Genomic DNA, 133,549 nt, shown 5'->3' with positions numbered 1-133,549 from the left:
TTCCACATTTTGTCACATTACTGCCACAAACATGCATCAATTTTATTGGAATTCCACGTGAAAGACCAACACAAAGTGGTGTACACACGAGAAGTGTAACGAAGATCATACATGATTCCAAATATTTTTTTAAAATCAATAACTGCAAAGTGGGGTGTGCGTAATTATTCGTCCCCCTGAGTCAATACTTTGTAGAACCACCTTTTGCTGCAATTACAGCTGCCAGTCTTTTAGGGTATGTCTCTACCAGCTTTGCACATCTAGAGACTGAAATCCTTGCCCATTCTTCTTTGCAAAACAGCTCCAGCTCAGTCAGATTAGATGGACAGCGTTTGTGAACAGCAGTTTTCAGATCTTGCCACAGATTCTCCATTGGATTTAGATCTGGACTTTGACTGGGCCATTCTAATACAGATATGTTTTGTTTTAAACCATTTCATTGTTGTCCTGGCTTTATGTTTAGGGTCATTGTCCTGCTGGAAGGTGAACCTCCGCCCCAGTCTCAAGTCTTTTGCAGTCTCCAAGAGGTTTTCTTCCAAGTTTGCCCTGTATTTGGCTCCATCTATCTTCCCATCAACTCTGACCAGCTTCCCTGTCCCTGCTGAAGAGAAGCACCCCCAGAGCATGATGCTGCCACTACCATATTTGACAGTGGGGATGGTGTGTTCAGAGTGATGTGCAGCGTTAGTTTTCCGCCACACATAGCGTTTTGCATTTTGGCCAAAAAGTTCCATTTTGGTCTCATCTGACCAGAGCACCTTCTTCCACATGGTTGCTGTGTCCCCCACATGGCTTGTGGCAAACTGCAAACGGGACTTCTTATGCTTTCTGTTAACAATGGCTTTCTTCTTGCCACTCTTCCATAAAGGCCAACTTTGTACAGTGCGTGACTAATAGTTGTCCTATGGACAGAGACTCCCACCTGAGCTGTAGATCTCTGCAGCTCGTCCAGAGTCACCATGGGCCTCTTGACTGCATTTCTGATCAGCGCTCTCCTTGTTCGGCCTGTAAGTTTAGGTTGATTGCCTTGTCTTGGTAGGTTTACAGTTGTGCCATACTCCTTCCATTTCTGAATGATTGCTTGAACAGTGCTCATTGGGATGTTCAAGGCTTTGGAAATCTTTTTGTAGCCTAAGCCTGCTTTAAATTTCTCAATAACTTGATCCCTGACCTGTCTTGGACCTGTCTTGTGTGTTCTTTGGACTTCACGGTGTTGTTGCTCCCAATATTCTCTTAGACAACCTCTGAGGCCCTCACAGAGCAGCTGTATTTGTACTGACATTAGATTACACACAGGTGCACTCTATTTAGTCATTAGCACTCATCAGGCAATGTCTATAGGCAACTGACTGCACTCAGATCAAAGGGGGCCGAATAATTATGCACACACCACTTTGCAGTTATTTATTTGTAAAAAAATGTTAGGAATCATGTATGATTTTCGTTCCACTTCTCATGTGTACACCACTTTGTGTTGGTCTTTCATGTGGAATTCCAATAAAATTGATTCATGTTTGTGGCAGTAATATGACAAAATGTGGGAAACTTCAATGGGGCCGAATACTTTTGCAATCCACTGTATGTCTCAGATCAAGACAAGGTTGCAGGCTGCACTGTGTTACAGAGTAAATAGTCATAAATGTCAGACTAAACAGGTGGCTTTTCAGTTTGGACTTAAATGCTTCCAAGGATGGAGCAGTCCTGATTGGGTGTGGCAGGGAGTTCCAAAGTGTAGGGGCTGCATGACAGAAGGCTCTGTCTCCAAAGGTTTTGAGGTGGACTCCGGGGTGACCAAGTTATAAGAGCCTTTTGATATAAGATTGTGAGGGGTGTGATGCAGTGGCAACAAGTCCTTCAGGTATCTAGGGCCCAGATTGTGCAAGGATTTGAATGTCAATAAGCCAATCTGAAACAGAATTCTCCATTGCGCGCTGCGTTTCTGGTAAAATCACTTTTCTAAGCGCTTTTCCAGAGCTGTTTTGTAATTCACTCCCTGACACAAGTCAGGAAGTGAACTCTTTGACCCGGAAAATAATACATTGGGCTTGATTCACAAAGCCGTGCTAACTGTTTAGCACGGGTGTACTAAACAGTTAGCACATGAAGTGCCGTTCGCGGACTTTTGCGTGCGCAAAGTGCCGCGATTTGCTCGACCGCGGGCTCCTGCGCGCGCAAATTGCCGCAATTTGTGCACGCAAAAGTCTGCGATCGTGCGAATCGCAGCACTTTGCGCGCGCAAAAGTCCACGAACGGCACTTCACGTGCTAACTGTTTAGTACACCCGTGCTAAACAGTTACCATGGCTTTGTGAATCAAGCCCAATGTATTTATTCTTAAAAACGCTCATGCAATCGCTGCACAAAGCGATTTTGTGAGTGTTTGCGTTTCTCCTATACCTTCCATTGAGGAAAAATCGCCTTAAAAATGGTCCAGGCACCGCTTTGCTGCACGCACAGCGCACGAACCGCGCTGATATGAACCTTCTCATAGAGATTCATTGCACAAGCGTTTTGTGGGCAATTTTAAAAATCGCCTGTGCTTGAAAAAAGGCCAAATATGCCCCTAGTGTGAACGAGCCCTAAGAGCTAAGGGCTGAAACCCACTAGGAATTGGTGCAGCTCTTTTAAATAGCACAATCGATTGCCATCGCATTTCGCTCTGATTTGAAGCGCTGTGCAGTAAACTGTACAGCGCTTCTAATTAGCATTTTCTTTTTAAAATAAACTTTATTATGCTTACCAGGTGTCCCGATGTCGGTCTTCTGTCCATAGCCCCGCCCCCTTATGGAAGAGGTCATAGGTGCTCCTCTAGGACCAGTCAGAAGGGTGCCTGTGAGCTCTTCTGCTAGGGGGCGGGGCTACTGGCGGAAGCCCGACATCGGGACACTTGGTAAGTATAATTAACTTTATTTAAAATTTGAAATGCTGGGCCCCCAAATCACTGCAAAATCTCTATTCAAACGATTTTGCAATGCATCTATGCATAGCATTGTGCGCAAACACACTCAAAATTCTGCATGCCCTGCGATTGCGATTAACCCTAATCACAATTGCACTAGTACATTCCGCACCATTTAAATATATTGGCAAAGCAGTTTTTGGAATCGGCTGCGATTATCGGTGATCCTAAACCGCTGCCAAAATTACCCTAGTAGGTCCCAGCCTTAAACGAGGCCACTAACGATACAATTTGCCAAATGATCCTTTATGAATGAGTCTTTGTATGAACAATCGGAAATGATCATTTGGGACCACTAACGGACAAAAAGTGTTAGTGGGCATCTTAAAGTGTACCTGACATGGGGGGCTCTTAAAAAATGTATAGATACCTGGGGCTTCCTCCAGCCCGATCGCTCCCTCATCGTCCTCAGTCACATTCTCCTTCGCCCACAACTGGCCCCAAAAATCCTCCATTCGGGCCAGTCGGCGCACGCTCAGTCCAGGCAGGCGCTCTCCTCTGTCTCCTTCTGTCGCCAGGAGCGTTTTGTGCCTGCGCAGTACTATTGCGCAGGTGCAGAACACTCCAAGCAACGTAAACATGGCGGGAGCGTGTGCACGGCCAGGCAGTCCATGCGCAGTTAGCCATGGACTGGAAGACTTTCTGGGGCCAATTGTAGGCTAACAGGAAGACAGAAGAGGACGGCATGGAATCGATAAGGCTGGAGGAAGCCCCTGCTTTGTATATCTTACTGCTGTGGCCCCATCTCAGGTTCCCTTTAAGAGTTGAAAATTATTAGCTGGATGCAAAATAAAATATTTTTTTTCATAACACTAGATTGCAATAGAGAACCCTGCAGCATGGATGTATGCTTACAGCATTGGGTTTATAAGTTAAGTGGAATTTCCCCACAAGCTGATGGCCGCCCGCTCCGGCAGGAAGTCTGAGGCTGAGCAGACAGGAAGGTTCATGTGAGGAGAACAGCTGTTCAGTAATCTTTTATTCACAGGTTCATTTAACACCACACAGTCAAATCATGCTAAACTTTAGAATCTGACCTTTTTGGGCAGAAAATAGAAGCCGTGTTAATATTCAGCATCTAAGCAGCATCATTGTCAGCAAAAATCCTGCACTACTTCTGGGCCTGTGAAATGAGGCAGAAGATGGAGCCATGAGGAGATGTAAAGCGATGCAGTCTGTACATGCGCTAGACTGTTCTTGGCCTAGGTGACCGGGCTGGGCTTTTTTCTTTGCTTTACAAGTGTTTTATTGTGTTACCTTTAGGGTAGGGGTGTAAGGGGTTAAAATGTAATTATAAAATATGTATTTCTCTATATAAAATGTATGTGTGTATTTTTGGGTGCGTTTTATTTTTTTTATTTTCTGGCAACAACATGGCACTACACTTAACTACCGAGTTCCGTAAACAGTACTCAGAAGTGGAAACAGTAAAAAAGGGCGCAGGAGGCTAGTGTACAAATCGGGCGCCGCCATTCACTCCCATAATAAATATTGTTTACTGGGCGCCGAACAGGAAAAAAGGGCGCCCGAGAATAATAACGTTTTCCAACGGCGCCCGAAGATTTTTAATGTTTTATAACTGCTTGTGATGATTTACGTTTCCTATTTCAATAAAACATTATTTTAAATGTTATCCCTTACTGTTTGTAAAACATTATTATTCACAAAATAAAGCGATCATTACGTAACGTAAATTATAATATATTTTATCCCTTACTGTTTCTAAAACATTATTCTACACACACAGAGCCGGGACAAGGTCCTACAGCACCCAAGGCTGAGACACCAAAGTGCGCCCCTCCATCCCTCCACCCCAGCCGTCACACACACTGATTGCTATTAGACTAAGGGGTGCTCCAGGGCCCCCAACTCCCCAACACCTTAATCTCTAGTTATCTGGCCTGTAGTCACTTCCATGTATCTCCTTTTCTTATTTCTTTCTGCTTCAAACACAATTAGGAATGACAGCTGAATGAATTGTGCGCCCTCTCCTACACTGCGCCCTGAGGCAGGAGCCTCTCCAGCCTATGCCTCGGCCCGGCCCTGTACACACAATACAGTGATCACTAAGGAGGGTCTTAGGTTTAGGCACCACCAGGGGGGTCTTAGGTTTAGGCACCATCAGGGGAGTCTTAGGTTCAGGCACCACCAGGGGGGTCTTAGGTTTAGGCACCACCAGGGGGGTCTTAGGTTTAGGCACCACCAGGGGGGTCTTAGGTTTAGGCACCAATACGGGGGTCTAGGGGTCAGGGCCGGGCCGAGGCAGAGGCTGAAAGAGGCTCCAGCCTCAGGGCGCAGTGTAGGAGGGGGCGCACAATTCATTCAGCTGTCATTCCCAATTGTGTTTGAAACACAAAGAAATAAGAAAAGGACATACATAGCAGTGACTGCAAGCCAGATAACTGGAGATTAAGGTGTTGGGGAGGCTGTGGGCCCTGTGGCGCCTCTTAGTCTAATAGCAATTAGTGTGTGACGGCTGGGGTGGGAGGGATGGAGGGGCGCACTTTGCAGTCTCAGCCTTGGGTGCTGAAGGACCTTGTCCCTGCTCTGCTAGGGGTTAGGGGTAGGTACAGGGAGGGTTACTTTTTTTTTTTAAACGTTATGATACATTTCACTTTTTAAACGGAACATTAACGTTTTCACAATTGCCGATTTCATGCACATTATTTAATGATTTATAACTTTATAAAACATTATTTTTAAACGAAATATAGTACATTATATTTTTAAACGTTATCCATGTTTATAGTTTAAAACCCCGCGCCCTTTTTTCCCAGCACCCCTTTTTAACGTACGCCTCAGAAGTAGTTAAAGTATATGTTTACATTTGTTAAAGAGACTCTGAAGTTTTTTTAAATTTAGTCCTGTTCAGCACAGCACGGTGGCATAGTGGTTAGCGCTCCTGCCTTGCAGCGCTGGGTCCCCGGTTCAAATCCCAGCCAGGTCAACATCTGCAAGGAGTTTGTATGTTCTCCCTGTGTCTGCGTGGTTTTCCTCCGAGCACTATGGCTACCTCCCACACCCCAAAAACATACAGATAAGTTAATTGGCTTCCCCCTAAAATTGGCCCTAGACTATAATACATATACTACACAATATAGGCATATGATTATGGTAGGGACTAAATTGTGAGCTCCTTCGAAGGGACAGTTAGTGAAAAGACTATATATACTCTGTACAGCGCTGCGGAAGATGTTGGCGCTATATAAATAGTAATAATTATTATATTCTAAGTGGATTTGCCGCATTCCCGCAGCAAAACAAGTGTTTTATCCCAGAGAAATAGACCTGCAAAGTTCCTGGGCTCTGCAGATCCTACTTCCGGGTAGAGGCAGAGTTATACTCAGTAGCTCTGCCTCTACTCCAGTCAATCTCCGCTGATCTCTGCCTCTCCACGCCCCCTCAGCCTTCTTTCACTGAGAGGGGTGGGTAGAGGCGGAGATTGACTGCACTGGAGGCAGAGCTACAGCGGACAGCTCTGCCTCCCCCAGGCAGCAGAATCTGCGACCTGCAAAGTCGTGGAACTGTGCAGGTCTATTTCTCTGGGATAAAACACTCATTCTGCCGCAGGAATGCGGCAAATCTACTTAGAAATTAATGCTGCAAAAGGAATAAATAAAAAAAATGTAAAAAAAGAGACTTCAGAGTCTCTTTAAATGAATGAAATGCATTGATGACGGCTTTCGCCGAAACCTGGTAGGGAGTAGAGACGTGGGCAAATACTCTCTGAGGACGATTGCACTTAGCACTGTATGCACACACTATTTGAAGGTGTATATATGCATCTGGGTCCTGTGTGCAAGGACCCAGGATGTGAGTATCTGTTACCTATTGTTTAAATGTAGATGTTTATTGGATTAAAATTGGAGTATATGTGATCTGACTGACCCATTGTGCTGGTTTATTTGGTGGTGGTCACCTGTCAAGCTGTTTGTGCTGTGGGTGGCTACAGCTCATTTCTGACAACAGCTCTGAGGAAGATTGCATTTTACCAAGTTCCTTGTGCACTAAAGGATACCCGAGGTGACATGTGACATGATGAGATAGACATGTGTATGTACAGTGCCTAGCACCCAAATAACTAGGCTGTGTTCCTTTTCTTCTTTCTCTGCCTGAAAGAGTTAAATATCAGGTATGTAAGTGGCAGTTCCTGTCTGCGTCAGGACTGGGTCAGACTACAGTGTGACCCTCACTGATAATAAATTACAACTATAAAACACTTTCCTAGCAGAAAATGACTTCTGAGAGCAGAAAAGGGTAATTAGTTCATAGATTTTAGCTCTAGCATACTTTAATGGATGTGTCATTGAGCAAAAACAATAAAACAGTAAGAACGTAAAAAGTTGATTTAAAAATAAAACATGGAATATCTTAAAAAGTCATTTTTAGGACAAGGAGGAAATATACATTTGTTTATTTCATTAGTTTATTTTCACCTCGGGTGTCCTTTAAGGATCCTCTGGCAGCTACTACAGTCTTTGTGTGGAGCAATTGCATTGTTTAATCTTATAAAAATCAGGTATGCAAGTGACAGTTTCTGTCCTGGTCAGAACTGGGACGGACTATAGCGTTACCCTCACTGATAAAGTATTGCAGACAGAAAATGGCTTCTGAGAGCAGGAAGGAGATAAAAAGGGTCAATAGTTCATAGATTTTAGCTCTGGCATATTTCAAATGCCTGTGTCATTGAATAGAGAGAATGAAACAGTAAAAATTTAAAAAGTGGATTTATATATAAAATAAAATGGTGGGATATCTAAAAAACGTCATTTTAGGAGAAGGAGAATAGATTCAATCTTTTATCTAATCAGTTTATTTTCACCTTGTGTTTCCTTTAAATTATCCTTCCTTTTTAAATCCATTTTAAATTCATGTGTGTTTTTAAACTGTTTATGTCACTAATGACACCTTATTAATAAGATGCACATACATTTACTGCTGCAGTGACGCCGGGCGTGGCATGAATGAGAGAGATGGCCTACATTGATAGGATTATTATATCCCTGATGGTGTTTAGCTAAATGGAGGGTTTATTTTTTTCCTCCTCCATAATTACCCCAGATTTGTATTAATACATGTAGGGTTCTACTATGCCTGCGTAATTGCGAGCGACATGCAGGTTAAATGCTGACAAGCAAGGGAAGTAAGCGCGTACTGTACAGTAGTGCCATGGTTACCATCTCTCTCCTCCCCAACAACCATGACGTCCCCACATTCTGCTCCAATCACGAGAGGCGCGGCACCCAGGAGGGGTGGGGCTTGACTCCATCATATGCTGGATGCTGCTCATATTCAGTGGAAGGCAGCGTGATTAAGCATCCGTAGAGACGCAAAATGGCAGTCACTTGCCCACCCTCCATTCCCAAGGCTTTACCAGATGCCATTATATTTGGCTGTTTGAAGTTGGCGATTTTACACATGTAATGTATGTTGAACTTTGATGAATAAATCATGATTCATTATTGGGCGATTCCTCTGTTCCTTGACAAGTTGCATTCTCTCTTTCTTCCCACTACATGACGGAGCACACGTCCAGGTTGCAGCAGATTAATGATGCCAGTAGCAGTGGTGAGAGTCCCTATTATGCTTTTTCGCTATACTATATTGGCTAATTAAATCACTTGATCACTACAGGTGGAGTCCCCTTATGGACCAGAGCAATTTTCACATGTCAGCGCTCCTCCCATTTATTTGCTAATAACTTTATAATTACTTATAAGGCAAAAGTGGTCTTGGCGCTCCTCCAAAAATAGATCAATATAAAACAATCCAAGGACGTCCTCACCGCTGATACTCTAGCGTCTGAATGTCTGCCGCTTGAGGCCTCAAGCGGCAGACATTCAGACGCTAGAGTATCAGCGGTGAGGACGTCCTTGGATTGTTTTATATGCGCATACTGATTTTACTAAATGTGAGTGGAAATTTTAAACTTTTTATGGAAAATAAAAGACAGAGTTACGCTATGCAAGGTTGTGTCAGTTTGTAGGTTGAAGCAAGCTTTTTAAAGGGACCAACCTTTCGATAACCATAAGCGGTCAGCGGTTGGACCGGGCATAATCAACAGGTCTATCTGGTGAGCGAGCTGGCCTTTCTTTTTAAGTGGTGGAGGTTGGAACACGAGCACAGAGTGTAGTGTGCGTTCACTGTGAGAGGGTGAACACATTTCCTTGAAATGCCATATTGTGATACGCTATGAGGTTTGCACCTTCTCTATTTGAGGAAACAAGTGAGGATTACCCACTGCGGAGCAAGAACAAGGTTCGAGGAGATATATAAGCGAAAATTGCTGGTCCTAAATAGATCAGCGCTTAGATCTGGTGAGCGTGCATTTTGTCTATTGTGCATGGTGAAGTTTGGAACACAAGGTGGGGTGCACTTATTGTGGCAGGTGCACTCACTTTTGCACAAATTATAGTTCATAGTAGCCTCAGTGGGTGACAGTATTACGCTATGCAATATTGTTTCTTTTGAGGAACAAGCACAAGTGTGGTCGAAGTTCTGCATAGGAGCCATAGGAGTGAAATTCACCCATGATGCCATTATAGCTGATCTGTGACAAGTCAGCCTTTGAACGCTGGTGAGAGTACCCATCTGAATGTAAATTTAAAGACTGTATATCCAGTGGAGCCCTATATAATGTATGCAGTGGAACTGTATATGGAAAGAGACTGTTAGACTGTGTGAGTGCTGCACGGACTTTTCCTTCAATGTTTATAATTACTTATCACACCAAAATGATCTATATCTTATTTTGTTCGCCACCAATTCGGCTTTCTTTTGGTGTTAGTTTTTGTTAAGAATTATTTTATTCTACATGCATTGTAATGAGAACAATAATAAAAACATTGAAAAAATTGGTTATTTCTCAGGTTGCGACCATTGTAGTTTAACCCTATGGGCGATACAATTATATCGCCCAGGAGGTGGCGCAGCACTATTTTTTTTAAATTTTTTATTTTTTAAATCATGTAGCGAGCCCAGGGCTCGCTACATGATAGCCGCAGCGCAGCGGCATCCCCCCACCCACTCCGATCGCCTTCGGCGATCAGAGTAAGCAGGAAATCCCGTTCAGAACGGGATTTCCTGCTGGGCTTCCCCGGTCGCCATGGCGATGGGGCGGGATGACAACACCGACGTCATGACGTCAGATGGAGTTCCGATCCACCCCTCAGCGCTGCCTGGCACTGATTGGCCAGACTGCGCAAGGGGTCGGGGAGGGGGGGGGCTGCGCGGCACAGCGGGTAGTGGCGGATCGGCGGCGAGCGGCGGCGATCGGAAGTTAAACGCAGCTAGCAAAGTGCTAGCTGCGTGTAACAGAAAAAAAAATTATGCAAATCGGCCCACCAGGGCCTGAGAACTCCTCCTGCGCGACATACCCCGAGCTCAGCTCGGGATTATCACTCAGGAGGTTAAAAATAAAACATGCTACTGTGGATAAAACCCACACCTTTTATTTGCCCATTTGTCCAAGCTATTACGACATTTAAATGATATCCCTAATACAATGTATCGCAACAATATTTTATTAGGAAATAAAGTTGTATTTTTTCAGTTTCTTTGTTTACACTATAACACTAATAACAAGCCCTTATTTGCAAAAATAACAGTAATATACCCTCATGACATACATGTAAAAAAAGTTTAAGGTAACTATTCATGTATTTATTTTCAAATGTCACTTTTTGTTTTATTAACGTGTTTTGGTAATTAGGGGGGGTAATTGATCCTGGTGACCAATGATCACAGGCACTTTAATCAGTGAATGGGAACATGCGTTCCAGTTCACGGATCAGCGCGGAGGTACGTATATCTACACTTCTGGAGCTAAGATGAAGTCTCTGGGAGTGTAGGTGCCACACCACTCATCTTTTTTCACTGATTGTAAGTAAGGTGAACACGTGTTTTGTCCATACAAAGATTAATGTTCGTATTCTCCTCATTAGTCTTCAACCCATTTAGCATGGACTTTCCATATGAAAATCTGATAATGTTTTCCAATGCAGGGGCTCAAGGAGATGCTAATCATGTTAAGTTGATGCTAACTTTATGTTAATTACATGCAAATGTATGTAGCTTGGAATGGAACCAATCAAAATCTGATCTGGAGACGATTAGTAAGAGTGGCATTAGGGGGAGGTGGCAGTGCTCCCAAGACTGGCTCCATCTGATTGACCAGCAGCATGGATGTGCTAATTATAGGCAGGTTACACAACCTGCATTCAAAAGAGATGCAACAAAATGGAGGATGTTGGCTTCCAAAACAGTTTCTACACAGAGTGTTCCATACTAGACTCTTCCACCGCATTGAGTTATCCTCACGGAAGAGACCCTAACCTCTAATTAACAAAAAAACATAGTGTGAACCTGGGGGCAGCTGGCCATACAATGGTTTACATGTGTTAGAGGACAGGGAAAAAAATTGGCAGCGCTCCTGATCAGGCCAGATCTGAAATGACTACCAACAGAAGCATGCAGAGCCCCCTAGAGGCAAAAACACACCTTGTATTCAAAACAGATGCAAACTATTCACTAAAACCTAAACTCAGATTAAAATGAAATGTGAACTTGAAATAACAAATGGGTGCAGTTAGCCATAAGTAAACTTACATTTCTATACAGCAGGAGGAGGTGGCAGCACTCCCAAGACAGGCTGCATATGATTGACCAGCAACATAGATGTGCAGATCCTAAATATAGGCAGGTTACACAACCTGCATCCAAAAGAGATGCCACACAATGGAGGATGTTAGCTTCCAAAACAGCTTGCGTGCCGAGTGTTCTGTACTAGACTCTCTTAACGTGTTGTGGTATCCTAACCTCTAATTAACAAACAAACAAACATAGTGTGAACCTGGGGGCAGCTGGGCATAAATCTTAGTGCATAATTTGCATCTGTTTTGAATATTAGGGGCTTGATTCACTAAGACAAATAGCGTGCCTTATCAGAGTTAACATGTCTTATCAGAGTGAACACACCTTATCAGAGTAGCATATGGGGCGCTACAAACTCGTCCTGCCCTAAGCCCCTGCGGGTCCGGCAATCACTTTAACCACTTGAGGACCACAGTCTTTTCGCCATTCAGACCACTGCAGCTTTCACGGTTTATGGCTCGGTCATGCAATCTACCACCTAAATGAATTTTACCTTTTCTTGTCACTAATACAACTTTCTTTTGGTGCTATTTGATTGCTGCTGCGAGTTTTAGTTTTTATTATATTCATCAAAAAAGACATGAATTTTGTAAAAAAAAATGATTTTTTTTACTTTCTGTGTTGACATTTTTCAATCACTGTATACATTTCTGTCCAAATGTATTGTGCTACATGTCTTTGATTAAAAAAAAAAACAATCAGTGTATATTTATTGGTTTGGGTAAAAGTTATAGCGTTTACAAACTATGGTGCCAAAAGTGAATTTTCCCATTTTGAAGCATCTCTGACTTTTCTGAGCACCTGTCATGTTTCATGAGGTACTAAAATTCCAGGATAGTATAAATACCCCCCAAATTACGCCATTTTGGAAAGAAGACATCCCAAAGTATTCACTGAGAGACATGGTGATTTCATAGAAGATTTTATTTTTTGTCACGTTAGCGGAAAATGACACTTTGTGACAAAAAAAGTTTCCATTTCTTTTCTTGCGACAAAAGAAAATGAAATCTGCCACGGACTCACTATGCTCCTCTCTGAATACCTTGAAGTGTCTACTTTCCAAAATGGGGTCATTTGTGGGTTGTGTTTACTGTCCCATTTTGGGGGTGCCTAATTGTAAGCACCCCTGTAAAGCCTAAAGGTGCTCATTGGACTTTGGGCCCCTTAGCGCAGTTAGGCTGCAAAAAAGTGCCACACATGTGGTATTGCCGTATTCAGGAGAAGTAGTATAATGTGTTTTGGGGTGTATTTTTACACATACCCATGCTGGGTGGGAGAAATATCTCTGTAAATGACCATTTTTAGATTTTTTTTACACACAATTGTCCATTTACAGAGATATTTCTCCCACTCAGCATGGGTATGTGTAAAAATACACTGCAAAACACATTATACTACTTCTCCTGAGTACGGCGATACCACATGTGTGGCACTTTTTTGCACCCTAACTGCACTAAGGGGCCCAAAGTCCAATGAGCACCTTTAGGATTTCACAGGTCATTTTGCGACATTTGGTTTCAAGACTACTCCTCATGGTTTAGGGCCCCTAAAATGCCAGGGCAGTATAGGAACCACAAAAATGACCCCATTTTAGAAAGAAGACACCCCAAGGTATCCCGTTGGGAGTATGGTGAGTTCATAGAAGATTTTAATTTTTGTCACAAGTTAGCGGAAATTGATTTTTATTGTTTTTTTTTCACAAAGTGTCATTTTCCGCTAACTTGTGACAAAATGACCTGTGAAATCCTAAAGGTGCTCATAAATGACAATTTTTTTTTTTATTTTTTTTTACACACAATTGCCCATTTACAGAGAGATTTCTCCCACCCAGCATGGGTATGTGTAAAAATACACCCCAAAACACATTATACTACTTCTGCTGAGTACGGCGATACCACATGTGTGACACTTTTTTGCAGCCTGGGTGCGCTAAGGGGCCTAACGTCCTATTCACAGGTCATTTTGAGGCATTTGGTTTCTAGACTACTCCTCACGGTTTAGGGCCCCTAAAATGCCAGGGCAGTATAGGAACCCCACAAGTGACCCCATTTTAGAAAGAAGACACCCCAAGGTATTCTGTTAGGAGTATGGTGAGTTCATAGAAGATTTTTTTTTTGTCACAAATTAGCAGAAATTGACACTTTGTGAAAAAAAAAAACAATAAAAATCAATTTCCGCTAACTTGTGGCAAAAAAAAAAAATCTTCTATGAACTTGTCATACACCTAACGGAATACCTTGGGGTGTCTTCTTTCTAAAATGGGGTTACTTGTAGGGTTCCTATACTGCCCTGGCATTTTAGGGGCCCGAAACCGTGAGGAGTAGTCTTGAACCCAAATGTCGCAAAATGACCTGTGAAATCCTAAAGGTACTCATTGGACTTTGGGCCCCTTAGCGCAGTTAGGCTGCAAAAAAGTGCCACACATGTGGTACTGCTGTGCTCAGAAGACGTAGTATGTGTTTTGTGGTGTATTTTTACATATACCCATGCTGGGTGGGAGAAATATCTCTGTAAATTTTTTTTACACACAATTGTCCATTTACAGAGAGATTTCTCCCACCCAGCATGGGTATGTGTAAAAATACACCCCAAAACACATTATACTATTTCTCCTGAGTACGGCGATACTACATGTGTGACACTGTTTTGCAGCCTAGGTGCGCTAAGGGGCCCAACGTCCTATTCACAGGTCATTTTGAGGCATTTGTGTAATAGATAGCGCAGATACCGCCGCAGAGACAAGCGGCATGGCGGCTATCTCCGCGTATCAGCCAGCGGCCTCTGCCACGCAGTTACATGCTGCTGCTCTGCCTGGTCCTTCTATTGCACATAGATTGAGGGCTACGCGCGCGCCAGACGACAGGACCTTTATGCGAATAGAAGGGGAGTCAGCTGATCTGCCAAGTCAGCTGACTCCAACGGTACCTTGGATTGGCTGAGTGATGGGGGCGGCGCTGTGGGGCATCTCTGTATATATAGTACTAGTCTGTCACTTGCCCCGTGTCTGCTGTTGCGAATGCTAATGCGCTCAGACCCTAGTCAGACCCCAAAGTGTGCTAGAACCAGCTGGAGCTGGGGATCCACACTTAGCCAGATTCTGTTGATAGCTTAAAGTACTAAATGCATTGTATTATCTGTTATGACCTTCTGCTTCCTTTGACTACTCTCCTGCTTGCTGATTCTGTACCTCTGCCCATCTGATTCCTGTTGCCGACTCTGCCTGAACTTAACACTGAACCAGCCTTCTGTCTTTGTACTTTATCTGTCCGTACGTTGCCTACTCTGCTTGTCTGACCGTCCTGTCCTCACCAGTGGGCCTAGCCACTGGTGTGGGATCTGTAGTAGCCTTCACCTACTCCTCAGGTGAAGCTCAGCTGCAGCACTGTCTGTAACACCTGCTCCTCAGGTGTCCACTAGCTGCAGTATAGTCTTAATCGCCTGCTCCTCAGGTGATCATCCTTTGCAGCACAGTCAGTGGTCCCTGCTCCTCAGGTGTCCACTGGCTGCAGTATAGTCTTAACCGCCTGCTCCTCAGGTTATCATCCTTTGCAGCACAGTCAGTGGTCCCTGCTCCTCAGGTGTCCACTGGCTGCAGTATAGTCTTAATCGGCTGCTCCTCAGGTGATCATCCTTTGCAGCACAGTCAGTGGTCCCTGCTCTTCAGGTGTCCACTGGCTGCAGTATAGTCTTAATCGCCTGCTCCTCAGGTGATCATCCTTGCAGCACAGTCAGTGGTCCCTGCTCCTCAGGTGTCCACTGGTTGCAGTACAGTCTGAATCACCTGCTCCTCAGGTGATCATTGGCTCGGGAGATCTCCTCTTCCTCATTACTGTTGCACCAAACACTATCTCACATTGGTTGTCCTGTGTCTGGCTATTCTAGCATTATTGGTGATTCTGCAGATCACCACATAATCAGGTATAGCATCTGCATTATTGGTGATACTGCAGATCACCAATAATCAGAAAATCTGTTTTGCCGACACCAATCGTTACAATTTGTTTTCTAGACTACTCCTCACGGTTTAGGGCCCCTAAAATGCCAGGGCAGTATAGGAACCCCACAAGTGTCCCCATTTTAGAAAGAAGACAGCCCAAGGTATTCCGTTAGGTGTATGGTGAGTTCATAGAGGATTTTATTTTTTGTCACAAGTTAGTGGAAAATGACACTTTGTGAAAGAAACAATAAAAATCAATTTCCGCTAACTTTTAACAAAAAATAAAATCTTCTATGAACTCGTCATACACCTAACAGAATACCTTGGGGTGTCTTTTTTTCAAAAATGGGGTCATTTGTGGGGTTCCTATACTGCCCTGGCATTTTAGGGGCCCAAAACAGTGAGTAGTCTGGAAACCAAATGTCTCAAAATGACTGTTCAGGGGTATAAGCGTCTGCAAATTTTGATGACAGGTGGTCTACGAATTTTGTGGAACCGGTCATAAGCAGGGTGGCCTCTTATATGACAGGTTGTATTGGGCCTGATCTGATGGATAGGAGTACTGGGGGGGGTGACAGGAGGTGACTGGAAGTGGATAGAGGGGAAAATAGATGCAATCAATGCACTGGGGAGGTGATGGGAAGGGGGTCTGAGGGGGATCTGAGGATTTGGCCGAGTGATCAGGAGCCCACACGGGGCAAATTAGGGCCTGATCTGATGGGTGGGTGTGCTGGGGGGTGACAGGTGGTGACAGGAGGTGATTGATGGGTGTCTCAAGGTGTGATTAGAGGGGGGAATAGATGCAAGCAATGCACTGGCGAGGTGATCAGGGCTGGGGTCTAAGGTCGTTCTGAGGGTGTGGGCGGGTGATTGGGTGCCCTAGGGGCAGATAGGGGTCTGATCTGATTGGTAGCAGTGACAGGTGGTGACAGGGGGTGATTGATGGGTGATAAGTGGGTGATTAGATGGCAGAACAGATGTAAACAATGCATTTTGGAGGTGGTCTGAGGGTAGGTCTGCAGGCGATCTGATGGTGTGGGTGGGTGATCAGATGCCCGTAAGAGGCAGGTTAGGTTCTGATCTGATGGAAGGCAGTGACAGGTAGTGATGGGGTGATTGACGGGTGATTGACAGGTGATTGACAGGTGATTACAGGGGAGGATAGATGTATACAGTACACAGGGGGGGGGGGGTCTGGGGAGGATCTGAGAGTGTGTGTGTGTGGGGAGGAGTGATCAGGAGCCCGCAGGGTGCAGTTTAGGGACTATTTAAAAATATAGTGTTGACAGATAGTGACAGGGAGTGATTGATGGGTGATTAGGGGGGTGATTCGGTGCAAACAGGGGTCTGAGGGGTGGGCAGGGGGGATCTGAGGGGTGCTGTGGGCGATCAGAGGGAAGGGGGGAGGGAGAACAGTGTGCCTGGGTGCTTACCTGCATGGCTGAAGCCTGCCCTGGTGGTCCCTCGATCACTGGGACCACCAGGGCAGGAGGCAGCCTGTATAATGCGCTTTGTATACATTACAAAGCGTATTATACACTTTGTATGCGGCGATCCATTCGCTAGTAACCCGCCAGCGCTTCCGAACAGAAACACGAATGACGCGATCGCCGCACAGCCACGCCTGCTGCCGCCGATGGACGTATTGCGGTCGTTTGGGCCCAGCCTTGCCGCCGCCCATCGGCTTAAGGCGGTCGGCAAGTGGTTAAAGGACATTGCCAATTAGCAGGCATAAGTTCTTAGCGCTCGCTGTGTGTGTTAACTCTCGTAAGGCTTATTAACGCTGGTAATTCGTGTTAACTCTAATAAGGCATGCTATTTGTCTTAGTGAATCAAGCTCAAGGTGTGTATTTACCAGCACACTCTGCGTGCAAACTGTTTTGGAAGCTGACATCCTGCATTGTTTTGCATCTGTTTTTAATCTGTCTTGGGAGCGCTGCCACCTCCCCCTGCTGTATAGAAATGTAAGTTTACTTATGGCTAGCTGCATGCATTTGTTATTTCAAGTTTGTCTTCTGTTCTAATCTGAGTTTAGGGTTTAGTGCATAGTTGCATCAGTTTTGAATACAAAATTTGTATTTTGCCTTTAGGGGGCTCTGCACGCCTCTGTTAGCAGGGCCGCTTCTAATAACAATGGGGCCCCTGGGCAAAATTAACCCCGGGGACCCCCAAAAGACACCTCCCAATAAAAAATCGGCAGTAGGGACCCTTTATTGCAGCCAAATTTCCACCGAAGAACCCTGAGAAAGGGGCTGACACCACCTGGCTCACCTGAAAACTTTGCAGGGGCATCAGGGAACAACAGTTAAGTTGGGAGGAGACACATTGGGGGCCCCTACAGGTTCTGGGGCCCTAGGGCAATTGCCCCCTTTGCCTCTATTGTAGCGCCGGCCTTGTCTGTTGGTAGTCATTTCAGGAGCGTTGCCATTTTTTTCCCAGTAGGAGTGACTTGTCCTTGGGAAGTGGTACCACTGTGCTATAGTTCTTTGGTGTCACTGAGTTTGCCACTTAAATGTCTTTTCGAGGAACACTTGGTTTTTCAGAGCCATTAATAATCAGCGTCATTACCTCGAGGTCAGGAACAAAATCCATATATTTTAGGTGCGGGACGTTTGCATAATGAAAAGCACATGGAGTAACTAGATATGAACTCACAGAGCACTAGAACAGATGCAACAAGCTAATTATTCACCTGTTCCAGTCAGTAGAGATAGCTGTGCATATAATGCATCTTTCAATTAGATTCCCTTTTTATCTTTATTGTGTCCTGGAGCTCGGTTACCACCATAGCTTCCACATGGTCAGTTATTTTCCATAGTTTGGCTTGACCTTTTTAGTATATTGCAGTTTGGTGAAGAAATGATTTAGTGCTTAAAGCGGGATTGTCACCATAAAAATCAAATTTGAACAGCAAGCTGGTCTGAGTGTATATTAAGTGATAAAGATGCTGATCTTCAAAATCTGCATTCAAAACTTTTTCTGCTGTTATGGTTTAGAGTTATCACATACCTTAGGAGCACAGGCCCTCTACTTGCCATTGCCAAACAGTTGCATGCTGGGGGTATTTTTATCTGTAATATAATTCTCCTCTTCCCTTTACTTACCCCTCCTTCTAATAACATAAGACCGTGCACTTCCTAGTATAGACTTCAGTGGGAGTGTCTGAAGACTCTGGGAGGAGGGCGGGTAACAAATAGACAATTAGCAAGAGGAAAAAAAGAGTTAGGGAGGAAATTATGTCAGGATTAGCTTCATTCAAAGGTAACCAAGATGGAAACTGTCTAGAATAGGATTCTTTGCTTTTCCTTTATAAAATTCACAGGAATCATAACGTGGACAGTGTCAGGAACCGGCCCGCGGCACGCCTGCGTATACGGTTTCCGACTGCGGGTTTGACCAGATCAAGCGGGGAGCAGCCTTATTCAAGCTACAAACAAGGCTGGGACCCCTTAAACACTACTCACTGCCACCACAAGCTGTTGCTAGAAACGTCAACTATGCTGTCGAGTGCTCACGCAATCCGTGTTTTCGTATTCGGGTCAGCTTTGCGCTTTAGGCCGAATACGGGAACGCCACGCACACACACACAGTACGGTTGTACAGTAACACAGCCCAATCAGTCTTGACTTGTAATTCAAGTTACACTGTAGTGCAGCAAAACCACTAACAGTCGTTCCGAACGATACTGTTAGCCACTCCGCTGTCGAGCGCAACAGTGCCCATACACACAATGCAATTACAATCTCATACGGTAGGGTTGCCCAAACTTACAATCAGGCACGGACTTATACACAGTTACACTTCAGTCTCTTCTAGGCTATGAGTGTTATTTTAGTACAGCAGAAGTCAAACTTATTGAATAACGATTTAATATTCCAGGAAAAAAAGTGGAACAATGCAGAAAATAATATATACAAAAGATTTACAAAATGTAAGAAAACACGGAAAAGCTGCCGCGTGTGCTGATAGCAAAGCGGCTGATTCCGCGTCCAATGCGGCGGTTTGCACGCGGAAGTGTGTGTCTGGTAACATGGCAGAACGCGGAAAAGCCGCCGCATGTATTGACAGCAAGGCGGCTGGTTCCGCGTCTAGCGCGGCGGTTTGCACGCAGCAGCGTGTGTCTGGTGTGGCTGAGTCTGTTAGTTCACACAGGCTTAGGAATACGAGAGGCAGAACTTTTATGATGGGCAAGGGGGGATCAGCTTACCGAGCCGATCAGCTGACCCCAGAGCTGGTAACTATTGGTTGATCACTTAAGGGTGGCGCCAGAGAGCACTACTCCATATATAGTTACTGCTGCCCAGTCACAAATTGTCTGCCGTTGCGAACACTACGTGGAAGCACTCAGACCTTAGTCAGATCCAACAGTGTGTTTGAACCAGGAGGACCTGGGAATTCACACTGAGCCAGTTAACTTGTATTATTGCTCTGTTATATGTTAGACTAGTTCCAGGGTGTAGAGACCACGGACCTCACACCCAGACTAGGGAACTTGTGTTATCATTCTGTTATACATCAGACTAGTTCCAAGGTGTAGAGACCACGGACCTCACACCCAGATTAGGGAACTTGTGTTATCATTCTGTTATGCATCAGACTAGTTCCAGGGTGTAGAGACCACGGACCTCACACCCAGACTAGGGAACTTGTGTTATCATTCTGTTATACATCAGACTAGTTCCAGGGTGTAGAGACCACGGACCTCACACCCAGATTAGGGAACTTATTATACATCAGACTAGTTCCAGGGTGTAGAGACCACGAACCTCACACCCAGACTAGGCATTGTTTGATATCTGTTATGACTTATTGCTTTCCTGACTATTCCTCTGATCACTGATTCGGTACCTTGCATATCTGATATTCCGTTGCCAAACCCTGCTTGCCTTGGATACCGAATCAGCTTTCTGTCTTTGTACTTTGTCTGTCCGTGTGTTGCCGACCTGGCTTGCCCGACCTCGAGAGCTATCTCTCCCCTTAAGAGATAGTCTCCGGATCAGATAGTGACATCCACCTTCTGGTGTCACTCACCCTCTGATCCTTCCTACCTCCAGCCTGACTCCACCCCTTGGAGAGTCTCAGGCTGCTGGAAGGTTCCTGTACTCTCTAAAGCAGTATTGCCTATACTGCCTAATATCACCTGCTCATCAGGTGTGTCTCTCAAAGTATTACTGTTACACCAAACACTCTTATATACATAGGTGTCCAGAGGTTAGTAATATATCTGTATTATCGGTGATTCTGCAGATCATCAATATTCGGGTATATATCTGTATTCTTGGTGATACTGCAGATCACCAATAATCAGATTCTCTCTGCGTGCTGACACCGATCGTTACACAAAAGCAAAGTAAAAATTACAAAATACAAGTTACAAAGATACACACAAAGCTATTTGCTTACCGAAATAAACGGGGAAAAATAAACGTTATCAGCGTTGTTTGAACGTCATTGGCGGGAGAACGCCGCTTCGACCAGTAGTCGGGCAGCCCTTAGCGTCCCTGCTAGCTCCAGAGGGCTACGAGTTGTGACTCTCCTAGCTGCTGTTTTATAGCCCGATTTGGGGCCTCAGGCAATAGATGTTCCGTCCCATAATCTAATGCAATTTCCCCAACGTGTGACATCACCGTCTGCCGAGCCCTCTGATTGTTCCGTTTGTCATCCCCCTTCTGTGATATGCGAACTTTTGATCTTTACAGAGATTTCCCATCCCCAGGTGACAACTTGAGCAAGGCTTTCAACATTCCAGAAGGATGTCATATGCAAATGCCTGGCTCAGGCTGGTGTGAGCTGCATCAAAGCATACTGCAGCCAGTCCAGGTGACAATTGCTCCCAAGCACAATACACCTCTGAGACAGTATTCAGACAACAGGGTCCGACCACCAGTATAGGCTTCAAAGCAACTGTCTGATTAAGGGTTTCCTAATTAGAAGCAGACAATTATAGAGTCAATTTACATGTACACCTACAGAACTCCAGGAAGCTAGTTGCCAATACCTTCAAAGCCAGACTGGCTGACATACATAATATACAGCAGATAGAAAAATGGAAGCATACTCCTGTATTAACTTAACATCATAAGCACCCCAGTATATCAACACAGACAGTGCAATACATCTGTTATGTAAGTAGAACTAGTATTTATCTACTTAAAGATAGTATGTGTTTTTTATTTCTAGATTAGCAGTTTTATACATACTTGGGGCTTTCCCAGCCCCCTTCAGGCTGATTGGTCCCTCTGTGTCTTCCCACACTGCCTGGATCCCAGGGCTATGGAGTCAGAGTCGGAGTCGAGGAGTCGGTGTCGGGAAAAAATGCAATGACTCCGACTCCTAATGAATTTAACCACTTCACCACTGAGGGGTTTTACCCCCTGAGCACCAGAGCAATTTTCACCTTTCAGCGCTCCTTCCATTCTTTCGTCTATAACTTTATCATTACTTATCGCAATGAAATGAACTATATCTTGTTTTTTCCACCACCAATTAGGCTTTCTTTAGGTGGGACATTATGCCAAGAATTATTTTTTTCTAAATGTGTTTTAATGGGAAAATAGGAAAAATGTGGGGAAAAAAATTATTTTTCAGTTTTCGGCCATTATAGTTTTTAAATAATGCATGCTACTGTAATTAAAACCCATGAAACGTATTTGCCCTTTTGTCCCGGTTATAAAACCATTTAAATTATGTCCCTATCACAATGTTTGGCGCCAATATTTTATTTGGAAATAAAGGTGCATTTTTTTCATTTTTGCGTCCATCCCTAATTACAAGCCCATAGTTTATAAAGTAACAGTGTTATACCCTCTTGACATAAATATTTAAAAAGTTAAGTCCCTAAGGTAACTATTTATGTATTTTTTTTAATTGTAAATTTTTTAATTTTTTTTTAATTACAAAAAAAAAAAAACGGGGAGTGTGGGAGGTAATGAGTTAATTTTATGTGTAAAAGTCATTTATTTGTATGTGAAAAATGTGTAGGGTGTAGTTTACTATTTGGCCACAAGATGGCCACAGTAACTTTTTGTTTTAATGCGACCTCCAAGCTTCCTTCCGGAAGCTTGGAGGAAGTATAAGGAGGCTGGACACGTGAGTTTTTTCTCACAATGATCGCGCTGCCCATAGGAGAGCAGCTGATCATTGCGGGGCTTAGATCAACGAACGGGAATGGATTTTCCCGTTCATTGATCTCTGGGCGAGCGGGCGGCGGCGTGTTTACTAGCGGCGGGCGGCGTGTTTACGAGCGGGAGCGCGGGCAGCGTCGGGAACGCGGAAAGTACGTGTTTCTCCGTCCCTGGTTGTTAAAGGGTGGAAAAAGGGGCGGAGAAATACGTACGCGCGGGGGTAAAGTGGTTAAACTGTAATTAAAATAGAAAATATGATAAAATGTTCTATTTCTCAGATAATAGTCATCATAAATTATATATACAGTAATAGCTGTGCTTAGCCCACAAAAATGAAATAAACCAATCAAAAATAGTTACTTGTGCTGCTTCAATAAAGCAGTCCCTGTATTTTTAAAGTCAGATACACACATCTGATTGTGACTGTACAGTATATATGATGTGTACAGAGGAATCTTTTATATATACTAAATAACATCTATGCTGTAAGAATAAAGCCTGATGTGTAGCTGTGTCACTAATAGAGATGGTCAATGAGATGGAAATAATTCCGTGTCGATGCTGGTTTATGCAAATGTATGCACTCTCTTTGCTCATGAAATCAAATAGTTTAATATGTTGTTAAAATTTGGTTTGGTGACTAAAGGGTACCTGAGACGGATGAAAAGAAACGTTTTATACATACCTGGGGCTTCCTCCAACCCCCCTCAGGCTAATCAGTCCCTCGCTGTCCTGCTCCTCCACCTGGATCTTCTGCTATGAGTCCCGGTAATTCAGCCAGTCAGCGCAGTCCGACCACATGCTGCTCCTACAGCCAGGAGCATTCTGCACCTGCGCAATAGTGCTGCTCAGGTGTAGTATGCTCCCAGCGACAGAGTGTGTGCATGCGCACTACGCCTGACTGGCTCAAGTACCTGGACTCATAGCAAAGGATCCAGGTGGCGGAGGAGGACAGTGAGGGACTGATTAGCCTAAAGGGGGCTGGAGGAAGCCCCAGGTATGTATAAAACTTTAATTTCATCTGTCTCAGGTTTACTTTGTTACTCAGTAGTACTATACTCTACATATGCACTCCCCACAGAGCTGCAGGGAATCCACTGAGAATGTTGTGCACATTGAACACAGAGGTGTTGTCTATCACCCATAAACCTGGTTCAGATTGTGCATGAAGAATGTGTAAGGGTTCGTTTCCACTAGTGCGGTGCGGAATCGCCTGCATTCCACCGCGGACAAAATCGCATGCGGGTGCGATTCCGCATGCGTTTTTGCCGCGATTTCGCATGCGATTCCGCATAGGTAAGGCTGTATGCGATTTTAACCATGTCACTGCCTGAGTGAAATAACATTAATACCTATGCGAAATCGCATGCGATTTCGCGTCAAAAAACGCATGGTCACCCCGCATGCGATTTCCCTATTAGTTACATTAGCGGCGATTCGCGCACATTCCTTCTGCAGGCCAAATCTGACGGCCCTGCCGTGCAGATTTCTGCCGCACCAAAAAACGCTGCCGCAGCCGCACAAGTGGAAACAGCCCCATCCACTTACATTACCTATGCGAATCCGCGTGCAGTGCCCGCATGCGGATTCGCTATAGTGGAAACGGGCCCTAATAGAGGAAGAATCTCCTTATTCCCCTGCAGAGTACCTGCACATCATTCTTACATGTACCCACACTTACATTGCCTAGGGCCTGATAGATGTTCTTTGTTCCGGTCTGTACCTTCTACAGGTAGTCTTACCAAGGACTACTTTTAGGCCTCGTTCACAATCTCTGTAGCACAGATGGCTGTGTGATTGGAATGCAACGTGTACGATCTCACACCATCTGCGCTGCTACCCGCTGCACTGCTGATCCCATCCATTGACAGTGAATGGGTCAGCTCTGTGCTTGCGGGCAGAATGCATGCAGCAGTACGCAAGCGCATCATAGCGCATCGTACTGCTGCGCAACGCATTTCATGTGAACGGTAGAAGGGCTGTCTATACCCTTCTGCTGTTCTTGCATGTTACCACGTCATACGCACTTCCAAATGCGCACAGAAGCCCGTATGATGTGAATGAGACCTAAGTCTATGACTAAAAGTATTAGAGGAAGATGATCAGCTGGATAGCCAGGTAACTGGTATTGTTTAAAAGGGAATAAATATGGCAGCCTCCATATCCCTTTTAGTTCAGTTGTCTTCCTAAGCGTTGGCAGTTAGGAGATGCATTTTATGTTACATACTTTCAATCAACAAGATTGTAATATGCAAATTAGAGGAGTCGGAGTCGAGGAGTCGGAGGAATCCTCACCTGAAAAGTCGGAGTCGGAGGATCCCGTGTACCGACTCCACAGCCCTGCTGGATCCTCTGCTAGGTGACCCAATAATCTTGTAAGTCGGCGCACTACTCTACCGGCAATGGGAGCGCAACAGAGTGTTAGTGCGCGGCCGGGCCATGCCAGGCCATGCAGTATGCCCCGACTCGCAAAGTTGCCGGGCCGCCGACTGAAGTATCCATGCGGTGGAGGAAGACAGAAAGGGACCAGCCTGAAGGGGGCTGGAGGAAGCCCCGGGAATGTATACATTTTTTTTTTACTCATCTCAGGTTTACTTTAAAGCAAACCTGAAGTGATTTTAAAATAAAAAAAAGATACTCACCTATGGAGAGAAAAGGCTCTGGGTCCTATAGAGTCTTCCCACTCCTCTCACGGTCCCCTCGTTTCAATGCTGTCTCCCCCGTTCAAATCTCCCGCCGTTGGAGGCTTTGGAAGTCTTCAGGAGCCCAAGTGCTCCGGAAGATGGGAGGCTCCATACTGCGCATGTGCAAGAGAACGTAATTGCGTATGCACATTACGGAGCCGCCCGTCTTCGGGAGCACCCATGCGCCTGAAGACTTCCGAAGCCTCAACCGGCAGAAGAGTGCAGGCTCCGACACATCGGTCTTATGGTGCCCATACACGATACAATAAAAATGTTCGATTTTCACGTTTATTCGATCTAAATCAGGGGTCTCAAACTCGCGGCCCGCGGGCCATTTGCGGCCCTCGATACAATATTTTGTGGCCCTCGCCAGCAAAAGCTTCCTTATAGTTCGCTTCAGTGCTCCCAAGTAATCCGCCGCATTCCCGCCGCTAAACGAGGGCTGCAGAGCCCCCAAATCGCAATCCGCCGGCATTTCCTGGATGGGGCAGAGCTTTCAGCTTCAGCTCTGCCCCTCCTGACGTCAATCGCTGCACGGATCGCCGCCTCTCCCCGCCCCTCTCTGTGAAGGAAGAGTGAGAGAGGCGGCAATGCGCCGCGATTGTGAAATTCCTTATGCGGCCCAGCCTCATCCTGACTTTGCCGCCTGCGGCCCCCAGGTAAATTGAGTTTGAGACCCCTGATCTAAATGATCGAATCGAATGAAAGTCAAAACATTTTTTTCTTTCGATCAAGGAATTCGACCGATTATTATTTTTCAAGAAAAATCTCATCGGACGTGCTGGAAAAATTTTCTAAATCTACTAAAATCCGATCTAACAGAATAATCGAAATAAATTATCTAATTGAAGAAAATGAAAAATTGTACTGTGTATGGGCACCTTAAGACTGCTATTGCTAACAGGGGTGACAGAACTGGGACCAGGGGACCAGGAGAGTAACGGGATGGCTCTATAGGACCCAGAGCCTTCCCTCTCCTTAGGTAAGTATCTGTTTTGTCATTTTCAGAAGGCTTCAAGTTCCCTTTAAACAGGAGCCATCATGACATATAGCAAATGGTAATTAATTATTCAGGCTAAGAACACACTAAGCAGAAACGTTAGCGTTGCGGAAAACACTAGTATTTTTGTTGCCAATGAAAGTGTATGGGCCGCATGTATGTAAAAACACATATACGGTGGAATGCGAAAGTTTGGGCAACCTTGTTAATTTTCCTGTAAAAATCGTTAGTTGTTACGATAAAAAATGTCAGTTAAATATATCATGCAGGAGACACACACAGTGATATTTGAGAAGTGAAATACATTTTATTGGATTTACAGAAAGCGTGCAATAATTGTTTACACAAAATTAGGCAGGTGCATTTTATTGATTCCAAAACCTTTAGAACTAATATTGGAACTCAAATTGGCTTGGTAAGCTCAGTGACCCCTGACCTACATACACAGGTGAATCCAATTATGATAAAGAGTATTTAAGGGGGTCAATTGTAAGTTTCCCTCAAAACAACTTTCAAATGACCTGAAGACTGTGATGATCTGCTCAGCTGCCTGTGCAGGCAGGCAGGCAGGCAGCTTCTTGACCATTGTTTAGGTTTGCATGCTGCAGGACTCTGGAAAGAAGAGCTTCTGTCAGTTTTGCAGCTTGTGCTTGCAGAGGAATTTGCATACGTTGTCATGCAAATTGCCTGGCCACATTCATTAGAGGCGTGTACTATAAGTACTATGTCTTTCCCACAATGCTTCGCTGGTCATAAGGATTTCGTCCTATGTAACACTCCTGGTGGGGTGTCAGCCTTACTCTCTGTTTGAAGATCAGCTTAGAGTAATTCCTGAATCTGCGCTAGGCAGGTTTTCCCTAGTGCAGTTAGCATTGTTTATCTGTTTGTTTGTTCTGTTGCTATTGTCCTGTCCCAGCGGTGGTCGACAGGAAATGGTTCTGATCTCTGTTCTTGGAGTATAGCTGGTGCAGCGGTTGCTACCAGCTATCTCTTCTGTTCTGTCTCCTGGGATCGCGCTAGCCACTTTTCGCTAGTGCTGTGGATCCTTCTGTTCTGCTACTCTGTACCTGGATCGCGCTAGCCACTTTCGCTAGTGCTGTGGATCCTATCTCTCGCTTGTCCCTGCTTTCGTGTGTCTGTCTTGTCTGCTACGCTTGCTGGAGGCTCGGTGAGGTAACCGTTAACCAAGCGCTCGCGTCCTCTGTTTCATGTTTGTCTGTTAATGGTTAGTTAGGCGTGCTTGTCTCTATTGTGCTTATCACGTGGAGACCGCGCATAACCGCGTGCACTGTTGCGAATGAGTGCGGTGTTCGCGGTTAGCTAGCGTTTGTTATTTTCCGTATCTCCTCATTGTATTATTTGCTGTGCCTTTGCTAACCTCGTATTCTGTCCTGATCTGCCTTGTGTCACGTCTGGCGATCGCACCTCTCGCGTTCCTGTTTCATATCTGCTGTTGTGTGTGCTCTGTCGCGGGGTGGCGACTAGGTTGGCGCACACACATACAACCTGTCCCTTTGCTCGTCTCATTCGCAATCGCCTCTCTTGCGATTGCGTTCTGCGCTTCGTACAATTCTTGTCTGGCATTTGTGGAGGTACAGAGGATTGGTTCGTCTGCACTCCCCAGCGCCATCTGCCGACAGGAATTTTCCCTCTAAGGGTGCGTAGCACCTTTTGCTGGGTGCCTGCAAATATACGCTTGTGGAGGATTTCCGCCGTATCAGCGCACGCGTTGTGCGCTGATCACGGAGAAAGTTCCACAATCGTTACAAAGACAAAGATTGTTCACCATCATGGTTTAGGGGAAGGATACAGAAAGCTGTCTCAGAGATTTCAGCTGTCTGTTTCCCCAGTTAGGAACATATAATAGTGAGAACAGTCAGAGTCAACCCACAGACCAGCACCAAAACTTGTGTTTCTTTAACAGTTTCATAGCATCAGAACTTTGTTTCTCTTATACAAGCCTCATTTTTAGATGCACAGAAGAAAACTGCCCGGGCATTTTTCCCCTGATGCTGTGCAAAGCATGATGGGATTTCTGATGTTGTTGCTCTCGTTCTGCTGTTTTGGTGCAAATTTTTTTTTCTTACATTTTGAATTTGACATTTAAAGCCTAGCGTGTGCAGCTGGGAGGGGTAATCAGGACACAGGACAGTTGGAACTGTGTCTCCTGCTCCTTGTCACCTCCTTTCAACCAAAGAGATGGCTGCCCCATGACAAAGATGGCAGCCCACATGAATCACAAACATTTGCCTGTTCTTTTAAAACAGGGTGAGTAAAAGATTATATTACCTATCTATTCTAATTAACATAACTAATGTAACTTAATGACAGTATGTTTGTTTAGGCTGAAGTTCCCCTTTAAGCACATTTGGACAAGCCAGCTTCATTTTGGAATAAGGTGCTGTGGACTGATGAGTTATTTGGGAATAACAAGGGGCGTTGTGCATGGAGGAAAAACAACACAGGATTCCAGAAAACACCTGCTACCTACAGTAAAATATGGTGGTTGCATCATGCTGTGGGGCTGTGTGGCCACTGCAGGGACTGGGAATCTTGTCAAAGTTGAGGGACGCAGGAATTCCAATCAGTATCAGCAGATTCTGGAGATCAATGTCCAGGAATCAGTGACAAAGCTGAAGCTGCACCGGGGGTTGGATCTTTCAACAAGACAATGACCCTAAACACTGCTCAAAATCCACTAAGGCATTCATGCGGAGGAACAAGTACAACGTTCTGGAATGGCCATCTCAGTCCCCAGACCTAAATATAATTGAAAATCTGTGGTGTGAGCAGGGGCGTACCTAGAAATCCCCGGGCCCCCCTGCAAAAAAAATAATCTGGGCCCTCCCCCCTAGGGCCCGCTCAGGGACTTTTAGGGGGCAGGAGAGGAGAGTGTGGCAGATCGGTGGGGAGGGGGGAAATCCACCCCCCCTCCCTCACCTCGGGCTCTCCTCTCAGCGCTCCCCCTCCTGCAATCATTGGTGGTGTTCGTGGCAGCAGCGGCGGTGACGGCAGGATGACTCATTACCTCCTTCTCGCTGGAACTCTTCCGTTCTCTAAGTGCAACTTCCTGTTTACACAGGAAGTTGAATGAAGCACTTAGAGAACGGAAGAGCTCCAGCGAGAAGGAGGTAATGAGTCATCCTGCCGCCACCACCGCTGCTGCCACGAACACCACCAATGATTGCAGGAGGGAGAGTGCTGAGAGGAGAGCCTGAGGTGAGGGAGGAGGGGGGGAATTTCCCCCTTCCCCACCGATCTGCCACAATCTCCTCTTATGCTGCGACCCCTCCTGCCCCCCAAAAGTCCCTAAGCGGGCCCTAGGGGGGTCCACGGCAGGGGTCGCATCCCCTATTGTTACGCCAGTGGGTGTGAGTTAAAGAGAGCTGTCCATGCTCGGAAGCCATCAAACCTGAATGAACTAAGATGTTTTGTAATGAGGAATGGTCCAAAATACCTTCAAGCAGAATCCAGTCTCTCATTGGAGAGTGAGTGGGCACTAAGGTGAGCATACGGCTGTGATCCCTTCTCTAGTGGGAGAGTGAGTGGGCACTGAGGTGAGCATACGCAGGGGCGCCTTAACCTACTGACCACCCAGGCAGCGGCTTGGAGCGGCTTTGATGGGGTAAGGCGCAATAAATTACTGTCAGTCCAAGGGGAAATAAAAATTCCTGTCCTGAAAGACCGTTGTAAGGGACTGGAGAGAAATAGATTTCCTTCTGTTTTAAGAAGGCAAATTACACCAAGCTTTGCTTTTTTAGTAAGAGGGCATTTTGGTAACTTTTATCCCCCTATACATTCCTAGTAGCTTGGGTCACCCTGAGCTTCTTGGATACTCTGCTCTTTTCACAAATAGCATTCTGCTAAGTCAAGGATTGTCACGGTCAGTTACCTGTCCAGGCGAGGCGGCTGGCACGCACGGATGTCGGCAGGCGTCCGGGGGCATCTCGGCCGGTCTCCATAATCGGCGGCCTGGCGTGGTGCGCTCATGCGCGTCGCGTCGGGCGGCGCAGGCAATGGCGCCGGAAGGCGTTGCTGTGAGTGCCGCGTGCACGCGCGCGCGCGTGAGGGGCGTCTGTTTGTACATGTTGCTCTGACGTGGGCGTTGCGTGGCGCCGTGCGTTTCTGCGCACGCGCGTCGTACGTTACGCTGGGCACGCCCAAACGGCCTATTTAAGCCTGGAGAGCACCACACTCTGGTTGCTGTAGTATTGCAGCAAGTTCTGTGAGTGTGTGTGTTCCCGTGTGCTGACTAAGCTCTGCCCTGATCTGATGTTACTGAACCTGGCTCGTCTGACTACCCGCTCTGTTGCCGACCTTTGCCAAGTACGACTACCCTCTCTGCTGCCGACCACTGCCTGTCTGATTACCCGCTCTGTTGCCGACCTCTGCCAAGTACGACTACCCTCTCTGCTGCCGACCACCGCCTGTTTGAGTACCCGCTTTGCTGCCAGACCTGTGCCCGTTCCTGGATCTGCTTCAGTCCTCAAGTCTACCTGGTGTTTGAGTCATTGCAGTACCAGACTCAACCTGTGGGAGCGCTACAGTGACTTCCTGCAAGCGCTCCTGCCCCGTGCCAACTGGAGATTCCTGTTTCCACTCCAGGGTTTCCCGTTGGTAAGTTGCAAGAGCTGCTACCTCCAGCACATCGGTCTCCAACCCTCAAGGTACCTTACAAAATACTACAGCCAAATGGAGACCGCTGAGGTAGCGAATGTTCTGAGCACTCTTTGCACCCAAATGGCTACTTTAACTGATGCTTTCAAAGAACTACAGGCCGGACATGTTCGACTAGAAGGACGTATCAACACACTTGCTAACAGTGATGGTTCAGCTGCAGTCACCCCTAGCCATTCTGCTCCTGTGGCCTCAGAGCCAGTTCCGCCTACTCCAGCTTCCGTTCCAGTTTTGCCACCAGCTCCTGAACCCCGAGTACCACTGCCTGATCGATTTTCTGGTGACCGCACTAAATTCCGTACCTTTCGGAACTCCTGTCAACTTTACTTTGCTCTGCAACCAAGGACCTTCGCTAATGAAGAAACAAAGGTGGGATTTATTATATCATTACTTCAAGGGGAACCCCAATCATGGGCTCATCATTTGATGGAGCAAAAACATCAGACTCTTGCCTCTGTACAATCACTCTTTGAAGCTATGGCGATATTATATGACGACCCGCAACGTATTGCTACTGCTGAGTCTTCCTTACAAAATTTACGTCAAGGACGCAGACCGGTGGAGGAGTACACCTCGGAGTTTAGAAGGTGGGCCGCGGACACGGATTGGAACGAGTCTGCCTTAAAGTTCCAATACCGTATGGGGTTGTCAGACCAACTCAAGGATGAGTTGGCAAGAATAGGAGTCCCTGATACTCTGGAGGAATTGGTCAAGGCGGCTATCCAGCTGGATCGCCGCTTTCGAGAGCGTCTTCTGGAAAGGAAAAACACCGCCCGGCCACTATGGTTCCCATCCTCTGTAACTCCGGCTCCTGCAACAGCACCAGCTTCTGATCAGCCTGAACCGATGCAATTAGGTCTTATCCGCCCATCTTTATCTGCTGAAGAGAGAATGAGACGCCGTCAATGCAACCTATGCCTGTATTGTGGAGCTTCTGGTCACTTCCTTAGAGCTTGTCCTGTCCGACCTTCCGGTAAGGAAATTTTCATCAGAGCTTCTCCAACCCAGCCTACGGTAGCTTTTACTAATCTTTTGTCTATACCTGTTTCTTTCCAGCTCCCAGGAAGAATCCTTAATGCACACGCCATCATAGATTCCGGAGCCTGCAGTTGCTTTTTGGACATTACATATGCTACTACTCACCAATTTCCGACACAACCTCGCAAGGAACCATTGTTTATCCATCTTGCTGATGGTTCCGGCATAAGCTCAGGTCCTGTTACAGTTGAATCCTTACCCATCCTTACCAGCATTAACCAGGATCATCAGGAGCTTTTAAAGTTTGACCTAGTATCCTCCCCAGTATACCCTGTTATCTTAGGACTACCTTGGCTTCAGGCACATAATCCCATCATCAATTGGTCATCTGGTTCTGTGTCATTTGAGTCCAGTTATTGCAGACAATGTCATGTACCTGCTCCAACAGGATCATTATTATGCACCTCCTCATTGCAAGAAGTCATCCCAGTCCAATATCATAAGTATCTCGATGTTTTCGATAAAAAGGGGGCTGATCAGCTACCCCCACATCGTCCTTACGACTGTCCAATTGACCTACATCCTGGAGCACCAATTCCTTTTGGTCGTATGTTTCCCCTTTCTGATCCTGAACAAGAAACCTTAAGACAATATATAGAAGAAAATCTCAAAAAAGGATTCATACAACCATCCACTTCCCCGGCGGGTGCGGGGATTTTCTTTGTAGAAAAGAAGGACAAGACTCTTCGTCCATGTATCGATTATCGTGAATTAAACAAGATCACAATCAAGAATCGATACCCGTTACCTTTGGTCCCTGAGCTGTTTCAAAAATTAAGAGAAGCCAAAATCTTTACCAAATTAGATCTTAGAGGTGCATACAATTTGATAAGAATAAGGGCTGGGGACGAGTGGAAGACAGCCTTCAGGTCTAGATTTGGTCACTTCGAATATCGGGTCATGCCATTTGGGCTATGTAATGCCCCAGCTACCTTCCAACACTTCATTAACGATGTTCTTAAGGACTTCTTGGATCATTTCATTATCGTCTACTTGGATGACATCCTTGTATTCTCGCCTTCAGTGGAGATTCATCGCTCTCAAGTAGGTCAAGTTCTGTCTCGGCTTAGGTTGCATAAACTTTATGTAAAGGCAGAAAAATGCGAGTTTGAAAAAGAATCAATTCAGTTCTTGGGTCTTATCATCTCTGCAGAAGGATTTACCATGGATCCACAAAAGATTCAGGCAATCATCGATTGGCCACCTCCTACGAACAAGAAGGCAGTTCAACGGTTTATCGGTTTTGCAAATTTTTACCGCAGGTTCATCAAACATTTTTCAGCAATAATCTTACCTATCACTCAACTTACTCGTCAGCAAGAACGATTTGTCTGGAGTACTGAAGCGCAAGCCTCTTTTGAAAGACTCAAGGAATTGTTTACAACTGCTCCCATTCTTAGACACCCTGACCCTGCCTTGCCTTATTTATTGGAAGTGGATGCATCTGAAATGGCGGTGGGAGCAGTTCTATCTCAGAGACAAGGGGTGAAATTCCTGCTACATCCAGTGGCATATTTCTCTAGGAAACTGACTCCTGCTGAGAGGAATTATGATGTCGGGGATAGAGAATTGTTGGCAATTAAGAACGCTTTAGAGGAATGGAGGTACTTACTGGAAGGTGCAAGTCACCCTATTTTGATCTACACGGATCATCAAAATCTTGAGTATCTAAAGACTGCTAAGAGACTGAACCCCAGACAAGCAAGATGGGCACTTTTTTTTTTCTAGATTCTCTTTCCACATAACATATCGACCTGGGTCTAAGAACATCAAACCAGATGCCTTATCTCGGATGTTTCCGGAGGAGGAAGTGTCACCAGTTTGTCCAGATACAATTCTGTCAAGTCATAATTTCCTGATTCTACAACCTGATCTGGTCAAGCAAATTCAGCAGAGTAAATTCGGGCTTTCTGATACAGATGAGTCATTTCTAATGTTCAAGGATGGTCTATGGTATCATGAAGATAAAATCTTTATTCCTCAAGATCTTCGCACATCAGTGTTAAAACTGTGTCATGACCATCAACTGGCAGGTCATTTTGGGGTGTCCAAGACTCAGGAGCTGGTGCAACGTTCCTTTTGGTGGCCTGATCTAAGGAAGGATTGTAAAGAGTACGTGAGAGCCTGTAGAACCTGTTGTTGTGCCAAAGGATCTAGATTGAAGCCATGGGGACTCTTAGATCCTCTACCAGTGCCTCCAAGACCCTGGTTTTCAATTGCCATGGATTTTATTGTGGAATTGCCTGTTTCGGAAGGATTTAACACCATTTTTGTGGTAATAGACCGATTGTCTAAGATGGCGCACTTCATACCCATGCATAATACGCCGTCTGCACAAACAACAGCTACTACCTTTATCAGAGAAATTGTTCGGCTGCATGGTGTCCCAGGAGATATAGTCTCTGACAGAGGGACTCAGTTTACTTCCCGGTTTTGGAGAGCATTATGCAAACTACTGGATATACAATTACATTTTTCATCGGCCTACCACCCTCAGTCAAATGGACAAACGGAACGAACAAATCAGACTTTAGAACAGTACCTCAGGTGTTTTTTGACTACTACACAGGATAATTGGCTTCATCTGTTACCTTTGGCTGAATTTGCTTACAATAATTCCTGTCATTCAGCTATTCAACAATCCCCGTTTTTTGCAAATTACGGGTTTCATCCCACCTTCTTGCCTAATCTAATTCCAGAGGCATCTGTACCAGCTGCAGGGGAGCTAGTCCACTTCCTCTCTGACAATAACAAGCTTCTTCAGGACAACATGGCTAAAGCACAAGAGGCGTTTAAGAGAAATGCTGATGTCCATAGAAGAGGTGAGCTGGAATTAACAGTGGGAGATACTGTGTTTTTATCTACTGCACATCTGAAATTGCCAGGTCCTTCACGCAAACTGGGACCTAAGTATATCGGTCCCTTCCCTGTAAAAAAGAAGATTGGTCAAGTGGCTTATGAGCTCACACTTCCCAAGACTCTCAAGATCCACCCAGTTTTCCATGTGTCTCTTCTTAAACCAGCAGTTGCAGATGTTTTTCCAGATCGCAATGTGGGCCCTCCGGTACCTATTGAAATTGATGGAGAAGAGGAATTTGAGGTGGAGGCTATTCTGGACTCTAGGAGAAGAGGTAGAAAAATCCAGTATCTGGTCAAATGGGAAGGCTATGGTCCGGAAGAGAGCTCTTGGGAGCCAGCTGTTAATATTCATGCTAATCGCCTAGTTAAGGAGTTTCATCGGAAATACCCTCATAAGCCTGTATCAGAGGGCATCCGGAGGCTGCCTTTAAGGAGGGGGCATTGTCACGGTCAGTTACCTGTCCAGGCGAGGCGGCTGGCACGCACGGATGTCGGCAGGCGTCCGGGGGCATCTCGGCCGGTCTCCATAATCGGCGGCCTGGCGTGGTGCGCTCATGCGCGTCGCGTCGGGCGGCGCAGGCAATGGCGCCGGAAGGCGTTGCTGTGAGTGCCGCGTGCACGCGCGCGCGCGTGAGGGGCGTCTGTTTGTACATGTTGCTCTGACGTGGGCGTTGCGTGGCGCCGTGCGTTTCTGCGCACGCGCGTCGTACGTTACGCTGGGCACGCCCAAACGGCCTATTTAAGCCTGGAGAGCACCACACTCTGGTTGCTGTAGTATTGCAGCAAGTTCTGTGAGTGTGTGTGTTCCCGTGTGCTGACTAAGCTCTGCCCTGATCTGATGTTACTGAACCTGGCTCGTCTGACTACCCGCTCTGTTGCCGACCTTTGCCAAGTACGACTACCCTCTCTGCTGCCGACCACTGCCTGTCTGATTACCCGCTCTGTTGCCGACCTCTTCCAAGTACGACTACCCTCTCTGCTGCCGACCACCGCCTGTTTGAGTACCCGCTTTGCTGCCAGACCTGTGCCCGTTCCTGGATCTGCTTCAGTCCTCAAGTCTACCTGGTGTTTGAGTCATTGCAGTACCAGACTCAACCTGTGGGAGCGCTACAGTGACTTCCTGCAAGCGCTCCTGCCCCGTGCCAACTGGAGATTCCTGTTTCCACTCCAGGGTTTCCCGTTGGTAAGTTGCAAGAGCTGCTACCTCCAGCACATCGGTCTCCAACCCTCAAGGTACCTTACAAGGATAAAGAATCATTCAGAGTTCAGATTTATAGATACTCCCTAAGAAGAAGGTGTCTGGTTTATAACTGTTCTCTGCCCCAACCTTTCTGAGCCTGAGTGACTGACTGCCGTTTAAGGGTATGTAGAGAAAGTTTTCTACTCTCTGTTTTAAGAAGGCAATTACACCTAGCTTTACTTTTTTAGTAGGAGGGCTTTTTGGTTCCTTTTATCCCCCTATACATTCCTAGTAGTTTGGGTCACCCTGAGCTGCTTGGTTACTCTGTTCTACTCTCACAAGTGTTTTTAGGAATGCATCTAATAAGGATCCATAGAAAGATTGGAGACAGTCCCTCACTATTCAGTGTACAGAGGTGACAGCGCCCTACCCCCAAATGTAGGGCGAGCAAGACAAACAAACAAACAAACAGTAAACTCTGCAGACAGCCCTGTGCTCTGCTGCTAGAATGTCTGGCATGTCTAAATGTCAGGACGCTCGCCAGCCATGACTAGCTATGGAGTGGTAGGATCATCTGATCCTCTCCCCTCTGGGACACACAGGCTGCACTTCTCCCTGAATTCACAAGGACAGTGTTTGAAGTGTGTAATGGACACAGTGGGGGTTGCAGGTTTTGTCTTTCATTGTGAGAGAGTGAATAGGAGGGCAGCATCTAAAGCTCAAACAATGATAATGGACATGTAAGCAATGTGTGTAATTACATCCATCACTACTTATAATTGAAGCTGGCATAATAATGTATTTCCATTAATGCTGTCTGTGTGCCCTCTCTCTAATGATATGTACCACCTCACGATTTTTCCAATGATTTTCCCGATGTCCATCAAATTTTTTTTTTGAGCGACAAGTAGTCATTTACACGATGTTGTGACATCGCTTAGCGTTGTATGGTGAAAAGTGACCATCACTGAGGAGCGGATCTTTAAGATCCTTGACGACACCACGTAAAGTACTGCGGTTGCTTGACTTCTCGTTGGCACCGTCCTGTAATGTCACGTGACATCTTGCATACCCGCTGGCAGGAAGATGAATCGCTGGACGCTTGTCATGAGGGGACACCTCGCTGGATCCATCTTCCTGTGTTGTTGCAGTCACTGTGGTGAGTGTGGAGCTTAACTTTGCTCGCCCTCACCCATTGCTCATGCTCCCTCTCCCACTGTCTCTCTGACCAAACAACTGCTACTTGGGGAACAATGTGCACAACTATGTACAATAGTCTGAGCACTCTTCAGGGGAGCCAGTAGCATTTGGAACTATTATTGTGTATTTATGTAGCACTGACATCTTCAGCACTTTACAGAGTACATAGTCATGTCACTGACTGCTCACTGGAGCTTACAATTTCATCCCTACTATAGTCAAACTGTAATGTCCTACCATATTATTATTATGTATTCATATAGCACTGACATTCTGCAGCATTTTACAGAGTACATAGTCATGTCACTGACTGTCCTCAGAGTAGCTCACAATCTAATCCTACCATAGTCATAGTCTAATGTCCTACCATATTATTATTATGTATTCATATAGCACTGACATCTCTTGCAGCACTTTACAGAGTCATGTCACTGACTGTCCTCAGAGGAGCTCACAATGTAATCCCTACCACAGTTATAGTCTAATATTTTCAATATAGGATTGTTTTGGGGTAAACCAGTTGACGTATTAGTATGTTTTAGAGGATGCAGGAAATGTCTGAAGTGTCTGAAGACAGAAACTCCATGCAGATTTTACTCTGGCCAATGTTCAAGCCTAGGACTCAGTACTGAAATGCAGTAGTGCTACCCACTGAGCCTCTATTCTACTCATAGATATCTGCTCATCCATGTCATCAATTCTGACCCTCTACTACCCTTCCTCCCTCCATTCTACTTCTCTTCTCTTGTATCACTTACACTACAAACACACTGTGCTTCTCTCCAGAATGGATTATGAATCAAACCATTAGGCCCAGTGCACACCAAAACCGCTAGCAGATCCTCAAAACGCTAGAGGTTTTTGGAGCAGATTTCAGAGAGCGATTCTAGGCATGTTTAGAGACATTTTCTAAACATGCCGAGCGTTTTTGTGAAGCAGATTACAAATCTTGTTACAGTAAAAGCTGTTACTGAACAGCTTCTGTAGCAAAAACGCCTGGAAATCTGCTCTGATCTAGCGTTTTTTCAGAGCGGTTAGCATTTTTCCTATACTTTACATTGAGGCAGAATCGCTTCTGCAAACAGCAAATGTGCAGCAGGAGGCACGTTTGCAGTTTGCTAAAAACCTCAAACCACTGGTGTGCACCATCCCATGGAAATACATTAGCCAAGCGTTTTCACAGACAGATGCGGTTGGCGGATCGCTGCTAAAACCGCTCGGTGTACACTGTGCCTTAAACCACCTTACCATATCAGCCCTTCAATGTCATGATATACCCACTCCAGTCCTACCCTAATAGGTGGTAACATATTTGCATATCTCATAATGTTTGTGAAAAATTATTCTGAAAGGAAGAATGTCTAGCTTGATAATCCAATCTTGCAATGTGACTGACATTGGAACTTGTAGTGTGGGTGTTGTATTTATTTGAGGAGCATACTGGCAGCATGTGCTGTATGGCATACAATGCTGATCATCCACAAGGTAAACTTAGGCAGCTGCCTAGGGTCTAGAGAGAGTTTAGGGGCCTGGTGGTTGCTAGCCCCCACCAAATCTAACTAAATGAGCCAGGTGACCATCAGTGGAGGGCAAAGTGTTATCTTGCCCAGGGCCCTGTTTCATAGTTATCCTTCTCTGATGGCTTATATCATGTGTGAAGTGTTCTATAATGTATATGATTTTTGTTTTATCTTTAGGGGGGGGCACAGGATTTCTTGCCTGGAGTGACAAGAAGGCTAGAGGCGCCCCTGAGCATACGGCTGTGCTCCCTTCTGTAGTGGCAGAGTGTGTGGGCACTGAGGTGAGCATACGGCTGTGCTCCTTTCTGTAGTGGGAGAGTGAGTGGGCACTGAGGTGAGCATACGGCTGTGCTTCCTTCTGTAGTGGGAGAGTGAGTGGGCACTGAGGTGAGCATACGGCTGTGATCCCTTCTGTAGTGGGAGAGTGAGTGGGCACTGAGGTGAGCATACGGCTGTGCTCCCTTCTGTAGTGGGAGAGTGAGTGGGCACTGAGGTGAGCATACGGCTGTGCTCCCTTCTGTAGTGGGAGAGTGAGTGGGCACTGAGGTGAGCATACGGCTGTGATCCCTACTGTAGTGGGAGAGTGAGTGGGCACTGAGGTGAGCATACGGCTGTGCTCCCTTCTGTAGTGGCAGAGTGTGTGGGCACTGAGGTGAGCATACGGCTGTGCTCCCTTCTGTAGTGGGAGAGTGAGTGGCCACTGAGGTGAGCATACGGCTGTGCTCCCATCTGTAGTGGGAGAGTGAGTGGGCACTGAGGTGAGCATACGGCTGTGCTCCCTGCTGTAGTGGAAGAGTGAGTGGGCACTGAGGTGAGCATAAGGCTGTGCTCCCTTCTGTAGTGGGAGAGTGAGTGGGCACTGAGGTGAGCATACGGCTGTGCTCCCTTCTGTAGTGGGACAGTGAGCGGCACTGAGGTGAGCATACGGCTGTGCTCCCTTCTGTCGTGGGAGAGTGAGTGGGCACTGAGGTGAGCATACGGCTGTGCTCCCTGCTGTAGTGGAAGAGTGAGTGGGCACTGAGGTGAGCATAAGGCTGTGCTCCCTTCTGTAGTGGGAGTGGGCACTGAGGTGAGCATACGGCTGTGCTCCCTTCTGTAGTGGGACAGTGAGCGGGCACTGAGGTGAGCATATGGCTGTCTTCCTTCTGTAGTGGGAGAGTGTGTTGGCACTGAGGTGAGCATACAGGGAGAGTGTGTGGGCACTGAGGTGAGCATAAGGCTGTGCTCCCTTCTGTAGTTGGAGAGTGAGTGGACACTGAGGTGAGCATACGGCTGTGCTCCCTTCTGTAGTGGGAGAGTGAGCGGACACTGAGGTGAGCATACGGCTGTGCTCCCTTCTGTAGTGGGAGAGTGAGTGGCCACTGAGGTGAGCATACGGCTGTCTTCCTTCTGTAGTGGGAGAGTGAGGTGACTGAGGTGAGCATACGGCTGTGCTCCCTTCTGTAGTGGGAGAGTGAGTGGGCACTGAGGTGAGCATATGGCTGTGCTCCCTTCTGTAGTGGGAGAGTGAGTGGGCACTGAGGTGAGCATACGGCTGTGCTCCCTTCTGTAGTGGGAGAGTGAGTGGGCACTGAGGTGAGCATATGGCTGTGCTCCCTTCTGTCGTGGGAGAGTGAGTGGACACTGAGGTGAGCATACGTTGCTTGTCCTGGAGATACCCCGCGGGAAGTTATAGGACTACAGAGGCGCCAAAACAATAAAAGTATCTAAAAAGTTTAAAAATAGAGTGAAAAGGTGAGTTTTGAGGGCCTTCTTGAAGATGTTGAAGGAGGGGGCTGCCCTAATGGGTGGAGGTAGGGAGTTCCATAGTGTTGGAGCAGCTCTTGAGAAGTCCTGGAGGCGTGCATGGGACTGGGTGATGCGGGGGGCGGTCAGGTGAAGTTCATTCGAGGAGCGGAGTGAGCGGCTAGGTGTGTACCTCTGAGTAAGATCGGAAATGTAGGTTGGACAGGTTTTGTGGACAGATTTGTAGGTCAGACACAGTGGGCTTGATTCACAAAACGGTGGTAACGTGAAATTTCGCGTGATAATGGTTATCGCGTGCAAAAATTTGCATTCGCGCGTTAATGCAAATTTTACGGGCGCTAACATTCGCGCGATAAATGATCTTTAACGTGCAAACGTTAAAATTAGTGTTAACGCGCGAATGCGATTTTTTGGCTGCAATTACCGTTTTTTCACACGAAAACGCGCTAAAATGTGCGAAAAGCCGTGCTAACAGTTAGCACCGTTTTGTGAATCAAGCCCAGTATCTTGAATCTGATTCTGGACCGGATAGGAAGCCAGTGGAGGTATTCATGGAGGGGAGCCGCCGTGGTGGAGCGATGGGAGGAGTGGATAATTCTGGCTGCCGCATTCATGATGGACTGCAGTGGGGCTATTCGGGTCATAGGGAGGCCAGACAGAAGGGCATTGCAGTAGTCAAGGTGGGGAATTATGAGGGCATGGATGAGGAGTTTGGTGGTGGCAGAGGGGAGGAAAGGTAGATCTTGCAGATGTTACGAAGGTGGAAGTTGCAGGACTTTGTGAGGTTTTGGATGTGGGGAGTGAAGGAGAGTGCGGAGTCCAGGGTGACACCCAGACAGCGGGCTTGAGAGGTAGGGCGAATGGTAGTGTGGTTAACAGTGACATGCACATCTGGGAGTTTCAAGGAAGGCCGGGGTGGGAAGATCATAAATTCGGTTTTGTCTAGATTGTTTCAGGAACCTAGTGGACATCCAAGAGGAGACCTTGTCCATGGTAGTGGGGGATATGTCAGAGGTGTGGAGGTAGATCTGGGTGTCATCAGCATACAGATGACAGTTAAAACCCATGGAGGAGATAACATTGCCAATGGAGGATGTGTATAGGGAGAACAGTAGGGGGCCAAGGACCGAGCCTTAGGGGACTCCCACCGAGAGGTGGTTGGGGGTGGATGAGGACTCATCGAAGGAGGGTGTGAAGGAGCGGTTGGAGAGGTAGGATGAAAGCCAGGTTAGGGCGAGGTTGTGAATGCCAATGGACTGGAGGAGTAGGGGATGATCTACTGTGTCAAAAGCTGCTGAAAGGTCAAGGAAGAGGAGAATGGAGTATTTACCTTCAGCTTTAGCTAAGGCAAGGTCATTGACCACTTTAGTGAGAGCTGTTTCGGTTGAGTGGGCAGGCCGAAATCCAGATTGCAGCAGCAGTGAGTTGGCATTGAGGCACTGCGTCAGGTGTTTGTTAACCAGACACTCAAGGAGTTTTGAGGCAAAGCGGAGGAGGGAGATAGGCTGGTAGTTGGAGGGTAGTGAGGGGTCGATGGAGGGTTTCTTGAGCAGGGGTAGTACAGTGGCCTGCTTGAAGTCTGAGGGGAAGGTGCCTGTGGATAGGGAGAGGTTAAACAGGGTAGTGAGGACTGGGGCCAAATCGGTGAAGTGAAGCTGGAGTAAATCAGAAGGGATGGGGTCAAGGGGGAGGTAGTGGTATGGGAAGTCTGCAGCAGGTGGTTGACTTCCTCAGTGGTAGTAGGAGTGGAGGAGGTGAGGGGAGGATAGGGTGGAGGAGGAGCTGGTTGGGAGGGGTGGGAGGTGAAGATTGAAATCTGTGGCAGAGAGGGAGGAAACGAGTGTGTGTGTGTGTGTGTGTGTGTGTGCGTGAGGGGGGGGGGGGGGTTAAGCAGGGAGTTGAAAGTGGCAAAAAGACGCCGGGGGTTGGAAGCTTGTGCTCCGATGAGCTTGGTGAAGTATTCCTGCTTCGCATGAGGAAGGGCAGTGTGGAACTGCAGCAGGTTAGTCTTGTACTGTAGGAAATCCTGGTTAAGTTGAGTTTCCCTCCATTTCCATTCAATGGCACGTGTTACCCTCTGGAGGTTGGGAGTATGGGTAGTGCGCCAGGGCTGGGGGTTCAATGATGAGTACCGCCTCCCCTATGGAGTATATAAGCAGATCAGAAAACACATTCAGTTCAATGCTGTCAGAGCAAGAGAGCACATCGCTCTCATTTGTTGTTTTTCTTACCAGATGTATATATAATGCTTTAGCTTTCTCTTAATGCACTAGCAACCTTTACACTAAGCACTTTTTCCCTGACGATGACTCCAATTAGGGAGTCGAAACATGTTGGATTGGTGGGGGGTATTGTCTTATATGTAGCAAGTTAATAGCAAACCAGTCAGAGTTTAGGCTTGGAGCAATGTTAAAAAAATCATTTTCATAGGTACAGGTGCTCTCTCAAATACTGTTAACCCTACTCTGTTATGTGTATAAATTGAGAATAAAACAACAAAAATAATGATAAGTGATTTTATATAAATTAATAAAAGTTATATTTTAATATACTTCTGAAAGGATCAATCTTGTGTATCTTATAGAAATCAGATTTGTGAATTGAATACTGAGCTGCAGCAAGATTAGGACAGGTTAGGGTTGGGAGAGTGGAGGAGAGGGCATGGAGGGGGTCAGCAAGGACATTAGGGTTGAGCTTGCGTACGTCTCACTGCCATCGACCAGGTGGGTGGGCAGGTAGTTTGGAGGTGCCTTCTGTGAGGAGGTTGAAGGTGATAGTTTGAGGGTGGGAAGGGTGCGATGTCAAGGTCTGTAATGGTGGTGGATTTAGTGAATATAAGGTCGAGAGTGTGACCTGCAGTGTGGGTGGGGGCGTTGGTGTGTTGTACTAGGCCAAGTGAGTTGACTATGGTGAGTAGCCGGGTCGCGACAGAGTCGTTGGGTTCATCGATGCGAATATTGAAATCCCCGAGGATGATGGTGGGGAGGTCAGAGGAGAGGATGTGTGGGAGCCAGGAGGCAAGGTTGTCGAGAAATTGTCGTGTGGAGATTGACGGAGGGTGGTAAAGGACCGCAACAATGGCTGGGAGGAAATTGTAGAGGCGGATAGTATGGACCTCGAATGTGAATTGTAGGGAGGGAGGTGGAGTGAGGACACGGAAGGTGCAGGATGGGGAGAGGAGCAGACCCACCCCTCCCTCGGTCCTGTTGTCTGGTCTGGGGGTGTGACTGAGGTGAAGGCCCCCGTATGAGAGGGCAGCCTCTGCGGCAGAGTCAGAGGGGGTGAGCCATGTCTCAGTGAGTGCGAGGATGGTGAAGGATTTTCAGAGGAGGAGGTTGTGGACCGCTGTAAGTTTATTGCGGACTGATCTGACATTCCAGAGACCGCAGGGTAGGGGGAGCATGTGTTTCTGGGTGGGATGGATGGAAATAAGGTTAGGGCTAGGATGGATGTTGAGGTTATTTGTGGACAGAGGGCTGTGAAGTGTATGAAGCAGGTCAGCAGGGGATGCTTGTCTGGCAGCAGGCTGTGGCCCAGGATTAGATGATATATCACCAGCTGCAAGTAAGAGTAGGAGGGAGAAAGTAAGCAAATTTGAATGGGATTTAAATGTTTGTGAGGTTTTTGAGCTGCTGGAGGGAGAGAGAGATTTCAGGAGAGCTAACAGTTCATGAGAAGCTGAGCAAGGTGAGGAAAGCAGAGCAGGTGAAATGAATATGGAGTGTGGTACACTGGGAGGATGCATGTAGCAATGCAACTTGTAGATGTTTGCAGACAGGCTGAACATAAGAAAAAGTGTAGTAAACATGGTGTGTCCGATTCTAACCAGGAACTTTTCAACTACTAAACAGTTTATATAGGTATGCAGGAAGTGCAAGCAAACCTGTGTAAATAAAGAAGCAGATTCTACTTGGCAGTGCAACATATATCCAGCAGAGGCACTTTCAGCAACAGTATTGGAGGCAGTTCTGGATGCAGAGTAGTTGTTTCCAGCAAAGTCCTGTGGCTGTTGAATCCTGTTTGAATTCCTGGGTGAATTCTTGGTAAGTTGTAAAGCACTTTGCAATAAATGGCACTTAGGAATTAAATGGCGCAAATTGACCAAGGCCACAAGTGACCTCCTTCCAGCGCTTAAAGGACAACTGAAGAGAGAGGTATATGGAGGCTGCCATGTTTATTTCCTTTTAAGCAATACCAGTTGCCTGGCAGCCCTGCTGATCCTCTGCCTCTAATACTATTAGCCATAGCCCCTGAACAAGCATGCTGCAGATCAGGTGTTTCAGACTTTAAAGTCAGATCTGACAAGACTAGCTGCATGCTTGTTTCTGGTGTTATTCAGATACTACTACAGAGAAAGAGACCAGCAGGGCTGCCAGGCAACTGGTATTGATTAAAAGGAAATAAATATGGCAGCCTCCGTATACCTCTTACTTCAGTTCCCCTTTAAATAGGTATGATAGCTGCCATGGTTGAATTGGAAGTGATTCTCAATTAGAAATTGGGAAAACAGTTCAGCTGAACAATAGCATAATAACCTTTAAAGAAAAACATTTCTTTGTTACAGTTGATACAAATCCTGCAATACATCTGCAGTGTCTAATTCCTGCTTTCATAAAAGCAGACATAGAGCTGTGTTTACAAATTAGCTGCTCTGCCAAGGCAGCCAGCTTACACCGCTGAGAGATCAAATTACACTTGTGATTAGTCACATGTGAGGAGGGGTTAGAAAGGCTAAACTCTCTAAATGGCGCAGGGTACATTTCTCTATGTATTCCTTCTGTTCTGTGCAAAAGTTCAGGTCCACTTTAATGTGGGTTTTTCGCGCGTGCTAGTGACTCGAAAAAAGAAATGTAGCGTTAGTCTAGTTAAGGGGAGCCAGTGGGAAACCTCATAGACCAACAGTCACTTCCTGCTCACGGAAAATTGGTAGTGTCCACGGATTTGTAATGTGGGACCCAGAGGGAAACATTAACGCTAACATTGCACACCAGGGCCCTCACCCATCGCCTAAATCTATTTGGTAAATTTCTTACAAACTAGTGGTTCGGGCTATATTGTTGCAAGCAGGAAGTGGCCGTGAGTCCCCTAAACTAGCACCGCCCTAGGCAACGCAGATGTATCTTAGATACGTATGTGTTGTCCAGAACATTGCATTGCACACAGATCCACCATCCCCTATATTGTTCAGAGAAAAAAATAACTCCATACAGCGGTGTTTCAGACAAAGCCATTGCCGAAATTGCCGCTAATCTAGATAACGCACGTGTATCTCAGATATGTATGCATGCGTTGTCCAGAATGTCAAATTGCACATGGACCTACTGGCCCCTGATGCGAGCAAGCTCTAGTACATATGCAGTCCCACTAATTATTTGTGCTACTTTTGTCATGTGTTTCTTCGAACTCCGGCTGTTACCATGGCAATAGGAGCACGTCTATAAAATGTACAACAGGAGAAAATGGCAGTGCTTTCAAATGCAGGCTGCACCCGAATTGACCAGCTGCATAGATGTGCAGAGCTCAAAACACAGGCAGATTACACAACTTGCATTCACAACAGATGCAGTAAATGTGAAGACTTTAGCTTCCAAAAACAGTTTGCACGGAGATCATTCAGTACTAGACTCTTCCACAACGTTGACATGCCCTCACAGAAGACCCCTAACCACTAACAATTAAAACAGTGTAAACCTGGGGCTGCTAGCCACAAATGGTCTACCATTTTCTCCTCCTAATCAGGCTGCAACTGAAATAAAACCAACAGAGGTGTGCAGTGCCCCCTAGGGAGGGATTTAAATACACACCTTGAATACAAATCAGATGGAAAGTATGCATAGTTTGCATCTGATTTGTATTCAAGGTGTGTATTTAAGTCCCTAGGGGGCGATGCACACCTCTGTTGGTTTCATTTCAGTTGCAGCCTAGTTAGGCGCGCTGACAATATTGTATGCTGTACTTCTATAGCAGGGTTAGGGAAGCTATGGCTGGGGAGCCAGATGTGGCTCTTTTGATGGCTACATCTGTCTCACATACAAATCAGTAGGGGTTGATTCACTAAGCTACACTGCCACTACAGATTAGTGTGGCAGCGCAAATAAAAATGTCAAAGTAGGCATGCTACTGCTGTAGCATGCACTACTAACTTACTCACTCTACCTAAAAATGAATGGCTGCTCCAATTGTCCCACTCTGGACCTTGTCAGGTCCAGTGACATTGTAGGACGAGGTCCCCGCACTTTGGCTCAATAGGCAAGTGACAGGCAACCTATTGAGCCAACCAAAGTGCAGGGATCTTGTCCTACAAAGTGAATCAACCCCCAAGTTAGCTAGCTAATTGTACAAGCTGTTAGTCAGTATTTCTCCTGTCTGGCTCTTGAGGAAATTGCTGATGTTGCTGAAACCCAAGAGAAGCTGAAGACGTGTCTGACACTTCCGCTGCTTAGAAGATCAACTGTATACACATCACCATGGCAACAGGGACGTCTGCAGGAACAGGAAGCTGCAGCCTCAGTGAAGGCATGTGGCTCACTACATCAATGCTATACAACTTACCTCCAAACAGCATCTCACCTTTTGAAATGAAAACACAAAAGCTGATTATGCTCGCATCACTTTATTTTCCAGAAAGGCGCAATTTCAGCAAACGCAATTACCAGCAGAATTTAAGAGAAAATGTAAGCAGTACTTCAAGACCAGGAGTAAAGGCACCATTGCTTAGCCTGCAGATAGCAGATCGCCTAAACATGTGTCCCCCTTATAACAAAGAGGGTTTAACCACCTGAATTCCAGGTGGAGAATAGTAGTCACATGGTCTAGGTTTCCTCTTAAACAGATGCAATCTTCTCCCAATTTGGGGGAGCCTCAGTTTCTTGTGACGTCCAAAAACCCAATCATTCTGTGCGGTGAAATCAGTACACTAGGGAGGATCTGGGTGTGGAATGAGGTATCCTAAAATTATTGGTGGAAGTCTTTCACTGTGGGAGGTTCCTTTGTGCTGCATTTTGTCATACGGATGGGTGGAGAGGTCATTTTGGTTGCAGTTTCTCACTCTTGTTCGTAAATAAGTTAATAAACTTTGACATAATGACAGTAGAAAAAGAAAAGTACAGTTGTTAGAAATCTGTTTTCCTTTCATCCAGTTTTCTAGAGCTCTTCGCGTGCAAAGTTGCTTTGTTGCACTACTCAGAGGTGCTTCTCGGATGAGTAAACTCCGCCCACATGAGGGAAGCAACACTCCTGCATAGGTGGTGCATTGCAGTGTGGCAAGCCACGTTACCAAGCGACCACACAACAACATGACTGTGAACGTAGCCCAAATCTTCCTTGCTCAAACACTCTGTACATCAGTGCATGTATTTGTTATGGTGTGACATTAAAGGGTACCTGAAGTGAGATGTAACATGATAACATAATCATGTGCACTATATATAAAGTTCCAAACCTATATAGAACTTGCCCGCATTTCTTTTTTTTCTCACTGTAAGGGTTAAGAATTCAGGACTCTTCTCTGTACAGCAGTGTGAAGCCTTGTATATAAGCACTGTAGTTCTGCTACTTGCAGGGATTGATTGGACTCTATCCCTTGGGTGACAGTTTAGATTAAATGCTGAATAGACACATTTCTACCCTAGAGGCTAGTGACCATTCTGTTGCTATGGCGAAGTGATGATGCACAACTGAGTGGCTTCTGGTGGGCGGGGTGAGGAGGACATCAATGCGCTTGGGGGGAGGGGGAACAAGGCATTCTTGGTGCCGAAGTCAGATCTTTAAGCGAGGTCGGAGGCTCCTGTACACACGCTAGCTTCTACTCTGACAGGGTTATTAATCCTTTATTTAGAGCACATTTATTTGAGCACATTTTTTTTGTTCTTATATTTGCTTGCTACTAAATAGTACTGCTGTAACAAGTATTTATGGCCACTTGTCACTAGGGGGCAGTGTGAGACAATAACAGAGGACTTCTGCTTTCAGTTTCTGTTTCTTCTGCTAGCAGAGAGAGATCCAAGCATTCCAAGAATTTACAGCACAAAGAGTTCTGCCGGCTGAGGTCAAAAGCAGTGCACTTATCTCAAACTAGATAACTCTATTGAAGCTGCTAAAGGGTTAAAGAGGAACTGTAGTAAAAATAACATAATAAATAAAACTGCTTACTTTTTTTTTTTTTACAATATTCATTAATAAATTATTTTGCCTTGCCCATAGTAAAATATTTCCTCACCGTGATTTACATTGTGAAATTTGTCACAGATGTGCAGTTATTGTGCATGTGTACACACTCATGAAACACTTTTTTGAGTCCAGGGAATCGATAAAATAGGTCAACAGTTAAAACGGACCTGAACTCAGAACTTCCTCTCTGCTCTAAAATATACACAACAGCCTAATATGCTTTTAAAGAAAAGCATTTCTTTGTTACAGCTGGTACAATCCTGCAATAAATCTGCAGTGTGTCTACTTCCTGCTTTCATGGAAGCAGACATAGGGTTAACATCCTGTGTTTACAAATTAGCAGCTCTGCCGTGGCAGAGGAGATTCCTGAGCTGACACAGCTGAGAGATCAAATTACACTGTGTTTAGTCAAAGATGAGGGAGAATTAGATATGCTAAACACTCTAAATACATACAGGGAGCATTTCTCTATGTTTTCTTCTGTCCTGTGCAAAAGTTCAGGTTTTACTTTAAAGATCTGTCTGTATGGAAGCCAAAAAATATTTAAAATATTATTGTCATTCACCTGAGACTGAAAAAGCTTTTAACTTAGATTTTAAACTTTTAGTTACAAAATAAGACTGGTGGATTCTTGGAAAGTCCTATTTAGGATTGGGACTTCACATAGCATTGTTTATCTTAACAGTTTATTTAGGCTTTAGGTTTGCTTGAATGAAGAAAAAAAAAGTATTTGTAAACAGAATAAAGAGAGAAGTCGCTTCCAATGTGATCAGAACTAGTTTAGTCTCTAGACGGCTGCACCCGATTTGCCCCAGCAAAGTTCAGAAATCAGTTATCATGAACTCTTCTGCTGCTTGTATTGCTTATATCCATTGCAGGCCTTCTGGATGCTCTTCAAGAAATTCGGAACACCAGTCTGAAACAAAAGACAAGCAATAGAAGGTAAATGAGGACCTGTCACCTCACAAATCACCTCTTGCACGCAGATAGTAAGATATGGTTAAATGCTTAAAAAGTAACGGTCAGTTTATTTACTTAAAGAGGAACTCCAGCCTAAACAGACATACTGTCATTAGGTTACATTAGTTATGTTAATTAAAATGGATAGGTAATAGAATCAATATAATCTCTTACCCACACTGTTTTAAAAGAACAGGCAAATGTTTGATTTCATGATGGCAGCCATCTTTTTGGTTGAAAGGATGTGACGGAGCATGAGACACAGTTCCAACTGTCCTATGTCCTGAGCACCTCTCCCAGTTTCTAGGCAACGTGAACAACAACATAGGAAATCCCATCATGCTCTGCACAGCATCAGGGAAAAAAAGCCCGGGTTTTTTTTCTTTGATGGATGGAGCTTAGTTAAAATGTAGCTAAAAATGATGCTTTGGTAAGAAAAACAAAGTTCTGATGCTGTGAAACTGTTAAAGAAACACCAAGCCTTTTCAGTTCTGCTAAGTAAATTTTTAGTCCGGAGGTTCACTTTAATTACTTACAGGAGCACAGTTACTGACCTGTTTACATGCAAAAATGTATTTCTACCTTTAAAGCAGGAGTCCCCAACCTCTGGGTCTGGCCTCTTGCCCAATCCTCCCCAACTATCCCCCCCCCCCCCCCAACCGCTCGTGTAACCTTAGCTGGCGGCCGCTTCCTTTTTTATGTAACACGGTCTGGGGCACTGGGGCAACTATATTCCCTATACTTGGTTAACTATACTACCTATACTGGGGCTACTATACTCCATATACTGGGGCAACTATACTACCTATACTGGGGCAACTATATTACCTATATTGGGGCAACTATATTACCTATATTGGGGCAACTATACTACCTATGCATGGGTAACTATACTCCCTATAGTGGGGCTACTATACTCCCTATACTGAGGCAACTATACTATCTATGCTGGGGTAACTATACTACCTATACTGGGGCAACGATACTGGCTACCTATACTGGGGGCAACTATATCTAGATACCCTGTACCTGGTTACCTACATACCTATACACTCCAAATCATTTTTCCACTGCACCTGCCCCCACCACCTGCCACGCACGCAACACAAACACGCCCCCCCCCCAGGGAAAAGTTTGGTCTGGATAGCACTCCCCAGGCCAAAAAAGGTTAGGGACCCCTGCTTTAAAGGATAACTGTAATGAGGGGGATATGGAGGTTGCCATATTTATTTCCTTTTAACCACTTGTCGACCGCCCACAGCCGATGGGCGGCGGCAAAGTGGATACCAAAAGGACCGCAATACGCCCATGGGCGTTGCGTCCTTTCGGTATGCCGGGGGAGCGATCGCGTCACTGGTGACGCACACTTCCCCTGGCAACTGGCTCCGCATTATTTACATCTGTTCTTCCCTGTAATAACCCACTGATCACCTGTCAATCACCCCCTGTCACTGCCACCCATCAATCAGCCCCTAACCTGCCCCTTGCGGGCAATCTGATCACCCAACCACACCATCAGATCCCCTGCAAACCCGCCGTCAGATCACCTCCCAAGTGCATTGTTTACATATGTTCTCTCCTCTAAACACCCACTAATCACCCATCAATCCCCCTCTATCACCACCTGTCACTGTTACCCATCAGATTAGACCCTAATTTGCCCCTTGCGAGCACCCAATCAACCGCCCACATGCTCAGATTGCCCTCAGACCCCCCCATATAAATTCGCCAGTGCATTATTTACATCTGTTCTTCCCTGTAATAACCAACTGATCACCTGTCAATCACCCATCAATCACCCCCTGTCACTGCCACCCATCAATCAGCCCCTAACCTGCCCCTTGCGGGCAATCTGATCACCCACCCACACCATCAGATCGCCCGCAAACCCGCCGTCAGATCACCTCCCAAGTGCATTGTTTACATCTGTTCTCTCCTCTAAACACCCACTAATTACCCATCAATCACCCCCTGTCACCACCTGTCACTGCTACCCATCAGATCAGACCCCTATCTGCCCCTAGGGCACCCAATCACCCGCCCACACCCTCAGACCCCAGCCCTGATCACCTTGCCAGTGCATTGCTTGCATCTATTCCCCCCTCTAAGCACACCTTGAAACACCCATCAATCACCTCCTGTCACCACCTGTCACCCCCTAGCACACCTACTCATCAGATCAGGCCCTAATTTGCCCCATGTGGGCTCATGATCACTCGGCCAAACCCTCAGATCCCCTTCCGATCACCTCCCCAGTGCATTGATTGCATCTATTTTCCCCTCTAATCACCCCCTGAGACACCCATCAATCACCTCCTGTCACCCCCCTAGCACTCCTATCCATCAGATCAGGCCCAATACAACCTGTCATCTAAGAGGCCACCCTGCTTATGACCGGTTCCACAAAATTCGCCCCCTCATAGACCACCTGTCATCAAAATTTGCAGATGCTTATACCCCTGAACAGTCATTTTGTAGCATTTGGTTTCCAGACTACTCCTCGCGGTTTTGGGCCCCTAAAATGCCAGGGCAGTATAGGAACCCCACAAGTGACCCCATTTTAGAAAAAAAAAGACACCCCAAGGTATTCCGTTAGGTGTATGACGAGTTCATAGAAGGTTTTATTTTTTGTCAAAAGTTAGCGGAAATTGATTTTTATTGTTTTTTTCACAAAGTGTCATTTTCCACTAACTTGTGACAAAAAATAAAATCTTCTATGAACTCACCATACTCCTAACGGAATACCTTGGGGTGTCTTCTTTCTAAAATGAGGTCACTTGTGGGGTTCCAATACTGCCCTGGCATTTTAGGGGCCCTAAACCGTGAGTAGTCTAGAAACCAAATGCCTCAAAACGACCCGTGAATAGGACATGTGTGACACTTTTTTGCAGTCTAGGTGTGCTAAGGGGCCCAACGTCCTATTCACAGGTCATTTTGAGGCATTTGCTTTCCAGACTACTCCTCACGGTTTAGGGCCCCTAAAATGCCAGGGCAGTGTAGGAAGCCCACAAGTGACCCCATTTTAGAAAGAAGACACCCCAAGGTATTCCGTTAGTAGTATGGTGAGTGGAAAATGACACTTTGTGGAAAAAAAAAATCAATTTCCGCTAACTTGTGACAAAAAAATAAAATCTTCTATAAATTCACCATACTACTAATGGAATACCTTGGGGTGTCTTCTTTCTAAAATGGGGTCACTTGTGGGGTTCCTATACTGCCCTGGCATTTTAGGGGCCCTAAACCGTGAGGAGTAGTCTAGAAACCAAATGCCTCAAAATGACCTGTGAAATCCTAAAGGTACTCATAGGATGTTCGGCCCCTTAGCGCAGTTAGGGTGCAAAAAAGTGCCACACATGTGGTATCGCCATACTCAGGAGAAGTAGTATAATGTGTTTTGGGTTGTATTTTTACACATACCCATGCTGGGTGGGAGAAATATCTCTGTAAATAGACAATTGTGTGTAAAAAAAAAAATCAAAAAATTGTCATTTACAGAGATATTTCTCCCACCCAGCATGGGTATGTGTAAAAATACACCCCAAAACACATTGTACTACTTCTCCTGAGTACGGCAATACCACATGTGTGGCACTTTTTTGCAGCCTAACCTAACTGCGCTAAGGGGCCCAAAGTCCAATGAGCACCTTTAGGCTTTACAGGGGTGCTTACAATTTAGCACCCCCCAAAATGCCAGGATAGTAAACACACCCCACAAATGACCCCCTTTTGGAAAGTAGACACTTCAAGGTATTCAGAGAGGGGCATGGTGAGTCCGTGGCAGATTTCATTTTTTTTTGTCACAAGTTAGCGGAAATTGAAACTTTTTTTTTTGTCTCAAACTGTCATTTTCCGCTAACTTGTGACAAAAAATAAAATCTTCTATGAACTCACCATGCCTTTCAGTGAATACTTTGGGATGTCTTCTTTCCAAAATGGGGTAATTTGGGGGCTATTTATACTATCCTGGAATTTTAGCACCTCATGAAACCTGACAGGTGGTCAGAAAAGTCGGAGATGCTTCAAAATGGGAAAATTAACTTTTTGCACCATAGTTTGTAAACGCTATAACTTTTACCCAAACCAATAAATATACACTGAATGTTTTTTTTTTCTCAAAGACATGTAGCACAATACATTTGGACAAAAATGTATACAGAAATGTTACTTTATTTGACAAATTTTATCATAGGAATTTAAAAAAAATCATTTTTTTGACAAAATTCATGTCTTTTTTGATGAATATAATAAAAAGTAAAACTCGCAGGAGCAATCAAATAGCACCAAAAGAAAGCTGTATTAGTGACAAGAAAAGGAGGGAAAATTCATTTAGATAGTAGGTTGTATGACCGAGCAATAAACCGTGAAAGCTGCAGTGGTCTGAATGGAAAAAAAGGCTCTGATCCTTAAGGGGTAGAAAAACTGTGGTCCTCAAGTGGTTAAACAATACCAGTTGCTTGACAGCCCTGCTGATCTATTTGGCTGCAGTAGTGTCTGAATCACACCAGAAACAAGCATGCAGCTAGTCTTGTCAGATCTGACATTAATGGCAGAAACACCTGATCTGCTGCATGCTTGTTTAGGGTCTATGGCTAAATGTATTAAGGGTCCATTCACACTTGAGCGGGAATCGCGCGATTCCCGCTTAAGCCAAATCGGTAGCGTTTTTTAAAAGCCGCGAACACATGTAACACTATGGCAGTGTTCTCACTGCCACGTTTGCAGTTAGCAAAACGCTAGAGGTAATTGCCGGTGTTTTGCGGTTTTAGGTGTGAACAGAGTCTAAAAGGCAGAGGATCAGCAGGACAGCCAGGCAACTGGTATTCTATATCCCTCTCTTTACAGGCACTGTAGAGACTGTGACAAAGTGAATAGAAAATATTTATTCCCTCTGTCTGGAATGATGGTAGACGGGAGGTATGTTGCACCCAGGATCCGACGCTACATACAGTAGCAGCGCCAGAGTTTGTGTGGCTTGGTTATGTGTATAGCTAAGTCTCACTATTGGGCTGGAGCTGGTCAGAAGCAGGGAGGGTGGGAGCTTCTGGTCGTCCTATCCTGGGTGGAATTGCACTCCAGGTTTTACCTCAACTGGTCAGCTTCACAGCTGACACATAAAAAAAGGTGATCACTTCCTGGTTGGGAGTGAGTGTGTGTGAGCAGCATGGCTGCTAGTCAGAGACTCTGACAAAACTGCTGGGGTTTATCCAGGATTGTATTCCTCAAAGGCTGCCACCTTTCATATGGACTTTGCATGGAAAGTGCTGTTTGAAACCTGCTGCATATTAACCTTTTCGGGACCGGCCACCTACCCCCCCTTAAGGACCAGTCATTTTGCGCGGGAAGGGGGTGCGCGCGTTTGGGGGGGTCAGGCGGCCGGATCCCGTGTGTGGCTGGCTAGAGTGGTGTCCCCCATGGTGGCCTGTGCCTCCCCCTTCTGCCCGCAGCCTTCACTTACCTTCCAGGCTCCAGCGATGAGCCGCACAGGACCCTCTTCTCCGGCCGGCATCTCCGTTCTGTCTGACGAGCAGTTCCGGGTCGCGGCTTGATGATGTCATCAAGCCGGGACCCGGCGCTGACGTCAGATGAAGCGGAGATGCCGGCCAGAGCGGAGGGGGGCGCCGATCGTCGCTGGAACGGCAGGGAGGTGAGTGGATCCTCTTCTTTCCCCCCCTGCCGCCGCAGCTGTCAAACAGATCACTACGATCCGACGGCGATCGTAGTGATCGTTTGATCAGCAGCCATACGCGATGGCTGCTGATCACTCGGGGGAGATGTCGGCTGTCATATGACAGCTTAATCTCCCCCTCCGGGTGCGCACGATCGCGTCGGGAGCGGAAATTGCGGGCCGGCGTAGATCCTACGCCGCATCAGGCTAGAACAGCCACAAGTGCGGCGTAGGATCTCATTCACATGGTCCCGAAAAGGTTAAGGTTTGCTTTGCTGTGGACTTACTGACTTCGAACTGTTTGTGCCACTTTGCTGTGGAATAAAAACACAATGGCTATCATTCATAAAGCATTTCCGCATGCGGAAATGCTTAAAGGGGAACTGAAGAGAGAGGTATACGGAGGCTGTCATGTTTATTTCCTTTTAATCAATACCAGTTGCCTTGCAGCCCTGCTGGTCTATTTCTCTGCAGTAGTATCTGATTAAAACCAGAAACAAGCATGCAGCTAGTCTTGTCAGATCAGACTTATAAGTCTGAACCACTGAAACACCTGATCTGCTGCATGCTTGTTCAGGGGCTATGTCTAATAGTATTAGAGGCAGAGGATCAGCAGGGCTGCCAGGCAACTGGTATTGTCTAAAAGGAAATAAACATGACAGCCTCCATATACCTATCTCTTCAGTTCCCCTTTAAAACAGCTGACTTTACCGAACACTCGGCAAAGTCAGCATTCATAAAGCCTCTTTCCGCATGAAAAAATGACACTACCGAGCAGAGTGATAAATCACCGCCTTGTGCGGTGATTATCGGAACAAATGTAGCAAAATGTTAATTCATGAAGATCACCGCAAGCGGTGTGAGGTCGGGAAGTACCGCTCCTTCTGATGTGGTGTTTTCCCGCACTGATTCTCCATACCGACAGCTCCTTTATGAATGATAGCCAAAGTTTTGCACCTTGAAACTGTGTCAGAGCCTGCTCACTGTCTGCCAAGCCTACCAATTCATGCTAGTCCCTCACAAGACATATAGTAGAATGCAGTAAATTATTCAGCAAACCCACTTTCATAGAGGAAGTGGTTCTGTTGCTGAAACCAGGAAAATGACTATCTGTGTATTAGTACCGTATGCAGCCCCACCCTCCCAGCAATGCCTATGTTGTTTAGCTATGCAAAATTCACCTCCCAGAACATTCTGGGAGACCAGGCATTTTCAGTTGTTCTGAGAAATAAACATTCCGCAGAGCTGCACCTGACAAGACTAAAGATGTTGCCACCTGTGATACATTTCAGAATGTAAATTGGAATGAGGAAATACAGTATATTAAAATGGGCAAACACTGACTAAAGCATTTATAAATGAATATTGTAAAAAATAATAGTTATGTTATTTTCATTGCCCCACCCCCGTTATTTTTCAGCGCCTGAAAAATTGTAGTGGTTACAATGGTTTACAGACCCGGCGTCAGAAAGATAAACAAACGGTGAAAGCTGTGGCAAGCTGGAAGAATAACATATGCTAACACAGTTTGACTGAAGAAAGATTTTTTACAATAATATATGTGGGTTCGGAGTCACTTTATTTCTACTAGGGAGTACAAGCGAAAGACTTACATTAAAAGAGGACCCAAGCAAAAATAAGCAGCTGACACATTTATTGTTAACACGTGACAATGCATTTCGTGATATTGCAGCCACTTTGTCAGGTCAGTGCCTGTGCTGTATGGCCATACAGCATGTTTTACTTACATTTCCTATTCCCTATTATAGACTGTAAGTTTTTTTTTTGTTTTTGTTTTGTTTCCCTGTGTAAACTTTATTTAACACTTCTTGGTTAACAAACAGACAACATTGTCACATGACTCTAGATCCGCAGATAAGCTATATAATGGCAATATAAATCATTGCATATCTTAACATCTGTCCTTTAGGGCCCATTCACACTGGTGATAGCAAAACGCTATCAAAATCGCTAGCATTTTGCGATGGGGCTTTTTCAGCGAATAATGCGTATTTTTTATTGCACATGTTTGCGATTTTAGACTGTAAGTTTTTAATTATTGTATCTTATTTGGGCACCTCCTAATATAAATCCTACACTTTTTAAAATAAATTGTTTTTCAAACGTTATCAGCAGTTTAAAACTCTTGGTAACCAATTGACTCATTTTATAGAAATAATTCCCTAGTTACAAATGCATACATGAAAAAAGGCTGCAGGGGATTGCCGCTAATAGAATATCAGATCTTTAAAATTATTATAAAGAAATATTTTACTACTGAATATAGATATTAAAATATCAGTAATCTTTAACAATATCTTACTATGGCTAAACATACCCCTACTCTTACACAGAATCAGGGGCGCCTCAACCGCCTGGCGGTATAAGCGGTCGCTTGGAGCGGCATGAATGGAGGGGGGGGGGGGGGAGCGATGCTGCGCGGGGTTAGGGGTAGGCGGGGGTGAGAGACTGCAGCTGACCACCGCTATTACAATCAGCTGTGCTGCCTGTCATGTCGTGCCGCTGCCTCTACGATTATTTTCTGATGAAAAATTGCTGCGTTGCGTTTATTTTATGATGAAACATTGCTGCATTACGATTATTTTCATGGGGGGGCGCCACAGGTTTTACTCTTCTGGAGTGACAAAATGGCCAGAGGCGTCCTTGCACAGAACCTTCCCTCTACTGATGCCTAACCCTCTCACCCCGGTGCCACTTCACCTTAACCACTTGAGGACCATAGGCTTACACCCCCCTAGTGACCAGGCCATTTTTCACAATTCAGCACTGTGCAGCTTTAAGGGCTTGTTCACCCTTTTTTTTTTTTTTTTTTTTTTTTTTTAGCGCTGTCGACTTTTAGAAATCACCCTAAAAGCGCTTGTGCAATGATTTCCTATGAGAACGTTCACATGTGAGCGTTACAGGTACCATTTTCTGAGCATTTTTTGCTCAATGGAAGGTATAGGGAAAACGCAAAACGCTTGAAAAAGCATTTAGAATTGCGATTTCCCGGGTGCTTTTAAGAATAAATACATTGGGCTTGATTCACTGCTAACACAGCACGCCTAAAAGCTTTGCACGTGCAAACTAGGGTGCTAAGTAGTTTGCATGGCAAAGCGTTTACTGATTGCGTGCTATTTTAGCACGCGTAAAAGTTTGCATGTGCAAAGTTTTTGCGTGCACCGCTTCGCATGCAATATCAGCCGCTTCGCATGCAAAGTATGTTTATCACGCTACTAAGCATGCGAAGCGGTTGATTTTGCACGCGGAGCGGTGTGCGTAAAACTTTGCGCGCATATCAGCCCGTGCAAAGCCAGTTTGCACATGCTAAGTGGCTTTTCACTGGCGTGCTAACACTTGGCACTCTTTTGTGAATCAAACCCATTGTATTCACAATGGGAGACGGGACTTCTGTCAGGTGAGTAAATTCTTTTTTTTTTTTTTTTTGCTGCTGAAATGCGGGCCACATTTCAGCGGAAAATAAACGCAATTTGGGTGACATTTCAGCAGCAAAAAAAATAATTTACTCACCTGACAAGTCCCCTCTCCTGGCCTCTGGTGTGCAGCTCCCCCGGAGATCCTCCTCCAACCTCCCACGCTGACAGGCAGAGCAGGGCTATGGAAAGATGGCGCCCGAAGCCCTGTACTGGAGACACAAATAGTCACACCATCTTCCCGTAGCCCTGCTCTGCCTGCCGGAAGACTAGGCAGGTTGCAGCGGGGCTGCAGGCTATGAACTGGCGCAGCATCTATTAGACGCCGCTGACAGTTCATGCAATACGGTGGCCAGAGTCCCGAGGCTGGGACGTCTAAAAGCGGGACATTTCCAGGGACCTCATGCAGCCTGGGACGGGACCCCAAATTCGGGACCTGTCCCTGGTAAAGCGGGACGTCTGGTCAGCGTAAGATCATCGGCATCTCTCCCTCATGGCTTCCTCTAGTGCCAGCTTTTCCTGATTGCATCACCACACGTGACCGGCACTAGGGAAAGCCATCAGAGATATAAGGCGTCACTGATTACTGCACTGATACTCTGCATGGTGGAGAACAGGAGGGGTGGAGGACACAAGAGGGGTACAAAAAGATACATCGACCGATCCCACAACCTCTTCCTTCGCCTTCTCCTGGTACTGGTAGAAGCCATGTAAGTTTGGCCAGACGGGGTCAGTAGACGCATGCGCAGTACAGCTGCACGGGCCCCCACGTCTCATGGCTAGGAGCGTTCTGTGCCTGCTCAGTAGTACTGCGCAGAAGCAGAGCGTTCCCAGCCAAAGGAGCCGAGGTGGGATGCGCACACGCGGCGGGGCGTGCGCAGTGCTCCCCAATTTGCCAAACTTACGGCCGGGGGTTCTACCGGGACTGGGAGAAGGAGTAGGAAGACATAGTGAGCGGAGGGGTCTGTAGGAAGCCCCAGGTATGTATAAATCTTTTATAAATGATCGTCTCTGGTTTACTTTAACCACCCTAGCGTTCTGGACGAGCTGAGCTCGTCCAAGAAAAAGTTGCTGCTAGTGTTTCGGACGAGCTCAGCTCGTCCAGCACTTCCCCCACTCACCGCTGTGCAGTGCGTGCATTCGGCCGCCTTCTCTGTGCTGCTGCGGGGCTCCCTCTCCCTCCTGCTGGGCTCTGATCGCCGGTCCCCGGCTCCCCCGATCCTCCGGTCCCCACTCCCCTCTTCTCTCCGCAATTCTCCGGAGTTCCGGCAGTCAGGGAAGATGGGGCAGCCCAGCCACTTCCTCTGACGCCGGCTCCTGCGCCCCCCCAGTGTCTGTCGCGGCGACAGCATCATTAGATTACATAGGGAAACAAACTATGTAATCCAATCATGCTACTGTAATTCAAAAAGTTGTTTGCACAAACACAAACACCTGTCAGCTCTCAATAAAAGACCTGAACCGTTACTGCCTCTCCCTCTTTCAGAGTCCCCAGCGTCCAGTGTTAGTCTGTTGTCAGCTATCATCTGTGATTTCTGTGCGATTTCTGTGCGATTACTGCTTTTTTCCAGCCTTAGCTTCGTTCATATTACTGTCAGATTGCGTATTGCTTTCCGTCTTTTTCAAGACGCTGTGATCCCTGTGCGTTTGCTTTTGCTGTTTTTTTTTTTTTTGTTTTTTTGTCGCTGCCCGTGACCCCGAACCCTGCTTGGAGTCATGGCCTCGTCCTCCCGGAGGCGTGTGCGTGACGAGGAGTTGCTGGATGTCCTCGAGGCAAGCGACAGCGAAGACGAGCTCCTAGAGGAATCGACAGACAGCGAGGTTCCCGGTAACCTGTCTTCGGAGACGGAGACCAGTGATAAGGAAGCCGAGGAGCCAGTGACGGTCGCACGCACCTGGTGTGAGCTGGGGAGCCCCACTCAAGCTCCGCCACCCAGGTTCCCCTTCACAGGGGCACCCGGGCAGAAGAGCGCGTGCGACGAGAGTCCGCTGTCCTTTCTGGAGCTCTTCCTGACTGATGACGTCATCTGCAAGATCGTTGAGGAGACGAATCGCTATGCAGCGCAACATCAGCAGGAATCTTCTTTACCCAGGTTCTCGCGGAGAAGGAAGTGGGAACCTGTGACCAGCAACGACATCTGGGTGTTCCTGGGGCTCGTCATCCTCCAGGGAGTTGTTGGTAAGCCGCTGCAGAAGTGGTACTGGACCACTAATAAGATCCTCAGTACGCCCTTCTTTGGATCTGTTATGTCCGAGCCACGGTACACCCTCATCATGAAGTATTTGCACTTCGGAAACAACGAGGAGTTTGATGAGGCCACCCATCCCGCACCCAAGCTGAAAAAAATTTGGGACCTATACCAGATGATTGTTGTGAACTTCAAGGCTGTGTATGTTCCAGATCACGACATCACGGTTGACGAAAGCCTCATGGCATATAAGGGGAGACTGAGCTGGGTGCAATTTATTGCATCAAAAAGGGCACGCTTTGGGGTGAAGTCGTTTATGCTCTGTGAGGCCAAGTCCGGGTACATCTGGAACTCTGTAATTTACACGGGCAAAGGCACCAAATTTGCCCCTCAGTTCAGCCAGTTTGGGTGTGCCACCTCCTCTGTCCTAACCCTAATTGAGCCATTGCTGGATCAGGGGTACTGCCTGACGACAGACAATTTCTACAGCTCCCCTGAACTTTTTGATTACCTGGTCCAGCATAAAACCGATGCCTATGGTACCTTGAGGGCTAACCGTCACAATCTGCCGCCGGCCTTTTCTGCCAGGAAGCTGAAGAAGGGTTAGGTCGTTGCCTGGCAGAAAGGCAAAATGATGGCTCTGAGATGGGACAAACGTGATGTATGTGTCCTCAGCACTATTCATAATGCCGAGACTGTCCGCACCACCAACAGGAGTAAACAGGAGGTGGATAAACCCAAAGCCAGGGCTGATGGAGCCATGACCTTCTACCCGGCTGTCCGCAAGCAGCAGCGGAAATATTATAAAAAAAAATTCCGCCACTTACTTGAGCAGTGCTTGTGGAATGGCTATGTGCTATACAAGAAAAGCTGTGTAAGGCCTGTACCCCACCACGACTTTGTCTGGCAGCTGACGGAAGCAATCTGCATGAAGTACCCCCCACCAGAGTCAACATCTAGACCGGGGCGCAGGGCATCATATGTCGTGAATCCGGCACGGCTTTCAGGGAGACACTTTGTGGAGTACTTGCCACCGACCCCACAGAAAGCAAACCCTACAAGAAGGTGCGTTGTTTGCTGCAATAAGAAGGACAAGGATGGCAAAAAGATGTGGAAGGAGACCCGCACTTATTGCCCGGACTGTGACGTGGCACTTTGCGCACTACCATGCTTCAAGATCTACCACACTAAAGAAGTGTTCTAAAGTACACTTGTAACCTGTATAATTTTGTTTCTGCCTTCATTTATTTATTTCTGCATTTTTTTATATTTCTACATTGAGGAAAAATGCAAGGTATTTCAGTTTGTCATTAATAAATTTTATTTTATTTTTGACAAGAATTAGTGTTTGACACTTTTATTATACTCAGAATGTATACTAAACTCTTGCTTGGCTCATTTTGGTAAGTTACAGGAAAAAGGTGCTGAAAATTAAATGTACCGCTTTTTGCACAGAAATCCTTGGGAATCAGAACGCCGAGGTGGTTAAAGAGCAACTGTTAGCCATCATATGCCCCCCACAAAAAATACATATGTAAGTAGATAAATGCTTGCTCTACTTGCATATCAGATGTATTGTAGTGTCCACATTTTTGGTTTTCTTTTTTTTTTTTTCAACTTTCATTTTTCTCCTGGCAGGGGCCATCTTTGCCCTCCAGGTTAAAGAACCCCCTCCTCTGCATCCCCCTCCTCCCTGCACTGATTCTGAGCACAGCGGGGAGGATAAAGGCAGCAGGCACAGACTTTATCCTTCTCCGAAATTCAGCATGGGGGAAGAGGGAGAATGCGGCGGGCAGCAGAGAGGGAGCGGACATGCCTCTGGAGGAGTGGGGACAGAGGACAGTGACAGGAGACAGGCTCTGGCCCCCCTCCCTGCGCACTAACAGCGGCTGCAAGATCGAGAGTGTAGGGGAAACCAGGCGGCCAATCGCATGTGCAGAGATGAGTGACAGAGGCTTCAGCCAATCAGGCTGATACAGCATGCCATGTCACTCCTTTTTTCGGTCTGCGTACGTTTATTGAGCCTGGAGGCATGGGGAGAGGAGACCTAATTGGAAAAAAGTAAGATTGCTTCTATTTGCCTGGTTAGCATCCTTTTTAACATTGTGACAGCCTGCAATAGAAAATTAATTTTGTATTTAATGCCTAACAGTTACTCTTTAAAGAGGGATTGTCATCCACAAAATCAAATGTCATTTTCCCACTGCTCTGTGTTTAATATGCAGCCTGCAACCTTACCCTGCATTGCAAGCACTCCAAACTATTCAGAAATGTTTGCTGTAATAAATCTTATCTCAGTCAGCCAGGCTCTATTTTTGCCATTGCCAATGAGAATGAAGCTGGTCATCAACCCTCCCACATTCCTGCTCCTCACTGATTGGCCGAGGGCAGTTCAGTGGTGAGGGATTGGCTGAGGGCAGTTCAGTGGTGAGGGATTGGCTGAGGACAGAAAAAAGTAAGGGAGGAAATGACATCAGGGTTGGCTTCTGTTAGAGGGAATCAAGATGGCAAATTGCAGGAACAGAATTCTCTTTATTTACTATATTCTTTTACTGAAATCAAAACATGGACAGTACAATACATCTGTTATGTAAGTAGAACAAGTAGTAATCTACTTATATATGTGGATTTTTTCCTGGGATAATATGGCTGTCCCTGCTGCTTTTAAGGGGAACACCACCTGTAGTAGTTAACTTTGCTAGTTGAAATCAATACTATTTTTGGGAGTAATCCCAGCCAGGGAATAGAGGTCAGCTACTCACACCATGCAGTCTCTTCGCTCTCACATTTGCGTTGCTCTGTAGTCGCTGCAGCCCACTCACCTTGCTCCGTGTGCCAGTCAGGAACCAATTTCATTGGCTCCTGACCTGTGAGCCAATCAAAATGATCACAGCTCAATCTTTAGGGGAAAAAAGTATCCGGTCCTTAAGGGGCCAAAGACTGCTAGAGGTTAAACAAAGACTTTGTTTGTATTCAGGCCATTACCTCTTATGACCCTTCTGCTAAAAATAGCTCTAAATGTAAGCAGAGGTCATAAACAGATTAAACAATCGTTGGAACAATTAAAGGACTCCTTTGAGAATTACAGTAAGTAGAATGCCTCCTTATAAGAGCACTGTGTGCATTTCCAGGATTGCCAGTGCTGAACCTACGCCCGACTCCAGGCCGCCACTCTAATCACCTCGTGTACAATACTCTCGTCTTGCGTCAATAGCTTATCTTGACTGCGGAGGGGCAGGATGCGGCGGGGAGTGACATCAGCGCAGGGAATTGTTTAATTGGAGTCTCAGGCTGTATTAAAGGACGGTAACAAAATTAATTGGGGGCTACTTTGCCGTCTCATATTTTGGCAACGCTCGGAAGGAAATGGGTTTTGGCAGCAGTCCAGTCCAGAATGGTCATAGAATTATTTAAAGTGAAACACCACTTTTGTTGAGGACAAATAAACAAAAAACAAAACCAAAAACCCTCTAAGTTCCCCTGTAGGTCACATAGACCTATGTATATCAGTGTGTGCAGCAGCGGCGCGCACCAGTAGGGATAATCATAACGTACATTTTTCCCAATTACGGCCATACATAATTACGATTTGGACATTCAAGAACGACATAGAGGCATGTCATTGTACACAGGACATGCCTTTGTGTCTTAAGATTTCATATATCTACCTCAAGTTCTCTTTAACCACCCTGGCGTTCTATTTATTGCGGCCGTGGGTGGCTTTTAAAAATAAAAAATGGTTTAACTTAGTGTAGCTAGCACTAGGCTAGCTACACTGTCCCCCCCCCCCCCTCCCCTCCGATCGCCGGCGATATTTACCTGGCCGCGATGGCTGAGACTTCCGCCATAGCTTCAGGTGTTGCTATGGCGACGATCGGACATTACGTCATGGATGTCATGCGCAGTTCCGATCGCTGCCATAGCGACCCGTGGAGGCTATGGAGAGGCTGCGCCAGTGAGGGCTCCGGGGAGTGTATGTATAAAGCAGCGGCGATCGGGGGATAAGAGCAGGCCGGCGGCGATCGGAGGGGTGATGTAGCTAGCCAAATGCTAGCTACACCCCCTCTGAAAATTTGGTAAAAGACCCTCCAGGGCCTGAGAAATCCACCGCGGCGGTAATGGACGAGCTGAGCTTGTCATTACCGCCAAGGTGGTTAAAGATGCTAAGGTAAAATGTTTTTTTAAGATCCAAGTTTCTCAAAAACTCCAAGGTCTTTTTGAAAAATGTGTTTTTCAATGTGTTCCCAACTATTCCCCTTAAAGGACTTACGAGCCCAAATAGGTAAAAAAAGAGAAGTACCTTAATCACTTTGAAATGCATGGAGGACGCCATCCCCGCCCTCCGTGCAGTTCCGCCGGGTCCCCGCAGTGTGATAGCCCCCCATGCCGCTCCCGACCCCACGGACGGGGTCGGGCTCCCCCTCCTCCCCTAAGATGGCCGCGGCTGCGCAGTCCGCATACACGTTAGTGCGGCTGCGCAGCTTTAGGTCCTCCCCCATCGATCCATGCTACTGTGCGTGAATCGGGGGGGGAGGGCCCCAGAGCTGCGCAGCCGCACTAACGTATATGCGGACTGCGCAGGCGCGGCCAGCTCCGGCGGCCATCTTAGGAGAGGAAGGAGAGCCCGACCCCGTCCGTGGGGTCGGGAGCGGTACGGGGGGCTATCACACTGCGGGGACCCGGCGGAACTGCACGGATGGCGGGGATGGCGTCCTCCGTGCATTTCAAAGTGATTAAGGTACTTCTCTTTTTTTACCTATTTGGGCTCGTAAGTCCTTTAACATCCCTAGCATTTTGGTGATGATAGCCTTTGGAGGCTTTGCTATTAGCCACTAAAGTCAGCACGAAATTACGCAAAATTGCGGATCCTGATTATATTTACATGCAAAATTACTATTTTTCTGGAAATTTCGCATTACGATTTCACATCGTAATTGCAAAATACGATGTGAAATTGCAATTATGTGAAATTCATGCTCATCACTACGCACTAGCTAGTCTTTCCTTCGGAGCACAGAGCTGATCATCTTGCCTGCCTCCTCCATCTGCTACTGCTAAGAAATCAACTCTGTGCGAGGAGAACAGATTTTATAGTCAAGATCTCCTTACTGTGCCAAGTGCTGCTGTCAATCAAGCCCACGTTGTCTGAGGCGTACTGCACAGAGGCAGAACTACTGCGCCTGCGCAGTATGCCGCGGACAACGTGGGCTTGATTAACAGCGCCGCTTTGCGCAGGCACTGTAAGGATAGCCTTGAGGTCTTTCTCTGCACCGTGTGGGGACCCCGGGCCAGCGGCTGCGAATGGAGCTGTCAGCAAGGGACAGACAGCTGCAAGGGGCTGGAGGAAACCTGGGGTAAGTAAATAGGCTGTTTTTAAGTTTGCCTGATGACTCCATTAAAGTGACTCTAAACTCAAAACTTCCTTTGCAGTAAAAGATTAGCCACAGTAGGATAACCTTTACGGGGGAAAAAAAAATCTTCATTACAATTTATGGAAATCCTAAAAAAATCCTGAAGTTTAGAACTTGGTTTCACTTTGCAGGGACCACTGAAAGGGTTAAAGGACAACTGAAGAGAGCCTGGCAGTCCTGCTGACCCTCTGCCTCTAATACTTTTAGCCATAGACCCTGAACAAGCATGCAGCAGATCAGGTGTTTCTGACATTAGGGTCAGATCTGACAAGATTAGCTGTACGTTTTGTTTCAGGTGTTATTCAGGCACTACTGCAGCCAAATAGATCAGCAGGGCTGTCAGGCAACTGGTATTGCTTAAAGTGAACCTTAAGGCTAAAAATGTACTCAGCAGCACTGAAAAGGCTTGGTGTTTCTTTAACAGTTTCACAGCATCAGAACTTTATTTTTCTTACCCAAGCCTCATTTTTAGTTTCACAGAAGAAAACTGCCCGGGCATTTTCCCCCTGATGCTGTGCAAAGCATGATGGGATTCCTGATGTTGCTTTCGTTCTGCTGTTTTGGTGCAATTTATTTTCTTAATTTTGAATTTGAAATTTGAAGCCTAGCGTGCGCAGCTGGGAGGGGTGATCAGGGCACAGGACAGTTGGAACTCTGTCTCATGACACCCAAGTATCACACCACGCCATTGTTCTCGCTGTTCCCCCACCCACCAGAAGCTTTTACATCGCATGCTGCCCGTCGTCCCTCCACATTCTCCTGTGAGAGAAAAAAGGACACCTTATAGTATGAAAATATTTGAGTAAAATATTCTGCACCGCACTGCCCAGGTGTGAAAGGGCCCTCGAGAGATCAGCAGGACAGCCAGGCAACTAGTATTGTTTAAAAGGAAATAAATATGGCATTGTTTAAAAGGAAATAAATATGGCAGCCCCCATACCCCTCTCATGTCAGGTATCCTTTACTGTGATATAGATCATTCACATGTGAGAAGCAGTGATAAAGTTATGGCCAAATGAATGGGAGGAGCACTGACAGGTGAAAATGGCTTTTGGCGTAAAGGGTAAAATGGTCTGCAGGCTGAAGTGGCCCCTTGCAGCTGTCTGTCCTACGCTGACAGCTCTGTTCGCAGTCGCCGGCCCGGGGTCCCCGCATGGTCCTGAGGTTGTCCTTACTGCGCCTGCGAGAAACGCCGCTGTCAACTGCTTCACACAGGTGCAGTAAGGAGGAGGGTGCCCGCACCTCGAGGTCGTCCTTGCTGTGGGGACCCTGGGCCGGTGGCTGCGAACGGAGCTGTCGGTGTGGGACAGACAGCTGCAAGGGGCCGGAGAAAGCTCCAGGTAAGTAAATCGGATTTACTATACATTTCCCTGATGATTCCTTTAAAAAAACATTTTCCTTAGCATTTTTAGCAAGAAGTTTTGAATCAGGATGATACCACTTATTGGCTAACTTAGAAGAAAATCAGTAAGCTTTCAGCTATGAAGCCTTCGTCTGACTGATCCTGATTCAAAACTTCTTGTTTTTACTGATGGCTAGCACGGCACAACGCTTTACTGCCCTTGCATTTCTATCATATATTTTTTTCAAAAACTACAAAGGGCTCTATTCACAAAACTTCTCATAATTAACTTATGTATCACCTAATTGATAAACATAACCTTTGAGCACATGCAAAATAATCACTCAAAGTAAGTTGTTCCTTATGAACTTCATTTCAATATTACTGTTCTTACCATAATCCTACCTAATAAAACCCCTGTGTCTCTGTGTCCCATGTCCGTGTGTGTATGTCCCTGCGGTACATCTGGGGCAGACGTTGCTCGGAGGGGAGCAGTACAGCCAGGGGGGGGGGGGGAGGGGCGGCACATGCGCGCTGACAGGTGGTGGCGGTGACGGACCTAGAGCCCGTTATTAAACGGGCTAAGGTCCCTAGTTCAGTGTCGGACTGGGAGCTGGGAAAGCTGAGGAAATCCACTTGCTGGCCACGCAGCAGTAATCAGGTGTTGCTGCTCACAGTGAAGACTTGCTGCAGGTTTCTATGGGGAGTGATAACACAGGGCTATTGCTGCTTGGCCAGCAGGTCCCTCAGCTTTTCCATCTCCCAGTCCAAGACTGCCCTAGTTATATTATATTTTTGCTCTTTGGGTGCTTAAAAAAGTAACATAGATAAGGTGAAAACAGAGGAAAACCTGTGAAAAAGCTTTGCGAATCCCAATGACTGTTTGAAAAATGTTTTTTACCTTGTTCCCACCCATCTCCTTTACATACGTAGCAATTTTGGTGACAATAGCATGTAGGGGGGCTTTGCTAAAGTCGGTACAAAATTACGTGAAAATTACGAATGGATTACACAAAATTAGTTAAATGTCCAAATAATAACTGTAAACATGTAATTGAAATGTTGCCTAATCGTCATTAGTAGATCTGCTATGTGTGCCATGTCTGTGCTTTATAAATAAAAGGTAATGGATAAAGAGGAAGGGTGGATGGATTTGGTGAAAGGGGTGGGAACAGATGGAGAGGATGGATGAATGGATAAACTGAAAATTATTATAACTATACTTACCTTGGCTGCCCAGTTGATGAGCCAGGAGGGGATCATTCCACCCGGATTGTCAAAATAATACATAAATACTGCAATGGAAATAGAAGAGGTCAATCATGGTAATAAACAATGTATGTATTTTTCCAAACCTGATTATAATGGCCCTGATGTGCTGTGGATCATTGAAGAACATATTCAGTGTCTGCTATCAAGTAATTGGCAACCCTCCCTGGGGACATACCAGAATATAGTCAGGGCTGGCGAGCTAAAAAGCAGTAAATCTACTGCACACAAGCATCGCGGATTATAATAAGCAATCGTTCTAATTGCCACATGATACCGCAATATTTCACTAGCACGGCCGCTACTACGTTGTAGCAGCTTTGGTAGAGAAGTATCGATGTTGCGCTACACCACTATGGCGCGGTAATTAGAACTATTGTGTGTAACTTTAGAGCACCCGCTATGATGATACAAGCGCACCTAGTGTGTGCGCAATCATTTTAACCCATGATGTTTGCGTACGGTAGGTTTACAACTTTTTAGTGAATCAAGCCCTTAGAGTCCGGTATCTGGGCTCATAGCAAGATTTAAAACAAAATAGAAAAAATTCAGTGCAAATTGGGTTTATTTAAATATGACCCCTCTGCAGGTGCTGGACATTTTCAGCAAACCTTTCTATGGTCTGATCTGACTCAGGTTCAGGTGCCCACTAACAGTACAATTTTCAGCAAAGAATATCCCAAGCGATCAGATAAATGTGATCAGAAATACGTTGTAATACATTGATTATTTCGCCACCAACTAACCCATCTGTACTTTCTATTCATCATAAAAGGTTATAAAAAATGCTTTTCTGCTCAACTAAATTGTTGTCGAATGATCAGCATTAGAATCGTTTACAGTCGATTTGGGGCATCAATGAGGTTTATTTTCAATTGTATTTATCTGACCGCTTGGATGATTGTTTGCTGAAAATTGTACCGTTAGTGGAAACCTTTAGCAAGGGTGGCCTTAGGCATGTGTTAACTTGCCATGTGCTTAGGGCCACTATTCCCATGGGGCACCATCATATGCGCTCACTGAGGGACGACCTGGTCACTATGGCTGCAACGTCACTGCAGTGCAGCAGGTCACAGTGATACCAAGTCCATGTTCTAGTAGAGGTACTGTCTGCAGCCTAGTTGCTGGCAGTGTCTGCAACGGACGTGGACATTTACCGTGCATAAGATACCATAGACATTGGCGAGCAAAGAGGTCACCAATTTCTTTCTCTGCCCAGGCACACCAGGAGCCTAGAGCTGCACCTGCCTTTAGGATTGCAATTTCTTCTAACAGAAGAAAGTTTTTAACCCCCAATTGTGTCGGCAAGGTTGCGGTGAAGCACTTTTTTTAAAATTATTTTTTAAATTCATGTAGCTAGCCTAGCGCTAGCTACATGATAGCCGCTGACAAGCGGCATCCCCCTACCTTACCCGATCGCCGCCGGCGCTCTCTGAAAGCAGGAAATCCCGTTCAGAACGGGATTTCCTGCTGGGCTTCCCTAGTCGTCATGGACGTCAGAGGGAATCCCGATACACCCCTCAGTGCTGCCTGGCACTGATTGGCCAGGCTGTGCAAGGGGTCTGGAGGGGGGGCGGCGCGGCGGGTAGCGGCGAATCGGCGGCGAGCGAAATATGCATGCAGCTAGCAAAGTGCTAGCTGCGTGCAATAAAAAAAAAAATTGTGAAAATCGGCCCAGCGGGGCCTGAGAAATCCTCCTGCGCAGGTTACCCCGAGCTGAGCTCGGGATAACCGGCAAGGAGGTTTATAAATCCGGGTTAGCCGAGGTGACACATTCTCCAATGGTCTCTATCTGGGTAAATCGGGCCATGCATAACCCTGAAGCGGGCCAGGCAAAAATAAGACACTCACCTATGTAGGGAGAAGGCTCTGGATCACATAGAGCATTCCTGGTCCTCACTCCATCCCTTTGTTCCACTACTGTCCCCTTAGTGAAATTCTTCGATCCGCTTGGTCGAATACTTCTTTGATCCTCCTTGGGCAGTCTTCACTGTGTCCAAGATGAGCAGATCCGTACTGGGCAGCACGAGTCCTGGCTCACGCATTCGCAGTATGGGTGCACTCGTCTTCGGAATTACTTGGGGATGTGATTGCTTCCGAAAAGTCCCAAAATTGTGTAATTTCAACAGAGGACAGCGGTGGAACGAGGCGACAGCAAGAGGGACAGGAAGGCTCTGTGGCATCCAGAGCTTTTCCTCTACATAAGTGAGTATCTAACCTTTTTGCTTTAAAGAGGGATTGTCACCAAATTTCAACAGCAACTGGACTGAGTGTATTAAGTGATAAAGATGCTAATCCTGCATTAAAACATTTTCTGCTGTTATGGTTTGGAGTTATCATATACTTTAGGAACACTGGCCCTTTAATTGCCATTGCCATCAGCTGGCAAAACAGTTGCATGCAGGGGGGGGGGGGGGGGGGGGGGGGGTCTGTTTATAATATATTCCTCCTCTTCCCGTTATTTCCCCCTCCTTCTAATGACATAAGGCTGTGCACTTCCTAGTATAGATGTCAGTGGGAGTGTCTGAAGACTCTGGGAGGAGGGCGGGTAACGAATACTCAATTAGCAAGAGGAGAAAAAGGGAGGAAATTATGTCAGGATTAGCTTCATTCCAAGGTAGCCAAGATGGAAACTGTCTAGAATAGGATTTTCTGCTTTTCCTTTATAAAATTCACAGGAATCATAACGTGGACAGTGGAATTCATCTGTTATGTAAGTAGAACTAGTATTTACCTACTTATATATGTGTTATTTTTTTATTTCTAGGTTAGCATGGGTGTCACTTGTTCTGTAAGTCACGACTATTAGGTAAGCAAGGATTTTAGTAGTCATATAAAACAATGTAAATGTTTCAGTCACTGCTTACCTTTGCATCCACTTTTCCCATCGCTCTCTAAAGCTACACTTTGCTTGTAGCCGTTGACTCGGATAATTCCAGACTTCTCTGGACAATTGGGGCTCGTCACGCTCTTAGCCAGAATCACAAAGATCTTCCGTCCATTGATGTCCAGATCTCGCCTCTCACGAACGTACACATACTACCCTTCCTGATTAAGGTAAAACGTCTGAGATATCACACAGTGAAGTGTGGTGTTCCAATAGTTTTTAGGCTCAAGCTTACTATTGTCAACCAGTACAGGTGTTAGCGCTCTATACAGTAGTCTGAAATGTATATCAACTTCACAAGTGCCAAGCAAGGATTGGCATGATTGCAATCTTCAATTCCAAATCTCTAGAGATATAGACCTCAAAGGAAAGATTAAAAAAAAAAGCATAATTGTGCAGTACTTCAGGATCAGAGGTTTTTTTCCTTAAAAACCAAAACAATTTTCACATTTCAGCGCTCCTCCCATTCATTCATCAATAACTTTATTGTTACTTATCACACTGAAATGATCTATATATTGTTGTTTTTTTTTCACCACAAATTAGGCTTTCTTTGGTTGGTACTTTTTGCTAAGAATTATTTTATTTTATATGCACTGTAAAGCCAATAATAAAAAAAAAATTCATTTCTCAATTTTCAGCCATTATAGTTCTAAAATAAAATGTGCTTTGATACAAAAAACACATGTATTTTTTTGCCCACTTGTCCCAGTTATTACAACGTTTAAATTGCATCCCTAGTACAATGTATGGCGATAATATTTTATCTGGAAATAAAGGTGTATTTTTTTCAGTTCAGTGATTGTTAAAGTCTTGCAATTAGTGATATAGTATTAACAGTGAAAAATTAACAGTAATAAACCCTCATGATATGCATATTAAAAAAGGGTTTTATTTTGGTAACTATGGGGCAGAGTTGGAAGAAGTTAGGAAAAATTATAATTTTTTTTATTTTAATATTTTTATCTAAAAGTATGTTTGGGGTTATTTTTACTTTTTGGCCACAAGATGGTGTTAAACTAGCCGTGTTCTATTAATAGAAACATGGAAGTACTGGGTTTTTTCGACAGAGCTTGCCTCTACTTGCTGCAGGCTCTGAGTCATCACAGGCATGGTGATTGGGGTTAAGAATAGCTGATTCCTATACCCCGATCACAGAAGGAGGGGATTGCAACAGTGAGGTGAACAGAAACGGCGTGGGGATTGCAAACGCAGCAATAAGTAAACAGTACGCATATCTACGCCCCTGATCCGCAAGTGAATTATACAGGGGCGTAGATATGCGTACCAAGGATGCTGAAGTAGGTAAACTTGCACCACCACCTGCCCGTGGCTAAAAAAAACAACAACAAAAAAAACCACTTGAGATATGCACTGCAATCTACTACACGAATATCCCATGCAATGCGATCACCAGATCCAATTGCTGCTCGATCGCAGTTTAGTGACCTTTTTTCAAAATCTTTAAGTTTGCTGGAATCACTCCTGGTTACACACTTGGTACACAGGCAAATCCGTAAGGCTTCTTTTACACTTAAAGTGTACCAGAGACGTATTAATAAAAAAAGTTTTATACCTACCTGGGGCTTCCTCCAGTCTCATGCCCGTGGATCGCTCTCATGCCGCCGTCTGCACTCTCCTCCAGCTCCGATACTGGGTCCCGTAAGTTCTGTCAGTTGCAGCCAGTCTGTGCAAGAAAAGTGCGCCCTCTACGTAGCTCTGTGGCGGGCATGGGGCTGGAGGAATCCCCAGGTATGTATAAAACTTTTTATTAATACATCTCTGGTTTCCTTTAACCAGTTGCTCTCAATTATAATAGAAAGAAAACTGATTTTCAAAGGAAGGTCCATGTTTCACTATGGCACAGTTCCAACTATACGCGTTTTAACTGAAATCTTTTTCACAATGCACTGCTATAGAAAAAACGCGTACTAATGCATGCTAATGCACACTAACACATACCAACTGATTAAGTGTAAAAGGGCCCCAACAGTGAAATGTGTCCGTGTTATAACAACTAATAAAAACATCAACAGTAAGGGCCTGTTTCCAGTACACACAGATTCTGGATGCAGAAAACTGACTCCAATGAATGCCTATGGGAAATCTGCATCCAGAATCCACGTGTAGTGGAAACAGGCACTTAGACAATAACATACAGAAAAAGCTATTTTTGTGCAATGGCCTGTAATGTATCACATGGTAAGTTAACGGAAAAGGATACATCTCGATTACACAAAGGGAATGGATACTTCACTTCCCAGTATATCACTCCATCTTCACTCTCCACTTCTTGGAGGGCTGGAAAAAAATGATGCCATTATATTAACATAGGTACCGCAATGACATATAGTAGAATATAATACATTATTCAACATACACAATTTTACATTAATTATCCTCAAACACTTCCTATTAGGTATATATTGCTGTATATTGGTATGTAACCCCACCCTCCCAGTGGTGTTTAGCCTAGGTCATGATGTCACCAAGCCTTCTGCCCCAGAGCATTCTGGGAGGTCAGGTGTTGTTTCTCCCCTCTTCAGTAAACAACAACAAACACACATTCCGCAGCTCTTTCACAGTGGCACTTACAGGGCATCGATTGGTGAAGGGGAACATGTGTTCCCCGAGCCAGCCGAAGCCTCTGTGAATGAATCAACATGCCATGAATCACGATTGTACAATTCATGGTAACTTCCAGGAGAGTGTATAGCGTTATCTAGTGGCCAATAAGTACATTTGAAGTAAAAAATATTTTAAATAAATACATTCAGTATTTATGAAAAGCCTATTGACACTATTAACTGCCCTGCTGAAACAAGCATGCAGCTAATCTCATCAGATTTTTTGTTTGAAACGTGATCTGCATGCTTGTTCAGGGTCTATGGCTAAAAGCATTACAGGAAGATGATCAGCAGGACAGCCAGATAACTGGTATTGTTTAAAATTAAATAAAGGGATAAAATAAATACAAATAAAAATTAAATAAAGGGAACCTGAAGTGAGAGGGATATGGAGACTGACATATTTATTTAATATTAAACAATGCAGATTGCCTGGCAGTCCTGCTGATCCTTTAAAACTATTAGCCATAGACCCTGAGCAAGCATGCAGATCAGATGTTTCAGACAAAAATCTGACAAGATTAGCTGCATGCTAGTTTCAGCAGGGCAGTGGAGTCGGAGTTGGAACAAGTTTTGGGTACATGTCGGAGTCTGAGTTCTGAAAAAATGCTGCGACTTCTAATAAATTTAAACATAACATTTTCTATTTCTCATCATAAATAAGTTGTATATACAGTAACAGCAGTGCTTCAATTCACTAACATCGTGCTGGAGATAATAAGGCAAGAGAAAACGTACCACCACACATCCATCTTGCCTTATTAAGATGTAGAGGTAAGTTTTCAGATTGAGAGTTATCTTATCACTTCAGTCCTTAAAGAGTACCTCCAGTGAAAATAATGTAATAAAAAAGTGCTTCATTTTTACAATAATTATGTATAAATGATTTAGTCAGTGTTTTCCCATTGTAACATATTTTAAATCCCTGATTTACATTCTGACATTTATCACATGGTGACATTTTTATTGCTGGCAAGTGATGTAGCTGCTGCTTGCTGTTTTGGCAGTTGGAAACAGCTGTAAACAGCTATTTCCCACAATGCAACAGGGTTCACAGACAGGAAACTGCCAAGAGTACGTACTCAGAATTTCTTTGTGGGAGGGGTTTCACCACAATATCAGCCATACAGCGCCCCCTGATGGTCTGTTTGTGAATACATTTCTCATGTAAAAGGGGTATCAGCTACTAATTGGGATAAAGTTCAATTCTTGGTCAGAGTTTCTCTTTAAGTTACCTCCTCTGTAGTTATTTTCCATGCAGTTAATTATCAGCCTGTCTTTAACTTTAGAATTCTGTAGTTATTTTAAGGACTGCAACGTTAACTTTAGAGATCTCTCCAAGACAGAAGAGTTTAGGTTTGCCTGTGGTAAAATGTTTCCTGAATGCTACAGGAGACAGGAGATAAGTTTAGTGAATTGAGGCCAATATCTGTTTAATAAGATTCGCTGGAAGCCCCTATTAGCTGGGTTCTGGTACATAGATCTGCCCCCTTGCAGAATATCCCTGGCCCTTTCTATATCAGATGTAGGCCTTTTTCGGCAAGGTGGTAGGACTACACACTGAAACCCAGCTGATATGGGGCTCCGATGAATCAGGTGAAATGTCAGCTTCCTGGCCAGGAGCATTGTTTAGTTGCTAAACGCAGATGACATCTTAATATAGCTTTAAAATTCCTAAGGTTTTGCAGTGATAAGATGCCTTTTATGTTACATACTTTCAACCAACAAGATTGTTATATACAAATTAGAGGAGTCAAGGTTCGTGGAATCATAAACTGAGGAGTCGGAGTTGGATACTTTTTGTAACAACTCCACAGCCCTATGTTTCAGGTGCGTGATTTAGGCCCTACAGAAGTCAGAGTGATCAACAGGACAGCCAGGCAACTAGTATTGTTTAAAAGAAAATTAATATGGTAACCTCTATATAGCTCTCACTTTAGGTGCCCTTTACATGTGGCCTCAAGTAAAATGCGATTCAACAGTAAACAATTACCACCAGATGGCAGTAGAGAACTGTTTAACTTCCTACGTAGCCCATTACATAGCTCAACTATAGATGTTTTTCACTCTGAAAGAAAGCTCCCATGTTCTCATAATCCTCATCTTACAATGCAATTCTTATCATTTATTTTGGCAATAAAAGTTGAGATTGGCTGTAGGAATAATGCCACTTTTGCACAAGGTGACCTTTTCCTGCAAGCATTTGTATAAGAATACTGATACCCTGATACAGCACAGCTGTTTTTTTATTCTTTGTTTACATTTTCATGCCTCTTTGAGCTATGCCATTGAAACTTTTATCTATAGCCTTCTTTAACCACTTTGCATCCAGACCTTGTTTCCCCCAGCTTTGACATTTTAGCTATGTCTCTATTTATTTAGCAATAACTTTATGCCTACTTATGACACCTAAATGAAATATACATCCTTTTTTTTTCTAAAAATCTAGGCTTTCATTAAATGGCATTTTTTCTCTTGAACACTTTTACTTTCTATGCATTTTAATGGGAAAGAGAGGGGAAAAAAAACTGGAATTTTTTTTTTATTATTTCTCAGTTTTACCAAATCCAGTTTAAAAATAAAAAGCACTACTGTACATAAAAACACAAATTTTGTTTGGCTATTGCTACCGTTTATCACAAAACTTAGATTATGTTCCTGTCATAATTTATGGTGAGGATATTTGATTCTAAAATAATTCTACAGTGTGTATTTTTCACTATGAAATGAGAAAATAAAAGTATTTATAATGGTAAAAATCAATCCTATATGCTCAGGGAACATCTATTCCCTTTCACCAATTACTGCTGCAGCAGATAGAGCCAGAGGTGTGCACAAGAGTGTATACCAACCACCATGCTACGTTGTGCTTCACCTACAAGATGTATATCTACGTTCTTGTGGCTCACATGAAGTCACAGAGGACGTAGATATACTGTAGTTTTGGATTAAGTGGTAAATCACTGTCACTCTTAAAGCCGGTTTTACATCTGGCCATAGCGCTGTGATGCTCCACCCCCATCGCACCGCAATGTCAAAAACGACATTCATAAGACCATGCGGCAGGGTAATGTGCATTGCACCGCCCCTCGTACGCCTCTTGCCTCCCCTCATTCAGTGATGTACTCCCTGCTGGCCAGGAAGCACGTCACTGGGATTCCCATCTCCCATTTACTTCCATGCATCTCCATGGCTGTAACAGTGTCTGGATCACGCAGCCGAAACAAGCATGCAGCCAATGCAGTCAGACTTCAGTCAGAAAAAGCTGATTGCTTGTTCAGAGTCTATGGCGAAAAGTATGAATGGCATTGGATCAGCAGGGCTCCCGGGGAACTCGTATTGTTTAGAAGGAAATAAATATGGCAGCCTCCATATCCCTATCACTTCAGATGTCCTTTGATGACTTTTAATGATTCGATTTTTAGGGCAACACTTCTAAAAGCGAGCACTGTACATAAGCTCTGTTTGGCTATAGCTAAGCAAGCACTGCATGCAGTTCTGTGGAATGGGGAGGAGGGAAGATTGCCTGCAAATGAACAAGCGGTATCCTGATGCAAACAAAGTAATTGGGCAGCTGCCCATACGCCAGATTTTCAGCCACATAGATCTAAAATGGTATTTGCCAAGGATTATCTTGCATGTGTAGAGGCTTCAGGGCCCGTTTCCACTAGAGCGAATCTGCATGCGTTTTCTGCATGCAGATTCACATAACCAATACAAGTGAATGGGACTGTTTCCACTTGTCAGGAATTCTGTGCGGTCTGCTGTGCAGAAAAAAAAAATCAGAGCCGTCAGAATTCACATGCTGCACACCCACACGCGAATCGCCACTAATGTAATTTAATAGGAAAAACCGCAAGCGTTTTTGTCTTGCGGTTTTCCATGCGCTTTCGTTTAAAAACCCATGTCAATGCTTAATAACCGGCATTGGCATGGTTAAAATCGCATAGTGCAAACCGCGAGCGATTCCGCTTGAAAATTCGCATGGAAACGAGAACAAATCCGTACCCGCATGTGGATTCGTTGACGCGTTTTCCGTAACAAAATCGCAACGCACAAGTGGAAACGGGCCCTCAGGGTTTCTGTACAAGGGTAGGCTAGACAAATGTCATATTTGCATTTGCGACCATACCTCACTTGTGTTCATGAATATCTTTAAGTGTTCCATATGCTTTCTCCTTCATGCTTTTGGTTTGTGTGTAACCCATAAAGAGGCGGGGCAGTATTGCATCTAGCCAAAGTGGTGGTCCTACTGATCACATGATCTCCTGTGCCTTCAGGAGGGTGGATGAGTGGAAGACAAGTACCAGGATCTTTTGTATGCTTGCTTTCTAAGTATCTCTGTAACTTTAAACAAGCCCCTCTGGGGGATATTTAACTCAGGAGGAGGAATCCTCAAGGTTCCAATAAGGCTTCCCCGACCTCTGTAGACAGCAGGAATTTAACGCTGGCTCCCCGAAACCTCCCCCAACAAGCAAAATTTATTTACCTCTCGGGGATACAGCACAAGCACAGTAGCGGCTCTTTCTTCGGGTAAGGCGGAAATAGCTGAGCCCAATCATATCCGCTTTACTGCGCAGGCTTAAAGTGAACCTTAAGCCAGAAAAAAAAATGAGTTTTACTCACCTGGGGCTTCTAATTAGCGCTATTGCGGGCCGCAATGCGTACAAAATACGCGTTGTCGCATATCTATGCGTGCGTAATGCGGCAACGTGTATTTTTTCGGCCCGCAATAGCGCTAATTACAGTCGGGAATGCAGAAAAAGCTACGCATGGCCTGTCCTGACGGGCCTGTCGGCAAAAACGAAACTAGCTGGCAGCGGGGGACCAGAGGATTAGTGAGTGGCTGCGAGGGCACAGGACTGCTGCAGGGGGCTGGTAGAAGCCCCAGGTCAGTAAAACTCATTTTTTTTTCCTGGCTTAAGTGTCCCTTTAAAGGACTCGTGCCTGAGCAGTAGAGCGGAACCGATCGGGTTCAGCGATTTCCGCCTTAACCCGAACAGAAGTCCGCTAGTGCGTCTACACAGGATCACGGTAGGTAAATATTTACCTCGACACACTTGGGGGGACCCGTTCAATTAAACGGCGTGACAGAGAAGGATGGGGGAAGCCTCGATATGATCCAGAGGCTTCCCCTCCCGAGGTAAGTATCCCCTTACGGATTCTCTTGAAAGCACTCCTGATGTGAGAGGGATAGGGAGGCTGCCATATTTATTTCCTTTTAAACAATGCTAACTGCCTGGCTGTGCTGCTGATCCTCTGCCTCTCTAACTTTAAGGCCCCTTTTACTCTAGCAGGGTAAACCTGCGTCGGGTTACCCTATTTTGCCGCAAAAGCATTGAAAGTCTATAGATACTTTAACACTTACAACACTTATTGCCAGAAGTATCGGGGCCGAAGCAAGGGCAACAGCGCATCACAGCAAGTCTATGGACGAGGCACATAATGCAAACGACTGAGCGCAGTGCGGTGCACATGAGCGGACAGACGGCAATCCCAGCGATGTACTTCCTGTCCAGGAGGGAGTACGTCACTGAGCGGGGGGCAGTGCTATGCATATGACCCTGCCCAGGAGGGAGTATGTCACTGAGCGGGGGGCGGTGCTATGCATATCACCCTGCCCAGGAGAGAGAACGTCACTGAGCGGGGGGCGGTGCTATGCCTATGACCCTGCCCAGGAGGGAGTACGTCACTGAGCGGGGGCGGTGCTATGCCTATGACCCTGCCCAGGAGGGAGTGCGTCACTGAGCGGGGGGCGGTACTATGCCTATGACCCTGCCCAGGAGGGAGCGCGTCACTGAGCGGGGGGCAGTACTACGCCTATGACCCTGCCCAGGATGGAGCACGTCACTGAGCGGTGCTACATATATGACCCTGCCCAGGAGGGAGTACGTCACTGAGCGGGGGGCGGTGCTATGCATATGACCCTGCCCATAAGGGTGTACGTCACTGAGTGGGGGCGGTGCTATGCAAATGACCCTGCCCAGGAGGGAGCACATCACTGAGCGGGGGGGGGGGGCGGTGCTATGCATATGACCCTGCCCAGGAGGGAGTACATCACTGAGCAGGGGGTGGTGCTATGCATGTGACCCTGCCCAGGAGGGAGTACGTCACTGAGCAGGGACGGTGCTATGCATATGACTCTGCCCAGGAGGATGCATGTCACTGAGCGGGGGGGCGGTGCTATGCATATGACCCTGCCCCCAGGAGGGAGTATGTCACTGAGCCGTGGCGGTGCTATGCATATGACCCTGCCCAGGAGGTGCACATGAGCAGACAGACGGCAATCCCAGCGATGTACTTCCTGTCCAGGAGGGAGTACGTCACTGAGCGGGGGGCGGTGCTATGCATATGACCCAGCTCAGGAGGGAGTACGTCACTGAGTGGGGGGCGGTGCTATGCATATGACCCTGCCCAGGAGGGAGTACGTCACTGAGCGAGGGGCGGTGCTATGCCTATGACACTGCCCAGGAGGGAGTACGTCACTGAGCGGGGGCGGTGCTATGCCTATGACCCTGCCCAGGACGGAGCACGTCACTGAGCAGGGGGCGGTGCTACGCATATGACCCTGCACAGGTGGGAGTACGTCACTGAGCGGGGGGCGGTGCTACGTATATGACCCTGCCCAGGAGGGAGTACGTCACTGAGCGGGGGCGGTGCTATGCATATGACCCTGCCCAGGAGGGTGTACGTCACTGAGTGGGGGCGGTGCTATGCAAATGACCCTGCCCAGGAGGGAGCACGTCACTGAGCGGGGGGCGGTGCTATGCATATGACCCTGCCCAGGAGGGAGTACGTCACTGAGCGGGGGGCGGTGCTATGCATATGATCCTGCACAGGTGGGAGTACGTCACTGAGCGGGGGGCGGTGCTACGTATATGACCCTGCCCAGGAGGGAGTACGTCACTGAGCGGGGGGCGGTGCTATGCATATGACCCTGCCCAGGAGGGTGTACGTCACTGAGTGGGGGCGGTGCTATGCAAATGACCCTGCCCAGGAGGGAGCACGTCACTGAGCGGGGGGCTGTGCTATGCATATGACCCTGCCCAGGAGGGAGTACGTCACTGAGCGGGGGGCGGTGCTATGCATATGATCCTGCCCAGGAGGGAGCACATCACTGAGCGGGAGTGGTGCTATGCATATGACCCTGCCCAGGAGGGAGTACGTCACTGAGCGGGGGGCGTTGCTCTGCATGTGACCCTGCCCAGGAGGGAGTACGTCACTGAGCGGGGGCGGTGCTATGCATATGACCCTGCCCAGGAGTGAGCATGTCACTGAGCGAGGGGGGGGCGGCGCTATGCATATGACCCGGCCCAGGAGGGAGTTTGTCACTGAGTGGGGGGTGGTGCTATGCATATGACCCTGCCCAGGAGGGAGTACATCACTCAGCGGGGGGTGGTGCTATGCATGTGACCCTGCCCAGGAGGGAGTATGTCACTGAGCAGGGACGGTGCTATGCATATGACCCTGCCCAGGAGGGAGTATGTTACTGAGCGGGGTGCGGTGCTATGCATATGACCCTGCCCAGGAGGGAGTATGTCACTGAGCGGGGGCTGTGCTATGCATATGACCCTGCCCAGAAGGGAGCATGTCACTGAGCGTCAGGGGCGGTGCTATGCATATGACCCTGCCCAGGAGGGAGCATGTCACTGAGCGGGGGGGCGGTGCTATGCATATGACCCTGCCCCCAGGAGGGAGTATGTCACTGAGCGGTGGCAGTGCTATGCATATGACCCTGCCCAGGAGGGAGCAGGTCACTGAGCGGGGGCGGTGCTATGCATATGACCCTGTAGACGCACTCTGCCACAGGTCACGTTTGTCATTTTTTGCATTGAGATGTGGGAGGAGCATCACATTGCCACTGCAATGCAAAAAAAGATGTAAAACCGGCTTTAGCCATAGACCTGAATAAGCATTGCATATCAGGTGCTCAGACTGGCGTCTGATCAGCTGCCGTCAGGTATGTGGTTCCGACACTACTGCGGCTCAGGCTGGTTTCACACCAGAAACCAGTGTCAGCGATGTGGTGGTGCGCACTGCCAAAAACAGGCCTTCTGGAAACACTGCGCTATAGCGTGACGTGCGCTACTGGAACTTCCTGCTTCAGGGATGCGGAAGTGCAGTTAAAATATGCTTCCGCGCATGTGCGCCGCAACAGTGAATTTTTTCAAATCCATGTGTCGCGATAGACTAACATGACTTCCGGGTCCGCGCAGATCACCGCAACTTAACGCAGAAGCTGCGCGCTAACATAGTTCTTGACCTGCGTCGGGGATGCATCGAAAACATCACTTCCGTCGCATCATGCCGTACCATGCAAGTATGAAGGTCTCCATAGACTTTCATTGCCCGGCGGCGGTGGGGTGCGGTAAAAATGCTGCACCGCCCGGTGTGAAAAGGCCCTCAAGAGATCAGCAGGACTGCAAGGTAACTAGTATTGTTTGCAAAAGATGGGTAATCTTGCAGTGCTTGGGCACCTGGACCGATGGAGGGTCACACCCTCTAGTGACTACTGCAAGCTGGGTTGTGCAGCTGGACTTGGTAAACAGCAGAATAAAAACGGGAGAAGGAGCGCTCCGTAATGTGTTATCCTTTAATGAATAAAAAAAAATTGTGCATACAAATTGCACTTACTAGATAAAAAGCTGTTCAAGCGTGTAACTGGGCTGTGAAAGCCCTTCCTGCAGCAACCGGATGGTGGTAGCCTGGGGACGGCTTTAGCCAGTAGCTATCCGGGTCTGGATGGTAAAGGACCAGAGGTATCCTCCGTGGTGCTGGACGTTTGCTGGATAATGTCACAACGCGTTTCGGCGTGTCCACACTTTCGTCGGGTAACACGTTCAAACAGCTTTTTATCTAGTAAGTGCAATTTGTATGCGCATTATTTTTATTCATTAAAGCATAACACACTACGTAGCGCTCCTTCTCCCGTTTGTAACTATTATTGTTTAAGAGGAAATAAATATGGCAGCCCCCATATCCCTCTTATGTCAGGTATCCTTTACTGTATTTCACTATTTTTCACTGGAGATACCCAGTTAAGTGTACCACGGTGGGGCGGGCACGCGCAGCCAGGCAGCACATGCCGAAGACATCAGGACCCCATACAGAAGAACGAGGAGGCAGAGAACTGCGCCGAGGGAGCCATCAGGCCGGAGGAGGCTGGAGGAAGGCCCAAGTATGTAGGAATTTTTTTTTATTACATCTCTGGCTTCCTTTATAATCCGAACATTTGTATAGCGCCTTTCTCCTGTTGGACTCAAAGCGCTCGAGCTGCAGCCACTGGGATGCGTTTAAGAGGCCACCCAGCAGTGTTAGGGAGTCTTGCCTTGAACACCTTACTAAATAGGTACTGACCCTAGCCAAGATTCGAACCCTGGTCTCCCATGTCAAAGGCGGTGCCCTTAACCAGTACCCTATTTTTAAGCCCTGAAGATGTGGAACTGCCAGCATTTTTTACAGACGGCCTGCTTACAACAGAAGAAACTTGCAATATCACTCATAGGTTCAAAAAGCAGGGCCCATAATGCATCACTTCCAGACAGCAAATTGTTCCTTTACAGTATGCCCTTGTAAGCCAGGCAGACATCCAGACCTGATGGTTTATAGCACATTTGAACAGAGCCAGTTAATCCAATCCAGTCTATGTTGGTTTCCATAAGATTTGGATTTGTATAACTCAGACCCAGATTTACCTCACAGGAGCTTACAGGCACAGATCTCTTGCCACCATTATTGGGATAATTCCTCTCGCTCGCTGTAATTGGTGTTCAGCCAAGTGGGAGGGCCATAAAATGTCCTCACTATTTGTGACCACCCAGAGGCCATACTAGAGTTCCGTAGGACACTGCAAGCTAGGGACACAACCAGTAACACCCAACAGAACTCCTCACTCAAGATTTGGCAGGAACTAGGCAGTAATCGAGAGTTATAATGTGAGCTTGGTACAAACCTTTCCAATACTGGTCCCACTTCTTCCTGTAGTCCAGGTCCATGTAGACATCTGCACACAGGTCCGCCGGACAGTCCGCCAGATTCCCGTAGATCTTGTATTGGTACAGGCCTGTTTGCTGCAATACAAGAGATGTGGCTTAGCATCCTAACAGTGGTTTAACAAATCTCTAGAACCAATTCCCCTCTCTTCCACATGCCCAGCTCTTCTACCCCCAGCTGACAGAAATATGAGCTGTCCAACCACTAAACCTTCCCCCCATTATACTCACCTACAAGAGCCCCAATTTGGGGGAAAGCTTGAGAGGCAGGCCAACACTGCCCCATCCTACAACTCCCCACACCACATCCCACGTGGTCCACCCAACCTATGCCAGAACGAAACTGGAGACAGGAACAGTGGCTGTAATAAAGCATGGTTTGCAAACAATTGGCTTTGGTGGACTTTTTTAACTGACAACTATTTCCTCAGGAACCATAGGGAGTGTCATTCTCCCCAGTTTCTCCCCCTCCCCCATTACCTCTTCATGGATCAGAACAAGCCTGCAAATGAAAATGTCACCGATCTCCCGACAGACCACTGGACAAACTAAACAGAACAATGATTTCAGCCAGATAAGAGCCAAAGTATGGGACGTTTATCCCTTCAGAGCTTAAAGTGGATCCGAGATAAACTTTTACTCATTGCATAATTGTGTTCCTTTCATATAGTTTACAGGGCATTCCTCAAGCCAAATACTTTTTTTGTTTTGTTTTAATACTCTAATTCCCTATAAACTAAACAAGCCTCGCCCACAGCTTCAGAGTGCCTTGGCATTCTCAGACTCGTTGCAAGGGCTTACAGTAGCTCAGTCTGGGCAGGAGGAGGTTACTAGCCAGAGATTTCAGGGCGGTGGGGAGGAGGGAGGGGGAGAGGGGATTGAGCGGAGGGCTGCAGATGCTATCAGCTTGCCTGTGTGTAATGCGACAAACAGAACATGGCTGCCCTCATTGCATCACAGGAATAAATAATCATAAACTGTTGAAGCTGTTTGCAGCTAGATATGCTATGTAAACTATCTAAACCAGGGGTGCCCGCACATTTTTTCAGCTCGCGAGCTACTTTACAACTTGCCGAGTCCAGGAGATCTACCAACATTTCAAATGTTGCAGATTCCCCCCCTCCCCCCATCATAAACAGCCCCCAGGTACAAGTGCCTTCAGTATATGTAGCTAGGTATAGGTCCCTTCATTATAGGTTGCCAGGTATAGGTCCCTTTGCTAGATATAGGTCCCTTCAGTATAGGTAGCCAGGTATAGGTGGTAGTTGGGTATAGATGCCTTCAGTATAGGTAGCCAGGTAGATGCGCCTTCAGTGTAGGTAGCCAGGTAGATGCGCCTTCAGTGTAGGTAGCCAGGTAGATGTGCCTTCAGTGTAGGTAGCCAGGTAGATGTGCCTTCAGTGTAGGTAGCCAGGTAGATGTGCCTTCAGTGTAGGTAGCCAGGTAGATGTGCCTTCAGTGTAGGTAGCCAGGTAGATGCGCCTTCAGTGTAGGTAGCCAGGTAGATGCGCCTTCAGTGTAGGTAGCCAGGTAGATGTGCCTTCAGTGTAGGTAGCCAGGTAGATGTGCCTTCAGTGTAGGTAGCCAGGTAGATGTGCTTTCAGTGTAGGTAGCCAGGTAGATGTGCCTTCAGTGTAGGTAGCCAGGTAGATGCGCCTTCAGTGTAGGTAGCCAGGTAGATGTGCCTTCAGTGTAGGTAGCCAGGTAGATGTGCCTTCAGTGTAGGTAGCCAGGTAGATGTGCCTTCAGTGTAGGTAGCCAGGTAGATGTGCCTTCAGTGTAGGTAGCCAGGTAGATGTGCCTTCAGTGTAGGTAGCCAGGTAGATGTGCCTTCAGTGTAGGTAGCCAGGTAGATGCGCCTTCAGTGTAGGTAGCCAGGTAGATGCGCCTTCAGTGTAGGTAGCCAGGTAGATGTGCCTTCAGTGTAGGTAGCCAGGTAGATGTGCCTTCAGTGTAGGTAGCCAGGTAGATGTGCTTTCAGTGTAGGTAGCCAGGTAGATGTGCCTTCAGTGTAGGTAGCCAGGTAGATGTGCCTTCAGTGTAGGTAGCCAGGTAGATGTGCCTTCAGTGTAGGTGCCACTTACCTCCCTCCAGCGGCAGTGTCTGGGGCTCGTCCTTGTCGTCCTATTCAGCCGCAGCAGGCTGGCTTGCAGAGCGGTGGCTGAGGGAACGCTCCAGTGGGGGGCGGCGGGCAGCGTGCGTGGATACTGTCAGGTTTTCAGATAATCAGAAATCAACAGAGATTTTTAATTGGGTAAAAACATAATTAATGTCCTTTAAAGATGTAGCCTTATAGGATTATATGGTTTATTATAGATATTAGCAATTGTATTCTGATTTATATTATATATGCATGCATGTTTGATTTATCATCTGGATTGTAAGAAATAGATTTCTTTATACTGATTTATATCAAATGTAATTCTGACTCAAAAAGAAAAGCAAAGAGTTTATTTTACTCTAAGTTCAGACTGCTGACAAAATGTTGATCAATATATACGTGACTATTCTTAATCTTTAGGCAAATCTTAAAAGTTTACTTTGTCTTGGACAATATTTAAGCCAAGTGTCCTTGTTTACAGTCCAAGGTACAAGCTGGCCAGAGACAGCTTGGAGTTAGCAAGGTGAAAATTCTGATATAGAATTTCTTATAATCTTATCAGGAATTCTATATATGTATGTCATATATAGTAATGTAATAAGCATTATGTTTATATTTTATATAGTTAAGTGGATAGTATATGGAGCTGATATATTTAAATATCATATATCAGCTTATGCTCGATTCCAACCATTTTCCCCAGAGAAGGTTTTCTACAGAACTTGCATATGTGTTCTAGTTATAATCATTAACTCTGTAGCTAGCCACACTCAAGAGCCATATTTGCTGGGATAAACATTCTTGGATTATAAATGGTTGTTCTCAAACAGAGTCATAACTTGTTGTTGACCAGCCGAATTTGCCCAAAGAGCTAGTATTGACCAGTTTTATGTGTTAAGGAATTAAAAGAAAGGACCCTTTAATGAATTGTCAACATAGTTTTGAACATAGTATTAACAGGTCAATAGGTTATTATTTTATTTTGGAATAATATATCTTATACGAATGTGCCCCCTGCTGGAGGAAATTACACATTCAGAAATAATGTCACATGATTTATATAAAGCTGATAGTTAAATGAGCTAGTTAAATAGAAATTTGAAAGATTACGCCCACCAACTCCAATTGGATCTTAGCTAATCCATGGAGGTTGGATTATTGATAAGAGGAAACATAAATAATGAGTGCATTGGACACTCGAGACACACTCTCACCCTTTCAAAAGAAAAGGGACACTCTCCTATGAAAGACACACACTCTCAACCTCTGAAAGAAGGGATCCCAGACTCTCACGCCCTACCGGCCTTGAGGCCACTCCCAGATCGGGTTAGCAGTGCAGGCCTGGCAAGATTCCTTACTCCATTTTATTGGTAACTATAAATTTTTAATTATATCAAAGCCAACTAAGTTAGGGGCTTGGATTTTCAATGATTATATACCTAGTATAGAATACCCTGAACATGTCACCTTCCTGGAATTGTAACTAGGGATATCCGTGTTTGATTTGGGTTCATTTTTTCTCTACATTTTATATTAATGTATGTTTTTCCTCCAAGCTTATAACTTGTTAGAGAGAGATAAAAGATTGGTTGACATATAAGGGTTTCATTTACAGATCAGGTCATAATTGCATAATTTCATATTTTTTTCCTTTGATTTAAAATCAAATTCTTTTTATAAAATAAGTGTTTACAGATTAGTAAACTTTAAACTTGTTTTATATATTGAGGTTTTTAGACCAGCTAGATCTGCTTCCATATTTTTCCCTTGTTAGATTGTGCATTGCAATCAAGCCTTGCAAATAAGATAAAATGTCTGCCATCTTGTGGTTACACAGCCTATTGTGATTGATTGATTTTATTGGTTAATATCTGTGGTCGACTTTGCTCTAGAGCGTATAGTCAGCTTATACCGAGAAGTACCTCTGGTTATTATTATTTGTGGTTATTGTTTGATTCGTATTATTTGACTTGTAATCATTCTGTCAACTTTTATATATTTAATAAATTAATTATTTTAAAAGTAAAGAGTTGTCCTGACTTTTCACTCTTTGTACCAGTAGCTTGAGAAAATCGCTATAAGAACTTAAGGTTGGGCGTTTTAATATAATAAGACTCCTCCCATTATTTTTGTAGGAGGCCTTAGTTTTTAATTTTATACATACGGTTATAGTTTATATAATCGTATCGTATAAACGCCTGACAATATATTGTGCCCGGTGCCGCCCCCAGCCATGATGTCACAGCCGCGCCGCCTCTCTCCATCCTGCCTTCCTATTGGCTAGCGGCCAGCAGCACAATTTGATGGGAGCTGCCTGCCGCTAAATTTTATGTGACGCAGCTACATGGCCGCGATCTACCAAATAGGCGGTCCTATTGCCCACCCCAGATCTAAACGTTAGATAAGATATATAGACAAGTTAAAAAAAGTGCATAAACGCTCTACCCCCATATTAACACATACCAGTCGGTGCAGGATCTAGAGAGCCAGTCCTTTAGCATAAACCATGGAAAAAGGATCCGCAAACCAGACTTGGCTTGGTGAAAAAATGTCTGTTCTTTATTAGAAAATTCCACATGACAAAAAGTAGTGCAATAAAATCACAGGATCGACTAACGCGTATCGGCCTACAATCTGCCCTTAGTCATAGTCGACTATGACTAAGGGCAGATTGTAGGCCCGATACGCATTAGTCGATCCTGTGATTTTATTGCACTACTTTTTGTCATGTGGAATTTTCTAATAAAGAACAGACATTTTTTCACCAAGCCAAGTCTGGTCTGCGGATCCTTTTTCCATGATATAGACACGTTACTTGTCATAGTTTAGTTTTTCATCTCAGATCCGCTTTAAAGCTTGACCCCGAGCATCACACAACGCCATTGTTCTCGCTGCTCCCCCACCCGCCGGAAGCTTTACGTCACAAGCCGCTCGTCGTCCCTCCACATACTTTCTGCAGTGAGAGAAAAATGGACACCTTATGGCATGAGAATATTTGAGTAAAAGACACAACTTCCCACACCTCCAGTCACAGTGCCACCACACTTCCAGTCATGCTCCTACTTCACCTCTAATCACAGCCCCACCACACTTCCAGCATGTCCCCCAACCACACCTCTAGTCCCAACCCCAGTCATGACCTCACCAAATCTTTAATCCCACCCCAACCAACATCAAGTCCTTCTTCCATCACCAGTCATACCCCCAACACATATTTAATCCCACCCCAACCACACATCAAGTCAGGCCTCCGCCACACCTCCAGTGGTGCCCCTAGTACACCACCAGTCATGCCCCCACCACATCTTTAATCCTACCCCATCGACCAGCCATACCCCCACCACATCCACCAGTCATGCTCCAACCACATCTTTAATCCTACCCCATCGATCAGTCATACCCCCACCACATCCACCAGTCATGCCCCCACCACATCTTTAATCCCACCCCATCCACCAGTCATGCCCACACCACATCCACCAGTCATGCCCCCACCACACCTTTAATCCCACCCCATCCTTAATCCCACTGAATCCACCAGTCATGCCCCCTCCACATCTTTAATCTCACCTCAACCACATCTTAAGTCACTACTCCCACCTTCACCCATTTCTAATGGGGTAAAATACCATGGAAGAATAGGAAATCAGCCTAAAGACGCAGCAAGTAGAGCCTGTCAAACACAAGGGCGATCTAATGACGACATCCCACGCTAGTGTGAACCCCGCCAATGAATTCCAGTGTACGTCCATCTCTCACCATGCAAAACCATTCAACGTTAGTGCGGACCTAGCCTTCATCTACCACAAACCACAAACACCAGTGAAGGTTTATAGGTGGTGTTGGACAGCATATCGTAAACCACTAACCTTGTGGTCCTAAAATGAACCACAAATACATCTTCTTACTGAAAAGCTTGTGTACCTGCACATTATTAGGAACACTTGTATGGGATTTCCAGGACCCCAGAAGCCCTTTGGAAAGCTGAAGAATGCTCTGACGTCAATAAAAAGATTTACTGCAGACGTTTATGGGGGGGGTTCGTGAACTTTGCTTATTCATCCCACCCGCTGTGGCATCCATTGCTGCTTTTCCAAGAAAGACGTGTTTTCACCCAACATCGTCCTTCTGCAAAACAGATCAGCTGGATTTTTATGGGGTACAGCGGCCTTGTAACAGGAAGCTGCAGAATCCACCGCTGAATGGAAATGTAGACGGCTTTTTGCAGAGTTTTCATTTTTGTTTTTGTTACCATGATCACAAGTTTCTAAAACGGCCATTGAATATAGATTTTCTAGTCATTTATCCGTAATCCTGTAAAAAGCTCAGCTGAAAGTAGCAATGCTTTCTAGCCCCGTGCAGCATTCGGTGGTAGAGTTTGTTTTTAAAGGAGACCTAAAGTTGGAGATATGTGGAAGCTGCCATATGTATTTTGAGGTCAAACATAAAAAAAAAGTTAAATACCTGACCACTTCTTTGATCCATGGTGGACGCCATCCGCGCCCTCTGTTTCATTACACCTGGTCCCCTGCTTTTTTATCGGCCCCCGGTCAGGTCCCGACCCTACCCCATGGGTCAGGTTATCTTTCCCCGCACAATATAGCCGCCAAAGCTTGCCGCAGCTGCACAGTCCGCACATTATAGGGCCTCCTCCCGAAGCGCCCAATGTACGCACAGGTTACAGCCGGGAGTGATGATGTGGTGGGAGGAGGCGGCCATATTGTGCGGGGAAAGATAATCCGGGGTAGGTTCAGGATCCGACCAGGTGGCGGTAGCAGAGTGGAGACCAGGTGGAATGAAACAGAGGGTGCAGATGGTGTCCTCTGTGGATAAAAAAAGTGGTCAGGTATTGAACTTTTTTTAATTTTTGACCTTGTAAGTCCTTTAACCACTTTGTCCTCCTTGACGTATAAAAATGTCAAGGAGGACAGGCGCGCTCCCGCGGCCGAGCGCGCGTGCACGCACACTCCCGGCCGCGAATTCGGGAGCCACGGAATCAATGTATCGGGCTATGGAGCCCGATCACTGATTCCTCTCCCCCGCTGAAAAAGCGACAGCTTCTCTCGGAAGCTTCGCTCTTTCTGAAGCTGTGTCCCTCTAAGCGTACATTGTACACTTAGAGTGACTTCATGTAAACAAACTCGAGATTGCCATCTTGTGGCCAAAAAGTAAAAACTACAAGTAAATGTAAAAAAAACATTACAATACACAAATATTTCCCCAAATAAAACACTTTTATATCCCACCCTCCCAAAAATGCCCACATAAAATGTTTAATAAAAAAAAAAAAAAACACATTACTATAAAAAAAAACCACATAAATATTTACCTAAGGGTCTAAAGTTTTTAAATATCTATGTAAAGATGAAATATTTCTCTCTATTTTTTCTTTATAAGCTTGTAAATAGTGATGTATGCAAAACGGAAAAAATGCTCTTTTATTTCCAAATAAAATATTGTCGCGATACATTGTGATAGGGACATAATTTAAATGGTGAAATAACCGTGACAAATGGGCAATTACAATACGTGGGTTTTAATTATGGAGGCATGTATTATTTTAAAACAATAATGGCCGAAAACTGACAAATAATGAATTTTTTCATTCTTTTTTCTTATTCTTCCTGTTAAAATGCATTTACAGTAAAGTGGCTCTTAGCAAAATGTACCCCCCAAAGAAAGCGTAATTGGTGGCGGAAAAAACAAGATATAGATCAGTTCATTGTGATAAGTAGTGATAAAGTTATAGGCTAATGAATGGGAGGTGAACATTGCTCGGATGCATAAGCTGAAAACGACTGAGATGTTAAGTGGTTAAAGAGACACTGAAGCGAAAAAAAAATTATGATATTATGATTTGTATGTGTAGTACAGCTTAGAAATAAAACATTAAGATCAGATACATCAGTCTAATTGTTTCCAGTACAGGAAGATTTGAGAAACTCCAGTTGTTATCTCTATGCAAACAAGCCATTAAGCTCTCCGACTAAGTTAGTCCTGGAGAGGGTTGTTATCTGACTTTTATTATCTCAACTGTTCCTGGACCATTTACTTTTCCTCTGCTAGAGGAGAGGTCATTAGTTCACAGACTGCTCTGAAAGAATCATTTTGAATGCTGAGTGTTGTGTAATCTGCACATATTATAGAATAATGCAATGTTAGAAAAAACACTATATACCTGAAAATAAAAGTATGAGAATATTTTCTTTGCTGCTAATCTTCTAGTAATTATTCATAGTACACAACCAATTCATTATATCATATTTTTTTTTCGCTTCAGTGTCTCTTTAAACAATACAAGTTGCCTGGCAGTCCTGCTGATCATTCTAGCATCAGTGGTGTCTCAATCACACACCTGAAACAAGCATGTGGCTAATCTAATCAGATTCCAATCAGTACACCTGAACTACATGCATGTTCAGGGTCTATGGCTAAGTAGTATTTTAGAGGCAGAGGATCAGCAGGATAGGCAATGTGCATAAATATGTCAGCTTCTATATTCTTCTGACTTCAAGTGTCCTTCAACCACTTACTTCTATCTGGACAGATATATCCGTCCAGATTGAAAATACGGTGGTTTATCCATTTATCCATCCATCCATTGTTGTTGCTGTGGGCGCATGCGCACACTCCTGCCACTCATTCACAGCAGGATTTACATGTCTGCGATTAGTGCAGGGGAACATGTGTTCCCCAAGCTAATCAAAGTGCTGGTTAATGAATAAACATGCATCGAATAATGAGGCATGTTGATTCATAAAAGTGAAACTACCAAATATAGTTTAAAAAAAAATGTTCACATTCTGGTGACTTCCATGAGAGTGTATAGGGCCATCTAGTAGACAAATAGTGAAAGGAAATTACCAAACATAAAAACATGTTAAATAAAAAGTGACAGTTTAAAATAAATACATAAATAGTTATCTTGGGGTCTGTGCTTTTTTTTTAACCACTTCAGCCTATCTGGACGACTATAGTCATCCAGATAGGTGCTGCTTAAGTCTAACTGGATGTGCATACCCGTCTAGTGTTAAAGCGGCGGGTGTTTGCGCGACCCCCACACTTACCCAGCGGAATTTCCGTGTCAGCAATTGAGGAAGGAAAGCAAAGTTTCCCCAAACCAATCGCAGCACCTGTAATGAATGGACATGACCCCGATCAGGGGCCATGTTCCTTCATAAGAACGTAATGAAAGTAAAGTAAGGGAAAAAAAATTCTGAACACTTCCTGGTAATTCAGGATTGTGTTTCTAGTGCCATCTAGTGGCAAAAAATTAAATTACAGACACCACACTTTTAATAAAATAAATAATAAAATGAATCCCTTCCAAAGCCTCCCCACCCCAGTTACCAAGCAAACACATTTTTGTTTGTTTTTTAAAACACAGTAAAGAAAAAAAAATAAATGCATAAATAGTTGCCATAGGGACTTTTAATATCTATGTGATGAGGGTATATAACTGTTATTTTATTACATAAGGGCTTGCAATAGACAGGACACAGAAAAGCCACAAAACAGGAAAAATACACCTTTATTTCCAAATAATATATTGTCGCCATACATTGTATTAGGGACATCATTTAAAAAGACACTGTAACGAAAAAATGTCCCCTCTGGGGAATACTTACCTCGGGAGGGGAAAGCCTCTGGATCCTAATGAGGCTTCCCCCATCCTCCTTCATCCCACGGTGGCAGCGCTAGACCCCCCCTCACCGAAACCACAGCCGTCAATTTGTCATGCTGTGGCGCAGTAACGCCTGCAATATTTACTTTCCCCGGCTCCAGCGCAGGCGCAGTAGCGGCTCCCCGATGGGATCAGGCAGAAATAGCTGATCCCAGTCGGGTCCACTCTTGAAGATCCAGGCCCCCCTTCTCTTCAAGCATGAGCGTGGCCATGCTGCACCCCCCCTCAAGGACAGCTGCCCGCAGCCGCTCGTGCTTGTTAATTAGGCAGGCCGGCCACACATGCCAGTCTTCCATTTAACTTGTCTATCCATTGGAGCTCCCTCTGTTTTTTTGTTGTCCATGTAGGTTCTAATGACACGACTAGCTGCATAACTCTAGAGATGAAACCTTGTTCTCATAGTTTAACTGTTTTAGACCTTGGGACTCCAGCCCTGCAAGGTAAGAGTGCAGACCGCTTGAAGCAAACCAGAGCCGAAATTCAGCTTTAGGCTCCCTGCACACTGCAAATCCGTTTTCCGATTCCGATTCCGATTCCGTTTCCGATTCCGATTCCGTTTCCGATTTTCCTTGAATACATTCAACAGAAAAACGGATCAAAAAACGCAGCATGCAGTTAAGATTAAAAATCTGAATCGGAATCGGATGTAAAAACAGATTAAAAATCTGAATCTGAATCTGATTTGCTTGCAGTGTGCAAGAGGCCTTAAAGAGAATCTGTAATGTAAAAAACACCTTCTGGGGGATACTTGCCTTGGGAGGGGGAAGCCTCTGGATCATAATGAGGCTTCCACCATCCTCCTCCATCCCTCTGTTCAAGGACCTCCTGAAGCGCGGCGAGTTAAATATTAACCTACCACGATCCTGCGCAGGCGCACTAGCGGCTCTTTGCTCTAGTCCTTTGCCCCTGCACAGTAGAGCAGATACGATTGGTCTCGGCTATAACCGTCTAAATTTATTACTGCTTGTCAAGCTTGTCGGGGGAGGTTTTGGGGGAGGCAGTGCTGGATTCCTCCAAGCTTCAGAGGTCGAGGAAGCCTCATTGGGACCCCGTGGCTTCCACCTTCCGGGGTAAGTAACCCCCAGAGGTTGTTTTTTTGTTACAGGATCTCTGTAAATCTAATAATATGGCGCTGTCCTGTTAAGTTAAACTTTACTTTGCTCCAGCGACACTCCCAAGGGCGTAGGGCCCGTGGTCGCAGCGGTCGCCTTGGCGACCGGGCCCGGCTCCTGAGGAGGCGGGGGAGGGGCCGGGGGGCCCGTCTCCGTTTGCAGGGCCATGCGCCCGTTCGTGCTGGTAGGAGGGAGCCGCAGCCGCGGGGAGGGCAGCCCGACCTCTTCCTCCCTTCCTCTCCCCGGGCCCCCCCCTCAGATGCAGAGTAAGCGGCTAACGGAAGCGCTATAGGCAGAACTCACCTCCCTGCGTTCCACTCGCCGCTGATCTCCTCTCTGGCTGGCTCTGCATAGATGCTTACACACGCAGCTTCCGGCTAAACAGAAAGCTGCGTGTGTAAGCATCTATGCAGAGCCAGCCAGAGAGGAGATCAGCGGCGATTGGAACCAGGGACGGAGGTGAGTTCTGCCTATAGCGCTTCCGTTAGCCGCTTACTCTGCATCTGAGGGGGGGCCCCGGGGAGAGGAAGGGAGGGAGAGGTCGGGCTGCCCTCCCCGCGGCTGCGGCCCCCCCTCCATTATGGGGACAGGCAGCTACCTAATCTATCCTGGGGGCAGCTACCTAATCTATCCTGGGGGGCACCTACCTAATCTAACCTAATCCTGGGGGGCAGCTACCTAATCTAACCTATACTGGGGGGCACCTACCTAATCTATCCTGGGGGCAGCTACCTAATCTATCCTGGGGGGCAGCTACCTAATCTAACCTATACTGGGGGGCAGCTACCTAATCTAACCTATACTGGGGGCACTTACTTATCTAACCTGTATTGGGGGCACCTAGCTAGCCTATACAGGTGGCAACTAAACTGGCTACCTATATTGGAGGCACCTACCTAACTAACCTATACTGGGGGCACCTACCTATCTAACCTACGCTGGGGGCAACTATTCTGGCTACCTATATTAGAGGCACCCACCTAGCTAACCTGTACTGGGGGCACCTATCTATCTAACTTATACCGGCGGCGCCTGCCTATCTCACCTATACCGGGGGCAACTATACTGGCTTACCTATGCCTGACTACCTATACTGGGGGTACCTATAGCTGGCTATAGGGATTTTGATATGTGTGTGCATCCGTCGGGTGTTGTCGGGGGAGGGGGGGCTGTTGTTGCCGGGGGGGGGGGGGGGGGCCCACATCCAGATTCCGCATCGGGGCCCAGAGGTTTGTAGCTACGCCACTGGACACTCCTGCTCTCTTTTACGGGGGATTCATTCTTTGAAAGCCCCTCAGTCTTCACCCGCTATTCCACAGCACAGGCGCAGCTGTGAATGAGCATTGGGTAAGTTCACAAACTGCGCATGCCCAGAATGAAGAACAGTTACTTTTACCGAGCTTGCGCATGCGCCGTATGAGAATGCTCGTTTGCAGGCTGCATCTCAGGTAGCACTGCAGGTGCAAATACTTTAAAAAGGTGCCGGTTTAACCTCCCTAGGACCGCCTCATGCCAATTAGCATCAAGTTCTGGGGCTGCAGTTTACAGGAGATCGCGCACAGGCTGCGCGTGCATCTCCTGCTCGGAAGGGGGGCTCTGCCCCACCTTCAGTCTCTGAGCAGCGATCGCCGCTTGGGAGACTGTTAGACGGTGAAACCGCCATATATTTAACATTTACAACGCTGCGATCAGCAGCAGCGCTGTACTGGGGACAGCAGTGTGACACGGCTGTCCCCTCCTGAGGCTGGGGAGTGATCGGCTGTCATAGGCTGAAGCCTATGACAGCTGATCACGCTGATTGGCTGGCGAAGGAAAGGAGGGAGCAGGGACGAAAGAAAAAAAATTGTAATATTTATTTAAAAAAAGGTAACATAAATATTGATTAAAAAAAATAATAATAAACACGGTGATATAAAATAAAAACGATAAGTGATAAAGATGCTAATCCTGCATTAAAAACCGCTGTTATGGTTTGGAGCTATCACATACCTTAGGAGCACTGGCCCTTTAATTGCCATTGCCATCGGCTGGCAAAATAGTTGCATGCCGGGGGGTCTTTTTTTTTTTTAATCACAAACAATTTTATTGTTTTTTAAAGAGAAGTAACAAAGTAAATGTTTTCCAAAGAACATTTAGAAACATAACAGTAGTGATATGCATATTGGTTAAGGTACAGTAAAGTCTGCACAAGCAGAGGTAGTTTCCACATACATAGGAATAGGTGCCGGTAGCACAAGGCAACATATGCCGACACCCTATTAAGTCAACAAATGGCTTTATGTCAAAGGTTATTACCAGAGCCACCGCAGACATGGTGGCTTAAAGGCTCTTGACTATTGGTACCTCACCTCTAAGTGCAGCTGGGGAGTGGATGGGACAGAACCATCCAGAGAGAGGAGAGAAAGGTGAAAGGAGGAAGGGACAGAAAAGGTTACAGGAGTGAAGGAAGGGGTGTCATTCGCCGAGACGCTAACGCTTTGTTAGTGAATGAAGGTATTATATCGCTGTAAGGACGGGAGCCAGTGGGAATAGTTAATAAAGTAAGGCTTCCAGACTTTCTCAAATTGTGGGAGAGAGTCGTCTAGTATGGCTTTCATTTTTTCAAAACAAAGTGCATGGCTCAGGTTAGTTTTGAAGGAGTTAAAAAGGAGTGAAGGAGTCTTCCATGAACCAGCTATTACTCTCTTGGCAGCGAGGCATATATGCATTAATAATTTATATTGTGTTTTTGAGAGGTCTGGAGGTTTTATGCCCAAGAGTGCCACCTCTGGGAGTTTAGGAACACGATGGCGAATGGTAGAGTAAATTACTTGGTATTTCCTGATCCAGAACTTACGTACTCTTGGGCAGGACCACCAAACCTGTAGAAAGGTTCCTCGCTGACCACAAGCTCGGAAACCTAAACCGTTATGTGAGGGACAAAATTTATCAACACGGTCAGGAGTCATGTACCATCTCAAGAGGACCTTAAACTGGGTCTCTACTAGAGCAGAGCTTACTGAAAGGCTAGGAATGTCTTTCCACATGTACCGTAAGTCTTCGGTGTCAAAATTGACATTTTCCCGTTCCCACCTCAGAATGTGTTGTGGTTTAGGAAGATTGGGGGGAGAGATTGTATTTTTATATAGTTGGGAGATAAGGCCTGGGGATCCAGGATCTGTAGCACATATGTGTTCAAAGTATGTTCTAGTTAGTAATGAATCTCGGGACCTAATATACTTGTTTATAAAGTGAGAGATCTGGAGAAATCTAAACAGCTCTTTGTCTGGAATTTGTTTATGTTCTTTGAGAGAAGGAAAGGATTTAAGCACTGTCAGTTACTAGGCTATACATTGTTATTAGGCCCTTTTGTTGCCACCATTTAAAAGTAGATGCGTTATGCAAGCCTGGTGTAAAGTCTGGATGACCTAAAAATGATGTGAGTGGGAGGTGGGGGGATGCAAGTCGGGGGGATGCAAGTCTATCTTTTAATTTTGCCTGGTTCCAAACACGCAATGAGTGTGAGATTATAGGATTTTTGATTAATTTGCTTTGCGTGGAAGTGAGCCAGAGGAGATTACGGACAGAAATAGGCGAACAGAGGGAGCTCTCTATGTCGCACCAGCCGGGGGGTCTTTTTATCTATAATATATTCCTCCTCTTCCCTGTATTCCCCCCTCCTTCTAATGACATTAGCGCACTTCCTAGTGTAGACCTCAGTGGGAGTGTCTGAAGACTCTGGGAGGAGGGCTGGTAACGCATATACAATTAGCAAGAGGATAAAAAAGAGTGATGGAGGAAATTATGTCAGGATTAGCTTCATCCAAAGGTAACCAAGATGGAAACTGTCTAGAATAGAATTCTCTGATTTTCCTTTATAACATTTACAGGAATCATAATGTGGACAGTGCAATACATCTGTTATGTAAGTAGAACTAGTATTTATCTACTTATACTGTATATGTGTTTTTTATTTCTAGGTTAGCAGGGGTGTCACTTGTTCTTTAATGAAACAAGTGCATGAAGTGCAAAGAACAACCTAATTGGCAGCAGCAATATAATTATGCAACGATGAGTGATCCAGTCACTGAAGGGTTAGGAGATAAAATGAACTAAAAGGGAAGTGAAAGTGAACAAACAATTCTTATATGAAGGAGAGGAGGAGGGAGAGGAAACCAAGCGTCACCAAGCCCAAATCCTTCATGCACGTCGCTGGCGACTCCTGCTTCTTACAAGGGCTCGCTCCTAACCTTACTACAGGATTGTCAGCTACAAAATCAAATTCCATTTACCCACTGATCTGAGTTTATTATGCAGTCTATAACCTGACCCTGCATTGCAAACAATCCAATATAACAGGAATGTTGCTGCTGTAATAAATCTTATTTCAGTCAGCCTGGCTCTGTTCTGGTACATTGCAAAGGAGAAGGAAGCTTGTTATCTCCCCTCCTACCTTCCTGATCCTCACTGATTGGCTGAGGGCAGTTGAGTGTGACACAAGGAAGAGAAGGGAGAAGGTGCTGAAATAACATCTATGCTGTACTCACATGTTTTTACAAAGCAAGCTAGATATGACAGTACAGTTTCTAGGACAAAAAAGGAGCAAGGGAGGAAATTACATCGGGATTGGCTTCAGTAAGAAGTAAAAATGGAAAATGCCAAGAATAGTTTTCTCTTTATTTACTATATAAAATTCACTGAAATCAAAACATGGACAGTACAATACATATCTTATGTAACTGGCACAAGTATTTATCTACTTATATATGTGTTTTTGTTCCTGGGATAGTATGGCTGTCCCTGTTGCTTTAACACCTACCACCCCCAACCTTAACCCCAAAGTCTGAACCCACTATAATAGCGGGTACCTGGGCCACCCACTAAGCGGATTGCTTCTACAGAAAGCGAGCGCTTTGTATCCGCCATTTGTAGCCGCAATGTGCACAGCGGGTGGCCCTGGCATTCGCTATTATAGCAGGCGCCCGTTTAAACAAGAGGCAACTTGCAACCTTTTGAAACTGCTCTGACTGCAGCTTCCTGAGGTGGAAATAAGAAGCTATGAATTTATGAATTGGTTCGAGCTGGTATTTTCTCCTTGCCATTGTCCAAATACTACATAGTTCTTTATAAAACTTTTTTTAAGCCTAATTCATTTAACATCCTATTCTTGAATGCATATATAAATAACTTTGCCAGAACGGGGTCTTTAGGCCTGTGTTTTGTGAACTTGACAGGGTTTGATAAAATTCTACAGGACACGGGGGATTAAGCGCAGTGTGGGAAGCACTTTCTCCATTTCTGTTTCCTCTTATTAAGCGTCCTTATCTGTGGCGTGATTAGCAGCTCCTGTGGCGTTGTGGAATGACGCAGAATGTGCAGGCTTTCCAGGGAGATAGTGGGGGAAATAGGTTTGTGAGATAGACTTATGTTGCCTGACAGCTGAGCTCTATTCTCAAAAACCGATTTGACTTTTCAAGTGCAGCTGTCACCTGAAAAAACACAACGGCTTATCACCGACATCCCTGTTGTATCAAAGCAGGAAACTTGCGAGCCGGCAGCTCTTCAGCAAAATAGGCGCCGCACAGACCGCAATGTTAAGGGAAGCTATAGGGGAAATCTGCAAATTTAGGGGGGGGGGGGGGGGTTACTGGTGTCCAGAATCCCCCCTCAGACCAGAACCGGTGAAGTGTCCGGGGACAGGCACAAGTTGACACACCAGAATGTCTGCAGGCATCCTGCGGGTCACAGCAATGTGCTGCCCCACCTCCTTTCTTTTCACAGCTACAGCTGATTTTGGATGTAGCAGTAGTGTGTGTACAGAGCATGGAGCCGCAGTGTGTGTACAGAGCATGGAGCAGCTCTGGGGAATGCGATAGAGCACAGAGCACAGCCCTGTGTCCCTGCTGTGTGCTAGTAAAGAAGGTAACCTTGCAGAAGGCTTCACTTCACCCTTCATTACAGATGTTGGCTGTCCTCATTATCTGTATTCACTGAATATGCTGCAGAGGCCAGTGGATACAGATAATGATGCTTACAATCATCCGACTTCTTTAGCAGGTGGAGGCACAAGAGTAATTTTCAATAGATTTCATGCTGAAATTTATTGGAAATCACTGTGTAAGAGGGAAGGCAACAGGTCCCCCTCTGATCAAATTCAATCAGAGATGGATCTGCCTAAAGGCCTGTACACACGGGCTGACTGATTTTGCCTGTCGGACATCGCTGGGCCGGACTATACAGCTGATGACGCGTTCTGTTGCTATGCGGGGAGGCGGAGGGCCATGGAGTGCTTACACATGACGTCAAAGAGCGAGCGGCGCGGACACAGCAATTGATCGTTGCTTGGCTAAGTTTATTCGCCGGGCGGTTGGCTAGCCAAGCGGCGGTCATTCATGAGGGGCTGCTGTACGCCCGCCAGATTATTGGCTGCGGCAGTCTTTATTAGCCACCTCAGTCTTGTGTGTGTATGCAGCTTGGTGGTTGATTTGGTGGCAGATCCAAAGGTGGTGGACACCTTTACCGTTCTGAAGAGACGGATGTCTGTTTGCACAGAATCCCCACCGAAGGGAAGTACTGCTAAAGTCAGGTTTATCCACACACCAGTGGGGGAGCGGATTATATCAATTAGAGGTGGTTTTGCTAAGAGGAGATAATCCATCTTATTGCAGATCAGTACCTGCTGTACCACAGGAGGCCACATTCCAGTCTAACTGCATCATATAAGAGTTTTATCAAAAGATAATCTTATGCAGCCGCTACGCTATCTTATTTGCATTTCCTTTTAACAACATATTTGTCTGTCATAAATATCTAGACCTCAAATAGCAGATCAGTGTCTGGGCTGATTGCCACCAACATCCTACCCCAGGTATGTCTTTACTGCAGTGCCTTCCTTAAAGTGAACCTCCAGACTAAAAATCTACTCAGCAGCACTGAAAAGTTTCACAGCATCATAGTTACATAGTTATTTTGGTTGAAAAAAGACATACGTCCATCAAGTTCAACCAGTATAAAGTACAACACCAGCTTGCTCCCTCACATATCCCTGTTGATCCAGAGGAAGGCGAAAAAACCCTTACAAGGCATGGTCCAATTAGCCCCTAAAGGGAAAAATTCCTTCCCGACTCCAGATGGCAATCAGATAAAATCCCTGGATCAACATCATTAGGCATTACCTAGCAATTGTAGAACTTTGTTTTTCTTACCCAAGCCTTATTTTTGGCTCCACAGAAGAAAACTGCCCGGGCATTTTTCCCCTGATGCTGTGCAAAGCATGATGGGATTTCTGATGTTGTTGTTCTCATTCTGCTGTTTTGGCGCAAATGTTTTATTTTTGAATTTGAGATTTGAAGCCTATCGTGTGCAGCTGGGAGGGGTTATCAGGACACAGGTCAGTTAGAACGGTGTCTTATGCTCCCTGTCACCTCCTTTCAACCAAAAAGATGGCTGTCCCCATGAAAAAGATGGCTGCCCCCATGAAATTACAAACATTTGCCTGTTCTTTTAAAACAGGGTGGTTAGGAGATTATATTACCCATCTATTTTAATTAACATAACCAATGTAACAGTGTGTTTGTTTAGGCTGAAGTTCCCCTTTAACTACTTTCGGACCGAGCGAGTGCGAATCTACGTCGGGCAGGGGGCGCTGCGGTCCTGACAGGACGTAAACTCTAGGTCCCATTGACCGCGCGCCCATGCCTGTCTCCGCCGCTCGGTCCGCTCTGCCCCCGCCGCTCGTTGCTGCCCTGCCGCCTCTATGACGGCAAAGCTCTGTGAGCCGGGCAGGAGCCGTTTTCATTGGCTCCTGGCCCTGTCATTCATGTAAGCCGCTCTCATTGGCTTACATGGAGTGACAGGGTCAGGAGCCAATGAAAGCGGCTCCTGACCGGCGCACAGCGCTCTGCCGTCATAGCGACGGCAGAGAGAGCAGCCTGCGGCGGGGACAGAGCAGTGTGTTCGTCGGGAGCGGCGGATCATTGAGGCGATTCGTCGGGAAGCGGCGATTTACGGGACCAGCACCCTCTGGTCCTTAAGGGGGCAGAGGGTGCTGGTCCAGAAAGGGTTAAAGAAAACCTGAACTGAAAATGAAATATCAAAATAAACATACACAGGTCATACTTACCTCCTGTGTAGCCTACTTATCAATCTCTTTCTCCTCTCCTGCGACCTGTGTGTCCACTGTGATCGATGGAATTCTCCATCCTCCATTTTAAAAGTGGCAATGATAATGTAACCGAGTCCAGGTCAGCACACTGTTAAAGTGTAAATATCGCCCAAGTGAGCCATAGGGAAACATGACCATTACCTTGCACATCAGTTGTCTTTTCAGTTATAACTGTAAGCAACTGATATATAACTGACAGCAACTGATATATCGCCGTAAGAAGAAAATGGTGAGCTTCTGAGAGGAACTGATGGTGAGGCATGTCATATTTATTTGCAGCTACATCATGTGTTCATTTTGAACACTTTTACTCAGTTCAGGTTCCCTTTAAAGTGGACCTGAACTCTTGCATAGGACAGAAGGAAAACAGAGAAATGCACCGTGTATGTATTTAGAGAGTAGAACCTGTTGAATTCCCCCTCATCTGTGACTAACCACAAGTTGTAATTTGATCTCTCAGCTGTGTCAGCACAGAAATTTGGCAGACGCAGCAAACATGTAAAAACAGGATGTTTACTCTTTGTCTCCGCTTCCATGAAAGCCGGCAGTAGGCAAACTATAGATTTATTTCAAGACTTGCATTATCTGTAACAAAGAAATGTTTTTCTTTAAATGTTATTATGCTGGTGCTTATCTTTTAGAGCAGAGAGGAAGTTCTGAGTTCAGGTCCGCTTTAACAGAAATGTAATGTTCCAACAGAAGTTCTTTTAAGGTGGCCATACATTAGTCGATCTGCCACCAGATCGACCATTAGATAGATGCTGATCGAATCTGACCAGAGAGGGATCTATTGCCTGGCCACACACTGCACACCAATTTACATTATCCCTGCACTTTGATTGGCCCGATAGGCTGCCTGTTACTTGACAGGAAGCTTGACAGACAGCCTATTGGGTCAATCAAAGTGCAGGGATAAGGCTCAGGGCAGGACGAGCGGAGCTCTCATCATTGCCAATTAGCAGGCATAAATTTGTAGCGCTCGCTATGCTACTCTGATAAGGCATGATAACTTTGATAAGGCGTGCTAACTCTGATAAGATGTGCTACCTCTGATAAGGCACGCTATTTGTCTTAGTGAATCAAGCCCTATGTGCAGTCTTGAAGGTTCACCTGTTAAACCGGCGCAATTTCTGTCCCCCTCTGGTGTCCAGCGTCACCGGAAACGCCTGTACCATGTGACATCACAGCATGTAGTGACGTCACTATGTGTCGGTGCGTCCGCAGTGATGCCGGTCACCAGAGGAGACCAAGATCCACGCCACGGTGGCAGATGAGTCTTCCAGGCTGGACACAGGCACAGGGGTGGGAACAAATATATCCACTTGGGAAGGGGACACTGGGCAGGGGTCCAGCAAGGGGCCGCAACATCGGACGCCGTTACTGCCGTGCACTTGATCTAGCTCTTGCCACCAAGATCTTCCAGCATTCCCAACAGATCCTTTCGACCGGTTTCTGATGGAAATCGATAGAAGGATTGATTACCCAATCAATCCTTCTATCGATTTCCATCAGAAACCGGTTGAAAGGATCTGTTGGGAATGCTGGAAAATCTTGGTTGCGGTGTCGATTCTCTGATCCGATAAATTGATCGGACTGAAAGATCGAACAGGACCCTCAGAAAGGCGCACTCCTGTCCTTGCGCATGCGCAGTACCAGATGCCCCATTGCAGCAATGTAATGCTGCCCGGGGCGCGTAAGGGTAATTCAAACCCCAAATTATATCTCCCTCCCAACTTCGATGACTTGGAGGGGGAATAGTATGTAACGCCGCCGGGGAGTTTAGTGGCGCCCAACTCACCAGCGACGCGTACAAATGTATGCCTCCCGGAGGCTGTGTAATGCCACACCATTAAAATTAAGGGCACTGAGAGGGCACAGGGAAGGCTCTATAGCATACGTGTCAAACTTTGGCCCTAGGCCAAATCTGGCCTTCAGAGCTATCAAATTTGGCCCTCAAGAGGTTTTCCCACTTTGCATTATGTTTGTCCCACTCTAGACCACCAGGGAAGCTATTTTGGGGATGATGCCCTAGAATGATCACCAGGGAAGGCATATGAGGGATGGAGAGGGCCACTAGACACCAGGGAATTGTATAGGGGAAGGAGGGGGGCCACTAGGCATCAGTGAACTGTATAGGGGAGAGTAGTGGCCTCTAGACACCAGGGAACTGTATAAGGGAGGGGGGCCACTAGACACCAAGGAACTGAACAGGGGAGGCAGCCACTAGACACCATGGAACTGTATAAGGGAGACCATTAGACACCAGGAAACTGTATAAGGGGGGGGGGGGCACTAGACACCAGGGTACTGTATAAGGGAGGGGGGGGCACTAGACACCAGGGAACTGAACAGGGGAGGCAGCAACTAGACACCATGGAACTGTATAAGGGCGACCATTAGACACAAGGAAACTGTATAAGGGGGGACCACTAGACACCAGGGAACTGTATAAGGGAAGAAAGTGGCCACTAGACATTGAGGTCGGCCCGCGACTTGGTCCCATTGTTTAATTTTGGCCCACTTTGAATTTGAGTTTGACATTCCTGCTCTATAGGACCTAGGATCCTCCCTCTCCATAGGTAAGTATCAGACTCTTTTTTTTTTTTTTTTTTAACGCAACAGATGTGTTTTATATCTTGTTCAATTTACATTTGTTTGAATTTACTCTTTTAATAAAAAATGTAAAAAAAAAAAAAAAGGAACAAAAAATAAAACTGAACATAAAAAAAATAAATCTCACCACACCCTGCAGGATAAAACAGTCTATAGTTACTATACAGCCTTTGGTTTAGCCTACAGGGTGTAGTGAGTTTTATTGTTGTGACCTGGTACAGGTCCTTGTTATATTATTACAACATACTGTTATTATATTGTTCCCATGAAATGTTGTATTCTTTCTCATGGCTTTGGCTTATAAATGGTTTGTGATGTAGGTCACTTGCTGGTCTGAACCAGGTCTGTGGAGTCGGTAGAAAAATCATCTGACTCCAAAGTCTATAATTCCACCAACTCAGACTCCTCTAATTTGCATATAACAATCTTGTTGATTGAAAGTATCCTATATAATAATCTGCCTGTGTCCCTGCGTCCTCCTGTGTCTCTGTGCCCATGCGGACTTTAGACAGCACAGGAGGATGGGTGCAGGGGACGGGCATGTACGCGGTTGCGTACCTGTGACGGCCGTGCGTATGCATGATGACCGTGTGGGCAATATTGTGGTGGCATTGGCGGAGGTAACGGGGAGGGGGGGGGGGGAGGGGGTCGTGAGGGGCGTAGCGGCCAAGTCCTAGCACCAGTTATTGTAATTAGCCTAAGGTTTTAGTGTAACATAAAAGGCATTACTGCCAATGCGTAGGCATTTTAAAGCTATAGTAAGATGGCATCTGCTTTTGGGAACAAAAAGTTCCTGGCCAGGAAGCTGACACTCTACCCTGCCATCCCAGCCTGTTATTGCCAACGTGAATGCCCAAGTATGTCGTCCATATAATAAGATTCACCGGAGCCCCATATCTTCTGGGTTCCAACGTGTAGCCCTGCCACCTTGCAGAAAAAGACCTCTGTCCTTTTTATATCAGACAGAGAGAAGGCTATGGCGATGTACTGTAAGGGGGCAGATCTATGCACCGGAAACCAGCTGATACGGGGATCCAGTGAATCTTATTAAACAATGTCTTGAGACATTCTAACTTGTAAGCAGAGTAAATCTTAGTTTTTTATGCTCACTCCAACCTAAATTATCGCAATTCTTTCTGTTTTAAAGATAATCTGTAACATCAAAATGTCCCCTGGGGGGTACTCACCTCGGGTGGGGGAAGCCTCAGGATCCTAATGAGGCTTCCCACGCCGTCCTCCGTCCCTCGGGGGTCTCGCTCCAGCCCTCCGTACAGCAGCGACGTAAATATTTACCTCTGGTGGCTGTCGGCTCTGAAGTAGGCGGAAATACCCGATTGCCGTCGGGTCTGCTCTACTGCGCAGGTGCAAGTCTCCGGCGCCTGCGCAGTAGAGCGGCACCCGACGGAGATAGGGTATTTCCGTGTAGTTCGGAGCCGAAAGCTGCCACAGCGCCCCCGCTGGAGCCTGCAAAGGTAAATATTGAATTGACAGTCGGGTCTGTCGCCGGCTGTTTGGAGGGCTGCAGCGAGACCCCCGTGGGACAGAGGACGGCGTGGGAAGCCTCATTAGGATCCCGAGGCTTCCCCCACCCGAGGTGAGTACCCCCCAGGGGATCTTTTTGATGTTACAGTGTCTCTTTAAGAAAGCAAACTTTTGTTTTTCTTAACATCTTAGTAAGGGGGCTTTTAGGACCATTGTAGTCCCTTACACACTCCAATGAGTTCTGGGTCACCATGAGCTTGCTGGTTAGTCTGTACCTCTCAGTGTTACTGCATAGAGCCAAATTAATCCATGCCATGCACTGATGAGGATCAAACAATCCGAAACAGTCTGTATGCATGTTGGATTATTATGGCTCTGTACAAATTAACAAGCTGACACATCATTGCATTCCAGCGGTTCTGGAGGTGTGTTTAGCTGCTAAGGGTACAATGGTTAATTTGCATATATTCAGCAGTGATGCACTGGGAGACATCTTAAGCTCACTCCAACCTGAATTATCGCAAATTCTTTCTGTTTTAAGAAAGCAAACTTTTGTTTTTGTTAGTTTTTTATGCACACCAGAGATGCATTTTTACTAAACTAAGGATATTGATGTAGTGTAGATGTTATATAGAAATCAGAACTAGTCCTTGGTAAGAGTACTTGTAGAGGCTACAGACAGGAACAAAGAACAATGATCGGGCCCTAGCAAAATCTGACTGTGGGTACATGTAAGAGTGATGTGCAGGTACTCTGCAGGGAAATGAGGGGATTCTTCCTCTATTACACATTCTTCATGTACAATTTGAACCAGGTTTACGGGTGACAGACAACACCTCTGTAATCAGTGTACACATCATTCTCAGTGGATTCACAACAGCTCTGCGTGGATTTCATATGTACAGTGGGATGCAAAAGTTTGGGCAACCTTGTTAATTGTCATGATTTTCCTGTATAAATCGTTGGTTGTTATGATAAAAAATGTCAGTTAAATATATCATATAGGAGACACACACAGTGATATATGAGACATGAAATGAAGTTTATTGGATTTACAGAAAGTGTGCAATAATTGTTTAAATACAATTAGACAGGTGCATAAATTTAGGCACGATTGTCATTTTATTGCTTCCAAAACCTTTAGAACTAATTATTGGAACTCAAATTAGCTTGGTAAGCTCAGTGACCCCTGACCTACATACACAGGTGAATCCAATTATAAGAAAGAGTATTTAAAGGGGGTCAATTGTTTCGTTCCTCTTTTAATTTTCGCTGAAGAGTAGCAACATGGGGGTCTCAAAACAACTCTCAAATGACCTGAAGACAAAGATTGTTCACCATCATGGTTTAGGGGAAGGATACAGAAAGCTGTCTCCGATATTTCAGCTGTCTGTTTCCACAGTTAGGAACATAGTGAGGAAATGGAAGTCCACAGGCTCACTTCAAGTTAAGTCTCAAAGTGGCAGATTAAGAAAAATCTCGGATAAACAGAAGTGATGCATGGTGAGAACAGTCAGAGTCAAACCACAGACCAGCAGCAAAGACCTACAACATCATCTTGCTGCAGATGGAGTCACTGTGCATCGTTCAACCATTCGGCGCACTTTACACAAGGAGATGCTGTATGCAGAGGAAGTCTTTTCTCCGCCCACAGCACAAACAGAACCGCTTGAGGTATGCTAAAGCACATTTGGACAAGCCAGCTTCATTTTGGAATAAGGTGGTGTGGACTGATGAAACTAAAATTGAGTTATTTGGGCATAACAAGGGGCGTTATGCATGGAGGAAAAACAACACAGTATTCCAAGAAAAATACCTGCTACCTACAATAAAATATGGTGGTGGTTCCACCATGCTGTGGGGCTTTGTGGTCAGTGCAGGGACTGGGAATCTTGTCAAAGTTGAGGGATGCAGGAATTCCACTCAGTATCACAAGATTCTCGAGACCAATGTCGAGGAATCAGTGACAAAGCTGCAGCTGCACTGGGGCTGGATTTTTCAACAAGACAACGGCCCTAAACACTGCTCAGAATCCACTAACGCATTCATGCAGAGGAACAAGTACAGAGGAACGGCCATCTTAGTCCCCAGACCTGAATATAATTGAAAATCTGTGATGTGAGTTAAAAGAGAGCTATCCATGCTCGGAAGCCATCAAACGTGAATGAACTGGAGATGTTTTGTAAAGAGGAATGGTCCAGAATACCTTCAACCAGAATCTTCTAGACCCTCATTGGAACCTACAGGAAGCGTTTAGAGGCTGTAATATCTGCAAAAGGAGGAACTACTATATTAATTTAATTTATTTTTTGTGGTACTCAAATTTATGCACCTGAATAACTTTGTTAAAAAAATTATTGCACTCTCTGTAAATCCAATAAACCTAATTTCACTTCTCAAATATCACAGTTTGTCTCCTATATGATATATTTAGCTGACATTTTTTATCGTAACAACCAATGATTTATACAGGAAAATGATGACAATTAATAAGGTTGCCCAAAATCTCACATCCCACTGTATAGTACTACTTAATTTGTAGGCACCAATTCCAAATTTAACAGCATATCAAATTAATTGATTTCATGAGCAAAGGGAGTGCATACATTTGCATACAAAATGTGCATAAAAAAATGTATTAATGCAGAATTATTTGCATCTCAATGACCATCCTTATTAGTGACTCCGCTACACATCAGGCTTTATTCTTATAGCAGATATGTTATTATGCATAAAAGATTCCTGTGTACACAACAGATATACAGTCACACTAAGATATGTACAGTATATTGCAGCAGCAAAATTAACTTGTTTTCTGATTGGTTTACTTCATTTTTGTGGACTAAGCACTGCTATTGCCGTATATGTTACGGCCAGAACCCGAAGTTTGGCCACTTCTAGTTCTGGCCAGCCACTTCGGGTTCTGGCCGGCCAATGTGCGAAGTGGCCGCTGTGTTGCGGCCAATGTGAGGAATGGAATGAATCATGTAACATTCATGTATATTCTGGCCCCAGCGCAGCGGCCAAACGTATCGCAACTTAGTTATTTTAATGAAATTAAGCCGGCGGCAACGAAACAGATGAAGCCGCCGGCTTTTTCTCTGCCTCTCTCTCTCTCCTCCCCCCGCCTCTCTCTCCTTCTCTTATTATGGGCAGCACTCGTGTCCCCCTCCAGAGTCGTTCGTCGCGCCAGGGGAAGCCTGCCGTTGCTGCAGAGCGGGTGCTGGCAGAAGCGATGTTTGCAGCCTCCCCGCTCTGCTTTGCCTGGCGCGACGAACGACTCTGGAGGGGGACACAAGTGCTGCCCATAATAAGAGAAGGAGAGAGAGGCGGGGGGAGGAGAGAGAGAGGCAGAGAAAAAGCCGGCTTAATTTCATTAAAATAACTAAGTTGCGAGACGTTTGGCCGCTGTGCTGCGGTCAGAAGATACATAAATGTTACATGATTCATTCCATTCCTCACATTGGCCGCAGCGCAACGGCCACTTCGCACATTGGCCGGCCAGAACCCGAAGTGGCCGGCCAGAACTAGAAGTGGCCAAACTTCGGGTTCTGGCCGTAACATCTATACTAATAACTGTGTAGGAGGCGCCCTAATGGATTTAATAATAGTTTAGTATATTAGAAACAGAAGATCAGCAGGACAGCCAGGCAACGTGCATTGTTTAAAAGGAAACCCATATGGCCGCCACCATGTGTCTCTCACCTTGGGTTCCCTTTTAAATCTGAACTGCAAATGCCTGCAGTGATGCATGTCCACATCTTAGCTAAATGAAGATAAGTGGATTATTTAGTCTGCCTTCCCTCTGGTATTATCTGGTATGGAGATTATTTCAAAACCATGGACAGCTCGGAACTTTACAGATTATCATTATTTGTCCATGCGCTTGAAATAATTGGGGAAGTCAAACTGTAGCAGGAAGTGATGGTAAAATCTAAGTGCTGTTTGTTTATTAAGTTATTTTTTTCTGTGGGTTATGGGAGGTTAACTTTTGTGTGTTGATGTGTAGATAAAACCAATAAGGTAGCCATACACTTGTAGATTTGCCATCAAATCGACCAACAGACATATCCCTCTTTGATCGAATCTGATCAGATAGGGATCGTATGGCTGCCTTTACTGCAAACAGATTGTGAATCGATTTCAGCCTGAAACAGATTCACCATCTGCTGAGCTGCCGCCTGTCCCCCCCCCCCTCCCCGGCATACATTACCAGAGGCTGGCTCCCGGGTGTGCTGTCCCTGTCATGTGGCACCTCCGGCTCCAGCATCCGCATATAACTTACGCAATCACACCAGTGACAGCAGAAGTTCAAATAGAGCGCCCTCTATTTGTACTTCCGCTGTCACTAGCGTGACAGCGGAAGTTATACGAGGATGCCGGAGGTGCCATGACAGGAGCAGTGACGGACGGGATGCCCGGGAGCCAGCCTCAAGTAATGTATACCTGCGTCGAAAGGCCCGAATCGTATGTCGCAAGCGACGCACTCCCTACCCCGCGGGCGATCGACGGTAATTTCCCGCACGGCGCGATCGACGGACCGATTGATATCAGGAGGAAATCAATCGGTCGGGTGCGTTTAGCATGAACTATTTGACAGCAGATTCGATCCCAGTGATCAAATCTGCTGTTGATCAGCGGGAAATCGGGCCCGTGTATGGCCAGCTATACCATCTCACAGACAACCAGTACCCTGCTACTGACCTCCTCCTCCCATCCACCCCAGACACCTCTTCCCCGCCCCAATCCCACCCACACGTTTGGATAGAACATTGCTTTATATGAACTCTCTTTAAAATATATTTTGTAAAACAAAACAAAACAACACAACAACAAAACACTGAAGATTGGTAAAATAAATAGAAAAAACCCTCCTCCTATTCCTCTCTGTAACTCCCAGGTTCTTGCTAAAGGTGGCCACACACCATACAATTTTTAGAATTCCCTTTAAAATTAAGGATTACAATACATTTTTATGATTGTAACATTTTAAAAATCTGACCAATGCCCCACACACCAGGGCTGTGGAGTCGGTACAAAAATCCTGAGCGCTGTTAAACCAGCGCAGGAGATTTAAATCCTGAGCGCTGTTAAACCAGCGCAGGAGATCTGGGTGCAGCCGGCGCCACCATACGCCGTGATAGGAATTCAGGCTATAGCGGCGCACAGTGCAGTGAGTAATTTTGTCGCTGTCAAAACACAGTAATTTGGCCGCCAGCAAAAGCTGGAAGCCAAATTACATCATTCCCCACTATCCATGGCGACCTGGAGGGGGAATAGTAACTAACGCCGCCAGGACTTGTGCAGGAGCAGGGTAAGCCGTACATAGGTTGTATACTGCGCTCAAATCTCCCGGCGGCATATTCATAGGTATGCCAAAAATCCAACTCTTCAGTTTATGCCACCGACTCCTCTCAATCAACAAGACTGTAATATGTAAATTAAACTATGTAACATAAAAGTCATCTCATCGATACCAATTCTTAGGGATTTTAAAGCTATATTAAGATGGCATCTACTTTTGGGGACCAAAAGCTCCTGGCCAGGAAGCTGACACTCTACCCTGTCGACCATCTCAGCCTGTCATTGCCAACGTCAATTCCCCAGCATGTCGTCTGCATAAGATTCACTAAAGCCCCATATCAGCCAGGTTCCAATGTGTAGCCCTGCCACCTTGCAGAAAAAGGGCTCTGCGTCATCTATATCTGATAGAGAAAAGGGCAGGGACACTTCCTGCAATGCAGATCTATGCACCGGAAACCAGCTGATACAGGGTTCCAGTGATTATTATAGAGCCAATCTGTTGGCACACTCTAACTTTTAGGCATTAGTGTACCTCTGTGTTTTTTATGTACGCCAGAGATGCATTTTAACTAAACTTAGGATATTACTGTAGAGTAGCTGTTAAATAGAAATCAAAAGTAGTCTTAATTAAGAATACTTGTAGAGGGTACAGACAGGAACAAAGAACATTGATCGTACCCAGAGGCATAGCTAGAGATTATAGACCCCCACAGCAGAATATTGATGGGGCCATCAGACCTCGGCAGTGTTGAGCAATGCCACCTGCTCCTACCCTAAGGCTGGTTTCACAGTGGGACGTTACAGGCGCACGTTAGAGCAGCCTGTAACGCACCCCACCGCACATCAATGAAAAATCAATGGGCTGTTCACAGTGCCCACGTTGCGTTACTTAGTAACGCTGCGCCATAAGACAACGTACTGCATGCAGTACTTTATAAGCGGCAGAGCCACGTTAGACTGCTTGCACATGCTCAGTAATGTTGGGGAGGAGCGAAGAGCGGCCAGGCACATGGCTAATTAATATTCACTGCACTCAGTGACGTGTAGTGTTTACTTCCTGGAGCGGCTGCTCTGTGCGGCGATTGGCCGGGCGGGACCACGTGATGCCGCATGCGTCCAAGAGTACGCATCACAGACGCCAGAGTGAGCTGCACAATGCAGCTCGCTCTGTCGTCCACATCAGAGAGCACCAGGCGTTGCGTTAGGGGCACGTTATGCGACCATAACGTCCCCTAAAACGCAACATCCTACTGTGAAACCAGCCTAAGGGATATGAGTTGACTGGGAGGGAAGGTTAAAAAAAATTCTAAATGTATTAAGAATAAGATATAAACATATAACAACACAGCAGAGATCAGACCCCACCAACAGAAAGCTCTGTTGGTGGGGAGAAAAGGAGGGGGGGGGGAAACACTTGTGTGCTGAGTTGTACGGCCCTGCAGTGAGCCCTTAAAGTTGCAGTGGCCTATTTAGTAAAAAAAATGGTCTAGTCACTAGGGTGGTTTAACACCGCGGTACTCAAGTAGTTAAAGATTCAATTTTACACCAATTTGATAATTCCGATCGGTTGTCCAAAAAAATTTGAAAGCTTTGTTTTCATTCATTCGAGAAATCTGATCGATTTTCCTGTTTTTATTTGATATTTGATTGGGAGTTTTTGGATTTTCCTGATCAATTTTTATCAAAATAGTATGGTGTGTTTAGTAGATTGTCCATTTCTTGATGTACAGACCCAAGAAATTTTTTCTGAGTTTTCAATAATTTTTTTCATAAATTGGGAAAAATTTAACATAGGTGTGTGTAACATATCAAAATCTGACCATTGTACCAATCAGCCAGAAAAAATGATTGCAAATCTTGAATTGAAAAGATAGTCAAAAAACCTGTATGGTGTGTGGCCACCTTTCTGAAACAAAAAGCTTTCGATATTTCGGGACAACCGACCGTAATTATCGAATTGGTGTAAAATTGGATCTTTTAATTGCGTCGTGTGTAGCCATCTTTACACGTTTTCTTGCACAATATGAATGAGGTTTACGGGTGATGGGCGACACCTCGGCGATCAACGTGCACAACATTCTCCGTGGATTCACCACAGCTCTGTGGAGAGTGCGTATGTAGAGTATAGTACTGCTGTGTAACTTAATTTGTAGTTACCAAACCCAATTTTAGCAACATATGAAATTAATTTATTTCATGAGCAAAGGGAGTGCATACATTTGCATACAACATTTGCACCAATGACCATCCCTATTAGTGACTCAGCTACACATCAGGCTTTACTCTTACAGCAGAGATGTTATTATATATAAAATATTCCTGTGTACACATCAGATATACAGTCACAATTATATATGCATATCTGACTTTAAAGATACAGTGACTGCTTTAATTCAGCAGCACAAGTAACTATTTTTTGATTGGTTTATTTCATTTTCGTGGCTTAATCACTGCTGTATATATAAGTTATTTATGATGACATTTGTTTGAGAAATAGAATATTTTATATTTTCTCATTTAATTACAGTTTAAATTTATCACAGTCGAAATCTGAGCTTTTTTTCTTGACTCCGACTCCAGGTGCCCAAAAATTGCTCCGACTCCTCGAGTCTAAGGGCTCGAATCCTAGCACGTTTTGCGGTTTTTAAAAAATGCTCTAAAATTGCTTGTGCATGAATGAATCCTTATGGGATAGTTCATATCAGTGCATTTTGTCTGCTTTTGTGCTCAGCAAAGCACTGCCTGTACCATTTTTAGGACGGTTTTGCTACAATGGAAGGTATAGGAAAAACGCAAAATGCTTACAAAATCGCTTTATGCGGCGATTGCGTTCGTGCTTTTAAGTATAAATACATTGTATTTATTATTTTCCAGGTCAAAGAGTTCACTTCCTAACTTGCGTCAGGAAGTGAAAAAACAAATTGCTCTGCAAAAGCGCTTTGAAAAGCGATTTACAAAAAATCGTACTGCAAAGGTGAGCGCCGGGAGGGGAAAAAAAATCACTCACAAAATCGCAAAACGCTGGCCTCAGCGATTGCGATTTTAGATGTGAGCAAAGCCTGAGTCCAGAGCCCTGTTTGAGTATCTAACTTTTATATATATTTTTGGTGCCTATTCCCATTTACAGTGCAATCTTGGTTTGCGAGCGTAATTCATTCCAGAAGCATGCTTGTATTCCAAAGCACTCTTATACCAAAGCGATTTCCCCATAAGGATTCATGAAAACGATGATGATTCGTTCCACAATCCAAAAAACAGTTATAGAGAAAATATTTAATACAAAGTGCTGAACTGTCTAAAGTAAAAATGGAAACAGAATCATTGCTATCTTGTTGCTCATCCCAACCCTTTTCTTTTTTGTGTGGCTTCAACAAGGAAGTTATCCAAGGACTGTTGCCTTTGCCTACTATTGAGGATTTCATGGAAATGTGACTTTGCACAGTCCCTACATTCAGATTAAAGGGGTTCTCTGGCATGTATAAAAAAACAAAAACTGACACTTACCTGGGGCTTCCATCAGCCCCCTGCAGCGGTCATGTCCTGCGCCATCCTCCTACGATCCTCCATTCCCCGCCGCCGGCACTGGTCTAATTATTTGATTAAGTAGATGAATAGAAGTGTGGCTGCCCGGCCATGGTGCTTACTGTGCAGGCGCAGTACAAAAAAAAACCTTCCAACTGCGACTGCGCAGTAAGTGCCCGATGAAATGCGCGGGAGCGAGCATGCGCGCGGCCCGCAGGTCTATTAGTCTAGTTAGATGAATAATTAGATCTGTGCCGGCGGCGGGAAACGGATGATCGTAGGAGGATGGTGTGGGACATGACAACTGCAGGGGGCAGATAGAAGCTCCAGGTAAGTGCCAGTTTTTTTTTTTTCCTAGTGATGTCCCCATTTTGTGGGGAGAAAAAGTGCATCTTACACGGCAGAAAATATGGTAAACTCGCAGGTGTTCTGTAATTCAAAAATAATTCTGCTGAAGTATATGGCCCTTCAGGACAATGGGAGCAGGTTTAGCGCCCTCCCCCCTGATTTTAACATCCTGCCCAAGTCACCCAGGATCCACCTGTAGAAATTCTCAATCTTCTCAAATTAACCCTACGGGCCGATGTGGACTTTGGTGCATGTCAATTTAGGCAACACATTTAACAATCTGTAGTGAGGTAACTAGCTTCAGGCTAGATACTTACCCAAGGAGAGGGAAGGCTCTGGATTCAATAGAGCCTTCCCGGTCCGCTCTGTTCATCCCCTAGTTCCACAGCCGGGCCCCCGTTCAAAATCCTCTCCTTGCAGGCTTCCGATGTACTCACATCCCAGAGTACTTCCAAAGACCAGGGGCTACATACTGCACACACACGAGACCGCACAGTCAGGAGCCCTTCCTCTTTGGAAGTATTTGGGTACTCGAATACTTCTGAAACTTTCCGAGAAGACCCAAAGACGTATTCAACCTACAGGTCGACTAACTCCAACAGGGGTGACAGCGCTGGAACAAGGAGACGGAGAGAAGAGCAGGAAGGCTCAGTAGTATGCAGAGCTTTCCCTTTTCTTAGGTAAGTATCTAACTTTACTTTCTTTTTTTCACTTCAGATTTACCTTAAAACAAAAAAGTTTCAATTACCTGGTGCTTCCACCTGCCCCTACACCCGCCCTGTGCCCGCGTCGTCACTCACCAATCATATGGTCCTTCGCCATGGCTCAGTTTCATTTTGGTGACTGGCCGTTCGAGGACACACGCGGCCAGTTTAGTTTTCAGTGCGCAGGCGCACTGAAAACAAAACTGAACCACGGCTGGGGACCGGATGATCAGTGAGTACCGGCACAGGACGTCTGCAGGGGGCAGGTGGAAGCCCCAGGTAAGTGTAACTTTTTATTTTCTTCCGACTCAGTTAAGGTTTCCTTCAGGACAACCAATGTGACATGATGAGATAGACATGTGTATGTACAGTGCCAAGCACACAAACAACTAGGCTGTATTCCATTTTTTATTTCTATGCCTGAACGAGTTAAACGTCAGGTATGCAAGTGACAGTTTCTGTCTGGGTCAGGATCGGGTCGGACTATAGCATAACCCTCACTGATAATTACAGACATAAAACACTTTCCTGGCAGTAAATGGCTTATGAGAATAGGAAAGAGATAAAAAAAAGGGTCAGTCATTCATAGATTTGAGCTCTGGCACATTTCAATGAAGGGGTTATTGAGCAGAGACAATGAAACAGTAAACATTTAAAAACTACATTTAAATATAAAAAAAACTGTGGGATAACTAAAAAAAATTTCATTTTTAGAAGTAAGATAGATACAATTGTTTTTCTCATCAGTTTTCACCTTTACACAAACTTTATGTCCTTTATGATGTCCTTTAAACAAACTTTAAACACAGCAGGTGTGTAGCTTAAAAAATAAATAAATGGTAGTCTAAGGTGATATATATATATGTATATATATATATATATATATATATATATATATATATATATATATATATATATATATATATATATATCCAAACCAGAAAACAAGATAACTTGAGCTATACACTATACAGGATGACACTTGTCATGGAATGTTCTGTCCTCCACAATGAGGCAGAATATAATGGACTGTGGACGTTACCTCGTCATACAGCCGGTAGATCTGGATGCCCATGGTCTCGGTGAAGAGCTGCCATCCTCCGGACAGCTCCGGCCCGTCCAGCTCCTGCCAGGCCTCCTGGAATCGATCCTCAGAGAAGCGGACCTCCATCAGCACCCCCGGAGCTGCACACAAGCATCGGCTGGACAGCGGGGCTCTGACGTCACTTTTCGAATGCGCCGTACCCAATGAGCGCGCAGCAGAGATGACAGGCAGCCAATCAGAGCGCGGGATTTCCCTTCCGTGTTTACTGGGGAGCTGTATAGTGCTGTGTGGGCAGAAGGTGACAGTGACAGTCCATTATGCAGGAGAGTCCTGGAACTTCACATCTCCCCACAGCAAACAATCCAGCACATGACACTGCTGATGACAGGGGAACTGGAAATAGTGTGACTGTTTGCTGTGGGGTCATTTAAAGGGGGACCACGCTTTTATTTTTATTTAATATAAAATTGTCATTAGCATAGTTTAGTCATGCCTCCCAACTTTTTGAGATGAGAAAGAGGGATACGTAAGCCACGCCCCTGCCACACCCCTAATCACACCCCGTCACACCCCTAATCATGCACACCATAAAGATTTCATAAGAAAAATATATTGTTTTATAATTCAGACCACACTGATCCTTTCTATTCTGGTTAATTTTAACATTTTAAAATTAGTAATAGATCAATTTAAAGAACTGGAATACAGTTTAGAGTCAATCAAACACATTTTTTTGTAGAGAAATACATATATTTACATAGAAAGAGGAACAAATGAGGAGTAAAGAGGGACAGGGCTCCAAAAGAGGGACAGTTGGGAGCTATAGTTTAGTGCTGTAGGATTGTCTGTGCAGTTTACTATTTATTATTAAAAAAAATAATAATAAAAATCACAATTTACAGCTCGGGACTGGGACCCACTAGATTGCTTTTGGCCACGTTATTGAATCACCGACAATCACAAGCGATTCCAAAAAAACACACGGCAGGGAACCCACTAGATCAATTGCGTTGGGGTTAATCACAGGACATACGTTTGCACTCCAATGTACAATATACAAGTGCTGCAAAATCGCTTTTGAGGCTCGTGCCCACGCTGACTTGAGGAAGAGACGGGCCAGTAGAAAGTCTCTTCTGCGCCTGCGCAGGACGCTCCCGGTGGCAGGAGTGATAAAGAGAACGTGCATGGCCAGGTCCACGCAGGCGCAGTGGCCAGCGACAGGCTCAGTGTACAGAAGCGAAACTGAGCCGCGCGGGGGAGCGGAGGATCGTTGAGTACCGGTGTGGCCACAGGGCGACTGCAGTGGGGGGTGGTAGAAGCCCCAAGTAAGTAAAACTGGCCCTTTTTGTTGTTGTTTTAACTAGATTTTAAGTTCCCTTTAATGTCTGAAACACCTGACCTGCTGCATGCTTGTTCAGGGTCTGTGGCTAAGAGTATTAGAGGCAGAGGGTTAGCAGGATAGCCAGGAAATTGGTATTGTATATGGCAGCTTCCAGATCCCTCTCACTTCAGATGTCCTGAAGTAAATAACACTAGTATTTAGATTACTCATCACTGCATAAAGACTGGAGATCACGCAGGAGGCTGGGTGTGTACAACAAAAGATGTGATGGCTATCTCTCACATTATTATATAGCGACACCTGACATTCTAGGAGTGTCACCTTCTGACACAATAGGGTGTTACGTTTGACATCGCTGAGCACATACTGTATTTTATTAGCATGCAATTTGAAGGCAGCTAATGTTTTCTACAGATAAATTCAAAACCATTACAGCAGTGACACTCTTTGGTACACGCGTGCCCCTAAAGCCAGCCTGGAAGTGGTGAACACTAGTGTGGATATTGGGAATTCTGAAGATGCGATATACTTGGACTTTGCAAATGCCTTCAACACTGTTCCTCCCAACAGTCTGGTGCAAACGTTGAGGATGCAAGGACTGGGGAAGAGTCTGTGTGCATGGATAGGAAACTGGCTAATGGACAGAAAACAAAGAGTTGTGGTCAATAGATTGTATTCAGAATAGGTGACTGTTAGCAGTGGGGTCCCACAGGGGTCAGTACTGGCAGGGCAGTTTCTAGGCTAAATTGCACCCAGGTCAAGGTTGTAAAAATGGTGCCCCCTTCCCCCACCCACGTGGACTCGCAAACCCTTAATCTTTAGAGACAGTCACACAGCCACAGGTCACAAGTAGATCTGCCTACTTACTAGTGAAAACACTAGTGCACATGACAGGCGGGGTCCCCGAGCACTGCCACTGCTCGGGACCCACAAACCAGCACTGGCAGTCTGCGGATTATATATAAGTGGCAGAGTGCTGTCTGGGAGTGAGCAATCCTTTTATGTTTAGTACTTACTAGTGACCAGCCGCTCATCCAGGAGGAAGCAGGGACCAGGAAAAGACACAGGCGAAGAGAGCCCGGAAAGCCGACTCCTCCATGGGCACTGTGGCACTGACAGCCTGCAGTACGGCAACAGGACATCAGGGGTCATCACATGGTAGTGATGTGATGATGACTTGACGTCGGACGCAGGCAGCCCAGGAGGAATCAAGGAAGGTGATCATGCTAGTAATCTTTCTTCTTCCATTTGTTTACTCCGCGTGTCTCCAGCTCCCTATTGGTTATGTCCTTCTGCCTGCACCCCCCTTCTTCTACTTGCCAGTCTGCGCCCAGGGTGGTCGCCGTGCCCGCACTGCCCAAGAAACGCCCATGAGTACTGGGTCCAGTGCTCTTCAATTTATTGACCTAGTAGATGACGTGGAAAGCTATGCTGCTATTTTTGCAGATAATACAAAATTGTGCAGATGATACAAAATAATCAGCTCTCAGAAAGATAGGGACATATTGCAACAGGATCTGGATAGGATGGCTATATGGGCACATACATGTCAGATGAAATTCAATGTTGAAAAATGTAAAGTCATGCATTTCGGTCGTACCAATGGTCTAGCACCGTACAAAATAAACGGGATACAGATGGGGGCATTAAACTTGGAGAAGGACTTAGGAGTACTCATCGACAACAAGTTAAATAATCATATTCAATGCCAAGCTGCTGCAGCTAAAGCAAATAACTTTTTGGGATGCATTAAAAGTGAAAAACAAACTCGGGGTGCTAACTTAAAACTGCCCATTTGAAGAGAGCCCGAGATGGATTAAAAAAAAAAAGGAGGCTACATGATCCGGGTGATCAGGTACCCGCAAAAACCGCTGCTCCCCACCGCTCCTGTGGGCCGCACTGGCCCACTTTCACTTTCGTGACCTATAGGTCATGACGCTGAAATGAGAGATTAATTCTCTCATCCAGCAAGCACGGGAGCAGCAGGGGGCACAGTCAGGGAGAGAGAGCTGCCCAATGACAGCTCTGGAAACCCTGTAGGAACACCCATGGCGGGCGTTTTGAACAGGGAATCTCTTTCCCTGTGTCTACCTCCGAGATGGCATGTTATGAGGCAGAGAACATGCCTCTGTGTCCCATCTGCCTAACTTGGGTTATCTTTAACTTTCTAGTAAGGCCGCATCTGGAATATGGAAATCAGTTCTGGGCACCACATTACAGGAAAGATATTGCAGTCTTATGCTACACACATGCGACAACGATCGTTCGTTGAGAACGACGAACAAACTTTTAATTGATGAAAGAACGACCTAAGTAAAGTTAGTTTTAAAATGTGTCTAACGATCTGAACGTTACATCACGTAAAGCAACTATTGCGCTTGCGCATAAAAATGAGAAGTTTCATGGAGAAATAGCGAAATGCGCATGTCAAGCCTCATACGAACGACCGTTTCCAACAATGTACTACTTCTGCAAACGATCGTCGTTGGTAAAAATCCGCCTAGCTAGATCGTTCGTTGTTAACGATTTAGCTCGTCCGTCGTTAGACTTAATGATCATTGGTTGCTTTGTTTTAAACGATCATCGTTTGAAACGATCGGGGAACGATCGTTTCAAATGACTATAGTCGCATGTGTGTACGCACCTCTAGAGCAGGTGCAGAGACAAGCAACACAATTGATACGAGGGATGGAAGGTCTCGCTTACCAGGAAAGGTTCGATAAACTGGGCTTATTCAGTCTGGAGAGGAGATCCTTAGAGGAGATCTAATTAACATGTACAGTATAAATCTGTCAGAGGGCAATATAAGTGTTTGGCAGATTAGCTTTTTGTCCCTAGGCTTTAGCAAAGGACTAGGGGACATAATCTGTGCATGGAGGAAAAAAGTTTTAGCCATCTATTTAGGAAAGGGTTCTTTATGGTAAGAGAGATTAAAATTCAGTCTGGAGAGGAGATCCTTAGAGGAGATTAAAATTCAGTCTGGAGAGGAGATCCTTAGAGGAGATCTAATTAACATGTACAGTATAAATCTGTCAGAGGGCAATATAAGTGTTTGGCAGATGAGCTTTTTGTCCCTAGGCTTTAGCAAAGGACTAGGGGACATAATCTGCGCATGGAGGAAAAAAGTTTTAGCCATCTATTTAGGAAAGGGTTCTTTATGGTAAGAGAGATTAAAATGTGGAATGTATTGCCGCAGGAAGTAGTTATGACAAATTCTATATCTGCGTTTAAGGGCGGTTTAGATGCTTTCCTTGTGTTAAAAGACATCCATGGCGATAATTACTTGGTTATTCCCGGTGGTATTGATCCAGGGATTTTATCTGATTGCCATCTGGAGTCAGGAAGGACTTTTTTTTCCTTTTGGGGCTAATTGGACCATGCCTTGTAAGGGTTTTTCGCCGTCCTCTGGATCAACAGGAATATGTGAGAATAATAATACACCTGATTTGAGGGGGATACATTTCATTTTAATCAATACCAGTTGCCTGGCTGTTCTGTTGGTTTTTCTGGCATCACTAGTGTCTACATCACCTGAAACAAGCATGCAGCTAATCCAGTCAGACTTCAGTCAAACATCTGGGGCTCGATTCACAAAGCGGTGATAACTCAGTTATCACGCCTAAAAGACTTTAGGCGTGATAACCTTTGCACCAGCAAAGTTATCACCGCTTTGTGCTCTAACTCGCGTGAAGTTTCCGTGCGCGCGCAAAGTCCCATAGGGCTTAATGGGCACTTCGCGCGAAGCACGCTGTGCTGCGCGCGTAGCGCACCGCGCTACGTGCGCAAAACTTTGCGCGCGGGAGTTCGCGCGAATTCCTTCAGATCACGCCTAAACTAAGTTTAGGCGTGATAAAGGGCTTTTCACAGGCGTGCAAAGTGTTTGCACCGCTTTGTGAATCAGGCCCCTGATCTGCATGTTTGTTCATTGCTGATGGCTAAACGTATTACATGCAGGGGATCAGCAGGACAGCCAGGAAACTTGCATTTCTTAAAGGAAATACATATGGTAGCTTCCATATCACTCTCACTTCAGGTTGCTTTAATGTATTCATTACCCTTTTAGTTTTTACATCTCTGTGTTTATGTGCTGTATGCATTGTACATTGGCAGTACAGCAGCATATTGGTAAGCACTCTCACATTGCAGCGCTGGGTCCCTGCCTGGTTCAAATCCCAGCCAGGGCACTAACTGCATGGAAATTGTATGTTCTTCCTGTGTCTGTGTAGGTTTCCTCCGGGCACTCTGATTTCCTCCCACACCCCAAAAACATACAAATAACTTAATTGGCTTCCCCATAAATTGGCCCTACACTACGATACATACTAGACAATATATACTGTACATAGACTTATGACTAGGGACTTGATTGTGAGCTCCTCTTATGTGACAAGACTCTGTACAGTGCTGCGGAAGATGTCAGTGATATATGCATACCAAATAATAATAATAATACATTGCATGATAAGTGTATGTTATGGCTACTCACACATACCGTATGTATGTACGCCTATGCTAAGGGGAGCCCGCAATATTTAGTTACACTGCTGGCCAAAAGACAGGAGTACTTACAGGTTATTGGAACCCCTAGAGAGTTAACCTTCTTAGCGTATTTCCGAAACTGTGTTGGGCATGCCGTTCAAGGCGAACTGAAGAGAGAGGTATATGAAGGCTGCCATGTTTATTTCCTTTTAATCAATACCAGTTGCCTGGCAGCCCTGATGGTCTATTTCTCTGCAGTAGTATCTGAATAACACCAGAAACAAGCATGCAGCTAGTCTTGTCAGATCTGACTTTAAAGTCTGAAACACCTGATCTGCTGCATGCTTGTTCAGGGGCTATGGCTAATAGTATTAGAGACAGAGGATCAGCAGGGCTGCCAGGCAACTGGTATTGCTTAAAAGGAAATAAACATGGCAGCCTCCATATACCTCTCTCTTCAGTTCCACTTTCAAGAGGTTTTGCTGCCTCAGGAGTCCCCCTAGGATTCATCTATTAGGTTTGGTGGCTGATCTAAAGGTGGCCACTAATGATACAATTTTTTTATTCATCCAATTTTACTAAATCTATGTAGTGCAAGGGTAAACTGAGTGATATATTGAATGGCTAATATAGGCAGTTACCTTATATTACATAGAAATTAGGATTGGATGAAAAAGATTGTATTGTTATTGGCCAGATAGTAATGTTAGCTAGCACTAGGCTAGCTAGTATAAGTGCCCCCCAAACTCCGATCGCCCCCGATCCCCACCAATCCAGCCGCTATATACATACCAAGCCTCTATCCAGCGATTGCCGCAGCCTCCCCGCACAATTCCGGTCTTCTCTATGGGGAGGATTGTACATGACATCATGCGCAGTCCCGATCCTCCCCATAGAGACGACCAGAGCGATGGCTGGAACCAGGCTGGGTAATGTATATAGCGGCTGGATCATGGGCGATCGGGGGGCACCTATACTAGCTAGCCTAGTGCTAGCTAACATTTAGATCAGCCACTAAACCTAATAGATGAATCCTGGGGGGACTCCAGAGGCAGCAAAATCTCTTGAACGGCATGCCCGCCAAGGAGGTTAAAGAGGCATTGCAACAACATATAGCGGAATGTACTGAATTATTCAGGTTACCCACTTTTATGCTAATTATGTTTTTCAGCATCAGAAACACTTTCTATACCTATATACAGTTGTTTATTAGTCTATAACCCCACCCTCCCAGTAATGTTTAGCCTAGGCTATTTAGTTATTCTGCATTCAGTCCCAATGCACTTTAGGGGACTAAAGGTAGCCATACACTGGTCGATTTGACATCAGATTCGACCAACAGACAGATCCCTAGCTGATCGAATCTGATCAGAGAGGGATCGTATGGCTACCTTTACTGCAAACAGATTGTGAACCGATTTCAGCCTGAAACCGTTCACAATCTGTGGTGGTGCTGCCGCCGCTTCCCCCCATCCCGCATACATTACCTGCTCCGCCGGCGCGACTCCCGGGTCTCCGCTCTTCTTCTCCGCTCTGGTCTGGTCTCCGGCATGCTTCCCTTCTTCCTGTCTGGGGGAAGTTTAAACAGTAGAGCGCCCTCTACTGTTTAAACTTCCTGCCGGGACAGGAAGAAGGGAAGCATGCCGGAGACCAGACCAGACCAGAGCGGAGAAGAAGAGCGGAGACCCGGGAGTCGCGCCGGTGGAGCAGGTAATGTATTGCAGCTCTATTGCGTCGGTCGTCGGGCACTCGAACGCTGCTAGCGATGCGCTCTTTACCCGCGGGCGATCGACGGTTATTTTCCGCACGGCGCGATCAACGGGATCGGACAGAATGGATAGAAATTCGGCGTGTAGCGCGAACGATTGGCAGCAGATTAGATCCCAGTGATCGAATCTGCTGTCGAAACGGCGGCAAATCGGGCCAGTGTATGGCCAGTTTTAATGGCTCTTATCCAATTAATTCTATTTTCCTGAGTTTCCAAGTCCCAGGTGATCATTTGTAATCGTTCTAAAAAAAATAAAATAAACAAAAAATAAACTTTTCAGCACTTAGCAATTCAAAAATATAAAAAAGCAGGTTAAAAAATAATGTTAAACATATTTTCAGTATTTTTTTTCATGCTAAGAGCTTTGAGGCCCCTTGCACATATAGTGCATTGCGGTATTATCCCCCGCCACCTTGTCTGAGTGAATCGAAGCCATAGCAGGTATTGTCATGTCATAAAAGGGTATTGCAATGTCATGGTAACGTACTGAGTAAGATGTCAGAATAAGTATTGTGTCGCAGTTGGTGTTAGAGTCATACTCTTTCGATACCCCTGTGGCTAGTATAGTACAGTAAAGCTTCAACCATGATGTCTTCAGGGTATCAAAAAATTAAGGTACCTGCTATCTTTACTTTGTAAAACTTTAAAAACTCAACTTAAAGGACAGCTGAAGTGAGATGGATATGGAGGCTGCCATATTTATTTCCTGTTAAACAATACCAGTTGCCTGGCTGTCTCGCTGATCTATTTGGCTGCAGTAGTGTCTGAATAACACCAGAAAGCATGCAGCTAATCTTGTCAGATGTGCAAGCCCGGATTTACCTTACAGGAGCCTATAGTAGGCACAGATGTCCTGGCACCTTAGACTCCGCCCTCCATGAACCTACGAACCCCCCCACCGAACCACAGCACAAGTGTGCTGGCTGCCCCAGCTGTCACTTCTCCCTTGCCCTCCATAGGTAGTTACAGGTGCCCCTTAGTATTAGGTAGCCAGAAGTACCCTCAATATTAAATAGCTATAGGTGCGCCCAAGTAATGGTTGCTAGAAGAACCAAAGTATTAAGTAGCTAGAGGTGCCCCTGTCTGAAGGGAGATCTTGTCAGTGGAATGCTGAAAGCCAGTATAGTAACCTCTCATTTACACTCTCATCAGGACTCTGCATAGGGAAGGAGGGGAGTGACCTCCCTTTGCATCATCAGGCGCCTGTAGGCACATGCCTACAGTGCCTTATGGTAAATCGGGCCCTGCAGATGTGACTGTAATGTCAGATAAACCTGATCTGCTGCATATGCTTGTTCTGGGGCTATAGCTAAAAGTATTAGAGCCAGTGGATCAGCAGGGCTGCCAGGCAACTGGTATTGCTTAAAATGAAATAAATATGGCAGCCTCCATTTACCTCTCACTTCAGTTGTCCTTTAATTATGGGAGGATCAGAAATATGTCTTTCTAGGAGTTCTACTTTAAGCTTTCTATGTACAGTACTGCAGCCAATCCCAGGAAGCGCCTGCTGGTTCCATGAAGTCATCTGATATTCAGCTGACAATCTGGAAAAATGGTGGCTCATAATTCGGATGTACCCGAATAGTGGCCTGACTTCAGCGTATTGCCCCGTACTGATGTGCAGCAATGTTACTTAGATTAGAAAGGAACAGGCTTGGCCTCTAATGATTTTACGCTGCTGATTGACAGGCACACTTAAGAGATGGCCTGAGACAAGAGTGATCTCACGACACAGCAATGTGTGGTAGGTTAAATGAAGCTGATTGACTCTTGTATATTGCAGGAAGTCAATTGCCCTTTGAGCATATTTTTAGACATACTTCGTCTGGCCAACGGCAGGTTACGTCTTGGTCATGTTTGTAGATAACAGAAATCAAGATAATGGGCCAGGAGGGCTGAATGGTGATTACATCTGGTAGACTGGCATAGGGGTAAAGTGCTCAGGTGCTACACAGGGCCACATTTCTGAATAGGCCACAAAGGTCTGGGCCTGGTGCTGCGTATGGAAAAGGAGGATGCAGATGGAAAAGGGAGGCTGAAAATGGGGCTCAACATGTGGAAGAGGAAACTGAAATACATGAATGTTATAAAAAGTAAGGAGAGCTGCATTTAGAAGAGAAGGGGCACTCCTGCAGGGGCGTATCTGGAAATTATGGGGCCCTATAGCAAAGTGTTGATTGCTCTCCTCCCCCAAAAAATTAAAGCCCTTCCCCCCACATACGCAATTTTAGGTAGCCAGAGGTGCCCATCAGTATAATGTGAGGAGAGGAGACAGGGACACTTGGAGACTGTAGGTCACTGGTGGAGCCTGGAGAGGTAAGTCACTGCTCTTACGCTCCACTACCACTAATCTGCACCTTGGGAGGCTCGCCATGGATCTTCATTCATTAAGCCCGTCACTGACCCCAGTATCGCCATCAGCCACTTGCACGGACACCGCCCCCCCATGAATATTGGCCCCATATCAGCTGCTATGGCTGCAATGGTGATCCCTAGAACGATTGATGCCACAATGCCCTGGACCACGCCCTTTTTTCCCAGGTCATAATTCTGTCACTATGTCGGATTCAAATTAGTCCATGCTTCCCTACTATATAATCTGGTATCTTTTGTCATAGGCAAACGCTGGTGGGGGGGGCGGTGAATTATAGCTGCCCAGAATCCCCCCTCAGACCAGGGCCGGAACAGTGTCTGGGGACAGGCACAAGTTGAGACACCAGACTATCTGCAGGTATCCTGCAGCTCACAAAAGCTTTCTTTCCCTGATACAGTTGACTTTGGATGTAGCAGCAGCGTGTGTACAGAGCATGGAGCAGCAGTGTGTGTACAGAGCATGGAGCAGCAGTGTGTGTACAGAGCATGGAACAGCAGCGTGTGTACAGAGCATGGAACAGCAGCGTGTGTACAGAGCATGGAGCATCACATGAGTAGAAACAGAAAGAAAGAATGCTGGCACTGCAGGAGCCGTCCTCTTATCCAGTGAAGGAGAGGGGAGGGAGAGACAACACAGGCCTAGACACAGGTGTGTGCGCAGTGGATCCTCAGCGTGCTCAGGCCAAAAGTGACATCTGTATACATAAAGAAAGAGGAAAGCGCCGGCACTGCTGTCAACACTTTAATTCCAAATTGTTAAAATCGTGAACAAATACAAAATACTGTCCATACAAAGAGTTGATGAGCATCTGTGAATGGTGCGGTGGGTGCGGAGGGTGTAAAGCCTGACGGCCGTTTCGCGCGTTTGCGCTTCTACGGAGGCAGCCTTTAGACAGCAGTGCCGGCGCTTTCCTCTTTCTTTATGTATACAGAGCATGGAGCAGCAGCGTGTGTACAGAGCATGGAGCAGCAGCGTGTGTACAGAGCATGGAGCAGCAGTGTGTGTACAGAGCATGGAGCAGCAGCATGTGTACAGAGCATTGAGCAGCAGTGTGTGTACAGAGCATGGAACAGCAGCGTGTGTACAGAGCATGGAACAGCAGCGTGTGTACAGAGCATGGAGCATCACATGAGTAGAAACAAAAAGAAAGAATGCTGGCACTGCAGGAGCCGTCCTCTTATCCAGTGAAGGAGAGGGGAGGGAGAGACAACACAGGCCTAGACACAGGTGTGTGCGCAGTGGATCCTCAGCGTGCTCAGGCCAAAAGTGACATCTGTATACATAAAGAAAGAGGAAAGCGCCGGCACTGCTGTCAACACTTTAATTCCAAATTGTTAAAATCGTGAACAAATACAAAATACTGTCCATACAAAGAGTTGATGACACATACCATAGGCATCTGTGAATGGTGCGGTGGGTGCGGAGGGTGTAAAGCCTGACGGCCGTTTCGCGCGTTTGCGCTTCTACGGAGGCAGCCTTTAGACAGCAGTGCCGGCGCTTTCCTCTTTCTTTATGTATACAGAGCATGGAGCAGCAGCGTGTGTACAGAGCATGGAGCAGCAGCGTGTGTACAGAGCATGGAGCAGCAGTGTGTGTACAGAGCATGGAGCAGCAGCGTGTACAGAGCATGGAGCAGCAGTGTGTGTACAGAGCATGGAGCAGCGGTGTGTGTACAGAGCATGGAGCAGCGGTGTGTGTACAGAGCATGGAGCGGCGTGTGTACAGAGCATGGAGCAGCGGTGTGTGTACAGAGCATGGAGCAGACCATCAGCGTGTGACCCGGAGTAGTGCGCCTGCGCTAGCCCAGCAGTGCGCGTCCTAGATCGCGCTCCTGTTGCCGGGCACTTTCTGCACATGTGCGTGACGTCATGAGTGAATGTTACATTTTTCCTCAATTATGATAAAAAAAATGATTGGAAACGCTGAGAAAATTGCTTGGGTGTATATATTAATAAACTGACAATCTACCACACACCATTCAATTTTCAGAAAAATTGATCAGAAAAAAATCCACCAATGTCGATCAACTTTTATCGAATAAAAACGGGAAATCCGATCGTATTTCTTGCTCAAATGAAAAAAAAAAGCTTTTGATTTTTCGGGAAATCCGATCTTTTTATCGAATTGCTGTAAAATTGGATCATTTTATTGTATTGTGTGTGGCCACCTTTAGGCTGCTTTCACAGTGAGACGTTACAGGCGCACGTTGCAGTGCAGCCTGTAACGCTCCCCAACGCACAGCAATGTAACTGCAATGGGCTGTTCACACTGCCCACGTTGCGTTACATTGTAACGCTGCACGTCAATCTAAAGTGCAGCATGCTATGGCATTAGAGCGGCTTTGCAGCGTTAGCCTGCTTGCACAGGCGCAGTGATTAGCCACATGGCTAATTAATATTCACTGCACTGTGCTGACGTCACTGGCGGGACCACGTGATGCGGAGTGTTCCGCTCACATGGTCTCCACCAGCGCATGCGTACTATAGTACGCATCACGGACGCATCAAAGAGCCACTTAACGCGGCTTTTTGCTAACGTCCTCTGCCACCACCACCATGCGTTGTGTTAGGTGCACGTTATGCGACCTTAACGTAGCACCTAACGCAACGTCTTAGTGTGTAAGAAGCCTTAAAGCTGACCTGAAGTAACTAAATAAAAGAAAAATTGTCACTTTCCTGGGGCTTGTGCCAGCCCCCCTGAGGGTTCTGCTCGCGCTGTTACCAAACGATCCCCTGGTCCCTTGCTACGGCTTACTTTCGTACTCACCAACTTGCAAGTCAAACGTCCACTGCGCCTGCACGGCCCTGGCTGCGCACGTCTTCGTACAGGCTCCCATCGCTGGGAGCGTCCTGCGCAGGTGCAGTATGAGAAAATCTCTACTGCACTTGTGTAGGATGTTCTCGGCGATGGCAGCGCATACGAAGAAACGCAGCCAAGGACGCACGCCTAGCCATGCAGGTGCAGTGGACGGCAACTGCAGAAAGTGAAAGTGAGCGGCGGCGGGGCACTGGAGGATCGTTTGATAATGGTGCGGCACAGGGTGGCTGCAGGGGGCTGGCAGAGGCCCCAGGTAAGAGAAACACTTTTTTTGATACTTCAGGTATTGACTGAGAGATGTTTTGTGTCCACGGTGGGAAAAGGTGGTCCTGCTTCTTCCTCTAGGATAGTCAGTCTCACCCAGATCATTGACACAGAGCCACTTGTTCAGTGCCGGAAGCCAGCACCATGGAGGGAAAGTCACCTGCCATTATTGATACACAGATGTTATATTCTCAGGCCTAGTGGGGCTTTTCAGAAGAGGGGAGACTAAAGTACTTTTAAGTAGAGATGGTCGCAAAAGCTGATTTCCAATTTCGCCAAAACCTGATTTCTGCAAATGCCTACTACCGATACCACCGCATACCAGTGGTAATCCGATTCCGATTACTGATTATCTTAAAGTGAACCTAAAGCCGATAAAAAAAAATTAGATTAACTCACCTGGGGCCTCCCTCAGCCCCCTGCAGCCGATCGGTGCCCTCGCAGCTCCGCTCCGATGTCCCAGGACCCGCCAGGAGGCCGCAATAGCAGCATAGGGGACGATATACAGGCTGGGAACGCGAACAATCACTCGCGTTCCCATGCCTGTCTGCCGGTGACGGCGAAACCGGAAGTGCTCACCGGCGGGTCCTGGGACATCGGAGCGGAGCTGCGAGGGCACCGATCGGCTGCAGGGGGCTGAGGGAGGCCCCAGGTGAGTTAATCTCAATTTTTTTTATCGGCTTTAGGTTCACTTTAAAGAGACTCTGTAACATCAGAAACATCCCCTGAGGGGTACTCACCTCGGGTGGGGGAAGCCTCCAGATCCTAATGAGGCTTCCCACGCCGTCCTCTGTCCCATGGGGGTCTCGCTGCAGCCCTCCGAACAGCCGGCGACAGACCCGACTGTAAATCCAATATTTACCTTTGCTGGCTCCAGCGGGTGCGCTGTGGCTGCTCTCGGCTCCGAAGTAGACGGAAATACCCGATCTTAGTCGGGTCCGCTCTACTGCGCAGGCGCCGGAAACTTGCGCCTGCGCAGTAGAGCAGACCCGACGGCTATCGGGTATTTCCGCCTACTTCGGAGCCGACAGCCGTCAGAGCGCCTGCGCAGAAGCCGGGAAGGTAAATAATGACGTCATTTTGCACGGAGGGCTGCAGCGAGATCCCTGAGGGACGGAGGACGGCGTGGGAAGCCTCATTACGATCCGGAGGCTTCCCCCACCCGAGGTGAGTACCCCCAGGGGACGTTTTGACGTTACAGATCCTCTTTAAGACAGGGGATATATGTATACATACCTGGGGCTTCCTCCAGCCCCCTCGGGGCCTGATTGCTCCCACGCCGCTGTCCTCTGCTTGCTCGCAGTCTCTGCAAATTACCCCGGAAGGTCATCCAGTCCGGGGCATACTGTGCAGGCGCAGTTAGGCTGTGCACGCTCCCCCTTTGCATTTCCCTGGCTGGGAGTAGTACTGCGCAGGTGCAGAATGCTTCTGGTCATGGGAGCGAGACAGGGGAGCACAGCTCAGCTCGCCTGCGCCAGCTGGTCTCAACTGGACGACTCACCGGGGCCAGTTGCAGAGGCTTCAAGCCAGCAGAGGACGGCGGCGTGGGAGTGATTAGGCCCAGAGGGGGCTGGAGGAAGCCCCAGGTATGTATAAATATATCCCCCCCCCCCCCCGTTTCAGACTCACTTTAAAGCGGACCTGAACTCAGAACTCTCTGCTCTAAAAGATAAGCAACATCATAATAACTTGTAAAGAAAAACATTTATTTGTTACAGCTGATAAATAAATCTGCAGTGCGTCTACTTCCTGCCTTCATGGAAGCAGACATATTGTTAACATCCTGTGTTTACAAATTGGCTGCTCTGCTGTGGCAGATGAGATTCCTCAGCTGACACAGCTGAGAAATCAAATAACGTTGGTGATTAGACACAGATGAGGGGGATAAGACAGGCTGCTTCTCTCTAAATACATACAGGGTGCATTT

At 45.9% G+C, this 133,549-nt stretch overlaps 1 protein-coding gene across 1 annotated transcript; it reads right to left on the bottom strand.

The window, feature by feature from the left end:
• Nucleotides 1-47,172: 47,172 nt before the first annotated feature.
• On the bottom strand, nucleotides 47,173-120,112 carry PCTP (phosphatidylcholine transfer protein). The gene is made up of 7 exons (XM_068262238.1): nucleotides 119,978-120,112; nucleotides 118,576-118,861; nucleotides 84,481-84,598; nucleotides 74,126-74,202; nucleotides 71,882-72,053; nucleotides 68,973-69,040; nucleotides 47,173-49,660 (listed from the first exon to the last, which is right to left on the bottom strand). Exons 2-7 carry the CDS (start codon nucleotides 118,702-118,704, stop codon nucleotides 49,580-49,582), a joined length of 645 nt encoding a protein of 214 aa, XP_068118339.1. The 5' UTR covers nucleotides 118,705-118,861; nucleotides 119,978-120,112; the 3' UTR covers nucleotides 47,173-49,579.
• Nucleotides 120,113-133,549: the final 13,437 nt, after the last annotated feature.

Source organism: Hyperolius riggenbachi, chromosome 12 (assembly GCF_040937935.1).
Source record: "Hyperolius riggenbachi isolate aHypRig1 chromosome 12, aHypRig1.pri, whole genome shotgun sequence".
Lineage (NCBI taxonomy): Eukaryota > Metazoa > Chordata > Amphibia > Anura > Hyperoliidae > Hyperolius > Hyperolius riggenbachi.
This window is presented reverse-complemented; position numbering and strand designations above follow the sequence as displayed.

Coding starts and splice junctions, on each gene's coding strand:
- PCTP (XM_068262238.1), bottom strand. CDS start 118,704: ATGGAGGTCCGCTTCTCTGAGGATCGATTCCAGGAGGCCTGGCAGGAG. Junction 84,599..118,575: donor TCTACCGGCTGTATGACGAG/GTAACGTCCACA, acceptor CTTGTATTGCAG/CAAACAGGCCTGTACCAATA. Junction 49,661..68,972: donor TCATCAACTGGGCAGCCAAG/GTAAGTATAGTT, acceptor CTTTTGTTTCAG/ACTGGTGTTCCGAATTTCTT.